This window comes from Astyanax mexicanus, chromosome 16 (genome assembly GCF_023375975.1).
Source record: "Astyanax mexicanus isolate ESR-SI-001 chromosome 16, AstMex3_surface, whole genome shotgun sequence".
In the NCBI taxonomy this organism is placed as follows: Eukaryota; Metazoa; Chordata; class Actinopteri; order Characiformes; family Acestrorhamphidae; genus Astyanax; species Astyanax mexicanus.
This window is the reverse complement of record NC_064423.1, coordinates 40,920,907-41,065,085: the sequence shown is the minus strand read 5'-3', so window position 1 is coordinate 41,065,085 and position 144,179 is coordinate 40,920,907. Positions and strand designations below refer to the sequence as shown.

The 144,179-nt window shown below is 39.3% G+C and overlaps 1 protein-coding gene across 1 annotated transcript; it reads left to right on the top strand.

The window, feature by feature from the left end:
* The first annotated feature begins 37,219 nt into the window (after positions 1-37,219).
* lmo1 (LIM domain only 1) lies at positions 37,220-120,106 on the top strand. Its single transcript, XM_022670116.2, has 4 exons — positions 37,220-38,812; positions 97,241-97,454; positions 114,343-114,468; positions 118,455-120,106. The coding sequence occupies exons 1-4, from the start codon at positions 38,791-38,793 to the stop codon at positions 118,558-118,560; spliced, it is 468 nt and encodes a 155-aa protein (XP_022525837.1). The 5' UTR covers positions 37,220-38,790; the 3' UTR covers positions 118,561-120,106.
* The last annotated feature ends 24,073 nt before the right edge of the window (positions 120,107-144,179 follow it).

Sequence of the window (144,179 nt, the reverse complement as noted above, 5' to 3'; positions counted from 1 at the left end):
TCAAACGCCTTCCCTTTTCTTCAGGTTCTTGACGCCTTTGCACCAGAAAAACCTCTGTGAAGTCCATTACTGACACGCCACCTCAATGGGTTACAGGGGCTGGTTCGGGAATTTTCGACGTCTTTCTACTTTCTAAGCAGCCGCGAAAGTGTGTTCGCGACGGCGACGTTTCCCCGAGAGTCTCGGAAAAGAACTTTTTGTTTTCTTTTCAACATTTTTTTCCCTCAATTGCGTCTTTTTGAAGAAAGTGGACTCTCTCCAGCAAACACGCAAATACCAACCCACCAGGGAGCTGGGTGACAACCCAAACCTACCAACCCTACCTCACGCACATATTAATTGGGAAAAATAAATAACTAATTCTGTGCTTCCCTGAAGAGAGCCTTTCATCTTATAAATAGTGGCTGCACAGGCTCTTTCCAGCCCCCCCAATCCCTCTACTTTCACGGTGCTTAAATAACACGGCTACGGATGATACCGCAGACGAGCCGTGGAGTGGGTCCCCTGGGAACGACGGAGTGAAGCGTCCTGTTTCCAGCGAGGGTCCCAACACGAAGCGCTGTAAACTGCAGGCACACCTCACCTAGAAACCCCTTTCCATTTGCATTCCTGGTCTGTTGCTGGCGCTTTCTTGAGTGCCAAAATACAAAATACATAAATTAGCCCTTTTTCTGCACTCACACCAGCTCACATCCCAGTCATAAAACCCAAAACCCAACCTCTCATAACCCATTCATTAAACCCATCGCCCAATTTCTAACTTCATAACATAGTCATTAAACCCATCACCCAATCTCTAACTTTACAACCCAGTCACCAAACTTACAACCCAGTCATCAATCTCAAAACCCAGTCACCAATCTCACAACCCAGTCATCAACCTCACAACCCAGTCATCAATCTCACAACCCAGTCATCAACTTCTTAACCCCATCATCAACCTCACAACACAGTCATCAACCTCACAACCCAGTCACCAAACTTACAACCCAGTCCTTAACCTCACACCCTTGTCATCAACCTCACAATCCAGTCACCAACCTTACAACCCAGTCATCAATCTCACAACCCAGTCACCAATCTCACAACCCAGTCATCAACCTCACAACCCAGTCATCAATCTCACAACCCAGTCATCAACCTCACAACCCAGTCACCAATCTCACAACCCAGTCATCAACCTCAGAACCCAGTCATCAAACTCAAAACCTAGTCATCAACCTCACAACCCAGTCATCGACCTCACAACCCAGTCATTAACCTCTCAACCCAATCATCAATCTCACAACCCCGCCATTAACCTCACAACCCAGTCATCAACTTCTTAACCCTGTCACCAAACCTCACCACCCAGTCATTAACCTCACAATCCAGTCATCACACCCACAGCCCCAATCACCAACCTCACAACCCAGTCATCAAACTCACCGCTCTGCCACCAACCACACAACCAAGTCATCAAACTCACCACTCTGTCACCAACCTCACAACCCAGTCATAAAACTCACAACTCAGTCATCATCCTCACAACCTCTTCACCAACCTCAGAACCTATTCATCAACCACACAACCCAGTCATCAAACCAACCACACAACCCCATCACCAACCTCAGAACCCAGTCATCAACCACACAACCCAGTCATCAATCTCACAACCCAGTATCCAATCTCACAACCCAGTCATCAACCTCACAACCCAGTCACCAATCTCACAACTCAGTCATCAAACCCACCCCATCACCAATCTCACAATCCAGTCACCAACCTCTCAACCCAGTCATCAAACTCACAACCCAGTCATCAACCTCACAATCCAGTCTTCAAACCAACCACTCCATCAACAACCTCACAACCCAGTCATTAACCTCACAACCACGTCACCAACCTCACAACCCAGTCATCAACCTCACAATCCAGTCTTCAAACCAACCACTCCATCAACAACCTCACAACCCAGTCATTAACCTCACAACCACGTCACCAACCTCACAACCCAGTCATCAACCTCACAACCCAGTCATTAACCTCACAACCACGTCATCAACCTCACAACCCCGTCATCAACTTCTTAATCCCGTCATCAACCTCACAACCCAGTCAATAACCTCACAACCCCGTCATCAACCTCACAACCCCGTCATCAACCTCAAAAAGCAGTCACCAATCTCACAAGCCAGTCATCAGACCCACCACTCCATCAACAACCTCACAACCCCGTCATCAAACCAACCTCACAACTCAGTCATCAAACCAACCTCACAACTCAGTCATCAACTTCTTAACCCCATGATCAATCTCACAGCCCCGTCACCAACCTCACAACTCATTCATCAAACCCACCCCATCACCAATCTCACAACCCAGTCATCATACCTCTCCTCCTCCTGCACCTCCTTTTCTGTAGCTTATCCTGCAGCTCTGGGGGGTCTAGGCAAAAATCTGTGTATAAACTTTTTGCATCAACCCCCCACCCCTCATTGTTCCACTGCTTTGTCTAATTACTAGCTGGATTTGCTATTGGTTCCCGGGGGCAGATGGCTGAAAACACAGCGTCCTGTTATTTGTGGAACGTTGGGACAGCGCTGTGCGTTCAGTGGTGCATCGGGAGAAACAAAAACAGTGTAAAATGAAGTTCACGCCAACACGTGTTTACAGAAGCGGATTTACGAGTTTATAGGCTGTTTTTCTTTTTTAACCCCCTCCTGGGGCATCGGTAGCAGAGAACCAGCTGATCAAAGATCCCACTTCTGACTGGTATGAAGTTCCAGTGTGGTAAAGTTTCAGACGCCATCGGCATGCACACGAACATCTGATGAATATAATAATACTTTATAATCATTTATATATTTATTTGTTGAAAGAATTGTCGCCAAATTTAAAAACACTGCTTCTACTTCACACCTAAAATTTTTCATCCCAGTTTGGACGTGTTCACTCTGAGTTGTATTAACATTTTTTCAGATATTTAGAATATTTTTGTACTACTATACAAGCTGTACACTTACTACTCTTACCTATATTCATGTTTCATTTCTATAGTCCTGTCCCATGAAAAGATAATGTACACTATATCACCTTTAAAAAGTTTTTTTTTTTATCTTAAAATGACATGAATAGACTGTTTTATGAAATGTGTCATATGATTTTATGAAGTGGAATACATAAATGATCTGTTTCTTTTAGCAATACAGATATATATATATATATAACACTGGCAAAATTTGTGATATATCCGTTACTATACGTATATATATATATATATATATATATATATATATATATATATATTGCAACTATTTAAAATGTTTTTTGAGAAACAATAATTTATCATGTAGAAGAGCTAGATAACTAGATTTTATACTCGGCAAGGGACAGAGCAAACTGAGTGGTATGTATACTAGACAGAATAGGGAGTCAGGGAAGTCCAGTTTAAGTGCATGCTGGGAATTAGAGTCTTCGTTGTGTAGTTGTATTTATTTACAGGTTTGGATGGAGCTGTTCAGCCATGTAAACTCTTTATTTCATGAAGCTACATGAAGTTATGGTAAATGTTTATAAGAAAGCCATCAAATGAAGCTGAACTGCTTGGATTTTTGCTCCAGACGTGGCATAAGCTCACCCAAAAGCAGTGTGTAAGACTGGTGGAGGAGAACATGCCAAGACTTGATTTCTGAACTATTGAACATTACTGTTGTTATTTCTAAATGAATATGAACTTGTTTTCTTTGCATTATTTGAGGTCTGAAAGCACTTCGACATCTTTTTCCTCATTTTGACAATTTTTCATTTTCTGCAAATAAATGCCTTAAATGACAATATATTTATTTGAAATTGGGGAGAAATGTTTTCAGTAGTTTATAAAATAAAACAGCAATGTTCCATTAAGTCAAGCCGAAGCCTATGAATAGTAAAATCAGAGAAACTGATGTTTTTTAATGTCTCAATTTTTTAAAAGCTGAATACATATATAATTCCCCCCCCCCCCCAATTTTCCCATCACGCTCGGAGGAGAGTGCAGCGACTTGGTTCTGATACATCAGCTCACAGATGCAGCCTTATGCTGATCCACATCACCCTAGGAGTGATGAGGGGAAAGAGAGAGCGCCATCTACTGTACTGTACCCACCCAGAGAGAGAGCAAGGACTATTGCAAGCTGCATGAGAAGATTTTAACCAGCTGGACCTGTAAAGGGTAGGGTAAAAATATACATATATTATGTAAAGGCTATGAGAAAAAAGAATAATAATGAAAAGGAAATAAATAATAATAAATATAACATAGTTATTGTTAATAATATAATTATCTTCCTCTCACTCATTCCTCTCTCGTCACATCTCTCTCTGTCTCTCTCTCCCTCGTTCTCTCTCTCTCCTTTTTTAATTTTCTAATTAAATATAATTTCGAAGCTCTTTAAAATCCGGCCTCATCCAAATACACAATCTAATTTTTCATTTGCTTTTGTACATGATATAAGACATCAACTCAATAATTTATTAAATTACTTTTCCCATTCATTTCCGGTTATCTATAATTGATCTGTTCAGCTGGAGCTTCTGTTCTTTCTCTCGGGCCGGAGAGCCGAGCGGGAGCACCATCACTTCACCAGCAGCCTCACCCACCTCCACCTGTACCACCCTCACCCACCTCCACCTGTACAACCCTCACCCACCTCCACCTGTACCACCCTCACCCACCTCCACCTGTACCACCCTCACCCACCTCCACCTGTACCACCCTCACCCACCTCCATCTGTCCTCCCTCACCCACCTCCACCTGTACCACCCTCACCCATCTCTACCTGTACCACCCTCACCCACCTCCACCTGTACAACCCTCACCCACCTCCACCTGTTCCACCCTAACCCATCTCCACCTGTACAACCCTCACCCACCTCCACCTGTTCCACCCTAACCCATCTCCACCTGTACAACCCTCACCCACCTCCACCTGTTCCACCCTAACCCACCTCCACCTGTACCACCCTCACCCACCTCCACCTGTACAACCCTCACCCATCTCCACCTGTACAACCCTCACCCATCTCCACCTGTACAACCCTCACCCACCTCCACCTGTACAACCCTCACCCACCTCCACCTGTACCACCCTCACCCATCTCCACCTGTACAACCCTCACCCACCTCCACCTGTTCCACCCTAACCCATCTCCACCTGTACAACCCTCACCCACCTCCACCTGTACCACCCTCACCTATCTCTACCTATACCACCCTCACCCATCTCTACCTGTACCACCCTCACCCACCTCCACCTGTACCACCCTCACCCATCTCCACCTGTACCACCCTCACCCATCTCTACCTGTACCACCCTCACTCATCTCTACCTGTACCACCCTCACCCATCTCTACCTGTACCACCCTCACCCACCTCTACCTGTACCACCCTCACCCACCTCTACCTGTACCATCCTCACCCACCTCCACCTGTACCACCCTCACCCACCTCCACCTGTACCACCCTCACCCATCTCTACCTATACCACCCTCACCCATCTCTACCTTTACCACCCTCATCCACATCTACCTGTACCACCCTCACCCACCTCCACCTGTACCACCCTCAACCATCTCTACCTGTACCACCCTCACCCATCTCTACCTGTACCACCCTCATCCATCTCTACCTGTACCACCCTCACTCATCTCTATCTGTACCACCCTCACCCACCTCCACCTGTACCACCCTCACCCATCTCTACCTTAACCACCCTCACCCATCTCTACCTGTACCACCCTCACCCACCTCCACCTGTACCACCCTCACCCATCTCTACCTTAACCACCCTCACCCATCTCTACCTGTACCACCCTCACCCATCTCTACCTGTACCACCCTCACCCATCTCCACGTGTACCACCCTCACCCATCTCTACCTGTACCACCCTCACCCATCTCTACCTGTACCACCCTCACCCATCTCTACCTGTACCACCCTTACCCATCTCTACCTCTACCACCCTCACCTATCTCTACCTGTACACCCTCACCCATCTCTACCTGTACCACCCTCACCTATCTCTACCTCTACCACCCTCACCTATCTCTACCTATACCACCCTCACCCATCTCTACCTGTACCACCCTCACCCACCTCCACCTGTACCACCCTCACCTATCTCTACCTCTACCACCCTCACCCACCTCCATCTGTACCACCCTCACCTATCTCTACCTCTACCACCCTCACCCACCTCCACCTGTACCACCCTCACCCATCTCTACCTGTACCACCCTCACCCATCTCTACCTGTACCACCCTCACCTATCTCTACCTATACCACCCTCACCCATCTCTACCTGTACCACCCTCACCTATCTCTACCTATACCACCCTCACCCATCTCTACCTGTACCACCCTCACCCACCTCCACCTGTACCACCCTCACCTATCTCTACCTCTACCACCCTCACCATCTCTACCTGTACCACCCTTACCCATCTCTACCTGTACCACCCTCACCCACCTCCACCTGTACCACCCTCATCCATCTCTACCTGTACCACCCTCACCTACCTCCACCTGTACCACCCTCACCCACCTCCACCTGTACCACCCTCACCCATCTCTACCTGTACCACCCTCACCTATCTCTACCTCTACCACCCTCACCTATCTCTACCTATACCACCCTCACCCATCTCTACCTGTACCACCCTCACCCACCTCCACCTGTACCACCCTCACCTATCTCTACCTATACCACCCTCACCCATCTCTACCTGTACCACCCTCACCCACCTCCACCTGTACCACCCTCACCTATCTCTACCTCTACCACCCTCACCCACCTCCACCTGTACCACCCTCACCCATCTCTACCTGTACCACCCTCACCCACCTCCACCTGTACCACCCTCATCCATCTCTACCTGTACCACCCTCACCTACCTCCACCTGTACCACCCTCACCCACCTCCACCTGTACCACCCTCACCTATCTCTACCTGTACCACCCTCACCCACCTCCACATGTCTCCACCTGAATTCTCAATTGGCAATTAAAAATAAGAAATATTTTATATAATTTTACCAAAAAATACTGTTTTTACCAGGATACATCACTGGGAAAATACAGATTTTTAACTGCTTAAAATCTAATGTTTTGTATGGTTTATTTCTTGCAACCCTGCTTCCAGAAAATAACTGCTGATAACCTGATGCTACTGTGTTCTCACTCCCCCAGTTACTGATTGTTTTCACCTGGCTGGTCTTGTATGAATACCCCTCAGTTTGCTTTGTTCCCTGTCGAGTATTAAAAACAGCTATCTAGCTCTTCTACAACACATTTATTTGGTTTATTGCATTTTTACTGATTCTTGCCTTGCCCTCTCTATGGTATATTTCTGTTGTCGAACTATTGTTGTATTTCTGACTACTGTTTTGCTTTTGTCTGTTGTCTGCTGGATTTTCTTTGTTGATTATATTTGCTGCCGTACTGTTACTGACCCTGCCTGTCCCTAACTACTTCTGTAAGCCTAGTCACTTTATTAATAAACGGTGTGTTTGGTATCTACATTTGTCTGTTTTGTTTTTTAAGCATAATTTATTGAATTTAGCGTGAAAAAAGTCTTGTATGAGTGAATCTGGTTGAGTGTGTATCGTTTGGAAATGAAAGTCGCTGTGAAGTAAGTGAATCACGTGAAGAAATATAGGAAAAGTATAATAATAATAAAAAACTGTAGGCTAAAAGAGCTGTAGGCTGTAGGTGCACACACACACACACACACACTTCTCCCGGTCCTGTAAAGCCGAGACCTTGAGTGGCTGAATGCCGCGTGACAATAAGGAAAGTAAATTATGAAATAATGATGGCGGTTTTGAACAAGAGCAGAGGGAATTAAGCCCTGCCCTGATCCCCGAGTGGCTGAACGGCTGCAGAGCTGAGAATTACAATACATCGCTAAGAGTGTGTGTGTGTGAGAGAGTGTGTGTGTGTGTGTGTGTGGTTAAAAAAAAAAGAAAAAGAAAAGAAAAGAATAAAACGCAGAGAAAAAAACCCAACAGTTTCAGTAAATTGGGCCGTAATTAAATGCTTACAAAATTCCATGCTTAGCTCATTCTGAAATCAAGTGCTTCTTTTGAGGCAATTTCCTTTCTTTAATTACAATTTCCTGTCTGCTTTGACATTTACAATGCAATCTTCTGGGAGGACGTGGTTGTGATTTATTATTCCAGCCTCCGTCGCCGTGTCAGTCCGCAGAAATGAGTTTATAAAATAAGAGCTCCGATGATTACGGCCTTTGACCAATAAAGCTGGCTCATTATTGCAGGCCGAGGGAAAGATTAACATTTCTGACAACCCAAAAGAAGGAGATCAGAGGGGAAAAGAGATTGTTTAAATTCCCCTCCAATAAAAGGGACGTTCCAGTTCAAAACTGGAAAAGAAAAGGAAATTATCTTTTTACTGTGATCTGCCGACCAATCACAGACAGGTGAGCTCTCTCTGATGAACCGTAGAAGCTTTTATCAGTGTTTCTCAAACTGTGGACCTCGGAAAATATTATGTAGGCTCAAAAATATTAAAGACTGAATTCTAAAACTTCTATTACTATTACTAGAGATGTCAGTAAATAAAAAATATATATACACTACCGTTCAAAAGTTTGGGGTCACATTGAAACGTCCTTATTTTTGAAGGAAAAGCACTGTACTTTTCAATGAAGATAACTTTAAACTAGTCCTAACTTTAAACAAATACACTCTGTACATTGCTAATGTGGTAAATGACTATTCGAGCTGCAAATGTCTGGTTTTGGTGCAATATCTACATAGGTGTATAGAGGCCCATTTCCAGCAACTATCACTCCAGTGTTCTAATGGTACAATGTGTTTGCTCATTGGCTCAGAAGGCTAATTGATGATTAGAAAACCCTTGTGCAATCATGTTCACACACCTGAAAACAGTCTAGCTCATTACAGAAGCTACAAAACTGACCTTCAGTTGAGCAGATTGAGTTTCTGGAGCATCACATTTGTGGGGTCAATTAAACGCTCAAAATGGCCAGAAAAAGAGAACTTTCATCTGAAACTCGACAGTCTATTCTTGTTCTTAGAAATGAAGGCTATTCCATGCGAGAAATTGCTAAGAAATTGAAGATTTCCTACAACGGTGTGTACTACTCCCTTCAGAGGACAGCACAAACAGGCTCTAACCAGAGTAGAAAAAGAAGTGGGAGGCCACGTTGCACAACTAAGCAAGAAGATAAGTACATTAGAGTCTCTAGTTTGAGAAACAGACGCCTCACAGGTCCCCAACTGGCATCTTCATTAAATAGTACCCGCAAAACACCAGTGTCAACATCTACAGTGAAGAGACGGCTGCGGGATTTTGGGCTTCAGGGCAGAGTGGCAAAGAAAAACCCATATCTGAGACTGGCTAATAAAAGAAAAAGATTAAGATGGGCAAAAGAACACAGACATTGGACAGAGGAAGACTGGAAAAAAGTGTTGTGGACGGATGAATCCAAGTTTGAGGTGTTTGGATCACAAAGAAGAACGTTTGTGAGACGCAGAACAAATGAAAAGATGCTGGAAGAATGCCTGACGCCATCTGTTAAGCATGGTGGAGGTAATGTGATGGTCTGGGGTTGCTTTGGTGCTGGTAAGGTGGGAGATTTGTACAGGGTAAAAGGGATTCTGAATAAGGAAGGCTATCACTCCATTTTGCAACGCCATGCCATACCCAGTGGACAGCGCCTGATCGGAGCCAATTTCGTCCTACAACAGGACAATGACCCTAAACACACCTCCAAATTGTGCAAGAACTATTTACAGCAGAAGCAGGCAGCTGGTATTCTATTGGTAATGGAGTGGCCAGCGCAGTCACCAGATCTGAACCCCATTGAGCTGAGCTGGGAGCAGCTTGACCGTATGGTACGCCAGAAGTGCCCATCCAACCAATCCAACTTGTGGGAGCTGCTTCTAGAAGCGTGGGGTGCAATTTCTCCAGCTTACCTCAACAAATTAACAGCTAGAATGCCAAAGGTGTGCAATGCTGTAATTGCTGCAAATGGAGGATTCTTTGATGAAAGCAAAGTTTGATGTAAAAACAATGTTATATCAAATACAAATCATTATTTCTAACCTTGTCAATGTCTTGACTCCATTTTCTATTCATTTCACAACGTATGGTGGTGAATAAGTGTGACTTTTCATGGAAAACACAAAATTGTTTGAGTGACCCCAAACTTTTGAACGGTAGTGTATATCTCAGTATTATCTGCAATTAATTGCAATAAATTTGAATAAATCAGATTTTGGAGTTCTATTAAACCAAAAATGAAAATGAAACTGTAATCAAACAACACCATTAAATTCTTGAAGAACATTTACTATATTATTAAATATATGAGAATTAAGTGATTTTACTGAAGCATTTTAAAGTAATGGAGAGTCAAACATGGGGAAAAATGTCTTCACTTGTTCTTCATAAGACACAAGTTTTTATAGTGGATATTTAAGTGTAGATAAAAAAATGAATGTAAGAAATGTAAAATGCGATTATATTTATATTAGTGGTGTTAATTACAATACTAGTATTTACTTGTGCACTGGAATAAAGAATGCATGATAAATTGGATAGAGGAAACGTTTATTTTTTTTTACTTTATTATAAACATCTCAGCTTGGTTGTAAGGATTTCTGAATTAGAACTTAATTAGCTGAGTATAAAAGAGCGTTTTCACACCTGTAGTTGTGAAAGTTTCTATGATCCGGATCAGTTGATGAGTTTGTTCATTTGAAGCATTTCTCCCTCTGTTTGGTTTAGTTTCACACAGGTATAAAAACCTAAATGCGCAACAATAAACCATGCGAGCACATCGTCTCCTCTGATTGTTTAGAGCTGCTGTCTGGCGCGGGAGTAAGAAAGTAAATATAGTGAGAGAGTAGATTCTGTGTTCCAGGGTGTATATCTGTATATCTGTGCAGTGTGAAGCTGCTTTAACACACAGCACTGAAAATCTGTAGCTGATCTTTTAAACACAGTGTTTTTAATGGGACGTGCAGCAGCACAGATGTGAGCAGTGAACACTGCACATACTGCCATCTCAGTGTGTAAACAGCATGGAGCAGCAGCAGAGACTTATAGTATGTTTGACCTCTCATTACTCCGAAATACAATTCAAATATACTTATTTGTAATTGAGCTTTGGAGTAATGAGAGGTCAAACATACTATAAGTAAAACATCTATCCCTAAACCAGAATTTGTAGTCCTAAAAAACAGCAAATCAAATTGTAATCAAATGATACCATAATATTCTTGAAGAACACGGTCTATATTATTGATTCTTTAAGTATCAATTGATTTTACTGCAGGATTTTGGAGAAATTGGAGGTCGAACTGTGGAAAACATGCCCATTTAGTTTTGCATAAACCCGATTTTGGAATCCTATGAAAGGATTCTATAAGTATTAAGTGATTTTACTGTAGTATTTTAGAGTAATGGGAGGTAAAACAGATAAAATATCTATTAGGTTTAGCATGAATCACGTAATGGTTTCATTTGATTTCAGTTTGATTTGCTGGTTTTGGAGTCCTCCAAAACCAGCAAATCAAACTGAAATCAAATGAAACCAGTACGTGCTGGAAGAAAACTTTCGATACTATTAATTCTATAAATATCAAGTGATTCTACTTTGCATAAATCAGATTTTGGAGTCGTATAAAACCAGCAAACCAAACTGTAATCAAATGATACCACTACATTTAACCCAGATGTGGAGTCAAATAAAAGGAGCAAATCAAACTGTAATCAAATGATACCATAATATTCTTGAAGAACACGGTCTAAATTATTGATTCTTTAAGTATTAATTGATTTTACTGTAGCATTTTGGAGAAATTGGAGGTCGAACTGAGGAAAACATGCCCATTTAGTTTTGCATAAACCCGATTTTGGAATCCTATGAAAGGATACCTTTACATTCTTGAAGAACATTTTCTATACTATTAATTCTATAAGTATTAAGTGATTTTACTGTAGTATTTGGACAGTGGAGTAATGGAGTAATAGGAGGTAAAACACATAAAATATGTATTCGGTTTTGCATAAATCAGATTTTGGCGTCCTATAAAACCAGCAAATCAAACTGTAATCAAATAACACTATTATATTCTTAAAGAACACTTTCTGTATTATTAAATATATTAGTATTAAGTGATTTTACTGTAGCATTTTGGAGTAATTGGAGGTCAAACTTTGGGAAAAGCCCATATGGTTTTGCACAAGCCAGAATTTGACATACTAAATTATTGTGTATCTATAATTTATTTGTATTTACTCCACATTATTGTGCAAATAATACATTAAATATTAAATAAATACCAAAATATATAACTAGACCTGATGTTTCTCCATGTTAGGTACCTCAATATAATTGCCCTTTCCTGCACCGCCAGCTCTTACGTACATGACTGAGGGCAATAAACGCATTACAGCAGTGAGGATCATCTGTTCTCATTATCAGCTGCACTAAAGCAGGGCTTGTGGGATCAGAGCATCTTCTGGTCCCTGAGGAACCGTCCCACTGTCCAAATATTTACCACAGGTCAGACTCTCGTACGAGACGGTGTCCACACGACCCTCACAGCAAATCCTCCAATCAATGAACCAGAACCAGCTTCACTCGGTTCCTGAAGCCTGACTGGAGAAGACTGACTACAACACATTACGAGACTGAAGAGTTTACAGGGATTAAAAATTCACATACTTACAAGGTTTTGATTTAACATTTATTAAAATACTTGAAATAAATTGACTTTATTTTTGAAAATATTTAACATATTTCATTGCATTTAAAATCACTAATTCAAATACTATAATAATATCATACTATAATTGAGGCCAGAGGTGAACTGTTCAGTAGATAACAGGGTTGTAAAAAAATCCGATTTTAAATAAACTCTTTAATTTTAATTGAAAGTACAAACAGGAAGTAGAATTGCAATTTAAATTTGATTGGCAACACGTGGAATTGGATATCTATGAAATTCAAAGTAATTCATAATTACATAATTAAGGTTACAGCATGCATTTAATATAGATATTATGGTGTGGACCACAAATATTAAAATAATAAAACAACTTTAATGACTCTTGCGCTTCATATCCTAGGGCGCAACTAATGAGTGCCAGTTCCATCATTCTAATGTTTTTGATGGTCTTCATAGCGATTGCACCTAAGGATACTTTCAAAGTTCTTTAAATGTATTTTTTTCTTTATTTAGTTGAGTAGTTGTTGCTTCTCATAACCTGGATTCGAACATTACTCTATAAATATTCACTATTCACTGTATACCTGTAACTCTACCTCTTCACTACTTTACTTTAACTGATGCTCTCAAACACTTTATTATTAAGAGACAAGAAATTCAAGTAATTAACTCTTGATGAGTTCAGCACAGCTGTTAACTGAAAGCCTGAATTCCAGGTGACTCTACCTCATAAAACTGACTGAGAAAATCCAGCAGAGATGTTCAAAACTGATCATCTAAACCAGAGGAGCTACTTTCTGAAGAATGTAAAATAAAATAAAACATTCTAGTTTGTTTACCACTTTTTGTGTACTAAATTCACCTCTAAAAATGACGAGTTTCTTTGATTTCACCAAATTAAAAACCTCTGGAATATAATCAAGAGGAAGATGGATGATCACAAACCATCAAACCACCAAACTGAACTGCTTGAATTTTTGCACCAGGAGTAAAGCAGCATAAAGTTATCCAAAAGCAGTGTGTAAGACTGGTGGAGGAGAACATGATGCCAAGATGCATGAAAAAAAACTGTGATTAAAAACCAACCAGGGTTATTCCACCAAATATTGATTATTTCTGAACTTAATGAATATGAACGTATTTCAGCCATTTCTCGTTTTCTGCTAAAAATAAATGCTCTAAATGAGAATATTTTTATTGTGAATTTGGGAGAAATGTTGTCTGTAGTTTATAGAATAAAACAACAACATTTATTTTACTTAAACACATAGCTATAAATAGCAAAATCAGAGAGTTTAGTATTAATGTACAAAGCAGAACATTGTAAAACACTGTGGCTGGTGCTGTACACAAAACACAGATTGAAATATCAGATTTTAAGCTCTATATTAGTCGTCTATCTCTACGTGGATCATATAATGATCCCACCATCACTACTGTACCGCTATTCCATCAGTTATTTGTTGAAGAGCGACGTGCTGGGCGTACCCACGATGAGACATCATCTTTTTTATCATTTAATCATCTTCACCATCTATCCAGCTCTCTCTCCAACGTGAAAAAGCCTCGCGCCAGATTGAGAGAGAGGCAATCGCTGGACGGGCTCTCGTGAGGTACTTTCCTGTGATCCCTTTTTGGTCAATGGATCATGTTTTAACAGCACTCTCGATCCATCACCGAGCTAAGAGTCATATCAATACTCGCCCATTTTCCCATTTGTGGGAAGATGAGTAGATCAATTCATTTAAAGCGAGTCTGGCCCAGACATCCGTTTGAGAGATTAGAACATATATTGGCTGCTCGTCTGATGGAAGGCAGAGGGTTCATTAAGTCAATGGAATCCTTAATCAATGGGCAAACTTCAAGTAGCCTCGTCCGAGTGGGCCGGGATGCTGTTATGGGTCCATCCGTTCTGTGGGGCCAAACATAGCAGCTTTTAACTACGGCTGCTGCTATCTTCAGTACGGGTAGGAAGCATTAGCGCTGAGCACCGCTCACGCTAACCCCCTCTCTCTGCACGGAAAATTCATACGCGTTTACCTGAAATCCTGGATAGCAAAAATAACTATTCTATGCATGCAAAAATACCATGCAATCAGCCCGAGCTGCATCAGCACGACTACTGTTTGAAACCATAATGCGGCAATCTTTGAAGTATAAAAAAAAAATGCTTGTGCTGATACCCCGGTTGTTGAGTATAGTATGACAATCACCCTTTACCACTTTTGCCAATACCTCGGTTACTAAGAATAATGCATCAATCGGCAAAAATTGCTTGCGCCAAAGCTCCAGTTGCCGAGTAAAATACAGCAATCGACTCAAGCCACTTTTGCCAACACCCCAGTTGCTGATTATAATACAGTGTTCCAACACCCTGGTTACTAAGATTAATGCATAAATCGGCAACAAAAACGTTTCAAACTTGTTTCAAAGCCCCAGTTGCTATGTATAATGCGACAATGGCCCTTTACCCCTTTTGCCAACACCCCGGTTGCAGAGTATATTACGGTGTTCCAACACCCTGGTTGCTAAGAATAATGCACCAATCCGGAAAAAAACGCTTGTGCCAAAACTCCAGTTGCCGAGTAAAATACAGCAATCGACCCAAACCACTTGTGCCAACACCCTGGTTGCAGAGTATAATGCGATAATTGACCCAAACTGCTTGTGCCATCACCCTGGTTGCTAAGATTAATGCATTAATCGGCAAAAACGCTTGTGCCAAAATCCCAGTTGTCGAGTAAAATATAGCAATCGGCCCAAATCACTTATAATGCGATTGCTAAGAATAATGCATCAATTCGGAAAAAAAAAACGCTTGTGCCAGTTGCCGAGTAAAATACACCAATCAACCCAAACCACATGTGCCAACACCCCGGTTGCAGAGTATAATGCGATAATTGACCCAAACTGCTTGTGCCATCACCCTGGTTGCTAAGAATTATGCATCAATTGGCCCAAACCGCTTGTGCCATGACTCCGGTTGCCGAGTAAAATACAGCAATTGGCCTGCACCACTTTTGAAAACATCCCGGTTGCCGAGTATAATACAGTGTTCCAAAACCCTGGTTGCTAAGAATAATGCATTAATTGGCAAAAAACGCTTGTGCCCAAACCCCAGTTGCCGAGTAAAATACTGCAATCGACCCAAGCCACTTTTGTCAAAACACCAGTTGCTGAGAATAATGCATCATTCGGCAAAAAACACAGAATAATGTGTCCATCGACCCAAAACGCTTGTGCCAACTCCCCGGTTGCAGAGTAAAATAAAGCAACTGGCCCAAGCCACTTTTGCCAATACCCTGGTTGCTGAGAATTAGGCTTCAATTGGCCCAAACCACTTGTGCCATGACTCCTGTTGTCGAGTAAAATATAATATAATTGGCCCAAGCCATTTTTAACACTCCAGTTGCCAAGTATAATACAGCAATTGGCCTGCACCACTTTTGTTAACACTCTGGTTGCAGAGTATAATATGGTAATTAAGCAAAAACCTCTTGTGCCAACACCTTAGTTGCCAAGTAAAATACAGCAATTGGCCCAAGCCAATTTTGTTAACAATCCGATTGTCGAGTATAATATGATAATTGACCCAAACCGCTTGGGCCAACACCCCGGTTGCAGAGTATAATATGGTAATTGACCCAAATCGCTTGGGCCAACACCCCGGTTGCAGAGTATAATATGATAATTGACCCAAATCGCTTGTTCCAACACTCTGGTTGTTGAGTAAAAAACAATCAGCCCAAGACACTTTTGTTAACACTCTGGTTGCCGAGTACAATACAGTAATTGACCTGAACCACTTTTGCCAACAACCTGGTTGCAGAGTATAATATGGTAATCGGCCCAAAACGCTGTGCCAACACCCCGGTTGCTGAGTAAAATGGCAATCAATTGGCTCAAACGACTTGTGCCAACAACAAGCTATGGTTGCCAAGTAAAATATGGTGTTCCAATGCCCAGTTTGCTAAGAATAATGCATCAATCTGCAAAAACCATTTGTGCTAAAATCCCAGTTGCTGAGTAAAATATAGCAATCGGCCCAAACCACTTTTGCCAGTACCCTGGTTGCTGAGAATTATGCATCAATTGGCCCAAACTGCTTGTGCCATGACTCCGGTTCAGTATAATACAGTATAATACAGCAATTGCCCTGTGCTGCTTTTGATGTGTATAATAATATCCCAATTGGCCCTCCCCACTTTTGACAAATTCCTTGGTTGCTGCGTGTAATTGGCCAGTCGGCCTGCTACTTTTACAAACACCACGGTTGCTCAGTATAATACAATAATCAGCACATGCTACTTTTTCCAACAACCCCGGTTGCTAAGTGTACCACTGCAATCAGCCCATGCAACTTTTCGCCAACACCCCAGTTGCCAAGTACAATATAGCAATCGCCTTGTGCTGATTTGATGTGCATAATTGGCCCTGATGGTAACTGGCCCTCCCCACTTTTGACAATGCCATGGTTGCTACGTATAATCGTCCAATTGGCCTCCAATTGGTTGCTTTTGCCAACACCCCGGTTGCTGAGTATAATATTTTATTATACTCAACGATTATTATATGGTAATACGGCAATTCTGCATTTCTGATGCTGAGTCACAGCGGATTCTTGTAATAGTAGGCAGTTGTTTAGGTCTTGTTTGGATCTTGTTTGGGTCGTGTTTGAAATGATACCACCTTTAGAAATGTCTGTAGAGAACATTGCGCTAAACGTTGAGGCCGGCCTTCATCTTGATTGTAGTGTTTTGTTTTGTTTTTTGTTTGCAATGCACATCTAAATTGGCGAGGGAGTGAACGAGCGGGCGGGTGGACGGACATCATCTGGAAATCTGGAAGACAAGCTCTGCTCATCGTCTGCCGGCTGACCGTTTGAAGGTCACGCTCTCGAAAGCCATTCAAAACCAAATATCAACTTTCCCATCTCTGCCCATTATAAATAATGACCACAACGGACACAATCGGCAAACTGGCGGCGAATAACACAATTACGCTCCGATCCCCCGGCGCTGAAGCACCTCTCACCGCTCTCGCGTGGCCGGATAGGGGTGCTCTTCCTGATGATTCTCGAGGGTCGTGCGTGTTCCTCCACCTGAGCGTCTGGTTGCGCGTGGCGCTGCGCGTGGGCGGGGCTGAGGACGCGGCGGGGAAACAGGCCTGCCTCTCGCTGATTGATCGTTAAGTGTTGTCCAGGAGCCCATCACTAGGCTCCCACTTAACAGCCTCCACCGCAGAAAGCAATCAGTGCCTGTTACCGAGTGTTACTCCCGCGGGGAGCGGCCCTGCCGTGATCCATCTTCTGAGGAGCTCCAGGAGGACAGAGCACTGAAGGACTCCGGCTCCAGCATCCAGCCAGAGGCCCCGAGAGCCTTTCAGCTCCTGCAGTGGAGGAACTGTCTGTGGGCGACTTTATGAAGCACTGAGAGAGTTTCATTCCAACATTACCACTTTTAACTTTATTTATTTATGTTTCAGATTCTCCTTATGTATTTTTTTACACAGTTACCTTAAGAAATTTCTACTCCTTACATTTAAGATAAGATAAGAGATAAGATAAGATAAGACTTTATTGATTCCCCAAAGGGGGAAATTAACTTGTTACAGCAGCAGGACAAAATCAAAGTGCATATCCAGTAACTAAAAAGTATACTTCTATTTAAAGCTCCACTAGGTAGGATTAAGATTTTGTGCTCGTGGGCTCCCCCTACATTTGCAGAGTGTAATAAATGTTTCAGGCAGATTTTAGTTTCACAGACATATTCGGTCTCTTTCCAGCTTCTGCCAGAGTGTCTGTATGTTAGTTTGTAAAGAATGAACCAGTAGTCCTTGTAGAACTGTTAGAACTAAAGGTCGGAAAGCAGGTCGCAGTTCTTGCGAGCGTTGGTCGCAGCCACTTTGGAAAACTTACAGAGTCTGGTTTGAGCTCAGAGGAGCTCCGGCACAGACTCGAGAGCACCGCTATTCCTCCTATCGCACCTAGTGCTGCTTTAAATGAAAAAGAAAAGGAAAAGGGCACATTGTGCAAGCAGAGGGCAACATAACAATAACTTACATAATTTAAACAAAATATGAATATTAATATACATAGGAATCAGGTGAAAAATATAAAATTGAATGTATTACTATAGGCTATTATTGTCAAAAAAATAAAATAAAACGTATTACTTCAATTTCATTTCAGCTCGTTTTTTAAAATTCCATCTCGTTTCCCATCGTTGAATAAAACCCCTATCCAGATAAATCTCTCCATCCAGATAGAGTGAATCTGATTGTGATTGGATGTAGAGAAGTATAAACACATACCATTCCGACACCGTCCCAAACTAAAGCTTAGTACATTCTACTAAATAAGCTGAAACACTTTGGTAGCCTAGCACATCCTAAATATACATTTATCAACATTAACATTTTAATATTTTTACATTACAGTCATTATGACTTTTATTAAATTTGTTTTTTTGTTTTTTTTGGGGGGGGGGGGGCTGTAGGACTCTATGGGCGTGGCCTAAGCTTTTCTTTTCTTCTTAATGTTTTTTTTTTTATTTTTAATTTAAACCAGTACTTTTTTTTTGTTTGGTTTCCACAGTGTTGCTAGGTGGTTACTAGCTGGTTGCTGCAGTGTTGGTAAGTGATAACTAGGTGGTTGACAAGATGTTGCTAGGTGGTTGCTATGGTATGTTAAGCGATTGCTATGATCGCACTGTGGATGGAGGAATGTTATATACCCGCAGCATTCACTTTGAATCAGGCTTTAGGATAATTTATTAGCCGCAGTTGCAGATGTCGCTAGCTGGTTGCTATGGTGTTGCTAGGCAGTAGCTTTGTGTTGCTAAGTGGTTGCTAGCTGGTTCTTATGGTGTTTTTATGTGTTGCTTCTAAGTGTTTGTTAGCTGATTCTTATGGTGTTTCTAAGTGTTTGTTTCTGTTTCATCAAGTGTTTACATGTATATGGTAGCTGGTTCCTATGATGCTTTTGAGTGTTTATTAGTTGGTCCCTATAGTGTTTCTAAGTGTTAGTTTTAAGTGTTTGATAGCTGATTCCTATGGTGTTTGTAGATGTTTATTGTCTGGTTCCTTTAGTGTTTTTTTAGTTTTAGTTTTAAGCGTTTGACAGCTGATTCTTATGGTGTTTCTAAGTGTTAAGTAGCTGGTTCCTATGGTGTTTTTAGGTGTTGTTTCTAAGGGTTTGGTAACTGGTTCCTATGGTGTTTCTAACTGTTAGGTAGCTGGTTTCTAAAGTGTTTATATGCATTTGGTAGCTGGTTCCTATAATGTTTCTAAGTGTTATTTTTAAGCGTTTGATAGCTGATTCCCATGGTGCTTTTTAGTGTTTATAAGCTGTTTCCTAAAGTGTTTATACGTATTTGGTAGCTGGTTCCTATGGTGCTTTTAAGTGTTTATAAGCTGGTTCCTATGGTGTTTCTAAGTGTTTGTTTCTGGTTCCTAAAGGGTTTATACGTATTTGGTAGCTGATTCCTATGTTTTTTTTAAGTGTTCCGTATCTAGTTCCTATTGTGTTTCTAAGTGGTTTCTTTGGTAGCTGGTTCATATGATGTTTTTAAGTGGTGTTTCTTAGTAATTGGTAGCTGGTTCCTATGGTGTTTCTAATTGTTAGGTAGCTGGTTTCTACAGTGTTTCTGAGATAAGTAGCTGGTTCACATGGTGTTTCTAGGTGTTTGGTAGCTGGTTCCTATTGTGTTTGGTAGCTGGTTCTTATTATACTGGTTGCTGTGGAACTGCTAGGTGGTTGACGAGGTGTTGCTAGGTGGCTGCTGTGATGTTGCCATATTGTCGCTTGTTTGTTCACAGTGGGCAATTCTTGCCAGACACTGCACGTCACCATCACTAATTTATAAGCGAAAGTATTCTGGAGAAAGTCGGTAAGTTGCAAAGTCAGTAAGTCGGTTTTGCCTTTAAGGGGGAAAAGCGTGAAAAATGAAATAACAAAAAAAAATACAGGCCTGTTAAACTTTTGTCAGCGTTTGCCGGCTGATTTGATCCGGCAGGCGGAATACGTTAAGAGAAGGAGCGGTATAAATTTAATTTTAATTGTTTTGTACACACGCCAGTGAAAGGGAACTGATTGGATACAGTTCACAGACAGTATATTAATATGTTATTTTCATATGTTAATTGGTTTGCATAATCTTTCCCCGCGCCTGCTTTCCGAGTACCTGGCACCGAGGACGGGCGCGAGAGGAGAAAGGAGAGGAGAGGGGTGGGAAAAAAAAAGAGAAAGAGAGAGAGAGAAGACTCCAATTTACATAAAATCAGCTCCTCTGAACATTAAATAATAATGTGTCTGCGAGTGGAAGGTGTGTTCGGTTAGCAGAGAGCACATTTCTATAATTTATACGCCAGCTGTTTCACTGCTTTCGAGTCCATTTGCCTCCCTGCCTGCGTTTAATGAAATCTTGTTACTGGAGAATTGACTGGGCCTGAATTAAGATTTTAATCCCACTGACGTTCCGCCGTGGAAATGCACACTGGTGGGAACTTTTAATAGAGGGACGCTGTAATCAGAAGACACTTGTATTCGGCTCCTCTACAATAATGAATCCCATCAAACGCCGTGACTCCGGCCGGCGCGCGACCGGCTCAAATTTCAAGCTTTTTGACCATCCCCATTTAAGGCATTCCTCGGGGAGAGTGTGATTACTCAAGTTTAGCAGTTTATTGCCTCATCTTTCAATAGCCAGTGAAGCACAAAATTCTCATCTAGGTTGCTCCCTCTCACTCTCTTTCTCTCTTTTTTTCTCTCTCTCTCTCTCTCTCTCTCTTTCTCTCTCTCTCTCTCTTACTTAAAGAACAGGCCAATAGAAACAGCACAAGAGCTGGTTCTTCCCTAAAGAAGCACAAAAAGAGAGTAGGCCTGTCACGATAAAGAAAATGTATGGGCGATATATTGTCCCAGAAATTATTGCGATACACAATATTTTTGTACTATTAAAGACTAGTAAAAAAAAAATGACACTGACATAATAACAGATAACAGAATAGCATAAGAAAAACAAATTATACACTTTTCAAACACCAAAAAAGCAAAAATTTAAATAATAATTTATTATGATTGCTTCAGGAATTATATGTATCATATTTCTGTTATATTATGGAGTCACAGTTATTGAATCATCACTGGATAAAATACTGTTCACTGTTAAATATGTGTGAACAAACAAATACAAATAAACACGATAGACAATAGATATCATGATTATCAAAAATTATTATTAAGGTCATGTTCATTTATTGTACGCTAAATTTGTTTCTAAGTGCCTTTAGCTGGTTCCTATGGTATTTCTAAGTGGTTGTTTCTAAGTGTTTGGTAGCTGGTTCCTATGGTGTTTCTAAGTGATTGTTTCTAAGTGTTTTTAGCTGGTTCCTATTGTGTTTCTAAGTGTTTTTAGCTGGTTTGTTTCATACTGGTTGCTGTGGAATTGCTAGGTGGTTGACAAGGTGTTGCTAGGTAATTGCTATGGTGTTGCCATATTGTCGCTAGTTTGTTCACAGTGGACAATTCTAGCCAGACACTGCACGTCACCATCATTACATCGTAGCGACACAGGCCTCGCTCTTCACACTCAGGATCATGTATTAAAAAACAAATACAAATAAACATACAAATAAACACGATTATCAAAAATTATTATTGAGGTCATGTTCATTTATTGTACTATAAATCTTTATTGCAATTATTGTGACAGGCTTTGCTGAGAGGAACATTAATTAATAGGTTGAGTGTGATTTTCATTGCTGTTGCTACGTATTATGATGGTCGCTGTCTTTACCGTATAGAGAGGTTGAAATCAAAGGTGCAAAAATATATATGTTTCCATTCATTACTCTGTTGTTTGTAGAAATATAGATAGTAGGGTTTAGTAAAATACTTCTGTAGAAGTTGAAGTATCAGCTCTTTAAGCTTTTTACTATTTTGAAAAAACAAACACTTAAAAACAACATTTTTAACAAACATTATAGCAAACAGCTACCAAACACTTAGAAACACCATAGCAACCAGCTACCAAACACTTAGAAACACCATAGCAACCAGCTACCAAACACTTAGAAACAACACTTAGAAACACTATAGGAACCAGCTCCCAACCATTTAAAAACAACACTTAGAAACACCATAGGAACTAGCAACCACACACTTAGAAACAACACTTAGACACACCATAGAAACCAGCTCCCAAACACTTAGAAACACCTAGGAACCAGCTACCAAACCCTTAGAAACAACACTTAGAAACACTATAGAAACCAGCTCCCAAACACTTAGAAACACCTAGGAACCAGCTACCAAACCCTTAGAAACAACACTTAGAAACACTATAGAAACCAGCTCCCAAACACTTAGAAACACCTAGGAACCAGCTACCACACACTTAGAAACACTATAGGAACCAGCTACCAAACAATTCGGAATGCCATAAGGAACCAGCTCCCAAGCACTTAGAAACACCATATGATCTAGATACCAAACACTTAGAAACACCATAGGTATCAGCTCCCAACCACTTAGAAACAACACTTAGAAACACCATGTGAACCAGCTACCAAACACTTAGAAACACTATAAGAACTAGCTCCCAACCACATAGAAACATCATAGTAACCAGCTACCAAACATTTAGAAACACCATTGGAAACAGTAATCACTTACCAACACCGTGGATGGAGGAATGTTAAATGCACACCACAGAACTTTCAGAATCTGATTGGTGAATGTTTTACAGGGCTTTTATTTTGTTAACATTTCCCCCCCTTAAAGGCACACCGACCTTCCGACTTTCTCCGGAATATTTACGCCAGCCTGCCGCTAATAAATTCCCGCCTTTTGTTTAGGCCTAATGGCGAGCCGGCCCGAAACAAAGGCGTGAAATCCATAGTGGGGGCGCAGGTACTAATGAATGGCGCGCATTACGCCGGCCGCTAATTACAGGCCTTCCATAAATAAAACAGGAGACAATCAATTAGCCGGGAACTCGTCTTTGTTAGCAGTGGGCAGCGGCTTCCCGCGGGCACCAGCCAGTCAGAGCTCTGCGGCACCGGGGGCTCTTCAGGGTGCAATTTGGAAATGGGCAGGAGGAGTTCAGATAAATCACATTTTGAATGTTGCTACTAAAAGCTCTTCAGGCAATCCGCTTTGACTCGCTGGGATTACAAGTAAATTAATACCTATGCAATTTTCCGACCGCCAGCGCCGAAATATTAATGCAGAGAGCCCGAAATGTCTTTCTCCACGAGCGAGTGCGAGACAAAGAGCGGGAAAAGCCTCGCTGTGTTATTATCGCTGCCTTTTAGACGAGTTCTGCTAAAAACCCTCATCTCCTCTCGCTTCAGAAGCGAGCGCCGGTCTCTCCTGATGTTCTGGACGTCTGCAGAGCTACGGAGCGACGGTGGGACCAGGCGATGGTGGGACCAGGCGATGGTGCGTCATCACTCGTGATGTTGGCCAGGCCGGCGTGAATCATGGTGCATTAACACCGACCCTCAGAGATTCTAAACGGATGACGGGAACATTACGCGTCCTATGGGGCAGGCCTCACTAGCCTAATGCATAATTTCAGCATTAATGCAATTTGCATTTTAACGCAGGCCCCTGAGTAAACTGATTAGTCGATGGTTATCTGCTAATGCGACAGCGACAGGAGGCGAGGCAGGATTACCCTCCACCAACGCCGGGCTGGACAAGAGCAATCGCAGCCAATCTGCAGAGTTTAAAACCTCCTAGAAGCAAGAAAACCCTACGTTAAGATCTGGTCCAGGGTCAGGTTATAACAGAAGGCGAGAGTGGGCTCTTTCTCCAGAACCTCTACCAGATCAAACTCACATTGACAATAAATGGACAATTTGGCCAAAACACCAAACAAAACAACTAAAAATGCAACTAAAAAATACATTAAACTACACAGAACTACCATCTAGCAAAACAGAAGCATGATAAATATGTAACATACAGTTATGAAATGAATATGACAGAAGTGTCTTGTATCTTGGCTACCATAGCAACCACCTTGGATACTATACTGACCACTCCTGCCAAGTAACACCACAATAACTGTCTTGGCTACCATTTCCATACCATACATTGGATAGCATGATCTACCTCACAATAGACCATAGCAAACATCTTATTAGCAACACCACAGCAACCACCTGGGACACTATAGTGACCCCCCCCCCCAGCAACACTACAGTAACCAGCTTGGCTATAATAGCAACCACCTTGGATACTATAATGACCACTCCAACAACACCACAGTAACCACCTTGTCTACCATTCCATACTTTGGATATCGTATGAACCACCTCACCATACCATAGCAACACCATAGCAGGCAACCAGCAAAGAATCCACTTAGCAACACCACAACAATCACCTGGAACACTACCGTGACCCTCCCAGCAACACCATAGTAACCATCTGGGACATTATAGTAAGCCCTTAGCATCACCACATCATATGTACCACCTCACAACACAATATAAAGCCAACAGCAAGCATCCACTTAGCAACACCACAGCAACCACCTGGGATTTAATAGAACACTAATTTATATTAGTTTTTAAAAATTTAGATTCATAGTTTATAGAGTTTATAGTTTATAGCTACAGAAGTCTGGAGAGCAATTATTTATCTATCTTCCAAAACAGAAATCTTAAAAGCTCTTTCTGTTCCATCAGACGTCTTTTTATCTGCGTCCTGACAGAGACGCCATCTTTTTCATGGGACAACACCACAGTAACCTCCCTGACTACCATAGCTACCACCTTGGATACCATAGTGAGCCCCTAAGCAGTAACCTTCTGAGACACTATAGTGATCCACTAGCAACACCACAGTAACCTCATTGACTAAAATTCCATAACATACCTTGGATATCATATGTACCACGTCGCAACACAACGGCAAGCCAACAGCAAGCATTGTCTTATCAACACCACAGCAACCACCTGGAACACTATTGGGTCCCTTTAGCAACACCATAGTAACTGGGTCAATTTCTACAGTACAACAAGTAAAACACCCTGGTAAAAAACACTTTTTACGAGGCGATATCATATTATACGAGACGCTGACGGGTTTCGCTTCTTCCCTCCGCTGAAGACGATCAGTCCCTCAATTAATTTACGAATTTACAGATTTATAGAGTTTATAGGGTTTATAGTTTATAGCTACAGAAGTCTGGAGAGCAATTACTTATCTGTCTTCCAAAACAGGAATCTTAAAAGCTCTTTCTGTTCCGTCAGACGTCTTTTTATCTGCGTCCCGACAGAGACGCCATCTTTTTCATGGGACAAATTAGTGCTCGGGGAAGATGACAGAAGTCCTTTTATTATGTATAGAAAAAAAACGAAGGGGGAGAAAAAAAAAAGTGCAACGGAGTTGCGGTCCCATGATGCAACTCTCCCAGTGGTTACATCTGCTCCGCTCTTTCATGTGGCTCTCGCTCGCTATTGTTAGGCAGGAGCTGTCACATTAGGAGGAGAATCGGTGGCGGCTCTTCCCACCCCTAAGTCCTCCTTTTCTTTCCCCCCATGAGGGAGTTGGCAGGGAGGGTGGCAGGGCCCGTATAACGGCGAGTGTACCGGGGGCACGGGGGGCATGGCGGGTGCGGCGGGCTCGGAGGGGCGCGCCGCCGGTACAGGGAAAACAGTTGGGGAATTAAGGTCATTAATTTTCCACTTTCAAGGGCTGCCACACAGACTGAGATAAAGTCAGCATAAATATTCCGCCGAAGTTTCTCCTGTTTTCTACCCTCCCCCTTCTGTCTCTCTCTCTCTCTTTCTCTCTCTCTCTCTCTCTTTCCCTTTTTTCATCGGCAGCCCATTTATCTCCATGCTGTCAATTAGAGGCAAAAGCAAAGAACTAATTAGGAACTGTGCAATTTTAATTAGCTGTTTTGATAATTAAACTAATTGGTTCCCTTGTGTTTCTGCTCTGTGCGGCGAGCACTTTCTTGATATCTGGGCTGCAGATTTCCCATCCGCTGGTTAATTAGTCACTTTTGCATTAAAAAGGAGCCTTTCTTAATAGCCTTAATTTACAGTTGAAAAGAGAATCTACCGTCAATAATTTGTGTAATTGGTAAGCGTTTGATTGTAATTTAGAGGCACGGCCGGACAGCTCCGCATGTCTAATTCCTAATGACTGGGATTAAAGTTGGATTAAATGTTTGGGACGGGGATGGATTCTCCTTTTCCCCCACCATCAGCACCACTACCAGCAGCAATAGTAGTGCTACCTAGGCTATTTTTAACTGGTTCCATCCCCTAAGCAGCACCACAGCAACCACCCAAGACACTATAGCGACCCCTAAGCAACACCTCAGTAATTGCCATGGCTACTGAAGCAACCACCTTGGATATTGTAGTGACCCCTCCAACACCAGCATAGTAATCCAATACTTTGGATATCATATGAACCTCCTCACAAGACCATAGCAAACATATATTTAGCAACACCACAGCAACCACCTGGAACACTATAGTGACCCCCTAGCAACACCACAGTAAACAACTTGGCTTGCATTCCATACCATACCTTGGATATCATATGAACACATAGAGTATCTACCGTCAATAATTTGTGTAATTGGTAAGCGTTTGATTGTAATTGTAAATGTCTAACTCTTAATGACTGGGATTAAAGTTGGATTAAATGTTTGGGACGGGGATGGATTCTCCTTTTCCCCCACCATCAGCACCACTACCAGCAGCAGTAGTGCTACCTAGGCTATTTTTAACTGGTGATTTCAAATCAGTAAAGAGGAGACGACTGCACTGTAAGGGACACTCGTTTTTTTGTCCTCTCTCTTTTTCTCGTCCTGTCCCACTGCATGAGGAACATAAAAAGGTTCTATCACTAGTACTGAACATGCACTTTCCAGCCACTAGGAGGTGCTGCACCTATACAACACTTTCAAACAGAAAAACAAACAAATAAACAAACAACTGCCCAACAAATGGTCAAAAAGTGTGTAAAACACATCTAATGACCTGCATATAATGAATATAATGACTTACTATAATGAACTACCTCCTCAAGACACACTTAGTACACTGTAAGTCTGGACAAGTTAAAGTTATAATAAAAGTTATGGTGCCTAAACTGTAAGTGTGTGTAAATAATGTCTGTCTTGTTCTGTAAGTCTAAAACTAAAACTAAAACATGCATTTGAAATAATTATAGATTAGATTGGAGCCTACACCATCATCAAGGCCAGGGAGATAATCACACTATATAATCTATATCTATCTAGATTATATAATGTATATATATATATTTTTTTTTTTTCATGACTATATACATTGTAGATTCTCACTGAAGCATCAAAACTATGAATGAACACATGTGGAGTTTTATGTACTTAATAAATAATGAGCTGAACCTCCACAGTCACCGGACCTGAACCCAATCCAGATTTGAGGTTTGGGGTGAGCTGGAGCACAGAGTGAAGAAGGCAAAGGAGCAACAAGTGCTAATAAACACCTCTGGGAACTCCTTCCTTCCTTCAAGACTGTTGGAAAACTTTTCATTTCAGGTGGCCACCTCTTAAAGCTCATTGAGAGAATGATGCCAAGAGTGTGCAAAGCAGTAATCAGAGCAAAGGGTGGCTATTTTCTATTTTGAAGAAACTAGAATATAAAATATGTTTTTTCAGTTATTTCACTTTTTTTGTTAAGCACATAAAACTCCACATGTGTTCATTCATAGTTTTGATGCTTCAGTGAGAATCTACAATGTAAACAGTCATGAAAATAAAGAAAACACACTGAAAAAGAGAAGGTGTGTCCAAACTTTTGGCCTGTACTGTATATAAAGTGTACCTAAGGTATTCTTGGGCATCGACTACTACATTTTGACTCAGTTTATCTACAGTATATGTATTTTTTATATTGTTTTACCACCGTAAAAGTTCTTGAGCTTGTCTTAATATAATATATCATATATATCATATATCATATATTAAATAAAAACATACAAGTCCAAGAAAATACTACAGAATAGTACTATATCAAATAATGCTGTAAGAATAAGTGCTTGAGCTTGCCTTACTATACATATACATATACATAAAAAAAATCTACTTAAAAATATATATTTAAGATTCTCCATGAGACAGAAATAAAATAAATGAAATTACATTTAAAAAATTACTGATTTCTACCATACCAAATAATGCTCCAAAATCCTGAGGACTTTTAAGCTTTTTATTGATGTTTGATGAAACCATAATTTATTTCATTTACCCAGATAGAATCAAAACTAATTATGGGACCATTCAAATTGTGCCCCCCCCCCCTTAATCATAATATATCATCTATAAGTGTACCTGAGGTAATCACGAGGGATCGACTACACACTGACGGTGAATATCAGAAACAGAAGGTTGGACTCTATTTTGACGTAGTGTTCTTAATCTTGTCCTATTATAATATAATAAATAAATAAAAATAATACAAATAAAATAAAAAGTGTTAATGTTCTGCATCAACTGGAAATTAAATAAATAAAAACACACGGAAATACTATTGATTTTTAATGTACCTAATAATGCTCCAAAAATTGCTCCAAGCACGATGACTTTTAATGGATGTTTGATGAAATCATTATTTATCTTCTTTAGCCATATATCTTTGATATACAATCTACAAGTGTACCTAAAGTAATCCTGGGGGATCGACTACACACTGAAGGTTATTAAATCAGAAATGGAAGTACTTCTGTTTTCTTCTGTACCAAATATTGAAATGCTCAATTAATGCTTAAAAAATGAAGACTTTTAAAGCATTTTATTGACATTTGATAAAACATTTATTTATTTTATTTAGCCAGATATGATCAAAACAGATTAAAAAGTGCACAAGAAGCTTATTAAAAAACACTGTTTACATCCCATAATGCTTATTTCAGCTCCAGGAGCCGCCATCACTGTACTGCTAATGACACAGACATATATATATACATAGACTGCCACATAACGTGGCAGCCTATGTAGAGTCTATGTATATATATATATGTCTATGTCATTATCAGTACAGTGATGGCGGCGCTCGGAGCTGAAATAAGCATTATGGGATGTAAACAGTGTTTTTTTTAAAAGCTGCTGCACTATTAAAGTTATTAATGACTCGTTTTAAATGTCAGGGCTCTCCAGATTCTAGCAAGAAGGTGTTGAGCTACTTTGAGCTGGATAACGGTGGAAAAAACGATTTATCTGCAGGGGCAAATAAATAGTTGCATGCCCGATACGGCCGTTGTGCAGAATGTTGGGCAAAAAAGCACAAAATTACTTGATCTCAGGAAGCTGCAGGAGAGCGGAGGTGTGCTTTCAACAAAGGTAAGAACTTTTTATCATGTTTTAATACAACAAAATCAATTTTACACCAGAGCTCTCCTTTATATCATAGTATAGGTAACGGTGAATATCAAAAACTGAACACTACTGATTTCTACTGTACCGAATAATGAAATGCTGAAATAAAGATTCAAGAATTAGACTTTTAAAGCATTTTGATGTATTGATGTTTGATAAAAACATCATCTATCATTTACCTAATTTAGCCAGATATCATCAAAACAGATTATGAGGCCCTTCAAATGGTACAAACTTAATCATAATGTATAATCTACAAATTCACCTAATGTAATCACGGGGGATCAACTACACACTGACGGTAAATATCAGAAATGGAAGCTTGAACTCTATATTGACTTACTATAATTTAATATAAATAAAAATAAATAAAACAATTAAATAAAAAATATATATGAAATTAAATTTATGAAATTTAACTATACCAAATAATGATCCAAAATGTTCTATTTATCTCATTTAGCCATATGTTTTCAAAACAGATAATGACACCCTTTAAATAGTACCACCTTAATCATAATATATAATCTACAAGTGTACCTTACCCACAGAAATTACAGGGGATCGACTACACACTGATGGTGAATATCAGACGTGGATTACTACTAATTTATACTACACCAAATACAATTTCAACAATGAGGACTTTTAAAGTTTTTTTTTGATGTTTGATAAAACCCATCATTTATCATTTATCTAATTTAGCCAGATATCATCAAAACAGATTATGAGGCCCTTAAACAGTACTGCTCCCTCCCTCCGCTCCACCTCCACCCGGATCACCCCCTCCGCCGCCTCCACCTCCCCGTACATAAAGGAGCACTTTCAGTTGAACGCAGTCAGAAAAAGAGCATGTTTGACATTGGTTTATAATCAGCTTAAGCATTATGAAATATAGGAGGGGCTGGGGTTCATCCTCTCGCCGAGTCCTCCATCCGCTGATCGTTTGCCGGAGGATGAATGAGAACACAACACCGTCGCTCCATCTGATTAGGTGGGGTTAATTACTGCACCGCGGTTTTGTGCCGGCTGCGTTTGAGCCGCGGCGGTAAATAGATGGGGCTATCAGAAATGAATATTAATTAACTTCCAGGCGTACGGCCTGTTCTACTGTCTCCAGGTCACCATCGCATCGGATGGGATTGATTTGGGGTACAGTAGGGGTGTGATCTTGTCTCGTTTTTGGGATTGGTTTGTGGTACAGTAGGGGTGTGATCTTGTCTCGTTTTTGGGATTGGTTTGGGGTACAGTAGGGGTTTGATCTTGGCCTGTTCTGGGATTGGTTTGGGGTACAGCAGGGGTGTGATCTTGGCCTGTTCTGGGGTTGGTTTGGGGTACAGCAGGGGTGTGATCTTGGCCTGTTCTTGTTCTGTGATTGGTTTGGGGTGCAGTAGGGGTGTGATCTTGGCTCATTCTTGAATTTTTTGGGGTACAGTAGGGGTGTGATTTTGGCTTGTTCTGGGATTGGTTTGTGGTACAGTAGGGGTGTGATCTTGTCTCGTTTTTGGGATTGGTTTGGGGTACAGTAGGAGTGTGACCTTGGTCTGTTTTGGGATTGGTTTGGCGTACAGAAGGGGTGTGATCTTGGCCTGTTCTGGGATTGGTATGAGGTACAGCAGGGGTGTAATCTAGGCCCGTTCTCATAATGCAGAAACAATAGAGAGTTCCATTGTTGGTTGACCATAGGAAAAAGGCATGATCCGTATCACAGCACCGGGCTGAGAGTAATTTATATTCCCAGTAAGATCCGGACGGGTAGGGGGTCAGTGCTATGGAGCTCCAGATGACATGACCTTGATGCTGAGGACCAATGATGAACACCGGTTCAGGCTTATAGCTCACCTGTCACTCAGGAATGACAGTGGCTACCTGGTGAATTAGATGGCCAGCAGTGGTCAGTCCTGGAGATGGATGTGGACATTGACCTGGCCAGTCTTTCCTTATTAAATGTAATATATCAATTTATCATGTTGCTTCATTGCATTTAACAAGTACTGCCTATTAAAGTATACCCAATGTCTGTGTCAATTTAGCTTAGAAACAGTGCTTTAATTTTAATTTGATATGGTGGTATTTTATTTAATAGGACATTTCTTAACCTTTCAAAAAATGTTTTTATTGTGGTCACTTTGGTACAAGGATACTCACAATATGCAAATCAAACAAGCACTAATACTGCACTATCAAAACGCTATCAAAAGCACATTGCTCAGCCCAATCTGCTCTCCCTTCTGCCCTGCCCCTAAACCCATACATCACTCAGCGCCCCTCCAAAATTACCCCTTTCTTTTTTTCAATTAAATTTTATTCAAACCTTCAAAGCACCAATCTCTTAGATTTTGTTGTTTTAAATTGAAACCAGTGGTAAAATATTCTTATAAATAATGGCATTAGTGTCATTTATGCTGTGCCTTTACCACATGTTAGCGTTAGCTTGTGTAGCTAAATAGTAAAACACAAACAAGCTAGCACATGCTTAACTGTGATAGAAGCACAAAAATTTGAACTCAGAACTATTAGAAAGCTCTTACATCTCCCTCGTCTGATGACTCGCAACAGACAGTAGGTACAGATTCCTCACTCAGACGAAGTCTACTGGCTAATCCTGCTGTGTACTGTCTGCAATGAAGAATAATTTCATTCCAACTACCCTTTCATTATATTCACAGAAAACAGCAGAATGAGTTTTTTGGTGTTTGGAGAGTTTATTATGTTTATAGGGGCAGTAGAGACCTAAGTGGAAATCCAAAAACATATAAAAAGTGTTTTTAAAAGGGTGTAATTGCATCAGTGTGCTATTATATTATCAGTATGTCAGTGGAAAACATGTATTGTCCTAAAATTACAATAATATCAGTTTTTTGGACAATATATAGATATTATCCTGATATGAATAGTAATTGCGTTACTGCGCTATTATATCAATAAATAAATATATATTTGGCCAATAAAACATAGTTAATTATATTATTGACATAAAATGCAGAGTGTCTTAAAATGACAAAAATATTAATTATTGCGATTATTTATTTGACAATATAGTTTTCAATAATGATTAGCTTATCTACGTTTATTTTTTATAATAACTTTATATTTTTATATTTTATATTTGCATTCAGATCTTTGAGAGCTTTCACAGCATTCAGCTTCTGATGGCACAGAGCCACGGTCTGTCCGCTGCGCTGTGATTGGATTAATTGTGTGTCATTCACTTCAGCTAGAGGTCAGCAAACATACATTCCACTCAAAAAGCGTTCAATCTTTCAGACTCCAGAAATGAAAAGTCAGACTTGTCAGAGAGAAACATCAAACAATTGATTACAGTCCAGCCCTGTATCCCTGTGAGCTCTCAACATCCTCACATTTAATATATATATATATATATATATATATATATATATATATATTTATATACAATATATACAACATACACTATATACTATATACACTATATACTATATACACTATATGCTACATACACTATATGCTACATACACTATATACTACATACACTATATACTACATACACTATATACTACATACACTATATACACTATATACTACATACACTATATACACTATATACTACATACACTATATACACTATATACTACATACACTATATACTACATACACTATATACACTATATACTACATACACTATATACACTATATACTATATACACTATATGCTACATACACTATATACTACATACACTATATACTACATACACTATATACACTATATACTACATACACTATATACTACATACACTATATACACTATATACTACATACACTATATACACTATATACTATATACACTATATGCTACATACACTATATACTACATACACTATATACTACATACACTATATACTATATACACTATATACTACATACACTATATGCTACATACACTATATACACTATATACTACATACACTATATACTACATACACTATATACACTATATACTATATACACTATATACTACATACACTATATACTATATACACTATATACTACATACACTATATACTATATACACTATATGCTACATACACTATATGCTACATACACTATATGCTACATACACTATATGCTACATACACTATATACTACATACACCATATACTCTACACTATATATTATATACACATCCTGCAGCATATTTACTACACATACACTATATACTACATACACTATATACTATATACACTATATACTATATACACTATATACTACATACACTATATACTATATACACTATATGCTACATACACTATATACTACATACACTATATACTACATACACCATATACTACATACACCATATACTATATACACATCCTGCTGCACATTTACTATATATATACACTATATACAATATATGCACTATATACTCTATAATATATAATCTACACTATACATTATATACACTATACACAATATAATCTACACTATATACTCTACACTATATACAATAAGTACTAAACACTATATGCTCTACACTATATACAATAAGTACTATAAACACTATATGCTCTACACTATATACAATAAGTACTATAAACACTATATGCTCTACACTATATACAATAAGTACTATAAACACTATATGCTCTACACTATATACAATAAGTACTATAAACACTATATGCTCTACACTATATACAATAAGTACTATAAACACTATATGCTATAAATACTATAAACACTATATACTCTACAGTATATAGTTTATACACATCCTGCTGCACACTTACTATATACATTATACACACTATATGACACACAGTCCAAGCTGCTTGAGGTCTAGTGGGAAATTTCCACCAGTCAGTGATGGTTTATGGAGATGCAGATTTACATACATACCAATTAATCTTATATAATATTCTAATTTTCTGAGACACTGATTTTTAGGTTTTCATTGGCTGTAATTCATAATCATCAACAATAAAATAAGTAAAGGCTTAAAATAGATCACTCTGTGTTTAATACATCTATATAATATATGAGTTTCACGTTTTAAACTGAATTACTGAAATGTAGTAACTTTTCAATAATACTCTCATTTTTTGAGATGCACTAGTATTTTGTAATTAGTATTAATACTACAGGCAGAATGCTGGTCAGATCCTCCACAGCGCTGTAAATAACAGATTGTACAGCAGATCTTCTCCTGCTGACAAACAGAGCACTTGGGAAACCTTCTGCATCTCCTCTATTAGTTAATCTTGGTCGGATCTCCTCTGTAATTGGTTAAAAGTCTCCTCGGGGCAGGGAAAAAGCACCGCCGCTTAAACAGCAACACTTTCATCACAGACAAAGCAGCTAACAATCATATTAGCGGAGCATGCTATCTCCCCGCTAATCAAAACACCGCCCATCTGCTGGACCTGTCTGTCTCGACCAATGACTGTTCATCAGAGTGAATATATCTATCTATCTATCTATCTATATATATATATATATATATATATATATATATATATATATATATATGTATTACATTAAACTAAAAGTCTACTTCATAGTATTCTATTTATTTAAAATACATTATATTGTACTTATGTACTTTTGTATATATATGCACTTTTCATATATTTTAAGTAAGTACATAAATCTGTTAGTATATTTATATTATACGTTAGACATTTCTCAATATGTTCTAAGGACAATTAAGTATATATTTTTTCACCAGGGTTTCTATTTGTTTGCTGGGTGGTGTTGGTTAGCTTAGCTAGCTAGCAGGCTAGCTGCACCTGTGGTTAGGTTGGAGTAGCTTGCTTTACCTTAGCATTAGCTTAGCATTAGCTTACACTGAAAAAAAATTATGAGTAAAATTTACTTAAAAAAAGTTTCACAACTTTCTTCATTTGCTTTTTTTAAGTAAATTTAATTTCAGATAAATTTAAGTAGCTTCAACTCGGTTTTAAGACTTAAATGTTACACAGAGTAAATAAGTGAACTGAACTTCAAGTCAATCCTTTCTTTTAGTAAACTTTACTTAATTTATCTTTGCTGAATAAATCATTTATTTTAGTAAACTTTATTAATTTATCTTTGCTGAACCAATCATTTCTTCATTAACTCGGTAAAACACCAGCATTACAATAAATACAAACAGCAATTTTACAAAAAGCAAAAGTTTTCCTTAAAACAACAAAACATCTCCTAATCTCTCCTCCTCATCTGAGTTTAATAGAGTTATTTCTAGTTCTCATCATATTAATCAACAACGTGGTAAATTACTGGTAAATGTGGTAAATCAGGTGAGCTGCTGACGGAACTGAACATAATATACACATGCTGGCTGAGGAGCATCCAGGAGAAATCTGGATCTCTACACTTTGTTCTTCAGCTCGGCTCACAGGATATAACATACTTACAACTTAGTTAAAAATGAGAATTCCTTAATAAGTTTTACTGTATTTATGTTTATTTGCATCTGTTTTAAATCATATGTGGTGCTTTTTTCAGGTAAAAACACTCGTATTGCTGAGATAAATGAATTAGTGTCATTTGCTTTGGTGCCTAAAGCTTTTGCACAGTACTGTATATTATTTTTTTTTAATCATTTTTTGTCTTTTTGCTCTGTTTGCTTGTTTAGTGAAGGAATCTTAGGTCTCACTATTTATCTCTCTCTCTTTCTCTCTATGCTCATTCACTCACTCACTCCCAGCCCCTCCCCTCACCATGATGTTGTGCACCCCCCACATAAACACTCAGCGTAGACTACTCACTCACTTACTCAGGCGCACGCTCAGGCGCGCGAGCACACACACACACACACGCACTCGCGCGCACGCACACACACACTTTCCCTTAGCTGTGCTTTTGTGTTTTGTCAGAATTAATGAGAAAAGTTCCCTTGCCCTAGGGGTAATTAGTGTCCTTGGAGTTAAATAAGCTAATACTTAGACACCTCTGGCACAAGCAATTATGTTTGTGTATTGAATAATTGATTCAAAGAGGGAGGGGGATGGAGGGGGGCGCTAATCAGATCTGAGCATAATGAATTGATTTAATTAACAGGGGAATCCGCGGGTCTCTGGGAAGAGAGAGAACGAGAGCGAGCGAGCGCGCGCGTTTATTCAGCGAGCCCGAGCGCATAAATTGGGGGCGCGAGCACGCGTGCGTTTAGCGAACCGCCGTCCGCTTCAACACTGCTCTGGATTTCTGCTGCTTTTGCTTCTTCTTGTTCTTCTTCTGCTGCTGATAATGATGATGATGCTTCTTATTCGTATTCATATTCGTATTATTCAGATTTCTTAGCTAAGACGTAGTATAATAATATAATAATAATCGCGTAGTCGCGCGAGCTGCGGAAACGCTCGGGAACTGCTCGGAGCCGCGTGTAGAAGTACGGGTTTGTTTAAAAACAACAACAACAAAAACAAAAAAAAAAAAAAAAAAAAACAACTACAAAAGAATAGCGTAATTACGTTATATACAGGCTTATTCTCTATTCGTTATTCTTTATTTTGTTTTTAAAGCGCATATTTTCTTCTTTATTCTTCTTTATTCGGGTTTGTTTTTGCGTTGTTTATTTTTTGTTGCATTTTCTTCGCAAGGCTGATTCCTTTTTAAATACATATATTTTTTGTCCTCTTTTTAAGCACTTTTCTTTCATTTTTCGCGATTTCTTCCCGTTTTTTTTGTTATATATTTTTTTCGCGTTTGTTTTGTTTTGCGTTTTTTACGCTATTCTCTCCTCCTCTCCTCTCTTCTTTAACGACTGTGTCCTCGTGTTTTCATTCGCGTTGTTTTTCTACTGATTCTTTTTTCCTCTCTTTTCTTCTTTTACGACTTATTTCCCCAAAGAGGATTTATTTATTTTTCTTCTTCTTCTTCTTCTTCTTCTTCTTCTTTATTTTCTCTTTTATTTCCCTATCTATTTCTCCGTTACGCTACGCTGTTACGCTGTTCTCTGCGCTGGCTACACTGTGCGCACGCGCCCTCCTCCTCCTCCTCCTCCTCCTCCTCCTCTTCCCCTTAACGTTACTTATCTCATTCTATTTATTCATTACTCGCGCTCGCGCTCACCACTCTCTCGCAGTTGGTGGAGCCTATAGAGAGAGCGCGCGCGGATGTGAGCGTGCGGACGCGCGTGATACATTGTGGCGACAAACAGCGTAACGAAACAACGTTGACGGCGACCCGTAAAACACGTAGCGTAACTCGCGCGCGCTCCAGAGGAGGAGGATAATAATACGGAGCGATCCGCCGCCGAGAAGAGCCGAACCGAGCCGAGCAAAGCCGAACCGAACCGGGGAGAGAGAGCACCGAGAACACGGAGAGAACGCACGGAGGGAACGCACACCGAGCGCGAGCGTGCGTAGTACACGTATAGTGCAAGCGTACGGACGGACGAACGAAAAAACGAACGAGCGAGCAAGCGAACGGACGGACGGAGTAACGGGCAAGGCGCTCGTGTTTGGCGGTCGGTCGGTCGCGTGTCCACCGCGCGAGCCTCCACACATGGGTGTCCGCCACTGTAAATAAGGCACCGCCACTCCGAGCCTGCGTTTTTTGACGCCCCCCGTTAACGCATCATTCAGTCCCGCGCGCCGCCGGAGCCCCGCAGCCTGCTGGAGCCGAGAACGGAGCGCCTGGAGCCGGACCCCTCGTTCCTCAGGACGATGGTGCTAGACAAGGAGGAGGGTGAGTACCGGTACTCTACTGGACCACTGGGACTATACTAGCACTATAGTAGGACCATAGTAGCATAAGTAGGGCGAGCGTGCTCCGGTACTGAAGTGCTTTAAGTGCTTTAAATGCTTAAGTGGTTGATACGCGGTATAATACATGGTAACACATAGTACCGTTTCCGTGCTTTCACCGCGGGAGATCGCCGTTTTTCTCGGTCTTCCCCTCGAGCCGGAGCGCTTAGTCTACTTTTGTCGGACTTTTTGAAGCTTGAGGAGATGCTGGAGAACCTACCTCACCCCGCTGCTGTTGGATAGAACCAATAGAAAGAACAGAATCTGGTCTAATCTATTTTATTACGATTAAAACATCAAAACAGCTTTTAAAAACAGCATTAAAAGCTCGACTTTGACTTATACTGGCTTCAAGTCAAGCCTTAGAAGTTTGCATACTTATAATGCCATGTTTTCTGTTTAAGAGTTGTTTTAATCGGAAACGTGAAAAGTGTTCATGTGCAATAATTAAAAAATATTGTAAATACGGTAATATAATATTTATAAGTCATGACAGTACTTAGAAATAGTACCGTGAGTACCGTTTTCCATGCTTTCACCTCGGGACATCACCGTTTTGCAAGCCTCAGAAGTTTGAGTTACTTATGGGCTACAACTTTATATCTCATAAGTACTTTGTAGATTGCAAGTCGTAGGCTAAGACAGGATTTCTGTACAAGTGTTGTTTTTGTTTAATGTTTCTACTAAAGCCCTATCTGGACGGGATTAGTTTTTTCGGGGGGACGTCTGTAAAAATATATTTCTAACTTCTACTCAGTGATAAAACTCCTGCATCCGGACTGCAATTGAAAAAAACAGGAGGACCAGTGAGATTTTAGGCTTTTTTCTCGGTCACATGACATCACGGTGTTCAGTAGCTCCTCCATTTCCACTCGCTGTTGTGTTTTTTTTACGTGAATCTCCGTGGAAACACAGCACCCAAAGTGTAACTACGGTGCGCGGCATTGGACAAATAGCTAAATAGCTGAAGTGCTGAAGGGGTTGCTGTGGTGTTATGACTCATAAGTACGTAGTACACGGTTCTACATAGTACATAGTACTCAGGGAAAAAACTATAGTTTTTTCCCTGAGAGCTGGGCTTGGTTGCACCAAGCTTGCGTAACTAAAGTTACAACTTCTAAAGTCATTTCCTAATTTCCTAGTTACTACTAGTTATTAAATACTACAAAACCTGTACAGTTATGCTGCCTTCAAGTCGTGTTCAAGTTGGAAAGATCACTCGCTAAATGCCGCTAATGTTACTCTATGTTTATTTTTTTTGTTTGCATTTTTTCCACCCAAATTATCTCACTAAGAGTTGTTAGTGTTGTGTCTTGATGTAGACGGTGTTGTGGCAGTGTTGCGTGTTTGCTGGGTGGCTGTTGAATGATCCTGATTCTGCCTTTCTGCTGTAAAAGAAACACAACTACACAAATACAGAGTACAGATGTAGTGTTTAAGAACACAAGCAACACATCTGCCACATTAAAAAAACTTTACAAGCCCAAAAACAAAGTCTAAGGACGTCTTACAGAGCCAGGAATTCGCTAACATGAAGCCTCTCTGACCCAAACCGCTCTATTCCTGTCATCTTTCTTTAAATATATATATACAGCTCTGAAAAAGAAAAAATGAAGAGAGCACTTCAGTTTCTGAATCGCTTTCTCTGATTTTGCTATTTATAGGTTTATGTTTGAGTAAAATGAACATTGTTGTTTTATTCTATAAACTACAGACAACATTTCTCCCAAATTCCAAATAGAAATATTGTTATTTAGAGCATTTAGAGCATTAATATGCAGACAAATGAAAAATGTCTGAAATAACAAAAAATGTTTTTAATCACAGTTTTTTTTCATGCATCTTGGCATCATGTTCTCCTCCACCAGTCTTACACACTGCTTTTGGATAACTTTATGCTGCTTTACTCCTGGTGCAGAAATTCAAGCAGTTCAGTTTGGTGGTTTGATGGTTTGTGATCATCCATCTTCCTCTTGATTATATTCTAGAGATTTTCAATTTGGTAAAATCAAAGAAACTCATAAATTTTAAGTGATTTATTTTTTTTCCACAGCTGTAAAGAGCTTGGGACAATGCTTTTAAAACTTTTTTTAAACTTTCGAGAAAATATTCAGCACTACTTTAAGACAACGTTCTAGCAAATAGTTTTAATTGCAAGAGCTTGCAATCACGCTTTTAGAGTCTTTTCAAGATTAAATATTTAGGATCACCTTACGCAGACCTTGTAATTACGCTTTTTGGACGTAACTGTAAATGTTGAACAGTGTTATTGTGTATTTTCTGGATACCTGATGAGCTGCTAAATAGTCTTAGTTCTGCATTTCTACTGGACTTGGGGCTTTTCTTAACGCAGCTCAGAACTCTGCCCCGAAATGGGCTATTCTTACCATCTTTCTTCAAATATATACATATATATATATATATATATATATATATATATATATATATATATATTTCACACTGTTATACATATATAAATATCCCAATACATAGTCAATATACCATCTTATTTCTGTATTATTGGAGGAGGTTGAGGCTACGATTTTACAGCATTTTGTGATTTTTGGAAAACAATATGTAAAACAACCTTAAAACAATGCTGTATTATCTGTGCTGTGATTGAATCTAAATTAAGATTATGTAACTATTTTGTTCAGCAGTGTTGTAGTTAGGAGGTTGGGATCATGCTTTTAGAGAATCTTAAGACTTAAAAACTAAAACTACATACATATGAACCTCTACCCACACACATATATATATATATATATATATATATATATATGTATATATAGGTACGCCAATACCTAATCAATGCACCACATTATTGCTGCATTTTTGTAATCAAAAGGATGGGATCGTGCTTTTAGAGTCTTTTTATTCCATCTAAAAACATCCAGTACAAACATACGAACCTCCACCTCCTTAACACAGCGCAGAACTCGCTATTAAAAAGCCCCTCTGACCCGAAATGGGCTATTCTTACAATCTTTCTTTAAATATTTACATATATATATATTCCTTTCACATACTGTAAATTTGTATAAATACTCAAATACATAGTCAATATACCACCTTGCAACTTTACTGCAATAAAGAGGTTGGGAATCTTTAGACTTAAAAACTAAAACTACATACATATGAACCTCTACCCACATGTATATATATGTATATGTATAGGTACGCCAATACATAGTGAAGGCACCACATTATTGCTGCATTATTGTAATAAAAAGGTTGGGATCATGCTTTTAGAGAATCTTAAGACTTAAAAACTAAAACTACATACATATGAACCTCTACCCACATATATATGTATAAATACGCCAAGACATAGTGAAGGCACCACATTATTTCTGCATTATTGTAATAAAAAGAATGGGACCATGCTTTTAGAGAATCTTAAGACTTAAAAAACTAAAACTACATACATACGAACCTCTACCGTATAGGTACGCCAATACATAGTCAATGCACCACATTATTGCTGCATTATTGTAATAAAAAGGTTGGGATCGTGCTTTTAGAGTCTTTTGGTCCGTCCAAAAACTTCCGGTACAAACATACGAACCTCCACCTCAGTCCCACGTTGGGGGGCTTCCTTACCACAGCGCAGAACTCGCTATTAAAAAGCCCCTCTGACCCGAAATGGGCTATTCTTACAATCTATCTTTAAATATTTACATATATATACCTTACACATACTGTATATATGTATAAATACTCAAATACATGGTCAGTATACCACATTGCAACTTTACTCTAATAAAGAGTTTGGGATCATGCTTTTAGAGAATCTCAAGACTTAAAAACTAAAACTACATACATATGAACCTCTACCCACATATATATGTATAGGTACGCCAATACATAGTCAATGCACCACATTATTGCTGCATTATTGTGATAAAAAGGATGGGATCGTGCTTTAAGAGTCTTCTGGTCCATCTAAAAACTTCCGGTACAAACATACGAACCTCCACCTCAGTCCCACGTTGGGGGGCTTCCTTACCACAGCGCAGAACTCGCTATTAAAAAGCCCCTCTGACCCGAAATGGGCTATTCTTGTCATCTTTCATGGAATATTGTCATCGCCCACATGGTAGCTAGGGGCCCTTTTCCCTCCAAGTAATGGCTTTCATTTCAGAGCCATTATTTATGTTTGAAAATGGATATTTCATATCTCTTTGAGCCGAGCATCCTTTCACTAACCCATTTGAAAACCAATAAAGGGATGGCCATAGAGGCATAAATTGGTCTGTCTGGCTGAATACATGTTGTGCTAATGTACTCGGATTAACTCAACTGTAAATTGTCTCCTCTGGACGTCCGTCTTGCTAAAAGTTGGCTATATGATTCATGATTGGGATTGCTTTTAACAGCTATTGGCTAAGCAATATGGGAAATGTACAAGGTGATGCAAATGGCATTAGCGGGGAGAGGATGCACAGGAGCATGTAATGCAGTCAATACTACATTAACTACTGATGCCCAATTACAGGAGCTGGGAGAGTGGCTTTTAGGAGCATTAGGACTTGCAGAAAAGCTTAGATCACCTGCTGCTCATTGCCTAAAAGCTTCACCCTTTGCATGCTGGGGCCGAGCGGCTGCGCCCGCGTTTTGGCAGCCGGCTGGCGAGGAGAGCCGAGCTGCTTTCAGAGGATGGAGGATGCGGGATCCTGCGGCTCGGCCTAACCTGGATACTGAAATACCAACTCCATTAAAACCGGAGAGACCGGAAACACTATAATAACATTAATAATAATCTCCATACTGATGTGTTTTACCCTGCAGAACAACAAACAGTAATAAATATATCACTATATTTCAAAATACCGCTATATTACAATGCTAATGCTAATGCTAATAATAATAATAATAATAATAATAATAATAATATTTAGTCATTTTCACAATATACTATATACATAAAACAAGACACAGTATCGTAAAAATTGGTGTCAGAAGTGGTTAAAACCATAATAACTCTACACTGCTGTGTTTTACTCTGCAGAATCAACAAATAGTAATAAATATACCATAATATTTCAAAATACTGCTATATTACAACGCTAATGCTAATAATAATAACTCTATACTGCTGTGTTTTACTCTGCGAAATCAACAAATAGTAGTAAAAATACCACAATATTACAATATACCACTTTATTACAATATACCACTTTATTACAATGCTAATATTAACAATATTAATAATAATAACTCTGCACTGCTGTGTTTCACTCTGCGGAATTAACAAATAGCAGTAGATATACCACAATATTTCAATATACCGCTATATTACAATGCTAATATTAATAATAATAATAATAATAATAATAATAATAATAATAATAATAATATTTAAAGTCATTTTCACAATATACTATATACAGGAAAAAAGACACAGTAACGTAAAAATTGGTGTCAGAAGTGGTTAAAAACCATAATAACTCTACACTGCTGTGTTTTACTCTGCAGAATCAACAAATAGTAATAAATATACCACTATATTTCAAAATACCGCTATATTACAATGCTAATGCTTATAATAATAATAATAATAATATTTAAAGTCATTTTCACAATATACTATATACATTAAAAAAAAAGACACAGTATCATAAAAATTGGTGTCAGAAGTGGTTAAAACCATAATAACTCTACACTGCTGTGTTTTACTCTGCGGAATCAACAACTAGTAGTAAATTTACCACGATATTACAATATACCACTATATTACAATGCTAATATTAACAATATTAATAATAATAATAACTCTATACTGCTGTGTTTTACTCTGCGGAATTAACAAATAGTAGTAAATATACCACTATATTACAATGCTAATAATATTAATAATAATAATAACTCTATACTGCTGTTTTTTGCTCTGCCGGATCAACAAATATTAATAAATATACCACAATATTTCAAAATACTGCTATATTACAACGATAATGCTACTAATAATAACTCCATACTGCTGTGTTTTACACTGCAGAATTAACAAATTGCAATAAATATACTACAATATGTCAATATATCACTATATTACAATGACTAATGCTAATAATAATATTAATAATATCTTAATACTGCTGTGTTTTTTTCCTGTGGAATCAAAAAAACAGTAATAAATATACCATGATATTTCAATATACCGCTATAACAATGCTACTACTACTACTACTACTACTACTACAAAATCAGAAAAAATTGGACTCAAAATCAGAGAAACTGGTCTCAAATTTTCCAGAGCTGTAGTAAATTGCTTATAGTATCACAAAATATTGTGATATATTGATTTGTTAGCTCTGTATCGTGATATTTTGTATGGTATTGCCGAGCTCTTGGTAATACACAGAGGCTGGTGCTGGTGTTCGGCTTACCTGGACACTATAATATCAACTCGCTTAAAGCCAGAGAGACCGCAAACACAATAATCCACCTTAATAACTCTATACTGCTGTGTCTGAGAGAGAGTGTGTGTGTGTGTGTGGTGTGTGTGTGTGTGTGCGGTAAGTGGTTAGGCGAGAGAGACTTACAGATAAAAAGAGAGAGAGAGAGAGAGAGAGAATGTCAGCGTGAAATAATCTCTGTATCTACAACAACACAAAACCCACCCATGTTTACTCATATTACATACGTCTCGATATGAGTAAACACACACACGACTGTGTGTGCTGTCAGATAACGCTGCTGTTATAGAGTATTTACGATGTAATAACGCTTTAATAATGCTATAATTATGTTTTGTTAAATATATATCATCCTCCTTCAAACAGAATCAGCAGCCAGAGTCTGAGAGAGAGAGAGAGAAAGTACAGTAGGTCATGCTGTTTTTTTCCAGCATCAGCAGCCAGAGAGAGAGAGAGAGAGAGAGAGAGAGAGTACAGTAGGTCATGCTTCTTCTCCAGCATCAGCAGCCGGAGTCTGAGAGAGAGAGAGAGAGAGAGAGAGAGTACAGTAGGTCATGCTGTTTTTTTCCAGCATCAGCAGCCAGAGTCTGAGAGAGAGAGTACAGTAGGTCATGCTATTTTTTTTCCAGCATCAGCAGCCGGAGTCCGAGAGAGAGAGAGAGAGAGAGAGAGAGAGAGTACAGTAGGGAGTACAGTTTCTCAGTTTCTAAGCAGGAATGATCTTATTCTAGAGGATTGTCGTTTTGGGGAAATAGGATACAAACTGCTCCTGACTATTTTTATCACTCACTAAATGTCCGTATTCTGACCCAAAATGTGCAGAACTGTTATTTCAGCAGCGTTTATTAAAATATGAAGCTGCTGGCTCAGAAATATTGGGTCAGTCATGTTTTCCTGTGTAAAATAAGCAGAGTTACGGCTGTCTCCAACTGGGAAATACTGTAACTAGGTTCTAGGGGTGGGACAATGTATTGATATTGTGATATATGCACAAATCGTGCAGCCCTGTTGCGATATATTGAGTACTGTAAGTATTGTAGTATTGTAAGTATCGTGAGACGCCCTTTGACCCCAGCACCTTTTAAATATACAAAACAAGTGCAGAATATGTGAAAAGTAGAGGTGCGACATATTGTATCGTATGCAATAATATCGGCAACACTTTTCTTGGTAAAAAAAACTGCATATTGTGATTATTGTGTGCACATTAACAGCAAAAAAATACATCTACAAACAACAAAATCAATGCTTAATTTTCCTACAAATACAGCCGGCCAACAAATATCACTCGTTTGTATGCCTACAAGACGCCAGGTCAGCCAAAACATTAAGTACACACAAAAACTCACCAGTCAGGCGGCCTGTTATTATAGTGAATTAGTTTCACATTAAAGGAGAGCCTTTAAAAATGCTTTTTAATATAATATGACACAATATCTGTCTGATTTACCGTCACAATTCTGTGATAGTTAACTAACTACTGAACTAATCCAGCATGAGCTCCGTTTATGACTAATCAACGTATACCCCTTCAGCACAGCGCTGCTGAGAAGGGGTTAGACAGCCATGGCCCCGCCCCTGGAGTGAAAAGCATAAATCTGATTGGTTAGACTGTCCTTCGACTTTGCTAATAGACTCATTACTACACCCTTCTCAAAATCAGGAGTTTTGATTAGTTAGAACAGCTGTCAGTCAGATAAGAGTACCATAGCAACTGAAAAACACTGAAAAAGACTAATGCTTTGGAATCAGTTGCTGTTTTTTATTTTAGTTAATTTATAAAATACATGCTTCTAGTTTACAATAACTATAATATATATTTCCTGATTAAATATGTAATGTAATGTAATGATTTACATTCACCTATTGTCACCCCTATATATATATATATATAATTGTACAAAAAGCTGCAATACGACTAATCAAAACACCGTTTATATCTGTAACGTTGGAGCAGACGGAGAGACGCGGAAGCAGAGCAGACGGGAGGTGGATTTATATGCGGGTAAGACAGACTTTAATAAATAACAGATAAACAAACAAATAAAAAGGGTAATAACGAATATAAATATGTACATAAACAAACAACAGGGAGTAACGTAAACCAGATAATAACAAAACAGGGCTAGGGATATATACAGGGATAAATACGTAATATACAATAGATATATAATTATATATATAATATACAAAATAAACAAAGAAACAAACAGAAAATAAACGTGACTAGAAATATACGTGAAATCAAGGGGACTAGAAATAAACAGGAGATAAACTGAGCGTGACGAAAACCGCGAATAAACTATAGATACGTGGCAAGACAAACGACTAAACATGGACTAACAGGTACTATATATAGTAACATAAAACACTGAACACCTGGGGAGACAGGTAACGAGGGGCGGAGCTACAAATTACACACACGTGACGGAAAACTACTGGAGAAACACACTAGGAAACGGGGAAAACACAGGGAAACATAGCGAGGCCGTGACAATATCCAGATTTATCCTGATTTACACTAAGAAAACAGACGTTAATATAGCTACTAGAGTTAATAGAGTTACTACAGTACGACTGTTTCCTCTTTTACCTGCAGAGAGAAAGAGAAAGAGAGAGAAAGAGAAAGAGAGAATGTTCCCAATTGACTTTTTAATTCTCGGACAGGAGAAATTCAGCGATTCAGCCGTTTTTTTTTTGGCTTTGAGGTATTAAAATTATCTTGTGCAGGAGGAATAATTGGGTTCTCATTGTGGACACGTCTCGGACTGATCATTCGCACCACTGGGCTCTGTAAGAACACGGGGACGAGGAGAGGAAGAAGAAGAGGAGGAGGAAGAAAAGAGCTTTTTTTTATTCCTCACACTGATGATAAATTCCTGGTTGCCTTCCCGCGTTTAATTTATGACCCCCGCACGCCGGCCGTCCAATGAAATTTGCTCATTCACAAAGCATGTGATTGAAAAGTAATGTTTAAATGAATACGGGTCGGCGCGATCCGGCGGCGGCTGTAATAAAACTCGCGGCTCCGGGCTGCGATTTTTATTTTGAAATAATAAGAACTGCTTCATTCTTTACCGGAGTTACCATGGTAATTCTGTCTCGTAGCTACGTTATATTGATTTAGGAAGTGGACAGTAATATTTCTCTCCTGTTATTCCCCCCGTTCTGTGAGTTGATTTCTAATTTCCACTTGGAGATTACTTTTTTATACATTCCTTAAGTCTTCCCCCTCTCTCTCTCTCGCTCTCTCTCTCTCTCTCTGCCGCAGTGTAATTTTCTCCCTTGTATTTGCTATTTTCTCAGATTATTGGCTTGCTCTTATTCTAAATTAAACTTGCCAATTTCAAATATTGAAATTAGATCAGTGTTTTTCTCGCCCTCGGTCTCGCGCAATATTACGCCCGGATTCAGCTCCCGTAATACTGCAGGTCTACGACTTATATTGCAATTGCATCAGGCTGCGGAAGAAACGCATCGTTTTTTAATGTTCTATACTCAATACTACAGCTCATATAAGTGAAATATATATTTTTTATTAATATGCATATCGACACTGTCCAATGAAAAACACTAACACTTATTTAAGGTTGAAGAATGAAACTGAAACAATAATTGATTGTGGTGACGGACAGTTCTGGTGGAAACAGGAGAGTTGAGGTGCACATTGAGTTCTGCGTGATTTGATCAGCCGTGGTTTTATGTTTTTTGGATACAATCCGGGTTATCACCCGAACATCCCTTTCAGACAGCTTCCTCTTACGGCGTCCACAGTTAATCCTGTTGGATGTGGTTGGTGCTTCTTGGTGGTATGCTGACATTACCCTGGATACCGTGGCTCTTGATGCATCACAAAGACTTGCTGTCTTGGTCACAGATGCTCCAGCAAGACGTGCACCAACAATTTGTCCTCTTTTGAACTCTGGTATGTCCCCCATAATGTTGTGTGCATTGTAATATTTAGAGCAGAACTGTGCTCTTACCCTGCTAATTGAACCTTCACACTCTTACAGCTCTTACTGGTGCAATGTGCAATTAATGAAGATTGAACACCAGGCTGCTCCAATTTAGCCATGAAACCATAAAATCCCACACTAAAATGATGACAGGTGCTTCAGTTTCACTGTCCAAACCGTGTATTTCCATTTCTGTGGATTTTTAGTTTACTACATAATTTGAACAGACAAACTGTCCCTCACACTGTGCCAAAATATCTTGATGAATGGACCAATAGAAACTCTTCAAAATGACGTGGAATTAACTCTTTTTACATTGACTTCCATTGAAAGTTTACAAGGTTTTTTATCTCTGTAAAGTTGCTGTTTTGGAGATAAGTGTTTTTCATTGGACAGCGACGATACGCATGCTGATTCGTCACATCTGGGAATGTAATTGTGTTTTGTTATGTATGTATGTACGTGTATATTGAGCTTTGCGATACATTATATATTATTATTACAGCTTTTAGCTGATGCTCTTATCCAGAGTTTGGCCGATGTAGAGTTAGAAGTCTAGCCCAAGGACTTGTATTGATGTATCACAGCATTCAGCCACCCATGATAGCTCATGTGGCTGGCAGGCGGTGGTGTTATCCACTGCACCACACCAACCAATGCATTACATACAGTTTTAATGGATGCACGCTTTGCAGCTCTACCTATATCAGCAGGTAATGGAGAGAGAGTACTATAGTAACTCTAATAATTAACTGTATTAATGTCTGCTTTCTTCACGTAAATCAGGTTTAATCTGGATATAAAGACTGTTTTTTGGTTGTTTTATGTATTGATGTTTCAACACGTTTGGTCAGTAATATCTGTATATTATAAAATAGTACAATAAGAGTGTATCATATAATTGATTTCAATTAAAAAAAACTGTTAAATGCTTTATGCTTTAATAATAATATATGTTTGAGTAAAATGACTACGGACAACATTTCTCCCAAACTCCAAATATATAAAAAAACATTGCCATTTTTTGCCAGAGTTTTCAGACCTCAAATAATGCAAAGAAAACAAGTTCATATTCATAAAGTTTTAAGAGTTCAGAAATAATCAATATTTGGTGGAATAATCCTGGAGGCTTTTACTCACAGTTTTAATGTATTTTGGTATCATGTTCTCCTCCACCAGTCTTACACACTGCTTTTGGATAACTTTATGCTGCTTTACTCCTGGTGCAAAAATTATTTCTTTTATTTTAATGATTATGGCCAATGAAAACCCAAAAATCAGTGTCTCAGAAAATTTGAATATTATATAAGACAAATTGGTACTTTTGGCAGAGTGGGCAGTGTGCCAAGTCCTGCTGGAAAATGAAATCCACATCTCCAAACCATCACTGATTGGAAGTTACTGAGTTTAACAGAGATGAATGTGGATAATGGAGGAAACAAGCACTAGTCTAGCTCCATATTCCACACCTTTAACAACCTGGAAACAGGAAATGTGCTCTGTATAAATAAAAGTAATCTACCTTCTGAACTCTTAGTATCACTAAATGAAACTGCTGTTTAAACTTTGTCACATGAACAATTTGCCCTATTAAAAAAATTGTGCACGAATGTTTTCCCGATTAATCACATGGATAAATGCATTAACGTTGATAGTTCAAATAATAGTAAAAAAAAAAGATTGATATTGAATTGATACATTATAGCAAAACAAGATATTGCGATACTTTGACATATCGATATTTTCATACACAGCTATGTGACAGGCCTTTCTTCAGATTTTTTTTGCTATTAAACAGGCTCATTTTCTGTGACTTTTTAAATTATTTTTATTAATGTTTTAGTTTTTTTTTTTACTGTTTTATACTTTCACAGGAGAAAATACATTTTAAAGGACAAAATTTTAAAAGTGCTTGATAAGTTACTGAGCTTAACAGGGATGAATGTGTATAATGGAGGAAATAAATGCTAGTCTAGCTCCATATTCCACTCTTTCAACAACCTGGAAACAGGAAATATATAAATACAAGCAATCTACCTTCTGAACTCTTAATATCACTAAATGAAACTGCTGTTCAAACTCTAATAGTAATAGAAAATAATAATAAAAATATATAAATACTGTGCTTTTGATAATCAACATATTATAGCAAAACAAAGTATTGCAATAATTTGATATATCGATATTTTCTTACACCACGAAGTGACAGGCCTACATGCGCTAGTCTAGCTCCATATTCCACAACTTCAGCAACCTGGAAACAGGAAATGTGCTCAGTTTAAATAAAAGTAATCTACCTTCTGAACTCTTCTGAAGTCTAGTAACAAAAAAAAAATATATATATATAAAAAATAAAATGCTTTTGAGAATCGACACATTATAGCAAAACAAAATATTGCGATAATTCGATATATTAATATTTTCTAACACCACGAAGTGACAGGCCTACATTGTGCTAGTCTAGCTCCATATTCCACAACTTCAGCAACCTGGAAACAGGAAATTTGCTCAGTTTAAATCAAAGTAATCTACCTTCTGAACTCTTCTGAACTTGAATAATATAAAAAAAAAATAATAAAAATATATAAATAATGTGATTTTGGGAATTGACACATTATAGCAAAACAAAATATTGCGATAATTTGAGATATCAATATTTTCTTACACCTCTACGTGTCAGGTCTACATTGAGGTCTATTTTAAGAGAGATTTCTTTGTTATTAAATCATTTTTTTGTACGTTTTCATGTGTACGAGCTGGGTAAACGCTCCCGTTACCTCTCTACGCTTTATCTCCTCGCTGTTTGGAGGGGGTCGCCCCGCTCTGATCCCCCGCCGCTGTCTTTTTGATGCGCTATGCTGTATGTATTGCTAAGTTCAAGTAAACATTGGCTTCTCAAAGCTCCAAGGACACGCACTCCATCAGCGAGGCGTCGCAACACAGAAACCCTTTTATATCGGCGTCCGCCAGCCAGAACCGTCCTCATTTTTAGGCTACCTTTTAAAACGTCTCGCAGCAACCTTATCTTTCACCTTGAGGCCCTGAGATGGATGCAGACAGGTGCTGCGCTGCGAACAACAGGAGAGAACGAGAGAATAATAGAACGAGAGAAAGAGGAGAGGGGTGGGCCTGTCATAATAACCAATCATTTTACACAGTATATTGCCTCAAAAATTGTGATAAACTATATTATTTTCACTTAAAGACCTTTTTTTTTTATCACGGTCACTGATATACTGATAATATAATATAATAAAAATGCAATTATCTAATAATTGAAGCAGACAATAAAATGTTTAAATATCCTAAATATATAAATCATTAACCCAATAAAAACAAAAAAAATGCCTTTTATTAAATACTGGCCTATTCCTGTTATTATGGAGTGCGGCAGAGAGGCGTAGTTCAAGGTAGAGAGAGACAGAGTGAGGTAAAGTGAAGTATATAGTGAGACAGGGTGTGATAGAGTGAGGTAGAAGGAGGCAGAATGAGGTAAAGTGAGGTATAGAGTGAGACAGATTGTGGTAGAGTGAGGTAAAAAGAGGAAGAGTGAGGTAAAGTGAGGTATAGAGTGAGACAGGGTGTGATAGAGTGAGGTGGAAGGAGGCAGAGTGAGGTAAAGTGAAGTATATAGTGAGACAGGGTGTGATAGAGTGAGGTAAAGTGAGGTATAGAGTGAGACAGATCGTGGTAGAGTGAGGTAAAAAGAGGAAGAGTGAGGTAAAGTGAGGTATAGAGTGAGACAGGGTGTGATAGAGTGAGGTAGAAGGAGGCAGAATGAGGTAAAGTGAGGTATAGAGTGAGACAGATTGTGGTAGAGTGAGGTAAAAAGAGGAAGAGTGAGGTAAAGTGAGGTATAGAGTGAGACAGGGTGTGATAGAGTGAGGTAGAAGGAGGCAGAGTGAGGTAAAGTGAAGTATATAGTGAGACAGGGTGTGATAGAGTGAGGTAGAAGGAGGTAGAGTGAGGTATAGAGTGAGACAGGATGTGATAGAGTGAGGTAGAAGGAGGCAGAGTGAGGTAAAGTGAAGTATATAGTGAGACAGATTGTGGTAGAGTGAGGTAAAGTGAGGTATAGAGTGAGACAGATCGTGGTAGAGTGAGGTAAAAAGAGGAAGAGTGAGGTAAAGTGAGGTATAGAGTGAGACAGATCGTGGTAGAGTGAGGTAAAAAGAGGAAGAGTGAGGTAAAGTGAGGTATAGAGTGAGACAGATTGTGGTAGAGTGAGGTGAAAAGAGGAAGAGTGAGGTAAAGTGAGGTATAGAGTGAGACAGATCGTGGTAGAGTGAGGTAGAAGGAGGTAGAGTGAAGTATATAGTGAGACAGGATGCGATACAGTGCGGTAGAAAGAGACAGAGTGAGGTAGAGCGAAGTAGAGTGAAGTAGAGAGAGACAGAATGTGGTAGAGTGAGGTAAAGTGAGGTAGAAGGAGGTAGAATTAAGTCTAGAGCGAAACAAAATGTGGTAGAGTGAGGTAGATAGAGGAAGAGTCAGGTAAAAGGAGGCAGAGTGAGGAAGAGTGAAGAATAGTTCAAAAGCAGTGTGTAAGACTAGTGGAGAATACAAGACAACCAAGATCAGGGTTATTCCACCAAATATTGATTATTTCTGAACTCTTAAAACTTTATGAATATGAACTTGTTTGTTTTCTTTACATTATTTGAGGTCTAAAAGATCTGCATCTTTTTTTATTATTTTGACCATTTCTCCCAATATTTATTTGGAATTTGAGAGAAATGTTGTCTGTAGTCTCATACTGTGAATGATATATGTAGTGTATGGTGTACATCAGGGGTCGGCAATTAAGTTTGGCCACAGGCCAGACATTTTCCAAGCCATAGAGAAGCAAAATCTTCTTTTTGTAAAATGAAGTGTAATGGGATGGAGCTGCAGACTAGTTGCTCTCCAGCTCAGAGGGTTGTTGAACCCAATTGCAGAACTGTTAATCTCAAAGCAGAGAGTTGAGGTGCACATTGAATTCTGCGTGATTTGATCAGCCGTGGTTTTATGTTTTTTGGATACAATCTGGGTTAGCACCCGAACATCCCTTTCAGACAGCTTCCTCTTACAGCGTCCACAGTTAATCCTGTTGGATGTGGTTGGTCCTTCTTGGTGGTATGCTGACATTACCCTGGATACCGTGGCTCTTGATGCATCACAAAGACTTGCTGTCTTGGTCACAGATGCTCCAGCAAGACGTGCACCAACAATTTGTCCTCTTTTGAACTCTGGTATGTCTCCCATAATGTTGTGTGCATTGCAATATTTAGAGCAGAACTGTGCTCTTACCCTGCTAATTGAACCTTCACACTCTTACAGCTCTTACTGGTGCAATGTGCAATTAATGAAGATTGATCACCGGGCTGCTCCAATTTAGCCATGAAACCTAAAAAATCCCACACTAAAATGATGACAGGTGCTTCAGTTTCATTGTCCGACCCCTGTATATAGTGTATATAATGTATACATTGTATGTTGAATCAGTGGAAGTGTGTGTTATGGTGGTGTGTAAAGGCCGATGGTGGCGGGGGGGTCTCTGGGGGAGGTGTGCAGGACGGGGGGCTGCTGCTCCTCATATTGATGATTTTACAGTAGCTGGTTTTTAATTTACTGAGCTCGGGTCTTTAGAGCGCTGCTCCCCTGAGCCGACTTGTTGTAGCGGCTCTCGCTGACACTTCTCACTGCAAGCTTCACTCGCCTCGCCTGTGTGTGTGTGTGTGTGTGTGTGTGTGTGTGTGAGGGGAGAGTACGCGAGTGTATCACTCCACTCCTCTCGCGGCAGGTCGTCACACTTGGCTCCATTTCATCACAGCCTCTCTCTCTCTCTCTCTCTCTCTCTTACATTTCTGTATTTCTGTATTTATTACTGAGGAAGTCCTGATCCGAGTCATTTAATGCTGAGTATCAGCAAATACATACTGATTTACCCAATTACTCTCTTACTTAATTACTTATTTACTTTTTTACTTATTTACATGAGCATATACTTACATACCATCTTGTGTACTCATGTACATATGTTTTTATTTGCGTACATACTTAGGTACTTATTAAATTATGTACTTGTTCACATACTTATGTAGTTAGTTACTTATTAAATTACATACTTGTGTACATATTTACATATTTGCTGGTAAACTTAAGTATGTACTTATGTACTCACATACTTATCATCTATGTATTTACTTACATAAAGTAGTTACACACATACTTATTAAGTACATGTACTAAATTACTTATTTATTCACTTACTTACATTCATACTTATGTATTTGCTTGCTTACTTGTGTACTTACATACTAACTTGTGTATTCATTTACATATGTACTTGTTTTGCATAATTAATTAATTACATACTTAAGTATTAAGTGCAAACATACTTTTTTACACATACACTTGTGTATTTACACACTCAATTACATACTTGCATAGTTACTTGCATACTTACTTACATACTTGTTAACTATTACTAACTACTTATTAACAAGTAGTTAATCACTTATTTCATTATGTAATTATATACATGCTTGCTTATTTATGTACTTACATTCTAATATAATTAACTTGCATGCTTGAGTATTTACTTGCACACATACATACTTAGATACTTAAATACTTAGTTATGTACTTACGTACTTGTGTGCCTATTTATGTATGTTCTTATTTGCTTGTGTACTTATGCACTTAGGTACTGATTCGCTTGCGTATTTAGTTACCTATTTATTTATTTATTTACTTTTGTATGTTCCTTCTTGGGTACTTGTTTGTGTACGTATGTACTTGAATACTTGCATGCATATTTATTTTCATATTTAATTACTTGTCCACTTATATATTTATTTACAGCTCTGTAAAATAAGACACCTCTTAAAAAAGATGAGTTTCTTTGATTTTACCAAATTAAAAACCTCTGGAATATAATCAAGAGGAAGATGGATGATCACAAACCATCAAACCACCAAACTGAACTGCTTGAATTTTTGCACCAGGAGTAAAGCAGCATAAAGTTATCCAAAAGCAGTGTGTAAGACTGGTGGAGGAGAACATGATGCCAAGATGCATGAAAAAAACTGTGATTAAAAACCAACCAGGGTTATTCCACCAAATATTGATTTCTGAACTCTCAAAACTTTATGCATTTTTTCTGTAAATAAATGCTCTAAATGAGAATATTTTTATTTGGAATTTGGGAGAAATGTTGTTTGTAGTTTATAGAATAAAACAACAATGTTCATTTTACTCAAACATAAACCTATAAATAGCAAAATCAGAGAAACTGATTCAGAAACTGAAGTGATCTCTTCATTTTTTACAGATATATATATATATATATATATATATATATATATATATATATATATATATATATATATATATATATAGGCCTGTACGTATGCACATACTTATTTACTGGCATACTTCTTGCATTATTACATACTTATGTACTTGCGTACTTACTTTTGTGCATACTTATTTACTTGCTTACTTAGTTACATACCTACGTGCTTATTTATTTATTTACTTACATTTTTCACTCTTTTTCTCGTCTCCTTTCTTTCGTTTTTATTGATTATTTTTCTGAACACGTCCTTCACCTCGTCTTCTGTCCGTTGCCTTTCTCTCTTTCCAGCTTATTAAAAAAAGTTACCAAATATACAGGAATATGTTTTTAGGGCTGTACAGGCGGCTGAGCTAATGAATAAATGAATATTGCGGTTGGTTGAGATATAGGCGCTGTCCTCAGACGCCGCCGGCGAGAGTGAGACTTTTATAAAGTCTCCTCATTAACCTTATCACATTCTGTAACTTGATAAAAGCTTCCTAATGATACCTACACTGATCCCCGCGCTCGCCTCTAATGAAGTTTGAAAGTGCAGCTCGGGGTATCGGAGCTGTTCATTAGCGCTGCCTTTAAAACGGCCCCACGCCACAAACATGTCAGCTCCGGCCCGTAAATACCACCCCGTCACGGCAAATTGCTGAAAAAGATGGCGCACGAGAGAGAGAGAGCGCGAGTGCGAGAGAGAGAGAGAGAGAGAGAGAGAGAGAAAGCTTTGAAAGGTGTTTAGATGCACAAAAGCAGAGGCCTGTTGCGTCTGCGAATGTTGTGAATGTTTATGAGCGAGTGATTGCTGTTATGAATCATTAATGTGGAAATGGAACACTGCGGCGGCGGCGCTGCGCGAGTGTAGCAGTGTTTATGTGCGCGAGAGTTTCCGTCTTGTTACGGACTGATCTGCCATTATAGCGATTAGCTAGAAGACCCTGTTTAATCCTGCTGAAATGCTCCCCTGATACACATTTATTTGTGCTGCTTACTGACTGGAGATAGTGGAGCCTGCGAAAGCCTGAGAAAGCGCGAGTGAGTGAATGTGAGAGTGAGTGAATACACGAGTGAGTGAATGTGAGAGTGAGTGAATTCCCGAGTGAGTGAATGTGAGAGTGAGTGAATGTGAGAGTGAGTGAATTCCAGAGTGAGTGAATGTGAGAGTGAGTGAATGTGAGAGTGAGTGAATGTGAGAGTGAGTGAGTGAATGCGAGAGTGAGTGAATACGCGAGTGAGTGAATGTGAGAGTGAGTAAATACGCGAGTGAGTGAATGTGAGAGTGAGTGAATTCACGAGTGAGTGAATGTGAGAGTGAATGAATGTGAGAGTGAGTGAATTCCCGAGTGAGTGAATGTAAGAGTGAGTGAATGTGAGAGTGTGAGTGAATTCCCGAGTGAGTGAATGTGAGAGTGAGTGAATGTGAGAGTGAGTGAATTCTCGAGTGAGTGAATATGCGAGTGAGTGAATGCGCGAGTGAGTGAATGTGAGAGTGAGTGAGTGAATGCGAGAGTGAGTGAATACGCGAGTGAGTGAATGTGAGAGTGAGTAAATACGCGAGTGAGTGAATTCCCGAGTGAGTGAATGTGAGAGTGAGTGAATTCCCGAGTGAGTGAATGTAAGAGTGAGTGAATGTAAGAGTGAGTGAATTCCCGAGTGAGTGAATGTGAGAGTGAGTGAATTCACGAGTGAGTGAATGTGAGAGTGAGTGAATGTGAGAGTGAGTGAATGTGAGAGTGAGTGAATTCCCGAGTGAGTGAATGTGAGAGTGAGTGAATTCCTGAGTGAGTGAATGTGAGAGTGAGTGAATGCGAGAGTGAGTGAATGCATGGTTATACACTATACTGCATGTCCAAAAGTGTGTGGACATCCATTCTATTTCTGTTGCAATAATTTCCTTATAATTCTTATAGCTTTATAGCTTTTAAAGAACAATGACCCAATTCATATTTATACGCCCAAAAAATACTCTGATAATACTCACACAAAAGCATCATACTTATATACTTGCATTTATTTAGTAACGTCATTACATACTGATGTAATTATTTTCTTGCGTACATACTAGTTGAGTAATAACATACTTGAGTACCTGTGTGCGTGCTTGCATACTTATTTACTTGCATTCTTATGTATTTACTTTCATACATACTTTTGTACTTAGTTACTTAATTACTTTATTAAGTTAGTTACTTAATTACTTGCTCTACCGAATGTTTTCTGGCTCTACCTGGTTCTGCCTCACTCTGCCTCAATCAATCTCACTTTACCTCAATCTGCTTTGTGTTACCTCCCTCTATCTTTCTTTCACTTCACCTCCCTCTACCTCATTTTCCTCCACTCTACCTCACTATACATTACTTTACCTTACTCTACCTCCCTCTATCTCATTTTCCTCCACTCTACCTCACTATACATTACTTTACCTTACTCTACCTCCCTCTATCTCATTTTCCTCCACTCTACCTCACTATACATTACTTTACCTTACTCTACCTCCCTCTATCTCATTTTCCTCCACTCTACCTTCCTCTACATCACTTTACCTTACTCTACCTCCCTCTACCTCACTTTCCTCCACTCTACCTCACTATACATTACTTTACCTTACTCTGCCTCCCTCTATCTCATTTTCCTCCACTCTACCTTCCTCTACATCACTTTACCTTACTCTACCTCCCTCTACCTCATTTTCCTCCACTCTACCTTCCTCTACATCACTTTACCTTACTCTACCTCCCTCTATCTCATTTTCCTCCACTCTACCTTCCTCTACATCACTTTACCTTACTCTACCTCCCTCTACCTCATTTTCCTCCACTCTACCTCACTATACATTACTTTACCTTACTCTACCTCCCTCTATCTCATTTTCCTCCACTCTACCTTCCTCTACATCACTTTACCTTACTCTACCTCCCTCTACCTCACTTTCCTCCACTCTACCTCACTATACATTACTTTACCTTACTCTGCCTCCCTCTATCTCATTTTCCTCCACTCTACCTTCCTCTACCTCACTTTACCTTACTTTACCTTACTCTACCTACCTACCTACCTCATTTTCTTTTACTTCACCTCCCTCTACCTCATTTTCCTCCACTCTACCTTCCTCTACCTCACTATACCTTACTTTACCTTACTCTACCTCCCCTCTACCTCATTTTCATCCACCCTACCTTCCTCTACCTCCCTCTTTCTTATTTTCCTCTACTCTAGCTCACTCTACCTCACTCTATCCTGCTCAGCCTGCTTTTACCTCACTCTACCTCGCTTTACCTCCGTCTGCCTCATTTTCCTCTGCTCTAACTTGCTTTACCTCACTATATCTTACTTTGCTTTACTCTACCACACATTTCCACCCTTTACCTTACTCTACCTCCCTCTACCTCATCTTCTTCCACTCCACCTCCCTCTACCTCATTTTCCTCCGCTCTACCTCATTATACATTACTTTACCTTACTCTACCTCCCTCTCCCTCCTTTTCCTCCCTTTACCTTACTCTACCTATATCTACCTCATTTTCCTCCACTCTACCTCCCTCTACCTCATCTTCTTCCACTCCACCTCCCTCTACCTCATTTTCCTCTGCTCTTCCTCACTATACATTACTTTACCTTACTCTACCTCCCTCTCCCTCCTTTTCTTTCACTTCACCTCCCTCTACCTCGTTTTCCTCTGCTCTTCCTCACTATACATTACTTTACCTTACTCTACCTCCCTCTACCTCATTTTCCTCCGCTCTACCTCACTATATCTTACTTTGCTTTACTCTACCTCCCTCTACCTCATCTTCTTCCACTCTACCTTACTCTGCCTCGCTCTGCCTCCAGTCTAGTTATGTTACATGAATAGCTTCCTCTGTTGCTGCATGCGGGTAATGCATGTGTTTATCATGAAAACTTGTATGGCAATAAAGATAAAAAACTAAACAAAAATGTATCACACAGCTCTAGTGTTTGGTGTGTGCGCTGTGTGTGTGGTGTGTGGCAGTCGGGGGCTGTGGAGAGGCTCATTAATGCAGGAGTGCTGTGTGCTGATTGGTGTTTGAGGAGAGCTGTTGGGGATTAGTGGATGTGGGGAGGGGGGGGGGGGTGGAGCTGAATTATAAAACAGGTGATGTTTTCTGTTTAAGAAGTGATTTGAGTTTTACTGTTGCAGGAGGTGGAAAGCGCTCGGACACGGTTAAAGTGTTTAATGTTTGTGGAGATTGTAGCTTTCAGATTCTCTGACCTGCAGACATGCCTGGATGAACCTGTTCCTCTCGGCTGCTGCTGCTGCTGCTGCATTCAGAAAACACTGTTTATATACTACAGAGCTTCAGGAACATCTTATAAAATAAGATGGAATTCAGGCTTTCAGTTAACAGCTGTGCTGAACTCCTCAAGAGTTTTCCATCCAAAATCGCACCTTGTGTTCTCAGCTTAATTACTCAGGAATCCCTTCACACATAAACATAATCCATATATGGTTAAAAAGGGCGGAGCTTAATCTTTCTAAAAATAGTGATGAATAACATCCCAGTGCGGTAAAGCTAAATCTACAAGAAACCCATTGAGAGAAAAACACCTAAAAAAGTGAAAAATCTCCTTCCCCAACCAATATTATTTACCTTTAGTGCTTCAAACATATTTATATGATGTTTCAAAACAAATAATTATATCAGTAAATAAAGACTCAAAAGTGTCCACAGAAAAAACAGTGTGAAACTACCTGCTTTACTCAAACTAAAGCTAGGTATGGTGTGCGCACTACTTTATATAGTTTTATTTTACTTGTACATTTTTACTTTTTAAGTAGTTATTTTGCACTAAACTTAATTTTTATTTATTTAGACTAAAAAGTTTACATTTTTGTATATTTATAGTTTTCTTTGTGTGTCCTGACTGATTAAAATACTGAAAGGTATAGGCTGCTCTGAGTGTCAGGTTTTTAATAAGTTAATCTACATGTATCCTAGAGGTGTGATTATTGATTATCAAGAAAAATAAATAACTCCGCCTGATGCTGTTTCTCCATGTATTTTATCAAAGTAATAATTAATAAGCCATGTAATGAACTCAAATCATCAATATTATTATGCAATATTATTATAATATTATTAACTCATAAATTGAAAATATATCTTAGGTGTGAATATATTTAAAGTCTATACATTCAAAAATAATAATAAAAAAATAAAAATAAAATACGATTTACGACAATACGACAAAACATGATCAGTTCCTGGAAAATATAACAATTCTGCTTCCTTATACGTGATTTTAAATGATGATATTTTTGAGCAGCCGTATGTCTTCTGGAGTAAAAGAGATCAGGGCATGTGTCTGTCTGATATAATTACTGTGTTATAAGACCTGAAAGAGGAACTGAAAACAAAAACGGAGAAAAAACACATTAAAACAGCCTAAAGTTCAAAGGGTTAAATACTTTAATTTCTTGTCTCTTAATGTGTCAGCATCAGCTGTAAAGTTGTAAAGTTGTAAAGTTGTAGAGGTTGTAGTTGTGCATCATATCATATCGTATCGTATGCAGTAATATCGCCAACATTATTGAATGATATTGATATGGTGCCATATCACCCACCCCTTATTGTCATTAGCATCAGGGTACTACTTTTATTTTTTTACTGTTTTTAGCAAAAGAAAAATTCCCACTGTTCCTATTTCCTCATTATATATCTACTAGAAACAGTATATATATCGGTCCAGTATAATTTATTTTACTTTAATTCTGGATATATGGAGATATTTGGAGTGCATTATTAATATTATTAGTATCATGACATTTTGGATCATTGACTTCTGTTACAAATCTGATAAAATTGCCTAAAATCTTGTTTTTTTTATATCTCAGTTAGGGGTGTGCCATATCATATCATATGCAATAATAACATTTAATATTCATTGCAGTTGTGTATACGTATTCTTGAAATATATATATATATATTTGTAATATTGCCAAGAATATTGTGATATTATTTTAGGGCCACTTCGCACTCCTGTAAGAGTTGCTATAAATAAATAAATAAATAAATAAATAAATAAATAGCTCTATTTGGGTAATGTTTTAATACATATTGTGGAAAGAACTACTCAACTAAAGAAAAGTAAAGAAAAGTATAAAAAAAGAACTTGAAGAAATCTAGGTCAGTCAATCCGAAAAGAAGAATTTTTCATGTGCAGTCACTAAAAATACCTTCAAAAGCGTGATGATGATGATGAAATTGGCACTCATCAGTACCAACCGAGGATAAATTAATCTGTTCAGAGTTACAGCACCCCAGATATGAGCCACCTAAATGCGTCACAGAGTTTGTGAAGATTTCCTTCATAGTCACTAATGTATTCGTGAAATATATAATTTTTAATTATAATTCCTTGTGTTTCGTCATATCGCCAAGAGTATCGTTCTCGCAAAATTACCATAAAATATCATGATACTGTTTTAGGACCGTATCGCCCACCTCTAGTGAACATTCCTATTTGAGTTCTATGTTCTAATCCATATTATGAGAAGCAAGAACTACTCAACTAAGTACATTTTTTAATAACTTCCTCAAGTGCAGTCACTGCAAAGAACATCAAAAACATGATGATAATGGTGAAACTGGCACTCATCAGGATTGCCCCAGGAAACTAGATGATTCCTTTTGTGTTCCGTGATAGTCTGGATCACTTTACTATTCATTTATAATATAGAAAAAAAATTAATCAGCAGATATATACATGTGCATTATCAGATATCGGCATTGGCAAATAATTATCATATCGGTACATCCCTAATTATTACAATACTTTGATATATTGATGTTTTCGTGCACCCCTGTGTATATCAGTAGTATATCAGTGCTGTATACTGTGCTGAGGGTTTGTTTCATGACTCATTCTCGATGAATGCACGTCCTCACCATCGAGCATTGAATTACATCATTTCTTGTGTCTACAGTCCACTCTGTGTGTGTGTGTGTGTATTGGTGTGTGTGTGTGTATTGGTGTGTGTGTGTTTTGGTGTGTGTGTGTTTGTGACTCTCCACAGTGGCGAGGAGATCTCTCCGAGTGAATGGACACACCATCAGAGGTTATTGATGTTGCAGGAGAACTCAAGAGTTAAATGGAATGGCCACTCCATTATCGGCTCCAACAGTCCACGGGAGACCGGCACGTTTTAAGTGTGACAGGGAGGGGGGAGGGGGAGTGGTGGTGGCTTTGGCAGTGGCAGGGAGGGGGGGTTTCGGCCGGGGCTGGGCGGAGTGATATTACGGCTCGCGCTCCAATTTCAATTAAAGCGGAGCGGAGTGGCGGGAGAGCGTGGATCCCAGCTGCCACTCACTAATGGATCAAAGCAACTCGTGCAGCAAACTCACGCCGACCAGCATCGATCACACTCGCCTTTACTACGCTGTTACTGTGCCGATACCGTAAAGTTACTGTGCCGATAACTAAACTGCTACTGAGCCAGCCAGCATCGATCACCTTTGGTAGTACTAGGCCGTTACCATGCCGATACCGTACAGTTACAGTGCCGATAACTAAACCATTACTGTGCTGGCCAGCATCGATTACCCCGCTGTTACTATGCTGATACCATAAAGTTACTGTGCCGATAACGCACCGTTACTGTGCCAGCCAGCATCGATCACATTTGGTAGTACTCGGCCGTTACTGTGCCGATACTGTACAGTTAATGTGCTGATAACAAACCGTTACTGTGGCAGCCAGCATAGATCACCTTTGGTAGTACTAGGTCGGCATTTGGTGTACAGTGTCGGCATTACTGTGCCGACACTGTACAGTTACTGTGCCGAAACCGCACTGTTAGCGTGCCGATAACTAAACCATTACTGTGCCAGCCAGCATTGATTACCTTTGGTAGTACTAGGCCGTTACTGTGCCGATACCGTACAGCTACTGTGCCGATAACTAAACCGTTACTGTGCCAGCCAGCATCGATCACCTTTGGTAGTACTCGGCCATTACTGTGCCGATACTGTACAGTTACTGTGCCGATACCGCACTGTTAGCATGCTGATAACTAAACTGTTACTGTGCCAGCCAGCATTGATCACCTTTGGTAGTACTAGGCCGTCACTGTGCCGATACCGCACAGTTACCATGCGGATAACTCATCGTTGCTGTTCCAGCCAGCATCAATCACCTTCAACCTTACTATACCGCAACCGTGCCGATACCGTACAGTTACCTCACTGTTTCTGTGCCAATACCATGCTGATACTGCACTGGTACGGTGCCAATAACGCATAGTTACTGCACTGGCCAGCATCGATCACCTGTTATGGAGCCAATACCACACTGATACCGTGCCAACGCCACACTGTTACTGCGCCGATACCACACTGTTACTGTGTTGATATTACACGGTTACTGTGCTGATACTACACTGTTATGGTGCCAATACCACACTGATACCATGTCAATTCCACACTGTTACTGCACCGATACTACACTGTTACTGGGCAGATACTGCACTGTTACCATGCCAATTCCACACTGTTACTGTGCCAATACTGCAGTGTTACTGTGTCGATCCTACACTGTTACCATGCCAATTCCGCACTGTTACTGAACCGATACTACACTGTTACTGTGCCAATACTGCCCTGTTACCGTGTCAATTCCACACTGTCACCGTGCCAGTACCACACTGTTACCGTGCCAGTACCACACTGTTACCGTGCCGATACTGCACTGTTACCGTGCCGATAATGCACTGTTACCGTGCCGGCAACATGCCATTCTCAGTGATGAGCTCAGCTGCAGACTGAACTCTGAATTTACAGCTCTTGAGATTCTGGCTGAAGGATTAAAGTGAAACTTAATGTGAAGCACAGCTCTATTGTGCATGCATGCCACTTAAAAAGCGCAAACCATTCAGACTAATGTCAGATATGGGTCACTTATATATATATATATATATATATATATATATATATATATATATATATATATATATATATATACACACACAAGTTTGATCAGAAATATTTGTTGGTTTACTTTATGATGCAGTTATGTTTTCTGCTCTAACCTTCTTTAAACTGCCTGTACACACACACACACACACACAGCCTCCTCTGCTTTTAAAACACACATTACGTGTATGTGTGTGTGTGTGTGTGTGTGTATGTGTATGTGTGTGTGTGTCTGTGTTTTCTCAAAATGCAATAGAAATAGATTTTAATATCCTTGTAATATTAGTATGGAACACATTTACACTGGTCGTATTGGATTTTTTCCTTTTTTTCCACCTTTTTTAATCAGTTTTTTTATATGGAGATTGTTATTATAGGTTTATTGCATATGTTTCCAACTATATTGAGTTGGGAAGAGTTTTCATTATTTTGTCCAATAGAGAGGAAAAACATTCTTATTCGCTCTTAAGTGGGATAAATGTTGGCTGCAAAAACCTCGTATAAACCTCGCCCATATTAGTTTTCAGAAGTATTGATATTTTTGATTTATATAAATAATGATCATGTTTGTAATACAACACCTGTTACTCTGGTTATCATTCATGTGTGATTCGATTATTATTATTATACTATATTATATTATATTAATAAATATATATATATATATACAGTACCGGACTATGAAGGAACACATAAAGGAATCGTAGTAACTTAAAAACAGTGGTAAAAAAAAAAAAAAACATTTCTGAGGCTGGTAACTCTGATGATCTTATCCTGTACAACAGAGGAAACTCTTACTCTTCCATCCTTTCCTGGGTAGGACCTGATGAGTGCCAGTTTCATCATTATAAGAGACTGCATTTGAGGATACTTTCAAATCTCTTGAAATTCTTCTTTTCAGATTGACTGACCTCCAATTTCTTCTTAAAGTCATTTTTTAACTTTTCTTTATTTAATTGAGTAGTTCTTTCTTCTCATAATCTGGATTCGAACATTACTCAAATATTCACTATTCACTGTATACCTGTAACTCTACCTCTTCACTACTTTACTTTAACTGATGCTCTCAAACACTTTATTAAGAGACAAGAAATTCAATCAGTGTTAATTAACTCTTGATGAGTTCAGCACAGCTGTTAACTGAAAGCCTGAATTCCAGGTGACTCTACCTTATAAAGATGAAAGCTGAAAAAAGAATCAGTTTCTCTGATTTTGCTATTTATAGGTTTATGTTTGAGTAAAATGAACATTGTTGTTTTATACTATAAACTACAGACAACGTTTCTCCCAAATTCCACATAAATATAAATATTGTTATTTAGAGCATTTATTTACAGAAAATAACAAATATGAGAAATGGCTGAAATAACAAAAAAGAGGCAGAGATTTCAGACCTCAAATAATGCAAAGAAAATCAGTTCAGAAATCAATATTTAGTAGAATAACTCTGGTTGGTTTTTAATCACACTTTTTTTTTCATGCATCTTGGCATCATGTTCTCCTCCACCAGTCTTACACACTGCTTTTGGATAACTTTATGCTGCTTTACTCCTGGTGCAAAAATTCAAGCAGTTCAGTTTGGTGGTTTGATGGTTTGTGATCATCCATCTTCCTCTTGATTATATTCCAGAGGTTTTCAATTTGGTAAAATCAAAAAGACACTCATCATTATTAAATGATCTCTTATGTTTTGTTCTGAGTTGTATACACATGCACAGTTATGAAAAGCTATAGCTTTATGTTTATATAGATATATTGCATATATTTTTTATATTGCATACATTTTGTATATTGCATATATTATGTGTATTGCATATATAGTGTGTATTGCATATATTTAGTACATTGCATATACAGTGCCCTCCATAATTATTGGCACCCCTGGTTAAGATGTGTTCTTTAGCTTCTCATAAATTGAGTTTTGTTCAGAATAATATAGGACCACGATGGGAAAAAAAAGTAAAGTCCAACCTTTAACTCAAGTAAATTTTAAGGGGGGAAATAAAATCCCTGACTAAGAAATAATTATTATTCATAAAATCACCTGTTCCACAATTATTGGCACCCCTAACAATTCTTAGGAAATAAATTTAATAAAAGTATTTCTGTCACTTCTACAGTAGTTTACGAAGTTGATCAGAGTATGTAGGAACATTTAATTAGTAATTCACAACTTCCTGTTTCCCTGGGGTATAAATATGACGTGACACAGAGGCCATTTATCTTCAACATGGGAAAGACAAAGGAACATACCATTCAAGTGAGGCAGATGTGTGTTGACCTTCACAAGTCAGGCAATGGCTACAAGAAAATCGCTACTCGCCTACACCTGTCCATATCTACTGTCAGAGGAATTATTAAGAAGTTTAAAACAACTGGAACAGTGGTAAACAAGCCTGGACGAGGACGCAAGTTTATTTTGCCACCACGCACAGTGAGGAGGATGATAAGAGAAATAAAAAGTTCTCCAAAGCTCACTGTTACAGAATTGCAACAAATGGTAGCTTCTTGGGGTCACAAAGTCTCCAAAACAACCATCAGGCGCTATCTACATGCCAACAAGCTGTTTGGGAGGCATGCACGGAAGAAACCATTTCTCACTCACAATCATAAACGCAAACGTTTGGAGTTTGCTAAGCGGTACTGGGACTTCAACTGGGACCGTGTGCTTTGGTCAGATGAAACAAAGATAGAGCTTTTTGGCAACAAATGCTCTAAGTGGGTCTGGCGTAACACAAGAGCTGAGTATGCAGAAAAGCACCTCATGCCCACTGTGAAATACGGCGGGGGATCAGTGATGCTGTGGGCCTGTTTCTCTTCTAAAGGCCCTGGGAACCTTGTTAGGGTGCATGGCATCATGAATGCTCTAAAATACCAGGACATTTTAAAACTAAATCTGGTGGCTTCTGCCCGAAAGCTGAAGATGGGTCGTCACTGGGTCTTTCAGCAAGATAATGACCCTAAACATGTGGCCAAATCTACACAGAAATGGTTCACTGCACACAGAATCAAGCTCCTCCCATGGCCATCTCAGTCCCCAGACCTCAACCCCATTGAAAACCTGTGGGGTGAGCTGAAGAGGAGAGTGCAGAGGAGAGGACCCAGGTCGTTGGATGATTTAGAGAGAATGTGCAAAGAGGAATGGTCAAAGATCCCTCTTTCTGTATTCTCCCATCTTGTGAAACATTACAGGAGAAGATTAGGTGCTGTTTTGTTGGCAAAAGGGGGTTGTACAAAGTATTAACATCAGGGGTGCTAATAATTGTGGCACACATGATTTGATGTTAAATAATTATTTCTTAATGTGGGATTTTTTTCCTACTGAATAAATTCACTTGAGTTAAAGGTTGTATTTTACTCTTTTTTTCCATCGTGGTCCTATATTATTTTGAACAAAACTCAATTTATGAGAAGCTAAAGAACACATCTTAACCAGGGGTGCCAATAATTATGGAGGGCACTGTATTTTGTATATTGCATATATTTTTGTTAAAAGCTTCATAATCCCTCCGTAAAGCGTCTAACAGACCCGTGACTGAGTGTTGAAATGACACGGGCGCCTCCCTCACCGAACAAATGCCCCCTGTGGTGAATTTGCATTATTCCACTTTAAACGGGTACAAATGCGGTTCTGTCGCTCCGAGTCCCTCCATTTCCGAGCCGGTGGCGCCGCCCTGATCGGCACACCTGTCTCCCGGCGTATTCTTCAGAAATAATAAGTGAGCGGTAATTGCCGGCGAGAGGGGCACTTCATACATCACTTTATAACCTCGGGAGTGACACAAACTTTAGACTGCGACGTTTACGCCGGGGCCGATGCATTTTTAATGCCACCAAAAAGCGTTTTTTGGGCGTTATTGTGCTGCGTAAAATAAATAAATAAATAAATAAATAAATAATGGAAATAAATAAATAAGAAGCGGCGGAGACGTAGTGCTAATGGTTACATTCTCGCCGGAAACCATGAAGAGGCAGATAAGATTGTCCTGCTTTCTCTCAGAGTCTGAACAGATCTGGGTTGAGGAATAGATTTATGGATTTATTTCCGGTATTCAGATGCTAATTCAGATTCAGACTGCGGGAGAAGAACAGGAGGAGGAATGGATTGTATTCGTATGAATTGTATCCGTATTTATTTACGTTCTGTACGCAGAAACGCATTAGAGGCGTACGTATTAGTAACAGATAATGTAGAATTAATAATATCATTTATAATACAATATTCGATATCAGTATGAACAGTTTATGTGCATTATCACACATTAGTCTATTAGAGCATCTCAAAAAACTAGAATATCATTGAAAAGTTACTTTATTTCTGTAATTCAGTTGAAAATGTGAAACTCATTTATTATATAGATGTTGATTATGGCTAATAGCCAATAAAAACCCAAAAATCAGTCCTGCTGGAAAATGAAATCTGCATCTCTATAAAAGTTGGGAGAACCATGAAGTGCTGTAAGGTTTACTTAAATAAACGTTGCCGTAGCATCTGTTTCAGGTACAAAATGGCACTACTAAGGTAAATTCATGATTAGAATAGCAGTGCTGAGGTAAATTCATGATTAGAGTAGCACTTCTGAAGTAAAAAATTATGATTAGAAAAGCATTGCTGGGGTAAATTTTTTATTACAAAAGCTCTAGTGTAGTAAAATTGTAATAAGAACAGCACTATTGAGGTAAATGCATCATTAGAATAGCACTGCTGAGGTAAAATTGTTATTAGAATAGCATTACTAAGGTAAATTCGTGATTAGAATTGCACTACTGGGGTAAATTAATGATTAGAATAGCACTGCCAAAGTAAATTCATGATTAGAATAGCAATGCTATGGTAAAATTATGATAAGAATAGCACTACTGAGATAAATCCATCAATAGAATAGCACCGCTGAGGTAAAATTATGATTCAAATAGCACTGCTGAGGTAAATTCATCATTAGAATAGCACTGCTATTGTAAACTAAGCTCTAAATTAAGATTTAATATCTGATTTAATCTGAATGCATAGTTTCTAGTGTTTAGCTCAAAATATGTTATTGCTACTGCACTCCTGAAATCACAGCTAAGGCAGCAGGCTGATTAGCTCTTTTTGTTAAAGGGGCGGGGCTTTACTTGTAAACAGATGCCACTATGAGTGTTTTTTAATTATTAGTTTAGATAGCAGTGTTAGTTAGCAGTGTTGTTTTCTGTTGTTAGACTCCACTGTTCTGATTGGATTCAAAGTATTTTTTCTCGTTTATTCAGATTTTTTAAAATTCTGATAACTTTTTTACTCTAAAATTTGATTTAAACAATCGTAATATATTGTGATATATTGAATGGTGACCCGTATCGTGATGACGCATCATATCGACGACTTCTCGCCAGCACACAGCCCTTCCATTCAACTCAATTAGCGTCTGTGTCCTCATTAATAGCGTCTCTGCTATTGATGCTGAAGTGATATATTGCGCGGCGCTAATGACGCTAATGCTAACCTTCCAGAGCCGTATTCTCAGCCGACGAGGAGCCGAGCGCTGGAACAGTTCCTCCTGTAATAACTCAGGAAAACAGAGCCAGTCTCAGAAATACGCCCTAATGAATTTCATTACAAATCTGCTGCAGATCTCTGTGATACATTTCTCTTAATTAACCCCCTGTGAATAAATTAAAAATAATAGGGGGGTGAAAAGTGTGTGTGTGTGGGGGGGGGGAGGGGGGGGGGTCATAAAATATGTGCACGTCTGTGTACACACACACACACACACACACACCAACACACACACACACAGACTCTCTCACTAATGAAGTTATCTCTTAATTGGGATTTCATCTTCGAGCCAAAGCCTCAGCGAATGAAGAGCAAACAATGTGCTCAGTAAACCTTTCAGACTGAGAGAGAGAGAGAGAGAGAGAGAGAGACTGCAAGACTGAAAGAGATAGACCAAAAAATAGAGATAGACTAAAAGAGAGAGAAAGGCAGACTGAAATAAAAAAGAGTGAGATTGAAGGAGAGAGCTTAGAGAGAGACTGAAAAAGAAAGAGAAAGATAGGATGAAAGAGATTGAGAGCGAGAGAGAATCACAGAGAGGTAGACTGAAAGAGATAGAATGTATGAGAAAAAATTTAGACTGAACACAAGAGACTGAAAAACATAGAGAAAGTTAGATTAAAAGAGTTAGTGCGAGAGAGAATCACAGAGAGGTAGACTAAAAGAGAGAGATGAAAGAGAATGAAAGAGACAAAGAAAAGAAAGATGGACTGAAAGAGAGCGACTGCAAGAAAGAGAGAAACAGAAACAGAGAGAGGTAGACTAAAGAAAAGAAACAAAGAGACTAGACTGAAAAAGAGAGAGAGTTAGACTAAAAGACTGAAAACAGAGAAAGGTCGACTGAAAGAGAGAGATAAACTGACAGATAAAAAAGACAGAGGGAGAGGTAGACTGAAAGTGAGAGAGAGCGAGCGAGAATCACAAAGAGAGATGTAGACTGAAAGTAAGAGAGGGAGGTAGACTGAAAGAGAAAGAGAGAAAGAGAAAGAGGTAGACTGAAAGAGACAGGTGCAGGTGTAATGCGGCGGGTTTGGGTGGGATCAGGAGTAACCGGGGGAGTAAGCGGGTTCTGCGCGGTTCTGCTCGGTTCTGCCACGTTCTGTTTGGTTCTGCCGCGTTCTGCCGGGCTCCTGCGCTGTGTTATTGCAGGCGTAATGCGTGGGATGGGTGGGATCAGGAGTAACCTGGTTCTGTTCGGTTCTGCCGGACTCCTGCACCATGTTATTGCAGGCGTAATGCGACGGGTTTGGGTGGGATCAGGAGTGTCCGGGTTCTGCTCAGTTTTGTTTGGTTCTGCCGGGTTCTGTTCTGTTCTGTTTGGTTCTGTCGGCCTCCGGCGCGGTATTATTGCAGGCGTAATGCGGCGGGTTTGGGTGGGATCAGGAGTAACTGGGTTTTGCCTGGTTCTGTCAGGTTCTGCGCGGTTTTGCTTGGTTCTGCCGGGTTCTGTTTGCGCGGTGTTGCGCGGTGTTATTGCAGGCGTAATGCGGCGGCGGGTTTGGGTGGGATCAGGAGTAATTACGGCAGGGGGCCGCGGGGGTCAGGACACTTGTAACATGTGAAAAGAGCAATTATTCCAGGAGACAAACCCCCCCTTATCCCGGGCAGCGCCGGGGTCAGTGCCAGGGTCAGTGCCAGGGAGCGCGCCGGCTCCGTTTCACCGGGGCTTATTAGCGGCAGCAGCCTGCGAAAGTTTGCGAAAGCGCATCGCGTTAATGAACACCCACCCCTCCCCTTTCCCTCCTGCACAGACTGAGCCTATTCTGCTCTCTCTCTCTCTCTGGCTCGCTCTCGCACACACCGCGAGTGCTAATTATGTCATAATCACAGCGCGCGAGGCGAGGCGGCTGCTCGCACGGGTTTCATACACATGCAGTAAAATACTGCCTGAGGAAAAGCAGCCTCAGGCCACTGTACGAGCTCTCGCACACTCTCGCCGCACTCGCGCCGCATCATAATATACAGTACTGTTTCAGCATCGTCATTATCACAATTACTTTACTTCCGTATTTTTGCACATTCAACAAAAGCTTACGGATTTTAATGGAGCTTTCTGTCTGTAGTCTGTAATACTTTAGTCAGTATTTATCCGTAAATTTAATTCTCTACAAGCTTCTTTCCGTACTTTGTAATAGTTAAGTTGGCTTGGAAAAGCCTTAACAACCACTAGGAAAACGTTAGCAACTGCCTAGCAACCACTTAGCAACCACTTTAGAAATGATAGCAACTGCCGAGCAACAACTTAGCAACCATGTGGAATATGTTAGCAACTGCTTACCACCACTTAAGAAATCATAGCAACTGCCTAGCAACCACTTAGTAACCACTTAGCAACCATGTGGAATATGTTAGCAACTGCCTAGCAACCACTTGGCAACCACTTTAGAAATTATAGCAAGTGCCTAGCAACCACTTAGCAACCATGTGGAATATGTTAGCAACTGCCTAGCAACCACTTAGCAACCACTTTAGAAATGATAGCAACTGCCTAGCAACCACTTAGCAACCATGTGGAATATGGTAGCAACTGCCTAGCAACCACTTAGCAACCACTTTAGAAATGATAGCAACTGCCTAGCAACAACTTAGCAACCATGTGGAATATGTTAGCAACTGCCTAGCAACCACTTAGCAACCACTTTAGAAATGATAGCAACTGCCTAGCAACCACTTAGCAACCACTTAGCAACCATGTGGAATATGTTAGCGACTGCCTAGCAACCACTTAGCAACCACTTTGGAAATGATAGCAACTGCCTAGCAACCACTTAGCAACCATGTGGAATATGTTAGCAACTGCCTAGCAACCACTTTAGAAATGATAGCAACTGCCTAGCAACCACTTAGTAACCACTTAGCAACCATGTGGAATATGTTAGCAACTGCCTAGCAACCAATTAGCAACCACATTAGATATGATAGCAACTGCCTAGCAACCACTTAGCAACCATGTGGAATATGTTAGCAACTGCCTAGCAACCACTTAGCAACCACTTTAGGAATGATAGCAACTGCCTAGCAACCACTTAGCAACCATGTGAAATATGTTAGCAACTGCCTAGCAACCACTTAGCAACCACTTAGCAACCATGTGGAATATGTTAGCAACTGCCTAGCAACCACTTAGCAACCACTTAGCAACCATGTGGAATATGTTAGCAACTGCCTAGCAACCACTTAGCAACCACTTTGGAAATGATAGCAACTGCCTAGCAACCACTTAGCAACCATGTGGAATATGTTAGCAACTGCATAGCAACCACATTAGAAATGATTGCACCAGCCTAGCAACCACTTAGCAACCATGTGGAATATGTTAGCAACTGCCTAGCAACCACTTAGCAACCATGTGGAATATGTTAGCAACTGCCTAGCAACCACTTAGCAACCATTTGGAATATGTTAGCTACTGCCTAGCAACCACTTAGCAACCTTGGGGAATATGTTATTATCTGCCTAGCAACCACTTAGCAACCACTTTAGAAATTATTGCAACTGCCTAGCAACCACTTAGCAACCATGTGGACACACCACACACACTGCGCACACCACATACACTCCACACACCACACACACACTCCACACCCCACACACTCCAAAGCCCACACCACACACACACTCCAGACCCCATACACACTACACACCCCACACCACACACACACCACACACTCCACACACACCTCACTCCAAACCACACACCCCCCACCCTTTACACACTCCACACCCCATGCACTCCACACACACACCACACTCTACACACCACACCACAAACACTCCACAACAGACACACTCCACACCTGATACACACAACTCACCCCACACTCCACCACACATACTCCACACCACATTCCAAACACTCCACACCACACACACTCCACACCACACACACACACTACACAACTTAGTAACTATTTGACAAGCCAACTTAAAGTTTGTTCACGAACTTTGCTTCTGTCCGTACTCTGTAATAGTTTAATCCGTATTTCTCTGTAAATTTAATTCTCTACAAGCTTCTTTCCGTACTCTGTAACAGTTTAATCCGTATTAAAACATGGTATTGATACGTCCCTAGATTAAGCAGTGTTACACTCCAGTTCTGGAGTGTGTTATCCTGCTTCACTTCACCAGAGTTACATAGTGCAGTTATCAGCATGAAGCCAGAGTGCGGTGAGTACTGTTTAAACTGCTACAGGAAGACGTCTGGCTGACCCACATGGAAACAGCAGCTTTAGCCTTTAGCTCTTTAGATTAACATGATTAAAGACTAAGTCGCAGTTTCAGCAGTAAAACCGCCACTGTACTACTAAACAACAGGGATATACAGCTCTGGAAAAAAGAAAAGAGAGCATTTAAAAATGATGAGTTTCTTTGATTTTACCAAATTAAAAACCTCTGGAATATAATCAAGAGGAAGATGGATGATCACAAACCATCAAACCACCAAACTGAACTGCTTGATTTTTTACACCAGGAGTAAAGCAGCATAAAGTTATCCAAAAGCAGTGTGTAAGACTGGTGGAGGAGAACATGATGCCAAGATGCATGAAAAAAACTGTGATTAAAAACCACCAGGGTTATTCCATTAAATATTGATTTCCGAACTTTTAAAACAACTTTATGAATATGAACTTTTTTGTTTTCTTTGCATTATTTGAGGTTTGAAAGCTCTGCGTCTTTTTTATTGTTATTTCAGCCATTTCTCATTTTCTGCAATAATATATAATAAATGCTCTAAATGACTAGAATATTTTTATTTGAAATTTGGAATTATAAAAATAAAATAGAAGAGAAACTGATCATTTTAAAGCAGTATAATCATTTTTTCCAGCTTAAACGCTGCTGTTCAGGCAGTATTAGTAATGTGAGCTGTGCAGTAACTGTAACTTTGCCCAGAGAGAGAAAGTGAGACAGGTGAGACTAAACCTCCTCCAGAACACGCGACACACGGCACCAACAATCAATACCCAGTCCTGGGATAGATACAGCTGGCATATTCCTCCCGTCATTATCAGCAGATGTCTTGTGTTTTGTCTTTGGCAGTGGAGCAGGATGAGAGTCTACAGGATCAATTACAGTAATGATGTGAGCTGATTGAAAGGGGCTGATTCCCGCAGACAATGGCGAGACATCTGCCGGAGCTTCCCATTAACCTCCGCTAACAAATTCCAGCCCCGACTGCCGCGGACACGGAGCTCCTAACACTGCTGTACTGCTGCTGTGTGGAGGATACGCTAGGCTAACACTGAACTAGCGATGGATTTAACCTCTAGTGATGTCCCTCCCATTCAGCTGCTACATTTCTGAGTAGCATCACAGCGCTAATGCTAGGAGGAAAGTGCAGCGACTGATCAGCGGTTTTGATACATCAGCTCACAGACGCACATAGGAGTGATGAGGGGAAAGAGAGAGCGCCATCTACTGAACTGTACCCACCCAGAGAGAGCAAGAACAACTGTGCTCTCTCAGGGCTCTGGCAGCTGATGGCAAGCAGCTGCATGACCGGGATTCAAACCAGCAATCTCCTGATCATAGTGTTATTATACGTCTATATCTTAAGGACTTCTATTCAAACATTACATTTAAATATTACATGTTTGATAGGAAACGTTACTAAAAATGCTTATTGTAATCGCAATATAAAATATTGTAAAAATTATTTATCTCTTTATTTTATTGCTATTGCTATTAAATCTTATATTGTCTGCTCGCTTTTTTATAATGCTCTTACCATTAGTTTTTTTTTACAGGTAACCTAGCAATGATGCAGCGCTTACAAGCCAAATACAAATGGCATGCAATGTTATTATACACCACTGGGGGGCACTGGATCCTATAGAGACAGAGTGGATAGAGTCTCCAATAGGCGGCGCAGGCAAAGACGCGGTCCCCACAAATAAATAAATAAGCCCAGCGATTCAAAAATACACATTATTACACACATTATCAGCCACCAGTATCAGGTTAAGAGCTGTTATTAATCAAATAAAAGCTGAAGTGTATATATTTTGTATATATTTTCCAGTTAATATAGCGTATTTTAAGTTGAATGTAAGGTTCTTACATGTAAGGACTCTTGTAATTCCACAATTTTCTCGTGCCTCGTGCCACGACTACATCAATTGTCCCACCCCTATTGCCGGTGTGGTTTTAGGATAAACGGGTTGCCATACGTTGTGTACGCTGTATTCGTGTCTTCGTTTCGCACGAGAACGATCAGACTAATCTCGACGTTTCTAACCGTTTAACATATATTTATGATTTAACGTACATCATGCATATTGTTCGGTATCTCTGAGAGCCAGACCCTCCTAACCTCCCCCCCTCCTCCGCTCTGCTGCTGTTATAGAGGCTGAGATTCATGCATATATTGCTGATATCATAACCGCAGCTTGTCATACATGAAGAATCTTGCAGGAGCTTTGCGCCAGACGACTGCCTGTAATCCCCCTCACACATCTGAGCCCCGCCCGCAGACCCCCGCTACACAAATTGGTCATTCTTTAGAGGATATGAGGTCACACGCACATTTTTTAGGGGGCTATTTAAAAAAAACTCTGGAAAAAACTCTATAGAAAGCTCTGTATAGTGATTATAGCAAAACATTTTATAATTTTTTTTGGCAGAAATTAAGATAATTAAGAAAATTAAGTGGATTTCAATCAAGTAATTAATCAATTAAACCTTAAAATGAATTAAGACTAAATAAATAAATAAATAATAATACCCAACATTTTGATAAGATATATAAAATAAGATATAAAAAAGATAAAAACAAAAGTTTAGGGTTAGGAATCATAAAATCAAAGGTAATAAAAAGTGTATCAATTAAAAAGAAAACTACCGATAAATAGATAAAACTAAACACATAAAAGAGTGAAATGTAAATAAAACAAAAAATAAAAATAAATGATAAAAGCTAAAAAAGTGATAAAACAAAAAGAAACTTTTGAGTAAAACACATAAAAAGTTTAACTGTTAATTGCTAAAAACAAATGGATGATAAAAGCTAAAAAAACTGCTAAAACATACCAAAATTAAAAAAAAAAGTTTATAGAAAACTCTGTATATCAAGTATAGTAAAACATTTTATATGAATTTTTGAATAAACAATCAATGTTAATAAATAAATAAAAAGACCCAGCATTTTTATAGGATATATAAGATATTATAAAATAAGATATGAAACAAAGATAAAAAAAAAGATAAAAATAAGAGTTTAGCGGTAGGAATCATAAAATCAAAGGTAATAAAAGCGCTAAAACAAAAAAAACTTTTGATGAAAGAGCGAAATGTTAATAACTAAAAACAATAAAAATAAATAAAAGCTAAAAAGGCAGCTAAAACTTACCTATATGTAAAAAAGCAAAAAATTTAATAATTAACAAAAAAAAACATAAAATAAACCCAAAAAATCATATATACAATTTTTTTGTTTCAGAAATTAAAAGTTAAAAATGACGTAGTGAGTTGAGTTTTACAGTTTCCTGTTATCTGTTTGTTATGTTTTTTTATTATATTATATTATATTATATTTATTTAGATTTTTTTTATTCCCACAAAGATACCCTGGCTAAAGCGTCTCGATACATCTCTGACAGCAAAGCTCCGCCCACACTCATTGCATCAATATTCCTTTAGAAACATATATAATAACATCACCGAGATACCACACCGTCCACCGTCCGGAGGAGTTAGCTGAGCTAAATGCTACAATAAGAAGCTAATGGATAAAGGCGATACTCATGGCTGGAGCTCAAGAAGAAGAAAAAGAGAAGAAAGACCAAAGAAAACAGAAAGACTCTTACGGTAACAAGCTCCGCCTCTAGTCCCACCTCCAGCCCCGCCTCCAGTCCTGTCTCCAATCCCGCCTCCTTTGGACACTCTGGGGAAAAAATGGAGAATCTGTTGCTTTTACATAAATAAATGATCTTGGTGTTTCACATTTCACATTTTATAGCATTTTTAACCCAAATAAATGAGATTTTGGCTCTAATTCAGCTGCGTTCAAACTTACACACTCAATTTATGATCTGACATGGCCACACCCACAGTTCATTTCATTGGCTACTGAGGGTTATGGGCTTGCGAGAGAGCCTTTCAATGGCATTGTGATTAACTTATCTCACCAAACTTTTCCTATTGGCTCCTTGCAAAATCTATTTGCATACTTTGTGTATATTTTCACCTCAGTCACACTCATCAGTGTGTAGTCACTCCCCTTGTTGTTTTGTAGCTACCTTTCCCAATTTGGTTATTTTTAAGTAATTCAATAGATTTCGGCAAATATATTTCTACTGAAGTTATAAAGCGTTATAAATGAGTTCCAGTTTAGTTCTCCAGCATTAGCTGCTAATCGCTATTTCTCTGTTTAGAGTTGAGTATTATCGGCCTGTAGCCTGCTGCTAAGCTCAGCTAGCACTGCTGGAGCAGCATTAGCTCAGAGGGGAGTATATCAGACCTCAGCCTGTGCGTTTACCATGTTAAAACAAGCTACGTAGGATAACCCACTAGCGGTTAGCCACTAATGCTAACGTTTCAGTGCCTTATAGTGCAAAAAAATACGGCACATGAAACCACTTCATCCACTCCATCGTTAAATTAAATCGTATTGTATAAACCGCTATGTGCTTTTTAGAGTACAGGAGTGATGATTTGCTAAATGCATCTCTTGTGCAGGTTCTGATTGATACTAAAATATTGAAAATCTTATCACCATTTCTTTCACTTCCACAATAAATATTGATCTGTTACATTATTTACTCTGCGTAACATTTAAGTCTTGAAACCGAGTTGAAGTTACTTAAATTTGCATAAAATTAAATTTACTTACAAAAAAAAAAAAAACAAATGCAGAAAGTTGCAAAACTTTGTAAAAAGTTGTAAATTTTTGGCTTATTTTTTTGTAGCAGTATATTGTCTGTCTAATATATCAGATTAAACTGCGCCTTATCAGCAGTTTAGCTTAATTAAATAGAAGTATATTTGATATATATTTGATAGCTGGGTCAGATTGGGACCAGATCATGTTCTCACCACAAGTAAATTGCAGATTATGGCGGAAGTTGGGGTCAAACTTGCAGATGTAATTAATTAGCATTAAAACAATATATGCGTTACCGATTCTAAGCAAATCCCGTGTGTTAACACCAACACAACCCACAATAAAGTTCACAATATATTTAGTGCATGCCTTTAAGGGGAGAGGCAGAGCGGGGACTGAAAAACTCTGGTTATGCTGATTATAAAAATGTTTAATTTTATTTTTTATTCCTCTGTAGATAGAGATACGCCGGCGCGGCGTGAAGACCTGATAATTGCGCCGTAACGCTTTAAAACGACGAGTCGCTGGAGTGCAGGAAAACTCTCTCGCTCTTCTCTTCCTCTTTTCTCTCCTCCTCTCTAAACCTTAAATACATCAAAAGGCGAGCACGCCGATTTGATTTCTTGATAGCCGCAAAAATGGAAGTTGAAATGGGGGCCGACATAGAAATCGGATCCTATCTCTGTAATGGAAAGTACATGGTCTGACAGTTTCAAATGCAAAAAAAGAAAAAAAAACGTAACTGTACATATTCGCAAAAAGAGAGAGAGAGAGAGAGAGATAAGGTCTTTAAAGAGTAGAAGAGGAGAAGAGGAGGAGGACGGCACACTGCACCCAGAAACCAAGTAGTATTAATGGCAAACGCTTTTATATTTATTTATTTTCTAAAATAAAAAAAATAATACAAAAAAAAAAAAGCTAGAATGCATGTCCTGTCAGAATATGAATCACCAGAAGCCGGAGATACAAGGTTGTGCTTTTCCGTGACACAGAATGACACAGGAAGCACACGCGGCAGATATCAACCACAGGCGATACGATACGAAAAAATAAGAGAACACTTAAAAATAATGAATTTCTTTGATTTTACCAAATTGAAAACCTGGAATTTGGAATTTTTATCAAGAGGAAGATGGATGATCACAAACCATCAAACCACCAAACTGAACTGCTTGAATTTTTACACCAGGAGTAAAGCAGCATAAAGTTATCCAAAAGCAGTGTGTAAGACTGGTGGAGGAGAACATGATGCCAAGATGCATGAAAAAAAAACTGTGATTAAAAACCAACCAGGGTTATTCCACCAAATATTGATTTCTGAATTCTTAAAACTTAAATCTGAAATAAAATAAATATTAACTTGTGCTTTCTTTGCATTATTTGAGGTCTGAAAGCTCTGCATCTTTTTTTTTGTTATTTCAGCCATTTCTCATGATTTTTTCTGCTAAAAATAAATGCTCTAAATGACAGTATTTGTATTTGGAGTTTGGGAGAAATGTTGTCTGTAGTTTATAGAATAAAACAACAATGTTCATTTTACTCAAACATAAACCTATAAATAGCAAAATCAGAGAAACTGATTCAGAAACTGAAGTGCTCTCTTCATTTTTTTTTCTCCAGAGCTGCATCACAATATATTGATGATATATTGTAATTGTTAACCATAACAGTCGTAGTATAAAATGAGATAAAGTGAGATTTCATGACAGTGGACCACACTGCCCTCTAGTGGTTGAGGTTTAAACACAAGACTAAATGAACCACTTCTGACACCAATGTTTATCTAAACTAGGGCTGTGCCGTATCGTATCGTACGCAATAATTCTGATTGCCAAAAATTCTGATAGTAAAAAAAAAAAGATATATTATTGAAAACAAGAATATTTACTGTGTATTTACTTTTAAATGTTTTTTTTCCAAAGTTTATATGCAGCACAAATATCCTATTCCTATTTTTGTTGCATTTTGTCTTGTAAGTTACGCATTTACAAAAAAAGGTTTTTAATACTGTTTGATATTCTTATTATTTTACATTATGTTCAACTCATGCATAATTAAAACTTGTGTTTATTTTGTTGTATAATCACAAAAATACCTTAAAATGTTGTGATACTATTTTGGGGCCATTTTTCTATAAATCTAAACAAGTAATTAAAAATCGATATTATGTTTTTGAGAATATATGAGAATAAAAGTATTGCTAAACACAAATACTTTGCAATTTTTTCTTAAACCATAGTAAAGAAGTCCCATTTCAGCCTTAATTTTATTGCTATATAAATATATATATATATATAAAAAAAGACATATTCTACCTATTTTTACACAAGTTAGAATATGTTTACAGGCTACATTACAATACTTGTTCATGAAGTTCTTTACATAAAAGCTTTACACTTAGATAAAAATAAATATCTCACCAGCTCTATTCTTTCCAGTTTCAGCCCCTTTCAGAATAAACCGTTTAAGGGCTCTGACATTTTTATGCAAATACGTTAGCTTGTGCTAGAACTAGAAGCTAGTTTATGCTTAACTGCGAAAGAAGCACATACAGTAACTCTTAATTACAGAAAAGTACTTACATCACCCTCATCTGCTGACCTGAGACGGACACTAGGTAGAGATTCCTCCCTCAGAAGAAGTCTGCTGGCTAGTCCTGCTCTGTGCTGTTTCTGTCTGCGTTTCTCAACCAGCAGACAGACATGACTAAAATTATGTTTTTGTTATTCTTCAACTGATCTAGTGGGATGAGGGAACAAAAAAAAAGGAACATAGGCTTTGTTCACATTACCAATTGACTCAAATCTGATTTTTTGCTCAGTGTGGCTCAGATCTGATATTTTCATGGCTGTGTGAACGTGCCAAATCAGAATTTTTTTAATCAGATCTAATCCACTTCCATATGTGGTCCTAAATCCGATACGTATCTGATCAACGGACATGTGACATGAATGTGAACGGTCAAATTCATCTGAATTCATGCGTCTTTCTCCGCTTTTACACATTAGCATTAGCGCTACGTGCTCCTCTCTCTTGGTGCAGCTATAGCTGCAAAAAAAAAACAGCAAAAGCAAACCGCCTGTCCTTTTTTCTTCACCTCCTCGACCTGAGCATGAACTTCAGAGCAGCTGTTTGCTGTTTTTCCACTCCAGCAAAAGATGCTCCACATATGAGCTGCTAACTCATCCATTTATAACCCTTTATAAAGCTACGAGTCTCTCGTCTCTCTAATATGAGGGTTTTTATTGTTGTTGGTGAAGAAGGAGACGTTTATACAGGTATCAATGTGCAGCATGCGAGACGGAGTTTCGGGAACAGATTCAGATTCTGTGTTCACATTACACACAGATACAGATCACTTACATTTACAGTGAATGTGAACCGACAAGAGAGACAAATCTGATCTGAGGAAAAAATCGCATTTGAGCAACGTGGCTTAATGGTAATGGTAACGTAGGCTTACACTCAGTGTAAACATGGGGTGTAAAGAGCAACAGCTTACGTATATTTGCATAAAAGTGTCAGAGCCCTTAAATGGCTCGTTCTGAAAGGGACTGTGAATGTTTCGTAGAGCCCATTTATAGGTTGTTTTTTTATTTTTCTCTACCTGTGTGTGTTTGAGATGTTTGCCAGAGAGAAAGCTCTCACTTAAAGAGAGGGAAAAAAAGAGAAAGAGAGAGAGAAAAGAGAGAGAGAGAGAGAGAGAGAGAGAGAATGCCTGAGTCTCCTCTCCTGGTAGAATATGAATCATAGGCCGGGTAGCAGGATATGCTTTTTTGCGACACGGAATGACACAGGAAGGTCAGCAGCACTTGTATCTGTTAAATGGATTGGATTAAGTGGGAGCTGCCTCCTCGCCTCGCGTCTCTTCTTTTATAATGTTGCTTTTTTGTTCTTGGCGAGACGGAAAGAGAGAGAGAGAGAGAGAGAGAAAGAGAGAGAGAGAGTCGGGGGGGATGTTGTTGGACGTGATGTTGGATGACTCGCGTTTCCCTCCGCGCACTACACAGTGCGGCGTGACAGGTGCGGCGTTCGGCGAGCGCCGATCTCCCGAAACAAAAGGCCGCCGCGTCTCTCGCGCTATCACAGCAGCGCCGCCGCTTTACGCCTCGATTTCTTCTGTCGCCGCTTCGCTTTCAGGGTTACGACGTGCGGAAAACTCGTATCTACGGCTCTGTGTGTTTCTCCACTTTTGTTTCGATTTGTTGTCGCTTCCAAAGCCGTATTTCCACAAGCAGTTTCCACGCTGAAGACAAATGTCAGGTTTCAAAGAGTTTCAGCTGAGATGATTAGCTGTGTGAGAATACGCTTCACCTCACGTTGACTCGGCAGCTTTCTCTTAAAAAGCAGAGCGAGAGAGCGATAGAAAGAGAGAGAGAGAGAGAGAGAGAAAGACTGGAATCTAGGTTAGCGAGAGACGAAGACACCAACCAAGCTCAGCTAAGCTTAGTGTTCTTCAAGCTGTATTCCAAGAACCTTTAGGGCTGGACGATTGATACCATAATTGATCACAATATTTTTATGGTATTTTCATGATAACGATACTCATACTTGGCGATATGACAAAACACGTCAAACCTCTAGTAGGTACAGATCCCTCCCTCAGAAGAAGTCTGCTGGCGAATCCTGCTGTGTACTGTTTCTGTCTGAGGTTCTCAACCAGCAGACAGACAGACATGAGTTTATTTTTTTTTTACTGATCTACGGGGATGAGGGAGACAAAAGATGATTAGCTGTGTGAAAATACGCTTTACCTCATGTTGACTCGGCTGCTTTATCTCTAAAAGCAGAGAGAGAGAATGAGAGAGAGAGAGAGAGAGAGAGACTGGAATCTAGGTTAGCAAAAGAAGAAGACACCAACCAAGCTCAGCCAAGCTTAATGTTCTTTCATGATAACGATACTCATACTTGGCGATATGACAAACCTCGTCAAACCTCTAGTAGGTACAGATCCCTCCCTCAGAAGAAGTCTGCTGGCAAATCCTGCTGTGGAAACATGTAGTAGATATAGTAGATGTATGACACGGTGGAAATGTTGAGATGGTGATGTAGTAGAGGTAGGAGATGGTGGAGATTGCGATGTAGTAGGTGTAGTAGATATAGTAGATGTTTTAGATGGTGGACATGGTGGAGATGTTGGAGATGTTGGAGATATTGATGTAGTAGATGTAGGAGATGTTGATGTAGTAGATGTCTTAGATATAGTAGATGTAGGAGATGGTGATATAGTAGATGTTTTAGATGGTGGACATGGTGGAGATGTTGGAGATGTTGATGTAGTAGATGTAGTAGATGTAGGAGATGAAGGAGATGTAGAACATGGTGGAGATGTAGTAGATGTTTTAGATGTACTAGATATAGTAGATGGTGGAGATGGCGATGTAGTAGATGTAGTAGATGTAGTAGATGTAGGAGATGGCAATGTTGTAGATGTAGTAGATGGTGGAGATGGTGATGTAGTAGATGTAGTAGATATAGTAGATGTAGTAGATGGTGGAGATGGTGATGTAGTAGATGTAGTAGATATAGTAGATGGTGGAGATGGTGATGTAGTAGATGTAGTAGATATAGTAGATGTAGTAGATACAGTAGATGTAGGAGATGTAGTAGATGTAGGAGATGTAGTAGATGTAGAACATGGTGGAGATGTAGGAGATGTAGGAGATGTTGTAGATGCTTTAGATGTAGAACATGGTGGAGATGTAGTAGATGTAGGAGATGTTGTAGATGTTTTAGATGTAGAACATGGTGGAGATGTAGTAGATGTAGAACATGGTGGAGATGTAGTAGATGTAGAACATGGTGGAGATGTAGTAGATGTAGGAGATGTTGTAGATGCTTTAGATGTAGGAGATGTTGTAGATGTTTTAGATGTAGAACATGGTGGAGATGTTTTAGATGTAGAACATGGTGGAGATGTAGGAGGAGGGGTTAATCTCTCTGCTGAGCTGAAAGCTCTGTAACTTCGTGTAAAACACAAGTGCATTGTTAAAGGGTGGGTGGAGGTGGATAGGATGGTATAGTGGGGGGAGGAGGGGGGGTATAAACCAATTACGCGTGGTACGAGTTGGGGGGGGGGTGGTGGTTTGGGGGGGGGGGGTTGAGAACGACCTTTGTGTATAATTAGTTCTCTTATTTAAAGCAAAGATTTTGAATAGAATAACTAATTAGCTGTCATAAAAGGCAAATTAAAGATTTTTGTGCCATCCTTGGGGGAATTGAAAGGAGCCTGATTCCCCAGCTCGCTCACTCGCTTACACACACACTAATACACACACTAATACACACACACACACACTAATACACACACACACACTCTTTTTTTCCTCTTTTTTCGTTTTTTTTCTCAGCGGCTGGCGCTCTCTCCCCTCATTAAGACTGTTTTTAGTTCTGTGGAAGGCTGACAGGAGAGCACTGTTGGCATACCTGCAGAGCGCCCATCTAACAAGCCATGAAATGCAGGTAGAAAGAGACCGCCCTCAGCGAGCGCCGCTTCAATTTGAAGGCTTTTTAGCTTCATTTACACCCAACACTGGTATTTATAGCGAGTTTTGTGATCCTAATGCAGCGGCTTCAAGGGGCCCGTTTTGGTTTTGGTGGAGGTGAGTACTGGGAGGAGAGGAGAGGGAAGGGAAGGGGGTGAAGGTTGGAGGTGGTGAAGGGGAAAATAAAGCACAGGATTTTGCTAATTGACGATTAGAAATACAGTGAAATACACCCGCGACAACTACATCATTCTTAATAATAATATTTAATAGTATTTGTATTTGGAATTACACTTAAAGCAGCACTAGGTGCGATAGGAGGAATAGCGGTGCTCTCGTGTCTGTGCCGGAGCTCCTCTGAGCTCAAACCAGACTCTATAAGTTTTCCGAGGCGGCCGCGACCAACGCTCGCGAGAACTGCGACCTGCTTTCCGACCTTTAGTTCTAACAGTTCTACAAGGACTACTGGTTCATTCTTTACAAACTAACATACAGACACTCTGGCAGAAGCTGGAAAGAGACTGAATATGTCTGTGAAAGCCAGAAAACGAGAAAGAAACATAAATCAATTGTGATCTTATCATCCAGCTATAAATACCTACAGTGCTATAGTGTTCGGCGTAAATGTAGCTGACTAGTCTTCAAATTGTCAAATTGAAGCGTAATAAAAAAAAAAAGACTGTTAAATATCAGTATTAGTATGATGTAGGAAAGTAAGCAAACTACAGATATGTGCTCAATTGTCACAGGTGTATTTCACTCATTTCTAATTGTCTATTAGTCCAAGGTAGCTATGAAACCACACTGCAGATGTGTGCAGAATCGTTGCGGGTGTATTTTCGTAAGATAGTTCTGTGCTTTTCCATACCAGCTCCCTCATTACGTCCTAGCATCACAAAACCTGCTATAAATACCAGTGTTGGGTGTAAATGAAGCTGGGTGGTTGAAGTGGTCGATGAGGTGGTGGTTGATGTGGTAGGTGGGTGGTTGAGGTGGTGGTTAAAGTGGTAGGTGGGTGGTTGAGGTGGTGGTTGAAGTGGTAGGTGGGTGGTTGAAGAGGTAGGTGGGATGCTGAGGTGGTAGGTGGGGGCTTGAAGTTGTTGAGGTGGGTGGTTAAGGTGGTAGGTGGATGGTTAAGGTGGTAGATGGATAGTTGAGGTGGATGGTTAAGGTGATGGTGGTGGGTGGTTGAGATGATGGTTGAGATGGGTGGTTGAGGTAGTGGTGGGTGGTTGAGTGGTGCTTGAAGTCGTTGAGGTGGGTGGTAAGGTGGTAGGTGGGTGGTTAGGTGGCAGGTGGGTGGTTGAGGAGGTAGGTGGGTGCTTGGGGAGGTAGGTGGGTTGTTGAGGTAGTGGTGGGTGGTAAAGATTTGTGGTTGAGTGATGCTTGAAGTCGTTGAGGTGGGTGGTTAAGGTGGTAGGTGGGGAGTTGAGGTGGTGGTTGAGGTGGTGGTAGGTGGGGGGTTGAGGTGGTGGTTGAGGTGGTGGTGGGTGATTTAAGCGAATGAGGGAGCTGGAAGAGAATCAGCAGTTCTGGACCAATTAGCTTCTTCTTTCCCTCGACTGATAAAGGAACTCTCTCTCTGTCTCTCTCTTTCTCTCTCTCTCTCTCTCTATCTCTCGGTGGGATGAGGGTAATTATATTACAGCACTGCTGATCTGTGGATGGTTCAGAGTTACTGAAGAAATCTGTATCCAATAAAAGCTCAGTGAGTGGGCAAGTGTTGAAAGTGAAAGTGAGTTAAGTAGGGTCCTCACTCTTTTCCAAATTACACTTCATTCCTTATCAATTTAGTTTTTTTCAGATTTATTTTTCCCCTTTCCGATTTTATTAGTCTTCTATCCTGCTTTTTAATCTTTAAGGAAATTTGTGTCATCCACTACAATTTTACCATGACATGTATACACATGTTGAAGGTTCTCAGATGCTGCTTTCTGTTTGGGTAGTGGACCTCCTGGTGAGAGACAGGTCAGAAAGTTTTATACTGCGTTCAAAAAATACTGATTTAAAAAAATTGCAATATATTGTTTTTCTGTACAGATTCTTTATTTTTATGCCTACTGTAACACTGAGGAAATTGTAGGGCTGTATAAGTAGGATAGAGAGAGCGAGAGAGAGAGACAGACAGAGAGAGAGAGAGAGAGGTGGAACGACAGAGCGAGCATGAGAATGAGTTGAGAGTGTTTGGTAAAGAATAAAATCTGCTTTGATATTCAGAAGAACAAAGTACTGCACAGCATGAGAAACTACTCTGAGCTGCTTTACACACAGAGAGAGAGAGAGAGAGACAGAGAGAGAGAGAGAGAGAGAGAGAGACAGAGAAATAAATAGAGAAAGCAAGAGCGAGAAAGAGGGAAAGTTAGAGGGCGAAAATGATGAATAGAGGAAGAGACAGAAAAGAGAAAGAGGTATAGATTTAAAGTTAGAGAGAAAAAAGTGAGAGAGAGAGAAGAGAGTTAAAAAGAGGTAGAAAATGAGAGAGAAAAAGAGGTAGAGAAAGACAGTCTCAGACAGAGAGAGCACGAAAGAGGTTGATAGAGAAAGAGAGACATGGAAAAAGGGAGAGTGAGAGAGCAAAAAGAGGGAGAGAGAAAAAAAGAGAGAAATAAATAGAGAAAGTGAAAGGGAGAGAGTGAGAGCAAGAGCGAGAAAAAGGGGAAAGTTAGAGAGCAAAAAAGATGTAGAGAGAAAGAGACAGAAAGAGATAGAAAGAGAGCAAGAAAGAGGTATAAAGTGAAAGTTAGAGAGAAAAAGTGAGAGAGAGGAGGGAGCGAAAAAGAGGTAGAGAAAGAGGTAGAGAAAGAGAGTTAGAAAGAGAGAGCACGAAAGAGGTTGATAGAGAAAGAGAGACATGGAAAAAGGGAGAGGGAGAGAGAAAAAGACAGTTAGAACAAGAGAGCAAGAAAGCGGTAGAGAGAGAGAAAGAGATAAAGAAAAAGAGTTAGAGAGAGAAAGAAAGATGGAAAGAGAAGGAGATCAAGAAAGAGGTAGAGAGAGAAAGAGAGAGTTATTGATTAAATGTTTTTGTGATATGTTTTACCACTAATAATAGTTTAATCTTAGTTTTTTTTCTTATTACTGTTTATTTATTATCTTTTTATTTTCTAATATCTGTTTATTTGTATTGTCCATTGCTTTGGCAAAAGTGTATATAATTCTATTTATATTTAATTTAATAAAACAATACTGTACTGAACAGAGAGAGAGATAGAAAGAGAGAGAATATGAGAGAGTGATGCCCGGCTGTAGAAGTATTGGGGAAGCTGCTGGGTAATGGAGTTTATGCCCGTTGGCACACATTTGTTGATCATGTACAGTAGTGCCATTACAGCACATTAAAGGCCGAGCGTGGCACCAGTGCCCGCGCACCCACCCATCCGTACGGGCACTCAGCCCTCACCACCCCCCCCCCATACATCACCCCCCCAACTCGCACTCACACTCACAATACATTCATTATTCACATATTACACATCTCCGCACCACCAGCACCGCAAATACCACCACTAACATTTACCTCTAATACTGATCTCAGATCAGACCCAGACCAGACCGGCCTCGTCCCAATCCTGCATCCTCATCATCCTCCTACAGAACAGAGTTTACCACTCATTTAACAGAACTTGACGATACGATACTTATCACGATTAGTGCTGGCAATCATAGGGCATCTCATGATACAATATTTTCACAAACCGATATTTATCATGATTAAAAATCACAATACATCACAATACCATACCATACCATACTATGGAACTGTATTATCATGGTACAATATTATCACCATACAATATTTATCACGGTACAATATTTATTACGATATAATATCATAATTCAACATCACAATACAATACTGTCATGATACAGTATTATCATGATACAATATTACCACAGTTCAATATTATTATCGATGGGATATTGCAGCACAAAGTATCACGATACAATATCAGGATACAATATTATCACGATACAATACTATCGTGATGGGATATTATTATTATAAATTATTATTACACTACAATACTATCACAATACAATATTATCATGATACTATAAAGATACAATATCACAATACAATATGACTATCACAATACGATATCTCACTACAAAATTATCACAATATATCACAATTCCATATTATCATGGTACAGTACCATCATGATATATCACGATATGATACGATTACAATACGAAATCACAATACAGTATCACGATATGATGCTATCATGATACGATATTATAATGATACAATATAATCACAATATGATATAATGATACAATATTATCATGATAAGATATTATGATGATACAATATTATCACGATATGATATAATGATACAATATTATCACGATATGACACTCACAATACAAAAATCTCACAATACGATATTATCACGATATGATATTAACATGAGACAATATTACCACAATACCATATTATAATGATACAATATTATCAAGATATGATATAATGATACAATATCACAATACAATATCATCATGATAAGATATCACAATGCGATCGGAAATGAGGTGTGTTCAGGTACATTTCTGGAGTTTTGCTTGTTTATCTTGGTAACAGAAAACACAGGAGCTCCACTGACTGAATACAACCTAGGCAGACGCCAACAGTCAGAAGTTGGGAGGCAGGCTTTGCAGAGTCTATGTATATATATATGTCTATGTTATTATCAGTACAGTAATGGCGGCGCTCAGAGCTGAAGCTAGTGTTATAGGATAAAAACAGTGTTTTTTTAATAAGCTTCTTCTGCATTTTTTGTTTATGATAGTTTTTATCATGTTTTACCACAACAAAAGTCAGTTTTACACCAGAGTTCTTCGTTAAATGCAATATTTTGTCCCTTCGTCACTCAGATAATGGTGGAATAAGCATTTTATTGGGGCAAAATATGCCCTGATATGGATGTTGTACAGAGTGCTAAGCAAAAGGTACAAAATAACTGTATTTTAGAAAGCTGTGGGAGAGCAGAGGTGTGCTTTTTAACAAAGGTTCGCAGTTTTTATCATGTTTTACTATAACAAAAGTCAATTTTACACCAGAGTTCTCCTTTAAATGCAATATTTTGTCCCTTCGCCACTCAGATAAGGGTGGAAAAAGCGATTTATTGGGAAAAATATGCCCCAATATGGATGTTGTACAGAGTGCTGGGCAAAATTAGGTACAAAATTACTGTATCTCAGAAAGCTGTGGGAGAGCAGAGATGGGATATTTAACAAAGGTTAGTAGTTTTTATCATGTTTTACTACAACAAAAGTCAGTTTTACACCGGAGTTCTCCTTTAAATGCAATATTTTGTCCCTTCGTCACTCAGATAATGGTGGAAAAAGCGATTTATTGGGGGCAAGATATGCCCCAAAGCAGCTGTTGTACAGAATGTTGGGCAAAAGGTACAAAATAACTGTATTTTAGAAAGCTGTGGGAGAGCAGAGGTGTGCTTTTTAACAAAGGTTAGAAGTTTTTAATCCTCTTTTACTACATCAAAAGTCAGTTTTACACCGGAGTTCTCCTTTAAATGCAATATTTTGTCCCTTCGTCACTCAGATAATGGTGGAAAAAGCGATTTATTGGGGGCAAGATATGCCCCAAAGCAGCTGTTGTACAGAATGTTGGGCAAAAGGTACAAAATAACTGTATTTTAGAAAGCTGTGGGAGAGCAGAGGTGTGCTTTTTAACAAAGGTTAGAAGTTTTTAATCCTCTTTTACTACATCAAAAGTCAGTTTTACACCGGAGTTCTCCTTTAAATGCAATATTTTTTCCCTTCGCCACTCAGATAATGGTGGAAAAGTAATTTATCTCTGCAAAATATGCCCTGATACAGCTGTTGTACAGAGTGCTGGGCTAAAGGTACAACATAGCTGTATTTCAGAAAGCTGTGGAAGAGCGGAGGTGTGATATCTAACAAAGTTTAGTAGTTTTTATCATGTTTTACTACAACAAAAGTCAGTTTTACACCGGAGTTCTCCTTTAAATGCAATATTTTGTCCCTTCGTCACTCAGATAATGATGGAAAAAACGATTTATTGGGGCAAAATATGCCCTGATACGGATGTTGTACAGAGTGCTGGGCAAAAGGTACAAAATTACTGTATTTCAGAAAGCTGTAGGAGAGCAAAGGTGTGCTTTTTAACAAAGGTTTTGTACTCTTTATCATGTTTTACTACAACAAAAGTCAATTTTACACCAGAGTTCTCCTTTAAATGCAAATATTTTGTCCCTTTGCCACTCAGATATTGAGAGAAATTACTGTACTTTAGAAAGCTGTGGGAGAGCGGAGGTGTGCTAGTTAACAAAGGTTAGTAGTTTTATCATGTCTTTTATCATCATTTACTACAACAAAAGTCAATTTTACACCGGAGTTCTCCTTTAAATGCAATATTTTGTCCCTTCGTCACTCAGATAATGATGGAAAAAGTGACTTACTGAGAAAAATATGTCCCGATATGGATGTTGTACAGAGTGCTGGGCAAAATTAGGTACAAAATTACTGTATTTTAGAAAGCTGTGTGAGAGCGGAGGTGTGCTTTTTAACAAAGGCTAAAAGTTTTTAATCCTCTTTTACCACAATAAAAGTCAATTTTACACCGGAGTTCTCCTTTAAATGCAATATTTTGTCCCTTCGCCACTCAGATAATGGTGGAAAAAGTGATTTATTGAGGAAAATATGCCCCAAAGCAGCTGTTGTACAGAGTGCTGGGCTAAAGGTACAACATTACTGTATCTCAGAAAGCTGTGGGAGAGCAGATGTGGGCTTTTTAAGAAAGAGTTCTCCTTTAAATGCAGTATTTTGTCTCTTCTCCACACAGAAAAGCTTCTGCTTTCAGTTAAGGAACTAAATTAAATTTGTAATATTAAAGTAATATTACCCAGCTCTAATGTTCAAATAAACTAGAATAGCTGGTCTGAGGGCCGGTGGCAGGGCTTTTCGGGCCGCTGCTGCCGCTGCTTTTTGGCCGGGGGGATGGAGGGCTTATGGAGGGGGTTGACGGGGGAGGGGGAGGGTTTACGGGGCTTTTTTATTTTTTTTGAGAGGAATGTGTTGTGAAAGCAGCGAGGGGAGAGAGTGGCCGGCTTTGCCACGCATTCTATTAGCCGGATCAATAGCTCAGTGTGGGAGAGAGTGTCTTAAGAGCTGCTGTCTGCGCTTTCAACCGGCCCGGACCTGTTAGCGCTGGCAGAGGGGTGCCGGGTGCCGGGTGCCGCCGCCGCCGGCCCGAGGGCGGCTTTTAGTCGCCACTCAAATGTCATGCTGCAGATAGACTATTAGCGTTTAGTGCAGTTATTAAATGGACTTTATTTGTTCTTTAGATGGCTAAAAGGCCCTCTTCAGGGCCGGGGTAGGGGGGCGGGGCCACGTGACAACACGGCAATTTAGCAGGTTTGGTTTACTCTGCTGGGTGCAGCACAGATAACCCGCGAGAGTGGAAGTGCGCGAGAGCACGAGTGTGTGCGCGAGAGCGCGAGAGAGAGAGAGAGTCAAGCACTTAGGCCGTGTGACGCGTCTCACTTGGGGCTGAATGCAACCTTCTTGTGGTCAACAGCGCTTTAAAAGGTTAATGTTAATCCATACCAAACACAGCCCACGAGGAGCTTTTAGCGTAGCCGGCGGCGCGCTCCATAGCTTCAGAGGCTATTAAAATAGCCCGGTGACTAACCCAACACGCTAACACGCTACGCCAGAGAGCCTCAGCGAGCCGGTGAAATGGAGACGCTTCTGAAGCAAAAGAGTCCCAACACAGAGACTGCTCTTAAAATACTGTACGTTCATTCACCACTGAAGAAAAAAAAAAAGATAAACCTAGCATGTTGGCAGATCTTATTTTGCTATTTATAGGTTTATATTTGGGTAAAATGAACATTGCTGTTTTATTCTATAAACTACAGACAACATTTCTCCCAAATTCCTAATAAAAATATTCTCATTTAGAGCATTTATTTACAGAAATAAAAAAATGAGTTTTAAGAGTTCAGAAATCAATATTTGGTGGAATTACCCTGGTGGTTTTTAATCATAGTTTTTTTTTTATGCATCTTGGCATCATGTTCTCCTCCACCAGTCTTACACACTGCTTTTGGATAACTTTAAGCTGCTTTACTCCTGGTGCACAAATGCATGCAGGTCAGCTTAGTTTGATGTAATTTGTTTTATTTATTTTATTTTTATTTATTATTTTATTGTTAATATTACTAAAATATATTATGATAGTGGCATAAATTGGTGGTCTTATAATCATTTCTAAGACAGTCTATCGTCCACATAAAATAGTTAGTGTGCATGTAATACTATGGTAGTCATTTTTATAGTTGTTATAAAATGATTTAAAATATGTTGATATTTACGATATATTGCCCAGCACTAGTGTTTAGTATTTAATTTTCTTAAATTTTTTTATAGTATATTTTTTCAATGTGTACTTTTCCCGGCGTTATGATAGCAAAGACACACTGACACGCCCTAAAATCAAGCTGCACGGGCCTTGTTTTTTTTTTTTTTTACTCTACAAGAGAGCTAAATATAGGTTGGAATAGATTAATATTTACGATATATTGCCCAGGTTTAGTGTTTATTATGTGACTTTTTGTGTTTTTCGATGTTTTTCTCTGTAATAAACATCTGTTCTGGGTAAAAGTGGACAGTAAGGGGTGAATGTAGTCCAAAGTGACCCTGGTCGGTATCTGAGCGGCGCGAGAGCTCTAATGCATATGAAATAGGCTCGTTTTGAGATGCACAAGGTGTACTTTTCCTGTCGTTATGATAGCAAAGACACACTGACATGCCTTAAAATCATGCTGCACTAGCTCTGCGTCTTTTATTTTGCTGCAAGAGAGCTAAATACGAAGAAATTTGTCCGCACATAGATTGTAAATGTATTTACACAAGAAATGTGTTATTTCTGAAAGTGTGTGAGCTTGTGTATAATTAAGACTTTTAAGCATTTAATCACCACTAATTGATATTAGATACAGTGGGAAAAAATAGTGTTCTTCTGTAATATTGCTTATTGGAATAATTAGTTGATATAGTTAGTTATTGTGTGCATGCAATATTATGATTCGCTTTAAATATATTGATATTTACAATATATTGCCCAGGCCTAGTGTTTATTAAGTGATTTTTATAGTTTTTTTTCTCTGTGTAATAAACATCTGTTCTGGGTAAAAGGGGACAGCAAAGGGTGAATGTAGTCCAGAGTGACCCTGGTTGGTATCTGAGCAGCGCGAGTGCGAGTTTGTGGGCGCAAGGGCCCTAATGCATATGAAATAGGCTTGTTTCAAGATGCACAAGGTGTACTTTTCCCGTCATTAAGATAGCAAAGACACACTGATGCCCTAAAATCATGCTGCATGGGCTGTACAATAGAGCCAAATGCAAACAAATTTTTGCAAATAGTTCAGAAATGTGTTTAGTATGTGACTTTTTGTGTTTTTTATAGATTTTTCTGTTCTTTTTCTATCTGAGCAGCGCGATAGCGTGGGTGCGAGAGCTTAAATGCATATATAATAGGATTGTTTCAAGGTGCACAAGGTGTACTTTTCCCGTTGTTACGATAGCAAAAACAGACTGATATGCCCTGAAATCATGCTGCACGGGCTCTGGGCCTTTTACGCTTTTAAGCATTTAATAACCACTAATTGATATTAGATACTGTGGCAAAAATGGTGTTCTTCTGAATACAGTATAATCGTGTGCATGTGTGCATGCAATATTATGATTTGGGTTAAATATATTGATATTTGCGATATATTGTCCAGCCCTAGTGTTTATTATGTGACTTCTTGTGTTTTTCATACTTTTTTCTCTGTGTAATAAACATCTGTTCTGGGTAAAAGGGCACAGTGAAGGGTGAATGTAGTCCAAAGTGACCCTGGTCGGTATCTGAGTGGCGCGAGTGCAAGAGCGAGAGCGTGGGCGCGAAAGCTCTAATGCATATGAAACAGACGCGGTCGCGGCCCCGGCATGTAGGCTTGTTTCGAGATGCACAAGGTGTACTTTTCCTGACGTTACGATAGCAAAGACACACTGACACACCCTCGAAATAATTTCTAGGATAGTCTGTCATCTACGTAAAATAGTTAGTTATGGTGTGCATGCAATATTATGATTGGTTTTGAAAATATATATATTTTTATATTTATGATATATTGTCCAGCCCTAGTGTTTAGTATGTGAATTTAATTGTGTTTTAAAGTTTTTTTCTCTGTGTAATAAACATCTGTTCTGGGTAAAAGGGCACAGCAAAGGGTGAATGTAGTCCAAAGTGACCCCGGTCGGTATCTGAGCGGCGCGAGTGTAGGAGCGAGAGCGTGGGCGCGAGAGCTCTAATGCATATGAAACAGGCGCGGTCGCGGCCCCGGTGTGTAGGCTTGTTTGAGATGCACAAGGTGTACTTTTCCTGACGGTACGATAGCAAAGACACACTGACACACCCTTGAAATAATTTCTAGGACAGTCTGTCATCTACGTAAAATAGTTAGTTATGGTGTGCATGCAATATTACGATTGGTTTTGAATATATATATATATATTTTTTTATATTTATGATATATTGCCCAGCCCTAGTGTTTATTATGTGACTTTTTGTGTTTTTCATAGTTTTTCTCTGTGTAATAAACATCTGTTCTGGGTAAAAGGGCACAGCAAAGGGTGAATGTAGTCCAGAGTGACCCCGGTCAGTATCTGAGCGCGAGAGCGTGGGCGCGAGAGCTCTAATGCATATGAAACAGGCGCGGTCACGGCCCCGGCGTCGGGCCCCGAGCTCCGGCGGCCTCCTTATCAAAAAAAAAAAACTGAGAAAAAAAAGGTGCAGAACATGAGAAGAGTCCGGCGTTACCTGGGCAGTAAATCACGGCGGTTTTGTCTCCTTATCGCTACAGGTGTGCCGATGCTCTCCGTCCAGCCCAAAGGGAAACAGAAGGGGTGCGCCGGCTGCAACCGCAAGATTAAAGACCGCTACCTGCTGAAGGCGCTGGATAAATACTGGCACGAGGACTGCCTGAAATGCGCCTGCTGCGACTGCCGCCTGGGGGAGGTGGGCTCCACCCTCTACACCAAAGCCAATCTCATCCTCTGTCGCCGGGATTACCTGAGGTAAGAGAGGGGTTCGGAGGAGCGCTGGTCTACAGCAGAAAGGGCGTGTTACACCTCGGGCCGCGTGACATTCAGGAAAACACACGACTCCTCCAACAAGCTCAACACTCGCCGTTTTTATTATTTATTTAAAAATTTTATCTGCATCCTCTTGCTTCTCTTCTCTTTACACTAGTGCTTCACTCTTTTTTATTTTTATTTTTATTTAGCCTTTATTTAACCAGATCGGTCCCATTGAGACACAATGATCTCTTTTTCAAGGGAAGCCTGGCCAAGACAGCAGCCTAAACATCAGTTTCAACATTTAAAACAGACAGTTCACAGTTAAGCCATAAAACAAAGAATCAAACAATAAGGAATCAAACAGTAATGTACAATATACAGTCTGGATGGGTCAACATGGTTGAATAACAGGACCTTCACACAAAACATGAACAGAAACAATAAGAGGCTGATTCCAGGTTTCTTACAAAATTTCTAAATGTTCTAAGGGAAATAAGTTCCTTCAGTTTCAGAGTACTCTGCAATGAATTCCAGGCAGCAGGTGCAGAATGCATAAAGGAGCGTTTGCCGAATTCAGTGCGAACTTTGGGAACATTGAGGAGATAACAATCGTTTGAGCGTAAAGAATAAGTACTCTGGACTCTCGAAATGTAACCACTTAAATATGGAGGGAGTTGCCCCAGGATGGCTTTATAAATAAAAATGTGCCAATGTGAGAGACGACGTACAGCCAGTGAGGGCCATTCGACCCTGCCATATAATGTGCAGTGGTGGGTGAGAGCTTTACAACCTGTGATGAACCTCAGGGCACTATGATACACAGAGTCCAACGATTGCAGACATGTTGCAGGGGCATGCATATAAATAAAATCCCCATAATCCAATACTGGAAGAAAAGTAGCAGAAACTAACTTTTTCTTGGCAGTAAATGAGAAGCATGTCCTATGACGATAAAAAAAGTGTAATTTCAGTTTTAATTTCTTGACTAGATTTTCTATATGAGATCTAAAGGAAAGTCTGTGATCAATCAAGATACCCAGATACTTATAACAAGGCACCAACTCAATTGCAGTCCCTTGTAGGGAAAACACACTAGGAGAGGGCTCAGGTATCTTCCTGCCATTTGAGAAAATCATCACTTTGGTTTTAGAAGCATTCAGAACAAGTTTTAGGTCTGTAAGCTGGTGTTCCACAAGGTTAAAGGCGGTCTGTAAATAGCCAATGGCTTTGGCAAGAGTGATGAACTCTAGTTCACTTGCTCCATTATAAAGGGTTAGAGTGGATGCTAGGGCTGGGCGATATGACCCGACGATAATATCATGATATTTCAGGGTAAGCTAAAAAAAAAATTACTGAAAATCAATAATAGTTGTTGTTTTTTTTTTATTTAAGGATAATCTACTTGACAAGATTTGTATGTGTAAAATAAATGTTCTAATTTTTAGAAAACTTTTCTATGATTATTTTAATAAGATAATCACCAGGTCTTCCGTGTCCACAGGTGCATAAAAGCAGCAGCTAGGCATGTAAACTGCTTCTACAAAAAATAGTGAAAGAATGGGTCTCTCTCAGGAACAGCCCCTAAAAACTGTATTGTGATGTTTTTAACTTAATTTACATACATATTTAACAGAAATAAGTGTTTTCTTAAATAAAATTAAGAGGGTCATTAGATGTTGAGGAATAATGATAATTAACATTGCAAGACTGAAGAAGCATAGACCTGCTATTAATAAAAAAATGTTTATTAAGAAAATTTCTCCCCGTCTGCTCTAATATAATTAACAATATCTAAGAATATGAAACACTTTCTGAACATTTTTTTTTAATTTAAACATTTAGCCTTAGTGCAAAACACAAAAAACAGTTGTATTTGGGTTGTGTACGTCCTGGTGAGAGATTAATGACTGCTAGACGTGCCTTTACGATTCACATTGAAGGAAAGATTCCTCTCCTCTCTACACTAGTGCTTTAATCTAGTTCACTCGCTCCTTTATAAAAGTTAGAGTGGATGCTAGGGCTGGGCGATATGACCCTACGATAATATCACAATATTTCAGGGTATTCTTTTAATAACTATATTCCTGGTGATATAAAATACAGCTTAAAAAAAAATGTAGGGATCACTTCAGTTTCTGAATCAGTTTCTCTGATTTTGCTATTTATAGGTTTATGTTTGAGTAAAATAAACATTGTTGTTTTATTCTATAAACTACAGACAACATTTCTCCCAAATTCTAACTAAAAATACTGTCGTCATTTAGAGCGTTTATTTGCAGAAAATGAGAAATTACTGAAATAACAAACTAAAAAGAAGATGCAGAGCTTTCAGACCTCAAATAATGCAAAGAAAACAAGTTCATATTCATAAAGTTTTAAGAGTTCAGAAATAATCAATATTTGTTGGAATAGCCCTGGTGATTTTTAATCACAGTTTTTTTCATGCATCTTGGCATCATGTTCTCCTCCACCAGTCTTACACACTGCTTTTGGATAACTTTATGCTGCTTTACTCCTGGTGCAAAAATTCAAGCAGTTCAGTTTGGTGGTTTGATGGTTTGTGATCATCCATCTTCCTCTTGATTATATTCCAGAGGTTTTTAATTTGGTAAAATCAAAGCTGTATATATATATATATATATATATATATATATATATATATATATATATATATATATATATATATATATACATATATATGTATGTATATATATTAACACACCCCTAAAGCTCACTGCAGGCAGCTCTGGGTTGGATCTCTGGGTCTCAGGCTGAGCTCTGCCTCCTGCTTCCTGCCATCTGCTCTCTAAATTAAACATGATTATTTCCTGGGCGTTAAGTCTCAGTCCCCGGGGGTCTCCCAACCAGATCCAGCCATTTATCCCCGGAGCCGCCGCTCCCGGGGGAGCCCGCCGCCGGGGCCCTACCCCGCACGCTGTGGCCCCTGTTATCCATCACTCCCCGTAATGCTTATAACGGCGTTAAGACTCGGCGAGGGGAGACCCGGCCCGGACCCCGAGCAGCACCAGCTGGACCAGATGAGCTTGTGATTAGCGATTAGCTCTTAGCTCACAGCAGAATGATTAAAGCTGCAGAACCTCGTATCTCACAATTAAACACCGCCCAGCCCTCACTTCAGGAGATTAATGGAGAGATGTAGAGATAGCGACCCTGAACATCTCCGACAAATCCTTACAACCTCACCGGAGACAGGAACCAGGAGGACGGGACTCGATCTGTCGCACGCTAATGTATGTTTAAAATATATTTTGTATATTCAGGGTTCATGCATTTTTTAACCAATCAATTTTTTTTATGATTATTTCCAATGCAATTTTTTAATGACCATGCTATTTTTTTAGACAGTGCAGACATGGACAATAGAACCAAAAATCAACTAAAATTGATTAAAGTAGGCCTAAAATGAATCTGATACACATAATGGCACACAATCTTTAATAATAAGATGTGTGCCAGATCCTAAAAGCTCCATTGTTTTAGGGCTAAATTACTGAATTAACTCTGAGCTCTGAGCTGATGGATGTAAAATTAGTAAAATGAACATTATTGTTTTATTCTATAAACTACAGAAAACATTTCTCCCAAATTCCCAATAAAAAAATATATATTGCCATTTAGAGCGTTTATTTACAGAAAATGAGAAAAGATGCAGAGCTTTCAGACCTCAAATAATGCAAAGAAAACAAGTTCATATTCATAAAGTTTTAAGAGTTCAGAAATAATCAATATTTGGTGGAATAACCCTGGTTGGTTTTTAATCACAGTTTTTTAATGCATCTTGGCATCATGTTCTCTGTGTGTAATACATCTATATAATATACGTGATGTTAATTTATGTATCCATATTGTAAAGAGTTACTGATAGTTTTTCCTAAAGTTTAAACAATTTAATCAATCGCAATATATCACTGTGCTCACAGTATCACAATATATATTATACACAATATTATAACATCTCTAGCGAGAGAGAGAGAGAGAGAGAGAGAGAGAAGGAGAGAAAGAGGGTGAGAGAGACAGAGAGAAAAAAGGGAGGGATGGAGGGAGAGAGAGAAAGAAAGAAAGAGTGAGAGTGACAGAGAGAAAGAAAGGAAAGGAGTGAGAGAGAGAGAGAAAAAAGCGCAGAGTGAGAAAGACAGAGAGAAAGAAAGGGAAGAAGGGAGAGAGACAGAGAGAAAGAAAAGGAGCGAGAGAGAGAAAAAAGGGAAGGAGTGAGAGAGAGAGAGAAAAAAAAGGAAGGAGTGAGAGAGAGAGAGAAAAAAGGGAAGGAGTGAGGAAGACGGAGAGAAAGAAAGGGATGAAGTGAGGGAGACAGAGAGAAAGAAAAGGAAGAAGAGAGAAACAGAGAGAAAGAAAAGGAGTGAGAGAGAGACAGAGAGAAAGAAATTGAAGGAAGGAGAGAAACAGAGAGAAAGAAAGGGAAGAAGGGAGAGAGACAGAGAAAGAAAGGGAAGAAGAAAGAGAGACTGAGAGAAAGAAACGGAAGGAGTAAGAGAAACAGAGAGAAAGAAAGGGAGGGAGAGAGAGAGAAAGGGAAGGAGTTAGAGAGAGAGGGAGAAAGAGAGATACAGATAGAGAGAGAGTGATGGAGGGAGAGAGGGTGGAAGAAAAAGAGAGAGAGGGATGGAGAGAGAGGGATGGAGGGAGAGAGGGATAGAGAGAGAGAGGGATGGAGGGAGAGGGATGAGGGAGAGGGATGAGGGAGAGAGGGAGGAAGGAAAAGAGAGAGAGAGGGATGGAGAGAGAGGGATGGAGGGAGAGAGGGTTGGAGAGAGAGAGAGAGAGAGAGAGGGATGGAGAGAGAGGGAGAGAGAAAGGGATAGAGAGAGGGATAGAGAGAGAGAGGGATGGAGAGAGAGGGAGGGATAGAGAGAGAGAGGGATGGAGAGAGAGGGAGAGAGAGAAAGGGATAGAGAGAGGGATAGAGAGAGAGAGGGATGGAGAGAGAGGGAGAGATAGAGAGAGAGAAAGGGATAGAGAGAGAGAGGGATGGATAGAAAGAGTGAGAGAGAGAGAGCTATGGAGGGAGAGAGGGATAGAGAGAGGGATGGAGGGAGAGGGATGAGGGAGAGGGATGAGGGAGAGAGGGATGGAGAGAGAGGGATGGAGGGAGAGAGGGATGGAGAGAGAGGGATGAGGGAGAGGGATGAGGGAGAGAGGGAGGAAGGAAAAGAGAGAGAGAGGGATGGAGAGAGAGGGATGGAGGGAGAGAGGGTTGGAGAGAGAGAGAGAGAGAGGGAGAGAGAAAGGGATAGAGAGAGGGATGGAGAGAGAGGGAGAGATAGAGAGAGAGAGGGATAGAGAGAGAGAGGGATGGATAGAAAGAGTGAGAGAGAGAGAGCTATGGAGGGAGAGAGGGATGGATAGAAAGAGGGATAGAGAGAGAGGGATGGGGTGCTGTGAGAGGGTGTAATGAAATCTAAAGCACTCCTCTGCTCAGTCTGGGACGAGTGTGTGGTGCTTTACTGGCCGCTGTGCTGGAGATGAATTCCATTACTGAACAAATTAAAAACTTCACCCGTCTGAACTGGAAACCAGCAGCAGCTCCAGAGCTCAGGGTTTAATGAAGGAGGCGGGGGAGGGACCGTCTACACAGGCAGCCAATCAGCAAGGAGTATAACAACATATCGATATACATATCAAAGTATCGGAATATTTGGCTATGATTTCCAAAAACACAGTATCGATATTTAAGCAATAATACACTCGAGGTTTGTGCTGTAATGTGTAATATCGCTGTAGATCAGCACAGCAGCGCCAATATTACACCTTATAGCACAAACTTCGAGAGTATTATTGCAGTTACAACACAGTTTCATTATCTCTGCTTATTGAAAGATTTTAAAGAGTTAAAGAGGAGGAGAAAATAGGATCTGTTTGGTTATACAAAACTTCGCCAGTTAAAATCGTTCCATTACTGCTCTGTTTGTAGCGGTGCTGTAAGTTAAGCTCTGTATTATTGACCATTTCAGTCAAAATTGTGGAAATCTAAGCTACTGGAAGAGATTTACTCACCCAAATAAACAGTTTTTAGCAGAAAAATCTGTGTAGATTAAAGTCCTGTTTAATGATGATTAAAAATGATTAAAATGTTTTTTTTTTGTTGTTGTTTTTTTAAGAATTAAATTTGTAAAGGATAACAAGAGTCACCTATTTTACATTTAGCTTAAAATATATAACCCTATATTAACTGGATATAAAATATATATACACTTAAGCTTTTATTTTAATAATAACAACTTTTAACCTGATATTGGTGGCTGATAATTTGTGTAATAATGCTTTCTAATTTTTGAATCGCTGGGCTTATTTAATTATTTATTTATTTATTTGTGTGGATCGTGTCTTTGTCTGTGTCTGTGTGCCTCTATGGGATCCAGCACCCCCAGTGGTGCATAATGACATCGCATTTGGTTTGTGTTTGGCTTGTAAGCGGTGCTGCATCGTTGCTAGGTTACCTGTATGTGGCGGAGTAATACAGTAATACATGGAGAGCTTCGGTTACAGTGCATTACCGGCTGATAATGTCACTCATAAAACAGCTCTCAGCCAATCACATTGCAGGGTCGGAACTAACTGTGGTATAAATAATGAAAGTTTAGATGTAAAGATCGGTTTGGTAAGTGTCATGTTTACATGTTTACTAGAGGGGCTGTTTTTTGTCATGATTTAAATTTATTTCAAATTTTTCCAATTTTTCACCAATTTGACACTCATATTTACCTTATTCATACACACACACACACTCTCTCTCAGTGTGCAGTGTTGGAGTGGAGTGGTGGTACAGGGCGGTGGTTGATTAGAGGCGGCGGGTGAATAAAACACCGCTCTTTATTTTCGGTGGGATTTTTTGGAGTCGTGCCACGCTCACATTAATTACCAACACAGCTCTGTCTGCACTCGTCCTTCAGGAGCACCGTACTGTTATAATCACCTCTGCCTTCCCCTCACACACTTACTAACACACACACACACTCTACACACACTCACTACCACTGTGCCAACTAGAGGTTTGACTCGCAGAGCATCTCACGATGCCATATTATCACAAAACTTTCTCATTCAGCGTTTTTATTATTTTCAGTTTTTTCCTACAGTCAGTAAATGAAAAGAAAAGTGATCCAGACTGTGAAGGAACACATAAGGAATCATTTAGTAACTTAAAAGTGTTACATAAACCAAAATACTATGTGCAATGAACTTATACTGTACAACAGAGAAAACTCTTGCTCTTCTATCCTTTCCTGGGACGATCCTGATGAGTGCCAGTTCCATTATTGTGATGTTTTTGATGGTCTTTGCGGTGACTGCACTTGAGGATACTTTCAAAGTTCTTGAAATTCTACTTTCTTGATTGACTGACCTTCATTTCTTCTTAACGCTTTTTTTTACTTTGTTGAATACATCCACCTTAAATGCGACTAGTCACACAATCCCTCTAGTTCCACCTTAAATTCTGCCACTACTTTCACACATTCACTCTAGTTCCACCTTAAATTCTGCCACTATTTTCACACAATCTCTATAGTTCCACCTTAAAATCTGTCACTATTTTCACACAATATCTCTAGTTCCATCTTAAATTCTGCCACTATTTTCACACAATCTTTCTAGTTCTACCTTTAATTCTGTCATTATTGTTACACAATCAGTGTAGTTCCACCTTAAATTCTGTCACTTTTGTTACACAGTCAGTGTGATTCAACCTTAAATGCTGCTGCTATAATCACGCAATCAGTTTAGTTACACCTTAAATTCTGCCACAATTTTCACACAATCTCTATAGTTCCACCTTAAATTATGTCACTATTGTTACACGGTGTAGTTCCACCTTAAATGCTGCTGCTATAGTCACACAATCTCTCTTGTTCCACCTTAAATTCTGTCACTTTTTGTTACACTGTGATTCAACCTTAAATGCTACTGCTATAATCACACAATCAGTTTAGTTCCACCTTAAATTCTGCCACAATTTTCACACAGTCACTGTAGTTCCACCTTAAATTCTGTCACTATTTTCACACAATCAATGTAGTTCCACTTTAAGTGCTCCTGCTAGTCACACAATCACTCTAGTTCCACCTTAAATTATGCCACTATTTTCACACAATCCCTCTAGTTCCACCTTAGATTCTGTCAGTATTGTCACACAAGCAGTGTAGTATCAGTGTAGTTCCACTTTAAATTATGCCCCTATTTTCACACAATCACTCTAGTTCCACCTTAAATTCTGCAACTATTTTACACAATCCCTCTAGTTCCACCTTAAATTATGTCACTATTGTTACACGGTGTAGTTCCACCTTAAATTCTGCCACAATTTTCACACAATCACTCTAGTTCCACCTTAAATTCTGCAACTATTTTACACAATCCCTCTAGTTCCACCTTAAATTCTGTCACTATTTTCAGACAATCTCTATAGTTCTACCTTAAATTCTGTCACTATTTTCACACAATCCCTCTAGTTCCACCTTAAATTCTGCCACTATTTTCACACAATGCCTCAAGTTCCCCCGCTAATTCTGACACTATTCTACACAATCGTTCTAGTTCTACCTTAAATTCTGCCACTATTTTACACAATCCCTCTAGTTCCACCTTAAATTCTATCACTATTTTCACACAATCCCTCTAGTTCCACCTTAAATTCTATCACTATTTTCACACAATCCCTCTAGTTCCACCTTAAATTCTGCAACTATTTTACACAATCCCTCTAGTTCCACCTTAAATTCTGTCACTATTTTCACACAATCCCTCTAGTTCCACCTTAAATTCTGTCACTATTTTCAGACAATCTCTATAGTTCTACCTTAAATTCTGTCACTATTTTCACACAATCCCTCTAGTTCCACCTTAAATGCTGCCACTATTTTCACACAATGCCTCAAGTTCCCCCGCTAATTCTGACACTATTCTACACAATCGTTCTAGTTCTACCTTAAATTCTGCCACTATTTTACACAATCCCTCTAGTTCCACCTTAAATTCTATCACTATTTTCACACAATCCCTCTAGTTCCACCTTAAATTCTATCACTATTTTCACACAATCCCTCTAGTTCCCCCTTTAATTCTGACACTATTTTTACACAATCCCTCTAGTTCCACCTTAAATGCTGACACTATTGTCACACAATCAATGTATTTCCACTTTAAGTTCTGCCACTATTTCCACACAATCTCTATAGTTCCACCTTAAATTCTGTCATGATTTTCACAATCAGTGTAGTTCCACCTTAAATGCTGACACTATTGTCACACAATCAGGGTAGTTCCACTTTAATTGCTCTTCTAGTCGCCTCCTTGCGCCACCTGTTGAAGACATGGCTTAGCGTTTCTGCATTGTGCCTCTATGGGATCCAGCACCCCCCAGTGGTGTATAATGACATCGCATTTGGTTTGTATTTGGGTTGTAAGCGCTGCATCTTCGCATTGCCGGCTGATAACAACACTCATAGAACTCCTCTCAGCCAATCACATTGGAGGGTTGGAACTAACTGTAGTATAATAAACCCTATGGATTAAGAATGGATATATCATCTATGTACATATGGTTGCTCTGGGTGTTATATTGCCTTTATTTCCAGTGTTTTTCTTCTTTTTTATCTTCATTGTGTTTTTTCCTATTAGTGAACTCTGTGGCTTGTCCGTGTGTAAGTGTGATCGTTACACACCGTTGTGTCTTAATGTCACTATAGAGGGGAAGATAATTAACACAGCAGCCTGACTACAGCGGCATGGCAGTGCCAGACTCTCCCGTGGATAACCTTTACTTCTGTTCAGATCAGATTTTTATTTATATTGTGTTTTTTTTTTTTTTTTTTTTTTTTTACAAGACATGGTTTCACTGAATTCCTGTTCCTGAAGCCTAATGAGCAAAACTGAGGGCGACGGCGGCAGAGCGACCCACATATACAGCATTAAATACGCTGTATTTTTATAGTTTTTTTATAGGAAATAAGTTATATGATGATGTATTTATATTATATGATTATTTTAAAAAGCACCGCTAATAATTTATGGTTATCCAGTAGTGTTGGGTTTATTTAAAAATGAACTATATCTAAAAACACTTTCAGAGACTTCTTGAATTTTAGAATTTTAGATATCTATTTAGAAAAAAACTGATATATCAAACATGATTTCATCAAAAGAATATCAAATTCCATTAGCATAACACAAAAGCAAAAACCGCAACACAAGCAATTTAACCAAAGTTAGGTAAACGTAATTCTATAATATATGATAGATATATCGTATCACCAGGTTTACGCCAACACATTCAGTCCTCGTATCTTAAATGGTGCTGCATGAGTCCTTACTGAAGCTCAGTGATTACCTGTACAGCATCACAATAGCCAGCTCGCCCATTTCCATGGATGCAGCACAGTGTGTGTGTTCTGTTGTGTTCTGAACCTGGCAGCCCGGGGTGTGGAAATGAGACTGGGGGATTTTTTTGTCTATATAATATTGTAATATTACTGGATGCATTTCAGCGTTTGAGTTCTTTTTAAGAAATATCAATATGAAATTGTTAAAATTAAATTATATTAGTGGTTTCAGTCACAAAAAAAAAGAATTAAAATCATAATTATTCTTTTTTTTAATGCTGGAATTTCCCAGTATTATTGTGAGGGACAGTAATAAAAATGTAGTGTGGTTTAGGTCTGGCAGACTATAATATATCAGAAAAAGAGAGAGAGAGCAAGAGAAAGAGACCAAGAGCGAACGAACAAGAGAGAGAGAGAGCGCGAGCAAGGGAGCGAACAAGATAGTGAGACAGATAGCAAATGAGAGAGAACGAGAGAGAGAGAAATAGAGAGAGAGAGAGATAGCGAAAGAGAGAGAACGAAAGACTGAGAGCAAGAGAGCGCGAGCAAGAGAACAAGAGAGAGAGAGCAACTGAGAGAGAGAGCGAACGAGATAGTGAGACAGATAGCAAATGAGAGAGAGCGAATGAGTGAGAAAGAACGACAGTATGAGCGCCTAACCCTGCGTTCAGACTGGAAAGCAACAGGTGACCATTAGTCGTTCATTGGTTCCACAAGTCTCCTAAAGACTTCTAAAGAATATACGTACCATTGAACCCCTACTGTAAAGGCAGCGCTCCGCTATGGTTAGCAAACCTTACTGAAGCATAGTGATTACCTGTCCAGCAGAACAGCAGCCAGCTTGCCCATTTCTATGGCTGAAGTGTTTTCATGCTGTTGTGTTCTATACCTGACAGCCCTGGGTGTGGAAATGGGAATGGGGGATTTGGAGGCTACATAATCCCACAAAGATTACCGTGACGTACCACAGAGTTCAAATAAAAAAACGCTGGCTGAAGCTCTGATTCTAAAAGCTGACAATTCTACATAAACACCGGAAGGCTAACCGGTTCTAACAATGCCTCCCTCGATTTAACACCTCGCCTCTCTCTCTCTCTCTCCTATCTTTCCCAACACCTCGCTTGCCCTCTTTCTCTCCGGCATACTGTAAATGCAGTGCTCCGCTATGGTTAGTAAACCTAACTGAAGCTCAGTGATGACCTGTTCAGTAGCCTTCTTATCCATTTCTTGGCTGCATTGGCTGTTGTGTTCTATACCTGACAGCCCCGGGTGTGGAAATGGGAATGGGGGATTTGGAGGCTACATCATCCCACACAGATTACCGTGACGTACCACACAGTTTAAATAAGAAAACGCTGGCTGAAGCTCTGATTCTAAAAGCTGACAATTCTACATAAACACTGGAACACGACTTTACTGGAAGGCTGACTCGTTCTAACAATGCCTCTCTCTTTTTAACACCTCGCCTCTCTCTCTTTGTCTTTTTCTCTCGCGTACTGTAAGAGCAGCGCTCCGCCGGGGCCGGCGCTCTAATTAAAAGCAGGGGCTTCTGGGTAGACGCTGTCTGTGACGAGGCAGCCGAGAGAAACTAATATGGACGATCTGGAGCAACTTTCGTTCAGCTCTTCACCCTCACCACATCTGAGCCCCGCAACTTCCGCCGGGCGTTTAACATAAATGCTCAACCCCCCCTTACAACACCCCTCCCTCAACTTTCACTCCGCTTCGTTTCTTCCTTCCTTCTTTCGTTCTTTTGCATCGCTTTGCATCGGCGGGTCAGCGGAATATATATTTATATATACGTCTATCTGTGTATCCAGATCTCCAAATTAAACACAGGAAAAACAGGGGCTCGCAAAATGAAAATGTAAATCTGCCCCGGCACAGTGGAGGAGAAAGAAAAAGAAAAAGAGGGAGGAACAAAAAGAGAGAGAGAGATCTACCTTCTTCTCGTTTCGTGACCTTGATCGTGTTTTTTTATCGTTTCTGCCTCTCGTCTAATAAGCTTAAACAAACAGCAGAGAAATCGGACTTGTCTGGTTCTGCAGCTCCACTGAACGTGTAGTTACCGCTGCAAGGTTACATTTTATACAAGCCCCTCCCCCTTTCCCAACACTTAGAATGAATGGATGGAGAGAATTTGGGGTAAACATATGATAAATCATCTTATAAACTTCCTAAGATGACGATTATTGAATTTATGGTGCTTAAAAATCAGCATCTGTGTAACTGAAGAGGATAAAATAATTATAAATAAATAATCTGTATTTTTCAGACTATAAGGTGCATCTAAAATTCTTTAATTTTTTGCAAAAATCATCAGTGTTCCTTATAATCCGGTGCTCCTTATGTATGAATTCTACCAGTCAGGTATTAAATAAGGAGCAGTAAAGCCACTCTGCTGAAGTACAGAGTTATAAAAGGATAGTTTCAGTAAAGTTTCTCCAGCACTAAGACTGGGTGCAGCAGCATTAGCATTAGCCGCTAACCGTGTTAAAACAAGCTATGTGGGATGAACTGCTAGCTAACATCACCCTGGCTTACCGGAACACTCTGGTATACCGGTTCCTCAGTATAGCGTAATTTTGAGTTTACATACCTCTATCGCTGCAGTTAGCGTCTGTTTTTATTAAACTTCTTTCCACTTTTTAAGTTATTAATGCCCTGTTTTAAATGTCAGGGCTCTCCAGATTTTAGCAATAAAGTGTGGAGCTACTTCACAGCGTGAACGAACAGGTCAGTATTCTCTACTGAAACGTGCAAAAGCGCTGCGTTGTTAAGATAAGAACGCGCCAAAGTCAGAGCTCACCTGGCTCTTCGTTAGCCACACCCATGATTAACTAAGAGAATTAGTAAAAACACGTCTTTTGCATGTTTTGATCCACGAAAGGACTAGCTTCTTCAGCTCAAACCATGGCGCTTCTCTTCACTGTGGCTGTGCAGCGCCCTCTGTTGAGAACTTGTTGATGTGACATTTTGATAGTTCTACTAAAACTTAACTGACTAAAATGGACTAATTTGGTGAAAAGCACTTCAGTTCCTATAAGCGTGAACAGAAGTAAAGTTCTTTTGGTGGAAAAGTACTATATTTAACAACTCGCCTATCTCTCCTACCTCTCCTAACAGCGCTTTCTCTCTGGCGTACTAGTAAACCCTACTGAAGCTCAGTGATGACCTGTTCAGTAGCCTCGTTGCTCATTTCTTGGCTGCATTGGCTGTTGTGTTCTGTACCTGGCAGCCCTGGGTGTGGAAATGGGACTGGGGTATTTGCAAACTACATTATCCCAGACAGATTACCTGTGACGTACCACACAGTTCAAATAAGAAAATACTGGCTAAAGCTCTGCTGCAAACAGCTGACAATCTCTCTTGAGTCTTTACTGGAAGGCTGACCTGTTCAAAGACACACCGACACACCTTAAATCCAGCTGTGCGATCTGCAACTGGTCCATGCGCCAAGCGCCCATGCGTTTTAAAAATGACTCTTGTTAAAATTTTAGTTGTTTTTTGTTTAAGCTCTGGCAGTTCACTAAAAAAACGTGTTGTACACTTGATTTTTTTTATTTATAACATTTCCGTATAGTGTAAAACCAGACAGGCTCTGGTCAGAGCACGTTATCCCGGCTTGTTGTGAATTTGTGGAGGTTCTGGAGGTTCTGAGAGGGTGGTGGTGCTGGTTCTGACGGGGCTTAAACAGTTTAATTGATCGCTTGCCTCAGACCTGATCTGTTTTCAGAGCTTTTTGCAATGTGCTAAGCGCAGAAAAGTCTTTGAAGAAGGGGATTAAAACCATGTGATCGTTTTAATTAGATCATTAGCTCAGAATTAACATCTAGGTTTGTTCCCTCATTAACGGGGGAATATGGAAGCTGTGCCAAGTCAGATTTATGGGTTTTGTATGAGATGTTTTGGGGATTTTTTGGGTTTGTTCTGATGCTGTTTTTATTGTGTAATGTGTTTTTTTTTTTCCTCATCCTGAAGTGACTGATCTCCCTTACATCAACACTAAAACCACTTTCACACAGAGAACTGAATTTCCTGACTAAAAAAAATATTAAACTGATGTAGTAGAACTTTTACACCAAGCGATTTTTATATTTTTCATATTTTACACTTTTCATTAAATGAAATATGAGGAGGTTATGTTATGTTTACATCATGCTTTAAATAAAAGCCTAAATTAAGATTAAAGGGGGGTACTTACTATTCATTAAAGACATAAATAAATAAAAATAAATAAGTAAATAAATATATATATTTTGTTTATATAAACATATTGTTTAAATTAAATGTAAAGAAAACAGTAGCTTTGTGCATCACTTTAAATGCTGCTGTATGTTTCCAAATAAAAAGCTAATTTTATTATTGTAAGAACTAAAAATCGTAATTGTAATCAAGAATTGTCTTATTTAAAAAACATCTATTTTTTTTTATATAATATCACCCCGCCCTACTAGCAAGTAAAATCCTCATAAAAGTAGTGTATATATCTAATATTTCTCTTTTTAAATCATAGAAGTAATATTAGCAGAATTAAAAACATATTTCTAACTTCTTTTCTTTAAACTTTGTACTTTTAAGTTTTAAGTGAGTTAATCTACTGAAGGTGTCTTATCGTATTGCCGTTCTATTTGCGTAGTTCAGGATTTTTTTCAGGAAGTTTTTTGTGTATTTTTAGCTTTTTTTTAGTATGTTTGCTTCTTAGAAGTAATATTGCTTTAAAAAAGGAAATATATCTGCTAGTAGAGAACATTTTTTTTATGTTTCAGAGCGTTCCTTTTAAATGCTCTACCCTCATTCTACCTCACACTACCTCAATTTACATCGCTCTGCCTTACACTGCCTCGCTCTTACTTTTTACTGCCTCAATCTACCTTAATCTGCCTCATATTACCTCGCTCTACCACACTCTGCCTCGTTTTCCCCTAATCTGCCTCACAGTACCTCACTGTACTTCGCTTCACCCTCGCTCGACCCTATCTGCACCTCCCCCTACCTTTACTCTGCCTCACGCTGCCTCATACTACCTCAATTTACCTCCCTCTACTCTTGTTCTACCCTCACTCCGCCTTATACTGCCTCACTCTCCCCTAATCCGCCTCACGCTGCCTCATATTACCTCAAGTAACCTCAATTAAACTCGCTCTCTCTTACACACTGCCTCGCTTTAACACACTCTACCCTTGGTCTACCAAATTCTGCCTCGCTCTACCATACTCTGCCTCATACTACCCCACTTTGCCTTACACTCCCTCGCTCTACCATACTCTGTCTCGTGCTGCCTCATACTACCTAAATTTTCCTAATTCAATTCTCACTCTGCCTTACACTGCCTCACCGACTCAATTTACCTTTGTTCTACCCTCGCTTCGCCTTAAACTGCCACGCTTTGCCTCATAATTCCTCAACTTACCTCGTTCTACACACACTCTACCTTACACTGCCTTGCTTACTACCTCAATTTACCTCACTGTACCCTTGTTCTACCCTAGCTTTGCCTCATACTGCCTTACTCTACCACACTCTGCCTCGCTTTACCACACTCTGCCTTGCTCTACCACACTCTGCCTCGCTTTACCACACTCTGCCTTACTCTACCACACTCTGCCTTGCTCTACCACACTCTGCCTCGCTTTACCACACTCTGCCTTACTCTACCACACTCTGCCTTACTCTACCACACTCTGCCTCGCTTTACCACACTCTGCCTTACTCTACCACACTCTGCCTCGCTTTACCACACTCTGCCTCGCTTTACCACACTCTGCCTTACTCTACCACACTCTGCCTTGCTCTACCACACTCTGCCTCGCTTTACCACACTCTGCCTTACTCTACCACACTCTGCCTCGCTTTACCACACTCTGCCTCGCTTTACCACACTCTGCCTTGCTCTACCACACTCTGCCTTGCTCTACCACACTCTGCCTTGCTCTACCACACTCTGCCTCGCTCTACCACACTCTGCCTCGCTCTACCACACTCTGCCTCGCTCTACCACACTCTGCCTTACTCTACCACACTCTACCTTCATACTGCCTCACACTGCTTCGCTCTACCTTATTTTCCCTCACTTTACCACACTCTGCATCACTGACTTGCTCTACCTTACCCTCTGCCTCGCTCTACCACACTGTACCTTTGCTGTACCTCGCTCTGCATTGTGAGAGTTGTGAAAGCTGTGTAAGAGTAGTTGTGAGTGTAAGTTAACGCCATTTTCTCTCTGTCTCTCTGTCTCTCTGTCTCTCTCTCTCTCTCTCTCTCTCTCTGTCTCTCTCTCTGTCTGTCTCTCTGTCTCTGTCTCTCTCTCTGTCTCTCTCTCTCTCTGTCTCTGTCTCTCTCTCTCTGTCTCTCTCTCTCTCTCTCTGTCTCTCTCTGTCTCTCTCTCTCTCTGTCTCTCTCTCTCTCTCTCTCTGTCTCTCTCTGTCTCTCTCTCTCTCTGTCTCTCTCTCTCTCTCTCTCTCTCTCTCTCTCTCTCTCTCTGTCTCTCTGTCTCTCTCTCTCTCTGTCTCTCTCTCTCTCTCTCTCAGGCTGTTCGGGACGACGGGGAACTGCGCCGCCTGCAGTAAACTGATCCCTGCGTTTGAAATGGTGATGAGGGCCAGAGATAATGTTTACCATTTGGACTGTTTCGCCTGTCAGCTCTGTAACCAGAGGTAAGCAGATCACACACACACACACACACACACACACTCACACACACTCTAATCATCACTGGCTGTGTTCACACTGCTGGTATAAGGCCTGTTCAGCAGGAGCAGGGCTGTACGATATCGACTAAACGATGTGATGTGTGATAACGCTGCTGAATATCTCGATATTGATGTGAAATAAAATAAATTAAGATTCTAAATTAGTTAATTTTTTTGCACATGGTAAAATAGTATATAACAATATTTAAAGCCAATTTTATTTAAAACTCAACAATACAGACAAAATGCATCAGTTTAATCAGGTAATCATTTAATCAGGATTTTTTACTTTTTTTATATTTTTCTTAATAAACTGTACACTTGGGTCATTGGTATTTAAGCACTATTAATATTTATATCCTGGATATGCTTTAATAAAAAGGAGCATACTGTCAATATAAACATAATTACATTTATTACAATACGATAAATCACTATACAATAATATTGTACTGCTATTGTACAATATACTGATATTAACCTCAATCATTTTTAGTGACCTCAGCAGTCCCCTTTATTTTATATTAGGAAGGAGAGCGTGTTAGTATAAATTTTGCTAAAATGCCAATTTTTGTATATTTAAGAGATTTAAACACATTTTATTCAAATTCCAGTGTCTGAATTTAGTTAATAATTAAAAAATGATTGTGCTATTATATTTTATTAATTTTATTACTAACAACGCTTTACATACACACACACTAATACACACACAGCATACACACCCACACACACAGCATACACACACACCACACACACACAATTCACACGCCTCGTCCAATTAAACAAGCCCAATACAAAGGGAAATAATAATATTAACAGAAGTAAATACTAATAACTTAACTTCAAATTTAGAAACAATAAACAGACTTAATGGCAATTTACATAAAATAAAAGAGTATATTGAATACATTTTCCCCTCAGTAAAATTATTACAGAAATCTTTCTTTAATTACATTTTTTATCAAAACAATTGCGATTAATCAACTAATCGAAATAAATATAATCACCAATCATTGCGATTAATCAACTAATCGAAATAAATATAATCACCAATCATTGCGATTAATCAACTAATCGAAAAAATAACAATTGCGTTTAATCAAGTAATCAGAAAAAAATCAGCAATAATTGTGAATAATCAAAGAATTTAAAAATAATCACCAATAACTGCGATTAATCAACGAATCAAAAAATAAATCACCAATAATTGCAAGTAATCAAAGAATTGAAAAAATAATTACCAATTATGTGATTAATATGATAAATCAATTAATCGAAAAAAATAAATAATTGTGTTAATCAACTAATTAAAAAAATAAGCACCAATAATTGCGATTAATCAACTAATCAGAATAAATATAATCTGTAATAATTGTGATTATTCAACTAATCGAAAGAAAAAAAAATCGCCATATTAGTCTTTAGAGTAGTCCAAGCACGTAGTAGGTTTTACTTTAAATGCAGCACTTAAATCACATCATTATCATTATCTTTATTATCATTATCTTTATTATCATTATCTTTATTATCATTATCTTTATTATCATTATCTTTATTATCATTATCTTTATTATAAATGTCGGGTATCAGGATTCGTCCTTCAGATAAACCCGATGCCACCCTGCAGGTACAGCACCTGGTATAAAGGTGTTTTTATAAGTTTAGCGGTGGCTGTGCCCGAGCCCCGGGACCGCAGGCCGGGCAGACTGGCGTGCCAGCGCTGCTCCCTCCTGCCACACTGTGCCACACTCCCGGCACCTCTGCCAGCCCAGCACATTAGTGTGTCACTGATTGATAAGCGCTGATGCCACAGGCCTGGCGCTTATCACAGAGCCCTGCCACTGTCTGTTCAGCCCTCGCCCGCTTTCATATGCAAACACGTCCACGGCAAAAATGCAGCCGGCGCATGCAGGGGTTTAGCTTTTTTAATTGCCATAAAATTGAGGGGAAAAAATGTTTTTATAAAAAAAGTTGAGAGGGGCATTTTGTGCGTTGGCACGGTGCCGCGCTGTGAAAGAACGCAAAAAAAATCAACAACAACAACAAAAAAATAGCATACCCAGTGGCATGGTTTCCTTGGAAACCCAGCGTGGCGGCGATGGTGGCGTGCGTGGTGCTTTTGCCAGTCGAAAGAAAGAAGGGAGGGAGGGAGGGAAGGGTGGCATTACTCTTTCATTGGGTGCCAGTTCTGTCATTGGCACGGCTTGTTTTGAAAATGCTGGGTATTTGTGTTTTTTTCCACCCAAAAAAAAAGCTTAATTTCTTTTGATGCCGCACCTTCATGCCCACATCACACGGGCACCAGCTTTGAATCGACCGCTGCGGCATAACAATGGCAATAACTATCTCTGATGCAGGCGGGCATGAAGACAATGCCAGGCAATCTCAGCTCTCAGAAATACGGTGGAATGTGTTTTACGATAAAAAACGTAAATAACAGCAAACTTAAATTACATTATAAAAACTGCATTACTCTCATACAGCAACAGGGGGAGCTCTTTATTCTATAGACCGTGTGGTCATGTGACGCAACAGGACTGGAGGTAGAGTGAGGCGGACCTGTCAAGATATTATTTTTATTTATTATCAGTAGAGTAACCTTAGATTTATTTAATTACTAAAGTTATTAAATAAAGATTAATCTACAGTTACAGTAAATGTGTGACATTGAGAGATTCATATATATATATATATATATATATATATATATATATATATTATAAAATGTACTGAAATTAACTTTTATTTTACTAAACTTAATTTTTTATATGTTTATATTTGACCAAGATTTGTTCCACCGCACTCCTGCATCTTCAGCACCGAACATCAGTTTAGGGACTGTAGGGAAAATACCAGACAAAATGATTAATAAATAATTTTATGAACATGACCTTAATAAAATATCAAATATAATGATACCTCCGCAGTTTCGCATCATGCAGCGTTGCTTGCATTATGGAGCATTGCTTGCATTACATAGCATTGCATTATGCAGTGTCACATACGTAGCATCACGTTATGCAGCATCGAATTACACAGCGTTGCATTACACAGCATCGCATTATGCAGTCTCACATTACGCAGCAGTGCATTGTGCAACATCACATCACAGAGAGATGCACGTCGCAGCGTCGCTCGCATTACAAGCATTGCTCACATTACGCAGCAGTGTATTGTGCAACATCACATTATGTAGAGTTGCATTACGCAGCAGTGCATTGTCCATTACGCAGCAGGGCTTTGTGCAACAACACAGAGAGTTGCATTACACAGCATTGCTTGCATTTCACAGTGTTGCATTACGCAGCATCACATTATGTAGAGTTGCATTACATAGCATTGCTCACACTACTGCAGTGTTGCTCACATTAAAAAGCGTCGCATTACATAACATTCTTTCAGTTTTGTCAGGACTCTGTGTGAAAGACACTCAATTATCCCTATTAACATCCCCAAAACAACCTGCACTGAAATGTGCTTTTATATATTTTTCTAAATATAACTTTTGCTGTTATTGGGATTATATTGGAGTAATTGTTTTCACACTGCAGATGATCTGGTGCAGCTGATCCATATTTAGTTTTTTTGCTCTGGATTGTGGGGTTTTGGCACCTTTTACACCTGCTATTTTCATCTAGAACAAATGTAAAATTCATAATTGACTATTTTCACATCAGTATCGGCATATTGAACAGTGTTATCGCATATATCACAGTTTATATATATATATATGGTACAGCATATATACCACAGCAGCCCCTCTGCTTCAGCTGAAAGACCCTCAGCGGTAAAATGTCAGGAGCAGTGCTGAAGTGGATGTAGTGTGTGTTTGGTTTCCTGCTGGGTTTGGTTAACTGCTGTGCTGTTTTTCTTTCTTTTCTGCGTGTGTGTGTGTGTGTGTGTGTGTGTGTGCGTGTGTGTGTGTGTGTGTGTGTGCTGGCTTGCAGGTTTTGCGTGGGCGACAAGTTTTTCCTAAAGAACAACATGATTCTGTGTCAGATGGACTATGAGGAGGGCCAGCTCAACGGGAGCTTTGAGACGCAGGTTCAATAACCACCCCGACGGAGGCAGCAGCAGCCCTCACACACACACACACACACACACACACACCAGCAGACGCGCACCTACGTTTACACAACGCACTTCAATCCCTTTCAGTTCACACAGAGTACCAGATTTTGCTGAAAAATACAAATATACATTTTTTATGTATTGTCAATAATACACAAATTTTACGTTGCTTAAAAAATATATTTAAAAAAATACACTGAGTGTGCAATAAGACCACCATGATCCGAGGATCGCCGGTTCGAATCCTGGGTCATGTTTTTTTTACGGCATCAGCAGCCGGAGTCAGAGAGAGAGAGAGTACAGTAGGTCATGCTGCAATTAGTGGGTGGGGTAATTGGCCTTCCAAACTGGGAAGAAAGTGGGATTGAAATTAATTAATTAAATAAATAAATAAATAATAAACACAATTTATTCAAAACATTATGGAGCATTGAGTTACATAGCGCTGCATTGCGTAGCGTTGCATTGCGTAGTGTCACAAAATGCAATGATGCATTACATCGTATTACATTACAAAGTGTCACATTATGTGACATCACATTACGCAGCGCTGCATTGCATAATGTCACAAAATGCAACGCTGCATTACATACTGTCACATTACAAAGTGTTGCATTATGCAACATTGCATTACGCATCATTGCAATGCAGTGTTGCATTACGCAACATTGCAATACATAGTGTTGCATTACGCTACGTTGCATTAAGTATCGTCACATTACAGTGTCCAATTACACAGTTGCATTGCATAGCATTGCACATTACGTAACAGCGCATTAAGTAGGGTCGCATTAAATACCGTTGCATTACATCACATTCCTTCAGTCTGGATGCTCTAATCGGATTTTAATGTGTATTTTGCGTCACTCAACACAGCTAAAACTTTTTACACACATTATTATTAGATTTTTATAAAAATATGATTTGCTGCACCAAAAACTCCAGCAGAACATTAAAGGGTTAATATAAATACGCATAAATTACGTAGCTTTTTTTTTTTTTTTGGTACTCTGTGTGACGGGGCCTGGTACATGCACATGCGCATACATGCGACGGATGTTCTGCTGCAACCGGAGCCGGAGGAGCGTCTGTCTGCTTGCCTGCAATACTTTCTTTTTACAGTAAAAAACCCAAATTTTGGTCGTGAAGGACTGAATTTACTTGTTGTAAATGTACAAAATGTTGGCCCCGCCCCCTCCCCAGCCCCGCCCACACACTGAGCAGTTACGAGTTTATTGTACAGTTGTGCCTGCTTTAGCTGAGCACTGTATTGCCTGTATGTTTTTTGTGATGTTTGTTTCAGGTTTATTTTTGTTATTATAATTATAATTATTATTATTACATTTATTTTATTTTTATTTTTCTCTCTTCCTCCCGTACTGGGTGGTACTGCGACTGCTCCTTGGAGGGTAATGTACAGTCTGTTTTTCTGTATATATAAACTGGAACATTTATTTTATGAAATTGTAATGCAATTTTATTACTAGTGTGAATTAAAAACAAAAGATTCTTAAATGTTCATACCTGAGCTTGTTTTGGTTTTTGATTTTCTTCTTCTAAAATATGGAGCTTAAAGTCTGATTTAACTTTATAAATGTGTATTTTGTATTTGAATTGCATTTACATGACTTTTGATAAATTTGAAACATTTCATATTTAAAGTAACTTTTAAATGTTTTATTTTTTCAAGAAAAATTCAGATCCCAATTTTTTTTTTTTTAGATGTAAAGAAATTCAAACTATTTGATTTAAACCCCAAAATATAAATTTAGGCCTTAAATTAAACATGTAACATAAATATATATATATATATATATATATATATATATATATATATATATAAGCTGTTGAAATTTCCATTAAAAAATATTGTATTTTAAAATATCGTAAAAATTTAAAATTGAAATATTAAAAAATCTTTTAGATATATTAATTTGAGATATTTCTGTATATAATTTTATATACAGTAGCAGTCAAAAAATTTGATAATTTATAATAATTTCAGTGTTTTTTATTATTTTTAAATATTTTTCATTGTAGATTAACATCAAACTTTTTTGATATTTCAAGTTTATTACAATTTAATTACATTTTTAATTAAATACAATTTTATACAACTATACAGTGCACACATATTTAGTTCTTATGTCAGCTTTTAAACTTTTCCTGCAATATTTTGCAGTTATGGGTCTTTTTATCTCTTTTTTTCCTCCTTTCATCTCCTGAAAAAAAGCTGTGAAAATAATTATAATAATAATTATGATAATTATGTGAATCTCCATAGAAATGTGAGAGGTGAGATTTCCTGTAGAAATATCTGAATTTATGGATCTAAAAGATTTTTAAATGTTTAAATTTCTATGTTTTACGATATTTTACAATACGATATTTTTTTAATGAAAATTTCAACAGCTTTTAAGTTCAAAGTACTAAAAAAAGGGTTTAATATTAAATATTCATTAGATATTTAATATTTTTATATGGAGCTTATTGGAGATAATATGGAGATATTTCAAGTTTATTACAATTTAATTGAGTCAAATAAAAAATGATTAATTATAGAGTATACACAGATTCTTATACTTCTATTAGCTTTTAAACTCTCTCTCTCAAGTCAAGTCAAGTCAAGAGGCTTTTATTGTCATTACATCTGAGTACAGGTACACAGTGTGATGAAATTACGTTCCTCCGGAACCATGGTGCAACATAGAACAACAAGCAATAGACAACATAAAGTGCAGGAGTGACGACAGTGCAACATAAAATTATAAAATTATAACACTAAATAACAATAAATACAATAAATACAAAAGACGAGACAATTTAAAGACAGGACAGTGCAGTACCGATACGGTATAATAAAGTGTTTAGTGGGGATAAGGTGCAGAGATGTGTGACATACTGTAACATATATAATCACAGCAGTTACTGAGGTAGAGTTTATAGTTTTTAAGAGTGCAGCAAATAAAGTCATGTCAGCCTCTGTGTGCTGACTGGGTGTGTGTGTGGGTGAAGTTCAGTTCTTTGTGAGTGTAAAGGGGGGGGGGGGATGTACAGTTTAGTTTTGTGCGAGTGTGTTGGGTGAGTGGTGGGTGGGGTGGGGGTTCAGTTCTGTCTCTGTGCGTTGAGAAGTCTGACTGCCTGGTGGATGAAGCTGTTGCAGAGTCTAGTAGTGGAGGCTCGGATGCTCCTGTATCTTCTGCCGGACGGCATCAGAGCGAAGAGTCCGTGTGAGGGATGGGTGGGGTCGTCCACAATGCTGGTGGCTTTGCGGATGCAGCGTGTGGTGTAGATCTCGGTGATGGAGGGAAGAGAGACTCCGATGATTTTCTCAGCTGTCCGCACTATCCGCTGTAGGGTCTTGCGGTCTGAATTGTTGCAGTTCCCAAACCAGATGGTAATGCAGGTGCTCAGGATGCTTTCTACAGTCCCTCTGTAGAACATGGTGAGGATGGGGGGTGGGAGATGTGCTTTCCACAGTCTCCGCAGGAAGTAGAGGCGCTGCTGGGCTTTCTTGGTTTCAAGATTCAAATGAAAATTTCAACAGATCACAGGTTCCAAGCATGAAAGAAAAAGTTTAATATTCAATGCTTATTCAACATTTTAAGCTTAAATCTAATTTAAATCTTAAATCTTATTCAATTACACATATTATAACACTTATTATTATTATAAGAGCATTTAAACTCTATATTACTGCCAGAGCCCACAAGGCTGAACCATGTGTCTACAATTTTATGGATCCTTTTCTCTCTTTTTATTTATTTTTTTGACTCTTAAAGCTCACCTTCCGTCGTTTTTTCTTTCATTTTAAAATGTCTAGTTGTGGTCTCTAGTATGAATGATTGACATGTGAGCCGTTTTTGTAAAAAAAAAAGTGCTCAGGTGTCTCTGTATAGCTCTTTTTTAATGGACTGTTTTAGGGGTGTGTCCAAAATGACCGGATTCCAGCTTTGCTCATGAATATTCATACATGCAAACAGCATGCAAATATCTCTCCTCTGATTGGCTAGGAGCACTGCGACGCCCCTCCGCCGCTCTGCCGCTCACTGCCTCCCACCTCCTAACTGATGAGCGGTGATGTTGCGTCGCTTCAGCTCCGCCTCTGGGAGTTTCTCGAGCCAAGGTGGGCTGGTCTGTGAGTTTCTGCCTACGTAGGCAGAAAGATAATTCAAAATTCACCCGTTTTTCGGAGGGGGGGAGGGGGGATTTCTTTGCTTAGCTCCTGCAGACAATGGGGGCTGCAAAACAGTTTAATGTGCAGGTGTACACATTCAACTCGGAGAGACCTACTGTATTCCACAAAAAACAAGAAAAATCGGATTTTCGCGGAAGGTGACCTTTAAAAAAAAGCTGAAAAGCTGTAAAAAATTCTATTCAGTTATACAATATACACATATTATAACACTTATTATTATTATAATAGAACTTTTAAACTCTATATTACAGTCAGAGCCCACGAGGCTGAACCATGTGTCCACAATATGTTATGGAATATTTTGCAGTTATGGATCTTTTTCTCTCTTTTTCTTTATCTTTTTTTTACTCTTAAAAAAAGCTGAAAATTTGTAAAAATAAAGAAATAATAAAGAGAGCAAATTCTGTGTGCAGATGATGAACAGCAGCATTACTCTGAGATCAACTTAACAAGCTAACATATCTAGTACAAAGATCTGAATTTATGGATCTGACAATCCCAATTTTCATTTAATTTTCATAAATTTAATAAAAAGTATGTTTTTTCCCAATGTAAATTTTTAACAGCTTTCAAGTTAAAAGTATAAAAAAAGAGTTACTTAAATATTTCTTAGATATGTCAAGTTTATTATGATTTATTAAATTCCATTTAATATTTTTTTTATTCACTTATACACAGATTTAGACACTTATTTTGGCTTTTAAAGTGCGATATTTTGCAGTTTTGGATCTTTTTCTCTCTTTTTTTCTCTTTCGTCTCTTAAAAAAGCTGAAAAGCTGTTAAAGTGTTTATTATGAGGGATCAGATGGGAATAGATTGAGGGGGGAAAAGCTAAAAGAGAGAAAAACAGACAGAAATTCAGTAATAATAATAATAGAGAGCAGATTCTGAGTGTGGATGGGGGACGGCAGTATTACTCTGAGATTAATTTAATACGGTTTTATTTGGAATAAAGTGATGAGCTGTTGTTGTGGTAATAAGAGCAGCGGGTGCTGAGTGAAGCGTTGGAGGACGAGGCCGGAGTGATGCTCTCGCTGAGTCACGCGTCGCTCTGATTACCGTCTGATTAAAAGCCTGATTTGGCTGGAAATAAGCGAGACTCTGCATCTCGCTCTGATCCGAATCAACTCTCTGAATAATCCTGTTTATTTAAACCAATAACCAATGATCAACCACCATCTGCCTTTACTCAGCCAATCAGAACAGTGCCAGAACCTCAACAACTCATAAACCGCTGCTGACAACAACGCAACGTAGAAATAACGTCCAGAAAAGAAATATATTCTTATTTATATAATTATTCACTCATTCAATACAGGCATTTAACCTCGTTCTGGTCAAAAAAAGACTTAAACAACCATCAAATAAGAAACTCATATTATATAGATGTATTAAACACAAAATGATCTATTTAAAATGTTTATTTCTTTTATTTTTGATTATTGATTATAGATTACAGCCAATGAAAACCCAAAAATCAGTGTCTCAGAAAATTAGAATATTATATATTAAGACCAATTGGTACTTTCGATGAGTGGTCCAGCGGCATAAAGCACCGCCACCGTGATCAGGAGATTGATGTTTCGAATCCCGGTCATACAGCTTACCATTAGCTGCTGGAGCACTGAGAGAGCACAGTTGGCCTTGCTTTCTCTGGGTGGGTAGATGGCGCTCTTTTCGCTCATCACGTTGCATTACACAGTATTGCATTGCGTAGTGTTGCATTATGCAATGTTGCATTACATAGAGTCACGTTACAAAGCATCGTATGACACAGCATCGCATTATGCAGCGTTGCATTGCGTAGTGCGCAATTATGCAATGATCAATACATAGTGTCATTACAAAATGTCGCATCACACAACATTGCATCATGCAACATTGCAGTGCATAGTGGTGCATTACACAGCATTGCATTAAGGAACATTGCAATAAAAAGCATCATATTACAGTATCCCATTACACAGTTGCATTGCATAGAATCACATTATATAACAGCATGTTAAGTAGGGATGCATTAAGTAGCATTGCATTACATACAACTTTTGAACCGTTTAACTTCCTAATATGCTGCACTACGCAGCGTTGCAATACGCAGTGTTGCATTACGCGGTGTTGCATTACACAGTGTTGCATTACGCTGTGTTGCATTGCGCAATATTGCATTACGCAGCGTTGCAATACACAGCATTGCAATATGCAGCATTGCATTACACAGTGTTGCCTTATGCAGTGTTGCATTGCGCACTATTGCACTATGCAGCAGTGCATTGCATAGTTTTGAATTATGCAATGCTGCATTACATACTGTCACATTAAAAAGTATCGCAATATGCAGTGTTGCATTATGTGGCGTGACATTACATAGTGGCACATTACAAAGTGTTGGATTATGCAACGTCGCATTACATAGTGTTATTACTAAATGTCGCAATATGAGACATTGCATCATGGAACATTGCAATATATAGTGCACTGTATAAAGTTGCGTCACATAACAGTGTCCCATTACACAGCAGCATTGCATAGAGTCATCCTTTAACTTCCTAATGCATTGCATTACACAGCATTGCATCTCGCAGCGTCGCTTTACCCAGCACTGCATTGCGTAGTGTCTCATTATGCAATGTTGCATCACATAATGTCATTACAAAATATCGCATTACCCAATATTTTGTCCTGCAACACTGCAATACATAGTGGTGCAGTACACAGCACTGCGTTAAGTAGCATCACATTATGTAACAGCGCATTAAGTAGCGTTGCATTACATAACATTCCTTCAATTTTGGAACCTTTAACTTCCTCACTAAGAAAACTCTAAAGCTCTGATAATACCTCTGCTGACAACAACGCAACATAGAAAAAACGTCCAGAAAATAAATATATAAGACTTAAACAACCATCAAATAAGATTTACTAGTGCATATCAAATAATAATATAAAATAATAATAATTTATTTTATTGTTGATGATTGATTATGGCTTACAGCCAATAAAAACCCAACAATAAGTGTCTCAGTAAATTAGAATATAATATATATATATAATATAATATAATAATTTAATATAATTATGCAACAGCGCATTAAGTAGCGTCGCATTACATAACATTCCTTCAAATTTGGACCCTTTAACTTCCTCGCCAAGAAAAGTCTAAAACTCTGAAATGTGATATTCTTGTAAATCGTCTCTAAACCACATCAAGAGTTGCAGTATTTTGTTGTTCGATAAGTCGATTAACAATTGTTTTAACAATTTCTGTGTGGAGTAAAAACAGTAAAATGATATTTCCGTATGGGAATATAGGAATAAGAAGAGTTAAACCTGTCTCTTCCAGAGCAGAGTGGTCTGAATAGCTCTCACGCACAAAGGAAGTGCAATTAAAGGATTGCGACTGAGGTGACACAATCTTTTGTCACGTTACTTTTGATTTTCATCTGTTGGTGGTAATTCTTGTTTCTATGCGCCGGGAGCTGCGGGAGAGCCGGCGTGCCAAGGCTCTGCCATTTAAAGCAATTAGTTTCATTCATTGTGAGCGAGGAGCGGGGAGCGAATCAGCTGGGGTCTTTCAGCATATTGAAATTTCATTTACAGATGTCCAATACTTAGTTAACGAACACAATATAAAGCAAACTCCTCTCCATAGTTTCTGTAAATGGAGGCTTTTCATGCTATTCATGCAGAAAACTTTCAGCCGTCTCCCAAAGAGCTTTCAAAGCTCCTCCAGACTTAAAAGAACATGCAGTAATTAAAAAGAACAAACAGCAACTTCAAGCTGGAATCCACCCCCCCAAACTCTCTTCTTTACTCGGAAAAGACTGGCCTTAAAGTTAGAGCTGCCAATGAAAGACAATCTGTTCGTTTTTGCGACTTTACGCCTGCATTTATAGCAGCGAACAAAAGTTATTATTGTCGTCCAACTGGTGGCTTGCCAGGAGCCGCCTAGGTGCAATGAAATGACGACATCAGACGAGAAAGTGCTGCCTGTCGCACAATTAGTGAAAATCCACGACTGCCTTGATACACTGACATCAGTGATATCTGCAATAGACCTGTCACAATAACTACAGTCCAAAAATTGGTCATTAAATGTGTTCTGTTCTTCATCTACGTCACAACAATAGACAAACACAGTCTGCTTAAACTAAAACCACACAGAAAAAAATATATGTTTGCATGGTATTATTGAACACAACATGTTAACATTCAAAGCGAGGGGGGAAAAGTATGTAAACCCCTAGGCTAAAGACTTTTCTAAGAGTTGATTGAAGCCAGGATGTGATGAGATTAAAGGATGTGATGGTTAATGTTATAAAAAAACTTCAACACACCAGTTTTGAGTTTTGAGCTGCTCTTAGGAAGCTTCTTAATTGCTTGATGTGAATCATGCCTTACACTAAAGATCAAGCTCTCAGAAGACCTACGTTCAAGAATTGAGTTGAGCATGAAGCTGGAAAGGGTTACAAAAGTATCTCTAAAAGCCTTGATGTTCATGTGTCCACGGCAATACAGACGCACTACAAATGGAGAAAGTTTAGCACTGTTGTTGCTACTCTCTCTAGGTGTGGTAAAGTCCTGTAAAGGTGATTGCAAGAGCACAGCACATGCAGAATGATCAATGAGGTGAGGAAGAATCCTAGAGTGTCAGCTGAAGACTGAATACAGAAATCTCTGGCACATGCTCACATGTTTGATGACAAATCTACAATAAGGAAAACATTAAACAAGAATGCAGTTTAAAAAAAAAAAAACATTGCTGCACGTTTGAATGAAGTTTGCAAATATACTAAATATACTGTGGACAGAGGAAACCAAAATTGAGTTGTTTGAAATGAAAACACAATGCTATGTGTGGAGAAAAAGGCACAGCACACCATCATCATCAAAACATCATCCCAACTGTGAAACATGGTGGAGGGAGCATCATTGTTTGGGGCTGCTTTGCTTTGCTGTCTCCGGGTCTGAACGGATTTCGCCGTCATCAACGGAAAAAACATGAATTCCCAAGTTTACCAAGACATTTTGCAGGAAAACTTAAGATCATCTGTCCTCCGACTGAAGCTCAACAGAGGACGGATGATGCAACAGAACAACGACCCAAAACATAGAAATAAATCAACAACCGAACGACTTCATCAGAAGAAAATAAATAAATACGTCTTATAAATAAAATAATAAAATAAAATAAAATAAAATTGCTGTATTTTAAACAAAACTGATACAAATATGCAAATATGCAAATGCAAATATGATATTCTTGCCAAGGTCAGCAAACATTTCTCCATATATTGTATAATTTGTCATTTATGTAATTATTATGATAGGCAGGCCTAAATCTTATATAAAAAAATGAAATTAAATAATAAGTTGACATACAGTTTTACATTAATGGACTCCCCCTGATAAGTATATTTATTGAGGGTGTATCTATTTATTGTACGATAAAGTCGATAATTTAATTATTGTGTTTTTGCATGTTTTCTACATAAACTGGCAAAAACATTTAGATTTTTTGACTTTAAGGTTAAACAAAAAACATTTTTCAACACAGAGTAGTATTGTTCAGTACATCGATACTAAAAAAAAGTATTGCAATATTTTATTACATCATTACCAACAGTAAAATACCGCATTTATTTAGTACCACTACTTTAACCCAGGCTTTAAATCATTTCCTATACAGCTCTGATTTAACTATTTATAGGTTTGTGTTTGAGTAAAATGAACATTGTTGTTTTATTCTATAAACTACAGACAACATTTCTCCCAAATTCCACATAAAAATATTCTCATTTAGAGCATTTATTTACAGAAAATGAGAAATGACTGAAATAACAAAACAAAAAAAAGATGCAGAGCTTTCAGACCTCAAATAATGCAAAGAAAAAACAAGTTCATATTCATAAAGTTTTAAGAGTTCAGAAATAATCAATATTTGGTGGAATAATCCTGGTGGCATCATGTTCTCTCCTCCACCAGTCTTACACACTGCTTTTGGATAACTTTATGCTGCTTTACTCCTGGTGCAAAAATTCAAGCAGTTCAGTTTGGTTGGAGCTGAATGCAGCTACAGATCTTCAGATTTATCTGTTAGATTGAAGGTCAGGCTGAGCTCTCAGAAAAAAAATAATAATAATAAAAACTTTTCATACGCACACATACTGTAAACACACTAAACCCAGCGTTGCCAATCAGCCAATCAGTGCAGGCTAGAGGCCCGGCGTCTAATTGCAGCAATCAGCGGCGCGCTAATAAAAGTGTTGATTTTCGCAGGTGCACACGCTGAGCGTCGAGGGCGGGGGGTCGACACGGGAAAAAAAAAAATCACCTTAAAACTTTTTAACTTCCCTCTACACACCTGCAGCAGCCGGAGCTCACGAGCGCACGCGGCCCCCACACATGGCAGCTGACCTTTCACTTTCCTCACAAACACACACACACACACACACATATATATATATATATATACACACACACACACATTCTAATTTCCCCCCTAAAATCACAGGGAGTGTATCCGGCGCGGCGGGGCGAGGCGTGACATTCTGCCAGCGCTTTCCAGCGGGGAAGCGGACCGGCGACATCATTTGCTAACAAATAAATCAAGTGTACAATGTGCATTAATTAGAAATTCATTAAAAATTCAGACTCACCGGCAGGTGTGCAAATAAAGGATTAGCGAGACAGCAATTACACCACATAAGAGTACATTTTAATTGCAGCTCCTGGATTGATTTACACAGGGAGACAATCAGGCTCTGTGCAAGACAGCTGATTGCTCATTTTCTGGAAAAAATAATGAGGAAAAGACCTCACCAGGCAACACACACACTCACACACTCACATTTCCCAGCTGCAGCCCTGCCTCACACTCACATTTACACACATGTGCTCAAACACACACATACACCATACTTATGGCTATAGTTTACTGTTCCACATACTGTAGATCAGCACCTAAGAGTGAAATAAAGCTGCCTAAAGAGCTGTGATCCAGGCTTTCCACTCATGTGTTTTACCTCCTTAGGCTACAAATGTGAAACTTATATATTATATAGACCAGGGGTGTCCAAACTTTTTTTGTCGGGGGCCAGAAGGAGAAATATATTTGAAGTCACGGGCCACAGACTCTGTAATAAAACACATAATGAAATATACCACTTTAAATAATACATTTTTCCTAATTATTTCATTTACACACCATTTTACTTGACTTACTATCTTGATCTTTGACAGTGTTGTGTAAACTAAGATTTTTCAAACTGATGTTTAATTTCATGATGTCTCTTAATATTAAACTCTTTAATTACGGCAACTTTTAGACTCTTTGGCTCGTTTTTCTGAACTAGAAATGCGCACTCTCTCCGCTTTCAGACTCTTTTGCCCCGTTTTTCTGCGCTAGAAATGCGCACTCTCTCTGCTTTCAGACTCTTTGGCCCGTTTTTCTGCGCTAGAAATGCACACTCTCTCCGCTTTTAGACTCTTTGGCCCGTTTTTCTGCGCTAGAAATGCGCACTCTCTCCGCTTTCAGACTCTTTTGCCCCGTTTTTCTGCGCTAGAAATGCACACTCTCTCCGCTTTTAGACTCTTTGGCCCGTTTTTCTGCGCTAGAAATGCGCACTCTCTCCGCTTTTAGACTCTTTGGCCCGTTTTTCTGCGCTAGAAATGCACACTCTCTCCGCTTTCAGACTCTTTTGCCCCGTTTTTCTGCGCTAGAAATGCACACTCTCTCCGCTTTTAGACTCTTTGGCCCGTTTTTCTGCGCTAGAAATGCACACTCTCTCCGCTTTTAGACTCTTTGGCCCGTTTTTCTGCGCTAGAAATGCGCACACTCTCTCCGCTTTTAGACTCTTTGGCCCGTTTTTCTGCGCTAAAACTGCGCACCCTCTCCGCTTTTAGACTCTTTGGCTCATTTCTGACACCTAGCGATCAAACTCTGAATCTCACATTATAAAATCCTGTTTAACAGCGGGCCAACTTTCATTCTATTTCTAAAATACCTCGCGGGCCGCTCCAAAACAGGAAACGGGCTGCAAATGGCCCGCGGGCCGTAGTTTGGACACCCCTGATATAGATGTATTAAACACAGAGTGATCTAATTTAAGCGTTTATTTCTTTTATTGTTGATGATTATTTTGGCTTACAGCCAATGACAACCAAAACCAAATATCAGTGTCTCAAAAAACAAAATGTGAATATTATATATTAAGACCAATTTGTACTTTTGACAGTGTAGTGTACAAAGTCCTGCTGGAAAATGAAATCTCTTGAAATGCATCTCCAAACCATCTCTGATTGGTGGAAACTTCACACTAGACCTCGAGCAGTTTGGACTGTGTGTCTCTCCACTCTTCCTCCAGACTCTGCTCCCTTGATTTCCTTTAAATGTAAAATTTACTGATGATCAGTGATGGTTTGGAGAGACATGTCTGTCATCTGCTGGTGTTGATCCACTGTGTTTTATTATCAAGTCTAAAGTCAGTGCAGTTTTGTTTTCCCACAAAATCTTACAGCACTTCATATCTTACAGCTTCCCTCTGCTACTGACAACTTTTACAGAGATGCAGATTTCATTTTCCAGCAGGACTTGGCACACTGCCCACACTGCCCCGAAAGTACCAATTGCTCTTATATAATACTCTGAGTAAATTATTTTCTGAGACACTGATTTTTGGGTTTTCATTGCATATGAGTATATACCATTTAAAATCCCAAAAATCGCCAGTGCGCCTTAATATCCGGTGCTCCTTATGTATGAATTCTACCAGTCAGGTATGAACTAAAACTTAACTAGCACTGCTGGAACAGCATTAGCATTAGCCACCACCCGAGCTGACCACTAGCTCTTTCACCGTTCAGAGGTGAGTATTATCGGCTTGTAGCCTGCTGCTAAACCTGGCTAGCACTGCTGGAGCAGTATTAGCATTACCCGCTAACAGCAGCACTAGCTCTTTCGTCGTTCAGAGGTGAGTATATCAGACTGTAGTCTGTGTGTTTGCCATGTTGAAACAAGCTATGTGGGAGGAACTGCTGGCTTATATTGCCCTGGCTTACTGGAACACTCAGGGTTCCTTAGTGTAGCGCTGTCGGGTGGCATTAGCCACTAATCGCTAGTGGTTAGCCGCTAAAGCTAATGCTAATGTCCTCATCTTAAGTGAAAAACTGTGAATCTAAGCTTTTAAGTGCCTTACTCACCCAAATAAACAGTTGTCAGGAGAGAAATCCGTGTAGATTAACATCCAGCACTCATCTAACTTTAAATGTTTTTTTTAAGAATTACAATTTTGTTTACTTATCTTAGCTTATCTGCTGAATTATGAGGTAAAACATGGCAACTGTTCCCCTGTTTCTACTTTTAGTTACTAGTGTCACATTAAAATGCACCTTATGTATGAAAACAGACCAGAAAATAGACGTTTATTGGTAGGGCGCGAAAAATACAGTATACCCTCTGAGTGAATGACTAAAAAAAGTGTTATAATTTGCATTACAGTAACTAAATAATAGCTTTCATCTGTTTTCAGTTGTTTTTTTTTCAATGTGCAGGAGCCTTTATTAAAACTATTAATCTGTTTTACTTCCTGCTGCTCTGCGACAGATGTAGCATTTCTGCATTAGACATTAGGCCATATACTGATGAAGCCTTTCTTTAACTCTCTCTTCTGACAGTTACAAAAACATGACATCTTGTTTCATCTCATCTCGTCTCGCTCTCTGCAGGCGCCCCACCATCTGTCTATTAGATTACATACAGTTAAAAGCCTGTTATAACTATAAAATGCACTGCTGGAACAGCATTAGCATTAGCCACCAACCGAGCTGACCACTAGCCCTTTCACCGTTCAGAGGTGAGTATTATCAGCCTGTAGCCTGCTGCTAAACCTGGCTAGCACTGCTGGAGCAGTATAGCATAAGCCGCTAACTGTGCTAAGCGCTAGTTAGCTCTTTTGCTGTTCAGAGGTGAATATATCAGAGTGTAGTCTGTTTGTTTACTGTGTTAAAACAAGCTACGTGGGACGAACAGCTAACTAATATCGTCCTGGATTACTGGAACACTCAGGGTTCCTCTATTATCTGTTTTACTTCCTGCTGCTCTGCGACAGATGTAGCATATCTGCATTAGACATTAGGCCATATACTGATGATGCCTTTCTTTAACTCTCTTTTCTGACAGTTAAAACACATGACATCTCATCTCGTCTCGTTCTCTGCAGGCGCCCCACCATCTGTCTATTAGATTACACACAGTTATAGACCTGTTTAATAAAGACTTACCTACAGTACAACACTCACAGAGACGCTGAAGACAGGTACGCAGTGTTTATGCAGTCTATTAGAACTTACGGTACAGTATATACAGTCAAAAAGGGGACACACACCCCTTTAAATTCAATGTATTAGATCACATGAATAGCACATTGCTGATGCCTTGTAGATATTCAGCTAACAATGTCTGCTGACAACTTTTATAGAGATGCGGATTTCATTTTCTAGCAGGACTTGGCACACTGCCAACACTGCATACCAAAAGTACCAATAGGTCTTATATTCTAATAATATTCTAATTTCCTAAAACAACTGATTTTTGGGTTTTCATTGGCTGTAAGCTTCAAAATCACCAACAATAAAAGAAATAAACGCTTAAAATAGACTCTGTGTGTAATACATCTATATACAGTAATATATGAGTTTCACATTTTGAACTGAATTACTGAAATACAGTACATTTCCAGTGATATTCTAATTTCTGATTTACAGCAATGCAACTCTGTCTGAACGACAAAATCGAACATCGTATGACTTTTAAGTCAAAAAGGATGAAAATAAGGCAGTAGAGTAGACTAGGAAATGCAATCTAATCCAACTTTATTCATATAGCACTTTAACACTTTCAAAGAAAGGACAAAGTGCTGTATATAAAAAATAAAAGAATAATAAGAATAGAAATAGGCATACAACAACCTAGTGCTGTGTGATATGAGGATAAATATCGTGGGGACGATAAAAAAAGTGTCTATCCTGCTACTTCCCTTCTATCGTCTCTATCGTTTCTACAGTAACTTCATCAATTATTCACGCAAATATATAAAGTAGGCTACAATGAAATGTATTGGCGTGGTCACTTTGCATAAACTCAGTTTATATAAGTGATAATAAATTAATCTTTGCAAAAAAAAGCTTCATAATGTGGTTTTGCGACGTGACGCTGCTTTACCTTATTTGAGGGTCACACGCGGACACGCCGGTTTGCGACGTGCTTTACGTTATTAAACTCATGAGAGCTGAAGAATGGAGACGCATTGTTCTTTAAAAAAAAATTAGCTACTGCATCTACCTCATCTGTTTTCATTTGATATATATATATATATCGCTGCATTAAAAGGTAGTTATTCTCATTTGTAAAAGTTGGGTTTAATGTCACTTTAAAATAAAGTTGGAAAAAAGTAAGCAATGATATTATTTTGTCATATTTTTCTAAAAATAACTGACACTTACTCAAATGTATATTGTTATCGTGATATAAAAAAATTCCATATCGTGATATATGATTTTTCCCATATCGCCCAGCACTACAACAACCCATACAATCAACACTCTAGGTGTCGAAGCTAGGAAGAAAAGGTAGGTTTTAAGAAGCGATTTAAAACTAGACAGTGTGGAAGCCTGTCTAATGTGCAGGGGCAAACTATCAACAGCAGTAAGTGAGGGTTTCAGTGACAGAAAAACAAGGAAAATAAGAGATAAACATTAATTAGACTTATGTTTCTGTTCCAATAAATGTAGAAAGTATGTGTTAAATGAAATCATAAGCAGGTCGACCTGCACAGTCCAGTTCCAATTTGTAGCAATTCAAAAGTAGCATCTGAGAGCATTTTAAAAGCATTTTCTTACCAGGGAAACACTTTTTCTAGCCCAAAACCCAATGACTTGATTAAGACACTAGCTTTATGTGAAATGCATGTTCAAAACAATGTACACAAACTCTACACAGTGCCTTTTTTGGCTTTTTAGGCCGAAAAATCCCAACAACACCAGGATTTGTTGCAAAAGACGACACAGTTCCAATCAGCAGCAGTACAGGTATGTCTTTCAGTCAGAAATTTCTCAACAGGAGTTGGTGTCTGGCTTACGACCAGATGGACTAAATAGTGAGCAATTTGTTAAAATGACCATTTGACAAAGCTTTTTAAGTGGCGAAATAGGTTCAATTAGCAGGGTAAGAGCACAGTTCTGCTCTAAATATTGCAATGCACTCAACATTATGGGTTCAAAAGAGGACAAATTGTTGGTGCACGTCTTGCTGGAGCATCTGTGACCAAGACAGCAAGTCTTTATGATGCATCAAGAGCCACGGTATCCAGGGTAATGTCAGCATACCACCAAGAAGCACCAACCACATCCAACAGGATTAACTGTGGATGCTGTAAGAGGAAGCTGTCTGAAAGGGATGTTTGGGTGATAACCCGGATTGTATCCAAAAAACATAAAACCACGGCTGATCAAATCACGCAGAATTCAATGTGCACCTCAACTCTCCTGTTTCCACCAGAACTGTCCGTCACCACAATCAATTATTGTGCTCTAAAAGCAGGTGTTTCAGTTTCATTTTCATTGTCCAACTCCTGTATATTAAGCGATCTTGATACCTGTCAATGATCTCTCACCAGGAGGTACACTACCCAAACTAAAGTAGGCTCTGAGAGCATTTTTATATCCTTTTCTAACCAAGAAAGCTCTAATACAGTGATTTAATTAGGACTCTAGCTTTAGGTCGAGTCATCAGAATGAGACGGAGAAACGTAGGTTGAAAAGGAACGTACGCTAAGCTTTCTCGGCCGGTCGGCTTGGTTTCCGCTGTAAGTCTTGCAGTCAACAATCTCTCACCAGGGGGTACACTACCCAAAAGTAGATTTGGAGTGCCTTTTTATAGTGTTTAAAGTGGGGCTTTTTGAGAGGAGAATGCTAAAGCTGATACAGTTTTAATTAGCAGCAGTCCAAGAGATTTCTCACCAGGAGGTACACTACCCAAAAGTAGCACATGAGAGCCTTTTTATAGCTTTTAAAGTGGGGAAATCCTAAACAAAAACAAAATTCCAATCCTTAGGGTAGTTTTCTCACGACTGTGCTGCTTTTCTCAGTCCAATGATGCATCAACGATTTCTCACCAGGAGGTGCACTACCCAAAACCAAAAGAGCCTCCGAAAGCCTTTTCATAGCATTTTTAGTGCAGGAATCATAAACAAAACCTGGATTAGTTGCTAAAGACGATACAATTCCAATGCTTTTCTCAGTCCAATGATGTGTCAACGATCTCTCACCAGGAGGTACACTACCCAATCAAAAGTAGCCTCTGAGAGCATATTTCATATCATTTTCTAACTAAGGAAGCACTTTTTTTGAGCTCTAATACAATGATTATGTTAATTATGACAGTTAATTATGACTCGAGCCATCAGAATGAAACTGAGAAACGTAGGTTGAAAAGGAATGTACACTAAGCGTGTCTTGCAGTCAACGGTCTCTCACCAGGAGGTACACTAATACAGTTATTTAATTGAGACACTAGCCAAGTTATCAGAATGAAACAGTAAAATGTGTGTTCAAAAGAATGGGCACAAATGCTACACAGATCCAATCTGTTTCAGTCCAGGTATATCTTATAGTCAACGTAGACCTACTGTATATTAAGCGTTCTAGATAGTAGTCAACGATCTCTCACCAGGAGGTACACTACCCAATCAAAAGTAGCCTCTGAGAGCCTTTTTTATATCCTTTTCTAACAGAGGAAGCACTTTTTCTAGCTCTAATACAGTGATTTAATTATGACTCTAGCTTTAGGTCGAGTCATCAGAATGAGACAGAGAAACGTAGGTTGAAAAGGAACGTACGCTAAGCGTTCTCAGCCGGTCAGCTTGGTTTCCGCTGTAAGTCTTGCAGTCAACAATCTCTCACCAGGGGGTACACTACCCAAAATTAGCCTCGGAGTGCCTTTTTATAGCATTTAAAGTGGGGCTTTTTGAGATGAGAATGCTAAAGCTGATACAGTTCCAATCAGCAGCAGTCCAAGAGATTTCTCACCAGGAGGTACACTACCCAAAAGTAGCACCTGAGAGCCTTTTTATGGCTTTTAAAGTGGGGAAATCCTAAACAAAACCTGGGTTAGTTGCTGACGATGTAACAACTCCAATCCTTAGCAGTCCAGGAAGGTTACTCACAACTGTGCTGCTTTTTCTTAGTTAAATGATGCATAAACAATTTCTCACCAGGAGGTGCACTACCCAATCAAAAAAAGCATCTGAGAGCATTTTTTATATCCTTTTCTAACAGAGGAAGCACTTTTTCTAGCTCTAATACAGTGATTTAATTATGACTCTAGCTTTAGGTCGAGTCATCAGAATGAGACGGTGAAGCGCAGGTTGAAAAGGAACGTACGCTAAGCGTTCTCAGCCGGTCGGCTTGGTTTCCGCTGTAAAGCCGGCGGGCCCGAGCGCGCCGGGCTGTGTTCCTGGGCTCCTGAGCGGCGTCAGGCTGCAGGAGAGCTGAAAGAAATGAAATGTCTGCGGAAGCATAAACTTGCCCTAACAGCGTTTTGCTCATTCTGTGATCTCATTCTTAAATTAAACCAATTTGCCTAGAAATTGGTTTTAAGGTCTACACACAGCGTTCTGTGCATTAGCCCCGTCGCGCCACACACACACTTATACACACACACATATACACACACACTTATACTTTCATAGTCACATCCCTCCTCCTCCTCCTCCTCCTCCTCGCCGCCCCCCCTCCCCTCTTCCCTCACTGCAAATCATGTTTGACTTTGAAGTGCTAATTTTGGAAGTTTAGCCAATTTTTATTTGCTGCTTTGAAATGTATCCTCTAAGCTGCTGCAGCAGCAATGAAATATACAGAGGCTCCACAATGAGGGATAAGTGGCCAAAATGAGAAGTGCCTGCTTCTCTCCCTCCACATTATATAACTGTGAATAATCTGCACATTGCACTTTTCCTATGGCGTTTGCTGCCTCAATTTATTTTCGCTAACATTATGCAGACCCCCCCCCCCCCTCCCCCCTCCTCACCCTTCCTCTTCCCATTTTTCCCCTCCCCCCCCAATCTGTCTGCCTTTCAAGCTCGGTGGGCACTATTTAGAATGCTGATGACAAACAAAAATGGGATTTTTTTATTTTTTTTTATATGATCCAACTCATTCGACTCCCCTTTAAATGTAAAACATGAATATATCCATACACACTTAATGACAAAAAATAACGAGGGGCTAATAAACGACTCAATGTATTTTTCGCACTATGAGGTGCACTGGATTATAAGGCACATTTTAATAGACGCTATAAGGAACTTCTAATTCAGCAGGCCTCTACACTGGGTGGTCGTAAAGGGTTGGTAGTAGTGCTGGACGATATGGCCAAAATTTATATCACGATATATTCCTTAATTTCGGTCGATACGATATAATTTCGATATCGATATAAATACTTAGGAGGCCTCAGAAAAACTGCTAAGAATCCCTGCAATGGAAATCTTTACACTACTGTCTGAAATTTTAATTTAAGTCTTTGAAACCTCATTTCACAAAAGCTTTATAATACTTAAGAAATAAAAAATAGTCAAGATAAATCAATGCTCAATTTTATTTGCATGTAGCAAAATAAAAACATGACATCCCTGTCAAACATAAGCCTATATAACTATTACCAATAAAAATAACTTTAAATTACGACAGAGGCAGAGCTTCTTACTCTTTTGTAAACAAACTTAACCAGGATAAAGAGTACAAGAAGCCTTTATATACATAAAAGCAACAAGATTTTCCCATCAAATAAACAAACCTATAGGCTTTATCACCTATAAATAACTTAGTTACAACATAAGCTACAAAAGTGCCTAGCCAAAATACAAGTCTTCATATACATAAAAGGAACATGATATCCTCGTCAAATAAACAAACCTAAAGAATTCATAAACTTTATATAACTTAGTTACAACATAAGCTGTAAAAGTGCTTCAGTCAGTATAAGGAAAATATTGTATGTAGTGGAGTTATTTAAGGTGGTGGAACAGATTAGATGTATTAACATTACCGCTGCTGGTCGGCTCAATTTTCAGCAAACTGAAGTTTATCAGACCTTCTAAAGTCGAACCAAATACTCACCACTGAATTAGACCTCCCTCCTTCAATTAATCACTTGTGGAAGCGGCAGGGGCATTCATTTTACATCAAAAAATGTCCCGTGCTGGGAGCCAGGCTGACCGAGAGGACCCGCGACTGACCGCTGACTGAGCGGACCAGAGGTTGGCCGAGCGGACCCGTGGGCGGACCCAGGATTCCGTTCCGTTCCGTTCCAGCGCGGAACATTTCAGATGGAAACCGAGCCTACCTTAGCCTTGAATCTGCTCGTCCCGGCCCCTTTTGGCTCTAGCGCGAGACATTTTAAATGCTTAGCAGACCCGAGCCTAGCCTAGCCTAGCCAAATCTAGCCTAGCCTAGCCTAGCCTATCCTATCTGGCTACGTGCCTGTGTGATTACGTCATCACACACAGACATAGCCCGGCTACGGAGGCTTATTACTGTAAAAAATGCATGTCCGTGACAGATTCTGTAAATAATTTAATCGATATACCACAAAACTGATATCACCGTTATTGAAGGATTTCTTATTGCGATAAATACCGATATCTAATTATTGTCCAGGCCTAGTTGGTAGCTAACCAAGTTAGTAAGTAAAGCTAAGCTTAGTAAACAAAACTGTAATGATAAAAAAAAAAAAACGTAAAGTTAATCTACACAGATTTCTTGTTTATTCACTCTACGCTCAGATACCCAAATTTCTCCAGAACTAAGGCTGGAGCATTAGCATTAGTTTTAATACGGTAAACATGCAGGATACAGTCCGATATACTTCCCTCTGAGCGGTAAAAGAGATCGTTTCCCCCCTTGGTTTGGTTTGTTTTCACACAGGCAAAAACCTCAATGCACCAAAATGCAAAATCGTCTCCTCTGACTGGACAAAGCTGTTTGTCGCGGGAGCAAAAAGTAAATACAAGAAGAATGTCCTATTTTCCAGACTAGTGTCTATATTTGTGCAGTGTGAAGCTGCTTTAACAATAACTGTCTAGTCTCCGTTCTCGTCCCCTATCGAGTCTGTGTCCTCGTCTCCTGCCCAGTCTCTGTTCTCGTCCCTTGTCCAGTCTCTGTTGTCATCCCCTGTCCAATCTTTGTCCTCGTCCCCTGTCCAGTCTCCGTCCTCGTCTCCTGTCCAGTCTCCATTCTCGTCTCTTGTCTAGTCTCCATTCTTGTCCCCTGTCCAGTCTCCATTCTCGTCCCCTGTCTAGTCTCCGTTCTCATCCCCTGTCCAGTCTACGTTCTTGTCCCCTGTCCAGTCTCCATTCTCACCCCCTGTCCAGTCTCAGTTCTTGTCTCCTGTCCAGTCTCAGTTTTTATTCCCTTGTCCAGTCTCTGTTCTCTTCCCCTGTCCAGTCTCCCTTTTCGTCTCCTGTCCAGTCTCTGACCGCTTCTCCTGTCCCGTCTCTGTTTTCGTCCCCTGTTCAGTCTCCATTCTCATCTCCTGTCCAGTCTCTGTCCTTCTCTCCTGTCCCGTCTTCATTCTCGTCCCCTGTCTTATTTATATATTTACAAAAACTGGACTGTAAACAGGCTACACACAGTCAATTTGAGGAGACAATACAGGACATTTTCCATCCTGTTGGACAAAGATCCCGCGCCGGCAGACGTCTCGAAGCGAAATTCAATAATGGGCACCTTGTGAATGGCAGAGTCCTATCAGTCCAGACTCTACACAAACAATGCAATGAAATTATCGGGGCTTCTTCTTTTTTTTTTTCTTCTTCTTTTTTTATTGCTGGCAAATGAGCTCAACAGAATAATTATAATAATATGATGATACAGCTGTAATTGGGAGACAATTTGTCGCGAAAAGCCGGGAATGAAGACCTTTAGTTTGGGGGGGTGAGACAGGTGAGGCGTATGTATTTATTTATTCGCGGCGTGACGATGTGTCGAGGTGCGCTGGGTTTTTTTTTTTCGGCTGGAAAATGTCATTATTGCAATCAGCCTTGGGTTGGAGAGGGCCTCGGATCAGAACAATGGAACGGGGCCGGCGTAATGGAGAGGAGCCTCGAGTTCCACCTCGGATCTACAGCTCTAATGGAAGCGGGGATGACCTCAATCAAAAACCCGCTCTTTTATCCTCCGCCGGCAGAAAGAGGAGAAGAAGAGAAGACGACGACGAGCGACACAATTAGATGTTAAAATAAGTTGATCAGATTGGCTCCTCACAAAAAGCCTGTAGACCCCCACGCCAACCCCACCAACCCTCATAGATATACACAAACTAATAATAATGATACAGCAGGACTGAAAAAAAAAAAAAAAAAGCCTGGAGAGACTTTACCCCCCCGCCCCCCTCCCCCCTCATATCCTCCTCTATGATCCCAAACACCCCCTGCCCCGAGCCCCATCCCTGCTTTTGCCACGGCCCTGGACTTGGCAATAAATTGCTTTGGTAATCAGCTTTTTGAAAAGCTTATTTACTGCTTGTTCTCTGTTTATTGTGCTCCTCCGAATGAAATATAAAATTGGATTTCATCAGATGTGCAATTTTCTCTTCTCTCGTAAAGAAAAGGGAAAAGAGAGAGCGCGAGAGAGCGAGAGGAAGAGCGAGAGAGAGCCATAGAAAGAGAGAGAGAGGGAGAGAGAGAGAAAATCACCTTGTTGGCTATAGAGAGAGAGAAAGAGAGAGAGAGAGAGAGAGAGTGGATTCAGGGCGCAGTGTATATATTACCGTTGATTGAGTTTCTCTCCGGGCTGATGCAGTTCCTCTCCCGCTCTAACTACTGATAGAATCCTGAGTGCAATGTGAGCCATTGCTCTGAAAGCGAGGCCTCAGCGAGACATTACATCCACTCATCCAATAATACGCTCCCCGCCAAGCCGGCAAATGACTGCGCTCCGCGGCGATGACGTCAGGACGAGCCGGAGGCCTAAAGGTGGAGAAACGTGCAGAGAAACTGTGTTTAAGGGAAAGTAGAGAGAGGTATATTCAACTTAAAATGCTCTAGATAAATAGATAAAACAATGGAAGCAAAAACATACACTGTATCCATACAGGCGTGGACCTGTTTTTCTCTGTAAAGCTGCTTTGTGACAACTTTTGTTGTAAAAAGCGCTATAGAAATAAAATTGAATTGAATTGAATTAAATATATATATATATATATATATATATATATATATATATATATATATATATATATACTAGGGCTGGGCGATATGGTCCTAAAACTATATCACAATACCGTATTGTTGGGGATGTATCATGGTTGAGCAGGTCTCTAACACACACAGATGCAAAGCAAACTGTATTTTATTAACCCTCCTGTTATATTCTGGGTCAAATTGACCCGTTTTAAAGTTTGAAGATTTAGGAAAAACAGCTTAAAAGGTTTTTTTTTTTCAGTATGAAACTTCTTCTGCTTGCCTTAATTAGTGTAATCAACATATAATATGAAAATATTTAACTTCACATATTTGCAAACACCCCCTGCAAAAACTAAACTAAAACACAATTTCAATGTTATGTTTCAATGTTAAATGTAAAACTATTGTGTTTTATATGTTGGTCTTTCAAAAATAATAAAGTAGTGAAACATTTTTAAAAAATAATAAAAAACAAAATATGGACATATTATATACATAGACTACACATAGTGTAGCAGCCGGCGACAGAAGGCAGGCTATGCGGAGTCTATGTATATATACGTCTATGTCATTATCAGTACAGTGATGGCGGCGCTCGGAGCTGAAGCTAGTAGTGTTATAGGATGTAAACAGTGGTGTTTAATAAGCTTCTTCTGCACTTTTTAAGTTATTAATGCCTCGTTTTAAATGTCAGAGCTCTCCAGATTCTAGTAAGGAGGTATGGAGCTACTTTGAGCTGGATAGCGGTGTAAAAAGTGATTTATCAGGGTAAATTATTCCCTGTATCACCCAGTCTGAAGGGGGTTTGGGGATAAACTGTTAAAATTTCTGGATCTCAGAAAAAAGTGAGTCCATGGGTGACACTGTCCATTCACACTGGTCTAAAAAGGCCTGATTTTTGCTTCTCCATTTGGTAATCCGAGGGACAAGTTTTGGTTTAGCGTTTGCCAGAAGAACAGTACTGGTCTGACTGCATTGTGCCGAGTGTAAAGTTTGGTAGAGGGGGGATCATTATGATTATGATTCATTTATGATTAATTTATGATCCATTTATTATTCATTTTTTAATCCGGTCCACCAGTGTTATAATGGGGAGTTTTCAGTAAAGTTTCTCCAGCAATAAGGCTGGGTGCAGCACCATAAGCATTAGCGCTAGCTCTTTCGCCGTTCAGAGGTGAGTATATCAGACTGTAGTCTGGGTTACTGGAAAAGTCTGTGTCTGTGTCTGGCGGCGTTTCACCCGGCCGCGCTGCGAATCCTCCCCTGTGTCTGACGGCGTCTCACCTGGCCGCGCTGCGAATCCTCCCCTGTGTCTGACGGCGTCTCACCTGGCCGCGCTGCGGATCCTCGCCTGTGTCTGGCGGCGTCTCACCCGGCCGCGCTGCGGACTAAGTGAACTGGACTGGACTATCTCAGACTGGAGGTGCAGCTTCATTTTGGACGGCGTCTCACCTGGCCGCGCTGCGGATCCTCGCCTGTGTCTGGCGGCGTCTCACCCAGGCGCGCTGCGGATCCTCGCCTGTGTCTGGCGGCGTCTCACCCAGCCGCGCTGCGAATCCTCCCCTGTGTCTGACGGCGTCTCACCTGGCCGCGCTGCGAATCCTCCCCTGTGTCTGACGGCGTCTCACCTGGCCGCGCTGCGGATCCTCGCCTGTGTCTGGCGGCGTCTCACCCGGCCGCGCTGCAGATCCTCCCCTGTCTCTGACGGCGTCTCACCTGGCCGCGCTGCGGATCCTCGCCTGTGTCTGGCGGCGTTTCACCCGGCCGCGCTGCGGATCCTCCCCTGTGTCTGACGGCGTCTCACCTGGCCGCGCTGCGGATCCTCCCCTGTGTCTGACGGCGTCTCACCTGGCCGCGCTGCGGATCCTCGCCTGTGTCTGGCGGCGTCTCACCCAGGCGCGCTGCGGATACTCGCCTGTGTCTGGCGGCGTCTCACCCAGCCGCGCTCCGGATCCTCCCCTGTGTCTGGCGGCGTTTCACCCGGCCGCGCTGCGAATCCTCCCCTGTGTCTGACGGCGTCTCACCTGGCCGCGCTGCGAATCCTCCCCTGTGTCTGACGGCGTCTCACCTGGCCGCGCTGCGGATCCTCGCCTGTGTCTGGCGGCGTCTCACCAGGCCGCGCTGCGGACTAAGTGAACTGGACTGGACTATCTCAGGTTATTTTC

Bases quoted from the DNA above. Each gene is read 5' to 3' on its own strand.
- lmo1 (XM_022670116.2), top strand. From the start codon at position 38,791: ATGGTGCTAGACAAGGAGGAGG. The intron at 97,455-114,342 runs GTAAGAGAGGGG...TCTCTCTCTCAG, and splicing joins TGTCGCCGGGATTACCTGAG to GCTGTTCGGGACGACGGGGA. The intron at 114,469-118,454 runs GTAAGCAGATCA...GCTGGCTTGCAG, and splicing joins TGTCAGCTCTGTAACCAGAG to GTTTTGCGTGGGCGACAAGT.